At 37.5% G+C, this 126,472-nt stretch overlaps 3 protein-coding genes and 1 pseudogene across 11 annotated transcripts; 2 read left to right on the plus strand and 2 right to left on the minus strand.

Moving 5' to 3' along the window:
- Positions 1-16,053: 16,053 nt before the first annotated feature.
- KNTC1 (kinetochore associated 1) lies at positions 16,054-70,435 on the minus strand. The gene is given in 65 exon segments (XM_039879330.1): positions 16,054-17,767; positions 18,720-18,810; positions 19,247-19,392; positions 19,815-19,904; positions 20,990-21,119; positions 21,683-21,746; positions 21,831-21,885; positions 23,375-23,431; positions 23,793-23,888; positions 24,535-24,670; positions 25,060-25,178; positions 26,413-26,491; positions 27,870-27,916; positions 29,813-29,913; positions 29,916-29,921; positions 30,041-30,251; positions 30,514-30,587; positions 31,337-31,553; positions 31,704-31,762; positions 31,848-32,019; positions 32,907-32,996; positions 33,614-33,821; positions 36,304-36,413; positions 37,223-37,339; positions 37,940-38,068; positions 38,436-38,540; positions 39,385-39,548; positions 40,595-40,651; positions 41,178-41,316; positions 41,736-41,833; positions 42,271-42,443; positions 42,844-43,106; positions 45,541-45,608; positions 46,216-46,288; positions 47,554-47,673; positions 48,466-48,600; positions 49,060-49,159; positions 49,312-49,415; positions 50,023-50,121; positions 50,633-50,776; positions 50,867-50,986; positions 52,459-52,560; positions 52,652-52,708; positions 52,898-53,041; positions 53,744-53,855; positions 55,925-55,986; positions 57,433-57,486; positions 57,867-57,956; positions 58,046-58,171; positions 58,286-58,361; positions 58,455-58,520; positions 58,623-58,666; positions 59,763-59,861; positions 60,391-60,445; positions 60,885-61,000; positions 61,214-61,266; positions 61,613-61,706; positions 62,301-62,411; positions 62,655-62,689; positions 63,191-63,268; positions 63,852-63,930; positions 64,263-64,378; positions 65,535-65,655; positions 68,238-68,408; positions 70,285-70,435. Coding segments are annotated over 64 exon segments (6,606 nt in total). The 5' UTR covers positions 68,367-68,408; positions 70,285-70,435; the 3' UTR covers positions 16,054-17,746.
- LOC120616159 (uncharacterized) lies at positions 55,231-55,349 on the minus strand (annotated as a pseudogene).
- A 152-nt stretch (positions 70,436-70,587) lies between the features above and the next one.
- Positions 70,588-87,309, plus strand: RSRC2 (arginine and serine rich coiled-coil 2). Of its 8 annotated transcripts, none has more exons than XM_039879338.1 (11): positions 70,632-70,789; positions 74,520-74,676; positions 75,841-75,884; positions 76,674-76,751; positions 78,282-78,494; positions 79,371-79,574; positions 81,098-81,220; positions 83,645-83,724; positions 84,847-85,079; positions 85,504-85,593; positions 86,361-87,173. In XM_039879338.1, the coding sequence occupies exons 4-11, from the start codon at positions 76,744-76,746 to the stop codon at positions 86,538-86,540; spliced, it is 1,131 nt and encodes a 376-aa protein (XP_039735272.1). In that variant the 5' UTR covers positions 70,632-70,789; positions 74,520-74,676; positions 75,841-75,884; positions 76,674-76,743; the 3' UTR covers positions 86,541-87,173. The 8 variants fall into 8 exon arrangements, with proteins under 8 accessions (XP_039735267.1, XP_039735268.1, XP_039735272.1 ...); XM_039879340.1 differs by having other exon boundaries at positions 70,701-70,789; positions 84,850-85,079; positions 86,361-87,309; XM_039879333.1 differs by lacking the exon at positions 76,674-76,751 and having other exon boundaries at positions 70,588-70,789; positions 74,615-74,676.
- A 157-nt stretch (positions 87,310-87,466) lies between these two features.
- Positions 87,467-113,730, plus strand: ZCCHC8 (zinc finger CCHC-type containing 8). 2 transcript variants are annotated; one of them, XM_039879331.1, is made up of 14 exons: positions 87,467-89,766; positions 91,025-91,067; positions 93,340-93,414; positions 95,019-95,124; positions 96,234-96,311; positions 99,686-99,789; positions 99,919-99,984; positions 100,547-100,607; positions 101,082-101,224; positions 101,513-101,655; positions 103,790-103,911; positions 104,891-104,977; positions 105,223-105,340; positions 108,266-113,434. In XM_039879331.1, exons 1-14 carry the CDS (start codon positions 89,571-89,573, stop codon positions 109,045-109,047), a joined length of 2,124 nt encoding a protein of 707 aa, XP_039735265.1. In that variant the 5' UTR covers positions 87,467-89,570; the 3' UTR covers positions 109,048-113,434. The 2 variants fall into 2 exon arrangements, with proteins under 2 accessions (XP_039735265.1, XP_039735266.1); XM_039879332.1 differs by lacking the exons at positions 87,467-89,766; positions 91,025-91,067; positions 93,340-93,414; ... (1 more) ...; positions 99,686-99,789; positions 99,919-99,984 and having other exon boundaries at positions 108,266-113,730.
- The last annotated feature ends 12,742 nt before the right edge of the window (positions 113,731-126,472 follow it).

The following is a 126,472-nucleotide window of genomic DNA, read 5'->3' on the forward strand; positions in this document are numbered from 1 at the left end:
ACCACAATTTAGCCAAGGACACCTACTAAAAACAGATACTCACACTTGGTCTTAGCCAGAAGTCTAAGAAACGATAAGTTCACCCTTTTAACATGTACAATTCAGTTGTTTTTAGTATATTAACAGGCTTCTGCAACCATCACCACTATCTAAGTCCTGAACTTTTTCATCAGCCCAAAAAGACACCCCGTACCCATCGGTGTCACTCCCCATAGAGCTGCCTCAGCCCCTGGCAAACTCCAATGTACTTTCTGTCTATATGGTCATGATGCATTTTTAAAAGTGAAGAAATGCCACAACAGGATTAGAAAAATTGGGGAAGGGAGATTTAAGGTGGGGAAGACTTAAATAGGCTTCTTTCCCCATCTTATTTTAATCTGCTTGTTCCTCCAAGGTTGAATCCAATAGGTATAAACGAGGCCCTGGTTCTGTTTGGGTGTTGGCAAGTAAATTCACTGTGGGGCGTTCTCCCCTGACCATGTGCTAAACAGGAGGCCACAAAACAGCACTCAACCTAGATGCGAGGACCATCTAGGTCCTCACATTCTTTGACTCATCTCCCGTCAAAGGATGGAGTCTAATTTCCCTCTGCTTGAATGTGGGCCAGACTTATCAACTTTCTTTTAAATAATAGAATGTGGTAGTGATGCTATGTGACTTCTAAAGCTAGGCATTAAAAGGATATAGCTTCTCTCCCTCTTTCTCTCTTCCCCACTCCCACCTTTCTCTCTGTTTTAGCCCACCAGACTGGGAGGGAGCCCAGGCTACATGGAGTTCATCGCCGCCTACATACCCTAAGCTTGTCTCCAACTCTTCCATAAGCTTTATGATCTAGATGCTTCAGCGTAAACGAACTCTTTTCTATGATTCTAGGAAGTGATTTGGTGGCCTGTAAATTCAGGAATTTATTTACACTTATTCAGAATTTCATTGTCTTTAAGGAACTCTCTCATGATGCTGCTCATGTATAAATATGTCTGTATGACATATTTTTTTTCTCAGAAAATTCAAATTACACACTGCACTAATATAGTGTGTAAGTTTATAAGATATTTTAACTCCATAAACTTCATGTTTTCTTTTTGTATTAAAATATATTTTATAATCGGGTCTCTTTAAGCCTATGCAGTGGGTTTCATTTTACCCATTTTTAAAACTGGAAACTGAGACACAGAGGTTTACCAACTTAATAGAGGCTGCCTGACTCTAAGTTAGGTTAACATTGACTCTGAGAAATCCAAAAGACCGAGCAAGAGGAAGCAGAAGTCGGGCTGAGCACTGAGTCCTGAGTGCTGAGGCTGGGTGACAGGGACACTGTTCCTGGCACATAGCTTCTGAGACTCTTGGGATCTCTGAAGAGATATGTATCTTTTATATGCTGATGAGGTGACTGGGGGCTGGAGGCCTCCACATATCTTCATGATGGGGGCTGATTGCCAGGAAGACCAAGCATGCCTAGAGTTGGAACTATCAGCCCCCACCTCCACCTCCAGGGAAGGGAGAAGGGCTGGAGATTGAGTTGAATTGCCAACTTCCAATGATTTAATTGATCCCCTTACATGATGACAGTTCCATCAAAACCCCTAAACAATGGGGTTTACCTCCCCAACTCCCCAACTCCACAGAGAATAGAAGCTTCTGTGCGTAAACCTCACCTATGTACCTCTTCAGCTGGCTGTTCATTTTGTCCTTTATAACATCCTTTATAATAAACCAGTAATAGTAAGTAAATCATGTTCCTGAGTTCTGTGAGCCATTCTAGCAGATTATCAGATATGGGGGTGGGGGATCCATGGAAGCCCCTGATTTATAGCCGGTTGGTCAGGAGTACAGATACCAAACTGGGACTTGCAACTGGCATCTGAAGTGTGTTGGTGGGGGGTTGTCTTGTGGGATTGAGCCCTTCACTTGTGGGGTCTGTGCCAATTCCAGGTAGTTTGTGTCAGAATTAAACCGAATTGTAGGATATCTAGTTGGTGTCTGGAGAGTTGGAGAATTAGTTGATGTGGAGGAAAAATAAAAACCCCACACATTTGGTGTCAGAAGTGTGAGTCAAGGCAGAGTGCTCTATATCACATGCCCATGGGGGTAGAGGCTGGTTTGCCGGTTTCTACAACACAGGAAAGCTTCAAAAAACTAAACCTGACCCCGCAGTGAGCTGACCGAGAGTAATAACAACATAAAGGGGCCCCAGCACCCAGAGACGGGAAGAACAGGTACAGCTTTCAGAACACTCACTGCCAAAGTGGACAGAGGTGCCCCTGAATTAAAACAGTCATAAGCAAGAGTGCATAAGGAGATCCAAATACGGCCTACAAAGGACTTCTTAGAGCTAAGACACATGATTTTGTGAACTTAAGAAACTCAGTTTATCAGTTAAAGGAGAGTAGGGTCTCTACTGAGATCCAAATTTGCAGTCTGGGAGATCGGGTTCAAGACATGTCTCAAAACAAAGAGCAAAATTATAAAGAGATGGAAATCTGTGGGGAAAGATAAGAGAGGAGGAGGAGACGATGCAACAGATAAACGAAATTCCCCGATATTACTAAAACCCTGAGACCGCGGATGGAAAGGGCTCTCCGGACTCCAGGCTGGTCTAATGGGCATTTCTGGTAATAGTTCTGAACCCTAAAGATAAAGAAAACTATCTCGTAAGTGTCGAGCGAAAAGCAGAAGATATTCACAAAGGAAAAAAATGCGACTGGAATCAGACCTTACACCTCTGCTCCCGAAAGATGACAGCGGAAGAGTACCTACAGAGAAGAGGCGGGCAGGACTGCGACCCAAGAATCCTCTATGCAGGTTCCAAAATACTTTTCATCTATTGAGGCAAAAGGAAGATAGTCTGGGATACCCAAGAACTCAGAGAAGATAACTCCCAGTGTTCCATCTGAGGGATCCACCTGAGAAAAGACTAACGAAACCACAACAACACCTGAAAAGAAAACCCGAGAAGGGGGAAGAGGAAAGAGAGAGAAGACCGTGGTTAAGAACGTAGCCTATGACATTTTGGCACCTAAACGGATCGGGGTAGGGACTTGGGTAGCAGAGAAGGACTCTTGAAACCAAACGGACACCACCTAAGGGAATTCTAACAAATACTAGATTATCTCAACCAAATCTCAGCGAGTGGGGCAGGGAGTAAGTGTTTTCTGGGTTTCACCAGGGAACGTATCGGAGGGAAGGAAAGAAGAAAGGAGAAGCGAAAGTGTTCTAAAGGTCTCATCTTACTGGGGCGAGGGAGAAGAGGAAATAGATCGAGTTGCTCGGAGAATGGTCCACTTCAGCGGAGGAACAGTTCGTTATACGCCTCTGGTCATCAGACTAGGGAAGTTCATCACAAAGGAAATGGGGGTGATTTCTTAACCAAGCCTGGGAACTCAGAAGCTCTGAAAGAAAAGATGGATATATTTGACTATGTAAACATTAAAACGTTTTGTGTGACAAAGGGTATCATAAATAAAGTCAGCTCAAATGGTGGAGCTGGAAAAATATTTGTAATATAAATAATAGTCACCAACTGATACTGACGAACTCACTGTGTGCCAGGCCCCGTTTTATTTACTTTACAGATATTAACTCATTTGTGTCTAGATCAATGCTGTGAAGTAGGGAGGATAATGATGATGATGATCACCACATTACAGATGAGTAAACTGAAATACGGCCAGGTTAAATGACTTGTCAAGGTCACATGGCCAGTCAGAGGCCGAGTGCTGATGTGACCCTTGGCAGCCGGCCCCAGAGCTAGTGCTCTTAATCACTTCTAAGTGCTTAAGCCAAAGGCCAATGGACACTATATAAAGAGCTTTTATGAATTGACCTGAACAAGACAAACAGCCAACACAGACGTGGACGTAGCCTATGAATAGGCCATTTACAGAGGAGCAAAAACAAATGGCCGGCAAACATATGAAAATGCCCTCAAATGCAACAGTGGTCAGAAAAATGCAAATTAAAGGAGCAATGAGATGTCAGTTTACATCCATCGGACTGACACAAACGAAAATGAGCAATAATATCAAATGTTGGCAGGGATATGGAGGAAAGGGCGCTCTCATACATGTGAAGGTTTGTGGCCATTTGGAAAAGCAATCTGGCAACATCTGTTAAAACTGAAACTAAACATACCCTTTGACCCATAATCCCACTCCTGGGAATCTGTCCCAAAGAAATAAACACAGAAGGATGTTTGTTGGAGCTGTGTGTGTGTGTGTGTGTGTGTGTGCGCGCGCGCGCGCTAGAAAACTGGCCACATAGTGAATGCCCATCAAAAGGAAAAGGGGGAATGACTGAATGAATTATGCAACATCCACCCTATGTACATTTTAATAAAATAAAGTCAACCTGGCAGCCCGCTGGCCCAAAGGGCTGGCATATGTGTTTTGGTGAACCGTCAGTGTTTTTATAAATTCCTGCAGGCTTCTGAGTCTGAGACCCCTGCAAATGTTTTCATTAGACACCAAGTCTGCCCTCCAAAGGTCCACATATGCGCTACATGTGAAGTATTGGAGGGTGTTGGCGAGGATGCGGAGAAATCAGAACCCTCATATACCGCTAGTGGGAATGTAAAATGATGCCACTGAGAAAGTTTGGCAGTTTCTCAATAAGTTAAACACTGAGTTACCATGGGACCCAGCCATTCCAAAAGAGATGAAATAGATGTTCGAACAAAAACTTGAACACAAATGTTCGTAGCATCACTCTCCACAAGGGCCCAAAGGTGAAAACAGCCCAAATTCCTATCAACAGATGAATGCATAAACAAATGTGGTCTGTCCATACAATAGAATATTATTCAGCCCTGAAAAGGAATGAAGCACTGACACACGCTACAATGTGGATAAACCTGGAAAGCATGATGCTGAGTGAAAGGAGCCAGTCACAAAAGAACTCATATTGCATAATTCCATTTATAAGAGATATCCAAAATAGGCAAATCCATAGAAACAGAAATAGTTGAAATGGTGAATTTTCTTGTTATGTTTTATCACGATAAGAAAAATTATTTTTTATCATAATAAGAGGACGATTAGGGGGAAAGAAGTCTAAAAGGGCAACGGGGCAATTGAGAAACACTGAGATAAAGACTAGCCTGTATCTCAACACGTTAAAGATTGTCGCCCTTAAATACCTAAATAATTCACCATTTTTGCTTTTTTAAATAGTGAGGGATCTTGTTGGCCCTTGAGGTAAGCCGCTCCCCTCGCCTCTTTCTAAACCAGGATTTGGGGTATGTTATTTCACAGTCCACGAGGCTTTGAGTTTAATCACTCTTGCCAACTTCCGTCTGACTCTGTGTTACTTGGGATCTTCTTAGATGCAAAAAATCAAGTATGCGCTCGGGCTACCTGAGGTAATGAAAGTTCTATAAGCAATCCCAGAGAAGTGAGAAAGGTCTGGAACTGTCAAGCCTCAGAGAGAAATGAAACACAATGTCTTAAATCAACTGCAAAATGCCATCTGCTAGAAGGTGTGTCATTATTTTATGAACCACAAAGAAAGGAAAGCAGTACTCACAATGTAACTACGGCATACTTCTTTCTTATCATTTCAAAATTTCATTTGATATTTTTGGTCTCAGGTGTGTTTTTTTCCCCCCCGTATCACTCTTGTGCACCTATAAAAGGAGAAATGTAACTGAAATTAGTTGATTAAGGTAATCCTACTGCAACTTCATGTGTAGATTTAGACTCTCATCATCACTTTTCGGCACTCTCTAAGGATTTACCTGTTCTGGACATTTCACATCACTGTCATCCTCTGTGCCTTAAGAAGGCTGGTGATGCAGCATTTCTTAAAGGACTTAAAGGCCATGGGCGCTGGGTTCTTACACGGGCAGTAATCATGTAGGCAGGGGTGCCTCCTTTTGACTCCTCCTATGGAATGTTGCCGAACATGTCTGTTCCTCGCCCCACCTCACCCCTCTCCAACCCTGGGGTTCTCAGGAAGAGAGTGCGCCACTGTTTCCCCAAGCCATCAACACCTATTCTGTGCCTTTTGATCCCAATGCTCTTGGTGTACGCCTACCTACAGGCGATGTCAATCACTGCTGCCTCACCGAAAGCAAAAATTAAGATACCACCTATTGTTAGACATATCTCAAGATGTTAAAACGGTGAAGAAAATAAAGAGATGATTTCACTCACATCGATGAAAATGGTATGCCAGAAAAGAGGAGTTCTAGAATTGTCACCATTCTCTTGATGTGGTTTTGCTCCGCTGTGGCTCTGACTTCTGATTCGCTGTCTTCTCCACTTCATGGCTTTTGTTTAATCATAGTCTCTGCAGACTATCTTCTTTCTGGGTCTCTTGGCTTTGGCACAACTCCAGCGGAAGTGTCTGTTTCTTGTATGTCTTGTGTTCAAACTTCCACAGAGGACCCTGATGGATTGTTGTCACTGTCCAGGTTCATCCCTAATGGGCAGAGGATATGATTGTATCTAATAGTCACTATCTAACTGTAGTGCATTGAATGGTGATGCCCAAAAGGTAATCCCCACGGTCTACCCCGAGGAAACTCACTTAGGAATGGGACTTACCTGGATAAAGATGTAATTACCTTTCGGATCCCAAGATGAGATCATCTTGGATTATGAGGATGGGCCCTGCATCCAATGACCAGTGTCTTTAAAAGACACACAGAGAGGAGAGGCCATGTTAGGATGAAAGAAGAGATTAGAGTGATGCAATTATGAGCCAAGAAACGCCTGGAGCCACCGGAAGCTAGAAGAGGCAAGAAAGGATTTTCTCTTAGAGCCTCTGGAAGCAGTGTGGCCCTGCCAACACCTCGATTTCAGATTTCTGGCTTCCAAAACTGTGAAATAACACATTTCTGCTGTTTTAAGCCACAAAGCATGTGGTAATCTATTACGGCAGCCCCAGGAAATGGCTACGGAGTATAGCGTGCCCGTCTGGGCAAAGCTGATGTACAAGGCTGCATCATGGGCTGCCAGCCAGCCTCTGGATGAGCTCCTTGGGTGTGAGCACCAATAGCTGGGCTAGTCCACTGAAGCCAGAATGATGGTGACATAGTGTTTGGGAAATGGACTTCTCTTCCAGTAGCATAGAGTGGTAAGAGGGATTGTAATTGGCTTTGAAATACTTCTCCACTCTGGCCTTTATGGGTCTAAAACAATCATTTGTCTTCAAACGTAGTATTGTTTTTCTCATGAACATTAAATTGAAAACAAATGAATCCCCATTATGCTCTAAGTAGTATCCTCGAGCCTGCACTTGAGCCTGCACTTGACCTGCTGGCTTACCAAGTGACTTCATGGATACTTCCTGAAATAACCACGTTCCCCTAACGTCATCAAGATGGCTGCAGCTTTCCTGTCTATCGTTGGACTTTACTACCTGTCTATTGTCACGGAGGGTCCAATCAGAATGCTTCTTCTCTTCCACACTTTCGTAGCACCCTGTACTTTTTTTCTTTACTGCATTTGTCACAACGTTAATTAAGTGATTTTCTGCATAATTGTTTATTTAACCTCAATCTTTGCCACCACACTGTGAGCTTCGCAAGGACAGAAACTAAGGGACTATCATTTCCTCAGTGTCTTACATGGTGTCTGACACGCAGTAGGCACACAATAAACATCTGTGGAATAGATGAATAAATGAATCGCATGTGACTTGGCGATGGAGGGAAAGGAAAACCTGGATCTACAAACCGGAATCTAGAAGACAATGAAATAAACGGAAGTTCTTTGTAATAATACACTCCCAGTGTCCCTTCGAGGGGGCTATAGAGAATGCACACCATGGACCCACCAGAGTTTCCTTCTAATACGTTTTAAGAGTTTCCACTTCGCATAGCTTTGACGTTTGTCATGTTGTTTATCATCATTCTAGTTCCCACACTTCTTCATTAAAGACAGATGTTTGCAGAATACACGATCCTCAAAGGCTACATGGCAGCTAGAACAGCCTCATGCCCTTGAACGGAATACACATCACTCTAATGATATTGGGAGGGATGGTGCACAGAGAACTTGGCAAAGAATATCGCGATCACTACTTTCTGAAAATGGCCCTCCTGCAAGTGACTGTGTCCTTCAGAGGTGACTGGCTTCTGACTCAATGAAAGGTGTGAATCTTGATCGCTTTAAGGCAGCCACGGTGGTCTCGTTCTCCTGGCCAAGACATTGCTGTAGGCTTAGAGACGTGACCCAACTCTGACCAGGAGGATGCAAGGGGAAGTCTTCTAGGGATGTTTTTTGGAAAATTTCTCAGCGATTCCATTCCTAGGTATATGCCCCCCAAAGAAGTGAAAAATTGGTTACTCAAACAAATTACGTGTGTAGGTACGTTCACAGCAGCAATGTTTACAACAGCCAAAAGGTGGAAACAATGCAAATGTCCATCGACGAACAGGTAAACAGAATGAAATATTATAAAAATGAATTAAGTATTAATACATCCCATAATGTGAATGAACCTCGAAAATATGATGCTAAGTGAAAAAAGTCAAACAAAAGGCACCATATTGTATAATTCCAATGATATGAAATGTCCAGAACAGGTAAATCCTTAGAGACAGAAAGCAGATCCGTGGTTGCCCAAGGACCAGGGAGGAGGGAATGAGGAGGGACCGTTTGGCGAGTATGGGGGCATTTCCTTTGGGGTGATGAGGCTGTTTTAGAACTAGATAGAAGTGATTGCAAACATTGTGAATGTACTAAGTGCCTCTCAACTGTTCACTTTAAAACATGGTTCATCTTACGTCATGTGAATTTCACCACAATCGAAAAAAGGACCTTTGGAAATTTTTGCCTAAGGATGTGATGCTTGGGGCAGCTGAGTCCTTTTGCACTGTAAGGAGACAAGCTAAGGGTAGAGCAGCACATTAAATGATGCCAAGTGGAAAGATGGAAAGAATCTTGGCTCTTGATTACGTCATTGACAAGTTCTGAGAATCTGATCTCTGCCCTTCTGATTATGCAAGATAGCGAGTGCCCTCTTTGCCTAAAGCCATTTCTAGTTGGTTTTTTTCTATTACTTGCAGCCAAAACTACCCTAACTGACACAGACTTCAAGGTTGTGAAAAAGCAAGGCAAAGGGATCGCCTTGTAGATAAATAGCTAATGATGAATTCTCGATAGCAGTTAATTCTCACTGTTAGGCAAGGATTGTGTGCACGCATGCGTGTGTGAGGAAGAAGGAAAGAGAGATCCACATGCACACTCCCTGTCGTCTCTAGTCAGTCTTAGTATTTCAAAAACAGGATGGATGAGCATTAGGTGCAACATTAAAATAATTATAGAGTTGTCAGCTCTGAGTACTATAGGCAGGATGGAATCACTGGCCGCACCACTGAGTTTGTGTGCTTTCTCTTGGGATTTGAGAGTTTAGCACCTAACACTGAGATGAGTCCCAACATTGTGGAAAACTCGGGCTTTCTCTGTGTGAGATGTCAGTTCTATGCAGGGAAGGCGAGCACTTTCCTTTTCGAAGTCAGCTTGACTTCTCTGCATCACTAGGCTGTGACTGGGAGAAAAGAAAGCAGAGAAAGGTGAGTGGTTCTCTCTCCACCTTTCCCTCACTTCTCCATGGTTCTGGAAAGCCCTGCCTCATAAGGTTCCTGCTCTATCTCACACACAGAAAGTTTTCAGGAAAAGGATAATGCAGCTGGGTGGGTTTTTACAAGGGCATTTATGGGCTAATGTTAGGGATTAACACTTAAGCTGATCTTGCTCTTACAGTATTTCTTGGCATTTAGGCCTAAGTCATTGTGCAATGTGAAAACTATGAAAATAAATGACTTAAAGTTGCCTACAGTCAAAACCTGTTTCACAGCTGATCGATTAAGGAAAATAGATCTTTATCTATGTTAATTAAGGTGCTACATTTGTACATAAAGGTTGCAGGGAACTAACCATATGACAATGAATTGAGATTTATTCCTCTGAGAACATCTAATCAGGGATATGGAATTACATCCCTCTGTCTTCACGTCTTGTTTGTGTATGTGTGTGTGTGTGTGTGTGTGTGTGTTTCACTCAGCTGAGAATTCATACATTCAATGGGGCCTATCTAGAAAGAGGTGAGTTGTTTATTCCAGAAGTCTTGAAACGCCTGGAATGTGAGGTATTTCCAAAACAATGAGTAAGTGTGTCAAAATAAAAGGAAACAAAACACAAAATCCCGCTGACTGTCAGAGGGCTGCCAATATGAGGACATTTGGGTTAAATCTAAACTACTGCCCGAGGTCCTGGAGGGGGGTGGGTTCTGCCTGGGAGCCAGATGTGCAGAAAGGAAGAGGAAAACAGAATAAAAAATTGTTCTTTGAAAATTGCCCTTCCAGGTATCCTTATCTGCTTTAAAACCTGTTCATTTCTAATCTTTTCTATGGATTCCGGGGGATAATTTAAATACACACAAGATTGGTTAACACAACCAAAGCCACAGGACCCAGAGCACAGGGCTAGGTTCTGGTTTATAAAACCTGAAAAACTGAAATCTCTAACTACCGAGGAGGAAAACATTAAAGAAACATACGTTGTTTATTAATTAGAAGCATGGATGAAAATAAGTTACGGCTTAGCCATAAAAATCCAAAGGAGGGTGTGATCACTTTTCAAAAGAATATGGTGTCTACATCGTTTCAGCCTTAAGAAGGGAAGAGATTCTGACACACGCTACTACATGGAGGAACCCCTAGGACATTGTGCTAAGTGAAATAAGGCAGTTACAGCAGGACACATACTTATATGAGGGACTCAGAAGAGTCAAATTCACAAACACATAAAGTAGAATGGTGGTTTCCAGGGGCTGGGGGCAGCGGGGGAATAATGGGGAGTTAAGTGTTTAATGGAGACGAAGCTTTAGTTTTGCAAGATGAAAAATTCTGGAGCTGGATGGTGGTGATGGTGGCACAGCTATGTGAATGTACTTCATGCTACGAAAGGGTACACTGAAAAATGGTTAAGATTAAAGTCAATTTCATTATGTGCATTTTACAATTAAAATTATTTTCTTGAATTTAATGGACAAAAAGAAAGAATATGGTTCCTATCCATACTAGGAGTGTTCTATGTCTTGACTTGGGGCCTGGGGACGTGGGCACGCTCACTTTGTAAAAACCCATTGTGATTTCCATACTTATCTGTATGCTAGTTCACTCCAGTAAAATTTATACTATGATTATTTCTAAGCAATAGCTAGGCAGGCGGACAGCTCGCTGCCATTTAAAGGAGTATATACTTTATCCAAAGGCAGAAGCAGAAGTTCAGGAAGGAGCTTGTAGTGGGTTGAATAACATCCCCCCCAAATCCATGTCCTTCCGGAACCTCAGAATGTGGACTTATTTGGAAATAGTCCCTTTGTAGATGTAATTAAGGTGAGGATTAAGATGAGAAGGTACAGGATTAGGGTGGGCCCTAAATCCAATCACCAGTGTCCTTGTAAGAGGCAGAAAAGGACAGAGACACGAGGAGAGGCCTTGACGATGCAGACAGACTGCAGCGTTGCTGCCACAAGCCAAAGAATGCCTGGAACCACCGGAAGCTGGGAAAAAAAGCATGGAAAGATTTTCCCTTAGAGTCTTTGAAGCAGCATGGCCCTGCCGACACCTTGATTTTGGACTTCTGGCCTCCAGAACTGTGAGAGAATAAATTTCTGATGTTTTAAGGCACTCAGAGATAATTTATTTTGGCAGCCCTAGGAAACAAACACAGACATTTGGGCAAACAGGAGAGAAACTGTCTTCTTCCACTGCCTCTCAAGAGACCTAACAAAAGAGGTGACAGAAAATGCCGCGATAGCATAACTTGGTCACTGACTGTCATCCTTCTGGTTATTTTTGTCTTTCACTCTTGAATTTCTCTTTCATTCTTCCTTACGACTGTCAGAACTTATATATATATATTTTTTCGCCCTTGCTATAAGCTTCTCCCTTTTTTATTTCCAAGTAAATTTTCCCGAAGTAAAAATGAAAATCTGGAAAAATCCCACCAGCAATCTAGATTGAACCAAAAGCAGGTATCTTCTTAAGGCTACCTGTTAATATATTTCATGCAGGATTCTTATTTTTACATGACAAACTTATGACTGGCAGCACTATTACCCTAAATGTTGTATACGTTGGCTGGTTAAGAGTCATTTCAAAGAGGGAAGCATGAGCCTATTTTTTCATATCATTTGATGACAAAAGTTTTCCTAGATATTCTGGCTTCGCATGACCTAAAAACAACAACTACAGGACATGTGACATTCTAGGGTAAGAAGGAGGGAAAGAAATTTTGTAAATTACCACTTCTCCTTTTGAGGTATGAAATATATAGCATGGATTGAGTAATATATCCTTTAAAGCTTAAAAAAAACATCAAATCTATATAAAGAACATGGGGAAAAAAATGAGTCGACAATCTTGGTTTTGAGATAATGCCCTTCTACCTGGTTCATCACATCACCTCTTTGAATACAAGGAACATCCTTCGTAAGTATATGCATGTTCATGAGATACTCTATGTAATTTAAGAAACGTAGATTCTGAGTAAATGTGTTATAGAGAATGTGTGGGCGTTAACTAGGCAAAGAGGGGCTGAGAGCAAAGACTTGAAACAGCGTGATATGTGCAAAAAACTGCTTCCGGAGACAAGGCAAGGGGGAGTAGAAAAAAAGCTGATCATGGAGTCCTGAAGTCTTTAGAATGTACATACATATTGAAATTAAAGTTAGTTTAAAACCCCCAAAAGTACCAAGGCAGGTAAAAAGCTATAGGTTATAACAATATTCTTCATAATGGCCAAAAGGTGGAAACAAACCACATTTCCATCAACGGACGAATGGATGAACAGAAGTGGTCCATCCATATGGTGGAATATTACCCCACTACAAACAGGAATGAAGCACTGACACATGCTACAACGTGAAGAACCTTGAAAACATGGTGCCGAGTGAAAGAAGCCAGATTGGTGGCTGCTGAGGGGAAAGATGGGGGGAATAGGAGGATGGCAGCCAAAGGTTGAGGTTTCTTTTAGAGGTGACAAAAATGTTATAAAATTGTCTGTGATGATGGTTGGATCTATCTAGGAATATATTAAAAACCACTGGATTGTACACTTTAAATGAGTGAATTGTATGATATGTAGACTATATCCCAACAAAGCTGTTTTTTTTGAAAAAAAATCTGTAAAATCACTTGCTAAAGGAAAGTCAGTTTAGAGGTCGCATTCTTGAATCCTGTGGATGTTGGAAGGAGAGTTGAAAAGAGAAATTGCTCTAGAAATTTCTTTATTCCCGTTAGAAAAGAATTCAGCCTTGGTTGTTCTAGAAGCACTGATTCTTATTTTCTGGTTGCTTTTCAGTAAGTAGAGTGCCAGGGAAAACACACACACACACACACACACACACACACACACACACACACACACACACACACAATGCTGTTAGTTCTCTAATCTTTTGTAAAGTTATGGTAAGACTTAGCTGTGCGAGGTAAGTTTAGAGTCTTGCTATGCATTCCCCACTGAGACCATATGGTGTGACACTGGATTCTGAGATGTGCAGGTACACAGGGAGTTTAACTCATTCACAAATCTCAAGTGGGAAATGGAAGGGAGAGAAACCAGTATGGAGGACAAGATGCTTATCTTTTTTCTTATTTTTTTTTTTTTTTTCATCAAGAGCACTCTGAGGTCTCCCATCGGAAAGGCTAGAACTACAAGGACTGGCAATTCTAAGGGTTGTTGAGGATGTGAAACAATCTGCTCTGTCACACTCTGGTGTAGATTGGGATGACCCCTCAGGAAGACTGGCGATTATCCCCTAAAACACTTCCGCTCCTGGAAGCACACCCAACACAAATGAGTTAGATGTGTACAAGAATGTTCATAGAAGCTTCATTCATAACTGTCAAAAAATGCTAATAACCCAAATGGTCTGTCAACGGTAGAATGGATACATTTTGGTATATGGATACAGTGGGATACTCATGACCAAAGAAAAAGTCTAAGCTGTCCTAAATTACAGCAGGCTGGAGAGTGAGAGACAAGGGTCATTAACCAGTTAATTGCTGTGGGCCAGCCACAAGACCGCTCACACTCCTGAATGTATGGTGGAGCTCCGAATCAACTTTCAGGTGGCTATCTAAAAAGGAATAGTGGACCGCCAGAGGCCACTGCACCCTGCTCTTTAAAGAACTTTCAGCACTGTGGCCCACGACCAATCAAAAGTATTTCTTCTTACAGATTGTACACCTATCCTAGAACTGCTCCCACTTTACCTTTCCCCATCTCCACTCTGCTCCCCACCGCCCCTCATCTATGGCCAACTTAAACTCTTTCAAAATTAACTCTTATCTCTTAAAGAGCCCGTCAGGTCCAGGATAGTGGATATTTTTGTCTTCTCCATCCAACTCAGCTGCTGGTGGTTTAGACTGTATGTCCCAGGGCCTGGTGCCTTTTCTGGCTAGCATATGCTCAATAAACCCTTTCTTTCAGAAAAGCTTTCGGCCTTGGTTTTTGTTTACTACTCCCAACAATGGGAAAGAATGAACTATTGCTACTGCTACACAAAATAACAGATGAATCTTATAATGGTGAATAATGAATTCAGACTCTAGAATAGATGCTGTATTAGTCTACTTATAGAGTTAAAAACCAGGTAAAATTAATAATCTAAGATAATAAAGGTCAGAACAGCGGTTGCCTTTGGGGAGAGCATGCTCTGGGAGGAGGCACCAGGTAGTCTTCTGGGGCCCTAGAATGTTCTAGACTTTGATAAGGATTATTATACAGCAGTGTAAATATGTAAAAAGTAACCACAGGTCAATCATACCTATGACACCAGCATTCACCAAAACAGAATCTGCTGGTTACCCCAAGCACCTCTGTACCCATCTGGATAGACGTGATCACCAAAATTAATTAGTCTTATTCTCTTACTCAAAAATAACTTGTCAAAAACTACCCAAGGGAGGGAGATCCAATGCGTTTAGAATATACATCGTTTCCAAATCTCTGGGACTCAGAGAAGCAGTAGAAAGAAGACTTTACATCCTACATATTGTCAGGCCAGGTTTTCTAATCATAGGAAGTGGAAGAAGAAGACCCTACTAATAAAATTCTCTCCTCCGAGTAGTCAAAGAAATGAAAATTTTAGCCATTTCATTCAAAGCAAGAGGTGATGAAAGAATGTGCATGAGTCATGAAAATTAAATATAGTGCCTTTCCTTATTTAGCTGTTGCTAACTTCTCCTTTTTTCTACAGATGAGGTGCTGTCATTTGTTCATGTGATCGCTTAACGTTCAAGGAAGAAATTTTACTCTGCAAATGGGTAGTCAAAATTCACTGAAGTCATATATATTTATTAAGAGTCTACTATGTGAGGCATTGTTCTAGGATTTGGGGACAAAATGATAATGAGTGAGATAATCAATAAACGAGTCAACAAAGGTAACTATGGGTGGTACTGTGAAGAAAGTAAATGTGAACGTCACAGCAAGTGATTAGGGGTGCGAGGGAGGTGACTGCACTTGAGCTCACTGGGGATGGCTGGTCGCAGGAAGAGGGAGTGGTGGGCAGCGGGGCTAGAAAGGCGGGCACGACCTTCTAGACAGAGGCATAAACAGGCATGTGGCACGGAGCTGCAACTGAGATCCAGATTTAAGTGCATTATGTTTTAAAAATGGGACCCTCCACAGGGGGTGCCTTTCTGTAGATCTACTGACAGGGCAGCCTTTTTATAATGCATCTTCCTGGAGTGCATCCCTGTCTCTAATTTGCACAAAGGGGCCAGTATGCCTCTGCTGGCAACTTGAGTTTCATGCTCAAAGAAATGGGGAGCCCATGAAAAGTGTGAAGCCTGGCATTGCCGAGATCTGGCTTATGTTCTAGGACTATACTCAGGCAACAGTATGGAGAATGGCTGTATGCAGACAAAAGTGGAATAATTTAAAAAATGATCAAGGCTAATAAAAATAGGACACATGTAACAACAAAAAGGGTCCAGGCTAATTGTATATTTGAACTTCAAATGAAGTTAACTTAATATAAATTCAAATATATTTATGTTTCAAAAAAATGACTTCTCTGGCATACCAAAAGGTCTTTACCTATCAGAATTTTATTCTGAACAATGAAACCAGTGTTAACATTGGGAAAGAACACCGTTCCGCTCAGCTTGAGTCCATGAAGCATGAAGACTCCCATTTTTTACGTTCTAGTGCCACCACTTGACCCTTCCATTCTTTGCACCTTTATGCCCAAGAATACAATTACAGGCTCTGCTTGCGATGTCCGCTTTGTAGTTAGTTTTCTTAAGGATAAATCACCTCAATATCAAAGAAATACAAGCCTAACTTGAGATATACCATTTTCACCAACTGAATTAGCAAAGTTTTTAAAAGTAAGACCACTCAGCTTTGGGGAGAAGGCAGCAGAGCTGACAAATGTCTGTGGCTGGTAAGAATGGCCATGGGCGAAGACCTTTTGAAATGCACGAAGTGTGGCAATTTGCATCGAGCCTTTAAGATGTTCTCATCCCTTTTGATCTGGTAAATCTGTTCCTGGGAGTGACCTTAAGGAAATCATTCCAGATGTGGAAAAAGCTTTGTGAAAAATATTGGTGTGATCCAAAGGTCCGGAAAAGAGCAAGTGGATGACGTCAAACTGCCTGCAACAAGGAGGCTTTACAAATGAGGGAATATGGGCTTCGAGTTCTTTAACTTGCCCAGGATCATAGCTTGTGATAGGGCCGGAATTCATTTCTAGGCTTTAGTCCAAAACACATGTTTTTAATCATGTTGTAACACTGAGTTTTTAGTATAGAAATGCTATTTTCTCATCTGGCAAAAACAATGGCAAACTAAGTCTAGTAATATCAAGTTACTCACGAGTATAGAAAAAGATGAGGAAGGCAGAGTAAGAGGTGCGACTCATGCTTTGGCGCGCCTGGTAGCTGTCGGGGGGCCTTCAGCACCGCCCTGCCCTTCAAGGCCATTCATCCTCCTACGCCGGAGGCTCACGGCCTGCACACTGCATGTCCCAGATTCCTGGCCAGTGGCTTCCTGCTCAGTTCTGTCATTTCTTGGCACTGGCAAGAGAACTAGAGGTTGGAGAAGGCGGAGAGCTACTTCTTTTTCCTTTTGGTGGTGGCCTGGCAGTGGCGGCCACAGCTAACGATGCCCGAGGGCTGTGGCGGGTGGCGGCAGTGACGCTTCAGCAGCAGCTGTGGAGCAGGAGCAGCAGTGGGGGCCCCAGGCTCACAGCCCTTTCCCCTTTCGGCTCCCTCTTGGGCCCCTTCCGTCTCCCTTCTGCCTTTCAGTTGTTTTAACACCTTGTAACCAATTCCTGGCACTCAACCCATCTCTGCTAGGAATACCTAGTGATTTCTACTTTTCTGGCCGGCCACTTACTGACATACTCTGCAGCAAAACTGTATAGATGTTTACAAGACTGATATCCTTATTTTCATATGTGGAAGAAATAAATTACAAGTCGTTGCTTTTCTTATGAGGGGAGCAAAATATTTTTGCGTTTGGTTTCCTTCATATGTGGTGCAAAAAACTGACAGTCTCTATAAGTTATATAAGTAACTGGCAAAGAAAAGATTTATTAATTCAGGATACGAGTTTTTTATGGGGCAATCAGGCTACCAAGTGTCACAGTTATCCTGTCAGATAACATTTGATAATAGCTATACTACACAGGTTGCACAATTTTAAAACAGTAATAAATATGGTCAGTTAATAGCAGACTCCAAACTTCTTGTTCTTGCTGAAAAAGTTTTGATGACTTACTATGATCCATTAAGAAACATCTAAATGGGAAGAAACACAGAAGTATTACGAGTGTCATTTAGTTTCTCAAACAGAAAATGCTCCGGTAAACTGTACAGCTTAAGACTTAACTATATTGCTAAAAATCTACACATAAAATTATTTGGCATTTTCAACAGTTATGACTGGAGAAAAACAGATTTTAAGGGTCACAAATTCATCTCTTGAATCAATATTCTCCCCTTTTGAATCAAGTAATTTTATGCCACTGAGCACAATGGACTGGACGTGAACATCAGAAATTTTAATGAAAGTTAACACAATGGAGGCTTATTTCAATATGCTTATTCTGAACCAAGGAGGAAAACCCCACAATACTTAGGTTTAGGAAAACTACTAATCCACAATCAAAGTAAAAATATTTACTTTACATTTAAATTCAAAATAGGAGTAAAAGTAATTTATATGTACATTTTATATAAGGAAACATTTGGGAGGATATATACAAATGGTTATTAATAGAGATCCCCTGTCTGGGTAATGAGATTTCAGGAGATTAGTTTTTTTGCCTTTTTTTCCTGCAGTGAACATATATGTCTTACGTAACTAAAAAAGGAGATGGTAAAACAATGAATACCCGAGCATATTAATCGATACGTTTTGAAATTTAGTTTTTCACCTGATTCAGTATGAAACACAAGACCATAAGGAATGATAATGCCAGAAAGCACCGGAGAAACCAGGCAGTCAAGACCTAAAAACTAACCCTCTCCTGACAGGAGCAGGGACCGGCCTGAGGCCACGCAGCCCACAGCTGAAAGGAGAACCACAGCCTCTTTGATTTCTGGCCTAGGACCCTCTTACACAAAAAGCAAAATATAAAAATATACGCAGTCACACGTACAACGCATTTATCTCCAGAACAAGTTGGCTCAATTTCAAGACCCTAGACATATAAATGGCAGAAGCCAAGTAACTACAGGCCAGCGTTACCTTTAGAATTTCACAGGGCGTGGCGTCTGGTGGCACAGGTTTCCCACAATGCTTTGAATATTCAGTTATAAAGACTGAAGCTTCATCTAAACTATATAACAGAAAGAAAAAGAAGGGCGTAAGAAAGTTTTTGGGAGGGATAACTGTGTTTGCTGTCCCAAGAAGCTTGTGTCTAAACTTGGGTGCTACAAAATTAGATAACCAAACCTGGCAAAAATTATATTACATAAAGCCATCAATTCTCTGAGCAAATGTCTAAGGAATAATGTAATTTAGAATTTTAGAGCAGGACTGTAAGACACCTATTTTGGGGGTTCAGACAGCTTGTTTAATTGTCTAATTCCAAGTTCATGTGCCAAAGGATGGGGTTACAAGACAACCAGCCTCTGGGTATGTGCAGTAATGATACAGCTTAACATTCACAGCATTTAATTACAAACAAATAGTCCTACAAGTGTTTGATTTTCTTCCTCCAAAATAAAGAAAAATTTTAAAGAAATTCTACAGTCTTTTAAAAATTAACTTACCTTAACTCATTTGCTAAATAGTTTACTAGGTCAGTGATGTTGCTGGTGTTCATCATGTGTGACTTCAACACTTGAAAGTATTTTGTCTTTGCCAAAACTTCAAACTCCTTCTTATTTATGATATTATTCAGAATCAGGTTTCTAATCTGTACAATGACAGGTATCATCACATTAAAAATGTGTTAAATGCCCAGTCCTATGCAATACCAAAACATTTCTGTCAGGAGTTAGATTTTCATTGCATTGTAATTAAGCCTCTTTTTGGAGGGGGGAGGGGGCGAGGGAACGGGGACTGTCTTGGCCTATTTTGGTACTGCATACAGCAAATGGATAAAAAGTAATTGTCAAACACTTTGGGACTTTTTATGAGCACAGCAATAAACAAGATAGCCAAGGTCCTAGCCTTTTATAAACTTTACTGAGGTTTTAAGAAAAGCAAGATAATTGTACATATTAACAAACAGACTGAGATGGTAGTTTTCAGTTTAATCTTGGTTTGGGGAAAATTATTACCTTCTAATATCTAATTTTTCATAGCAAAAAGGAGATGACATTTTCTCTTACTTACTTGATGTGAAAATCCTGCCAACTGGCCAGTATTCATATGCTCTTCTAATTGCTGTAAAATGATCTGAGGATCACAGGAGCTCAGAAAATTCTAGAAAAAAAAAATCAAAACACAATTAATAGAAAAGTATAATTACTACTAATTTCTGTCAAATCTGGAAAGTTTCATTTTTAAATTTGAAATGTCTTAAGGAATTTCTATTATAGGAAAAAAATGCCTGTCAACAGAAAATTATTGAAATAAGGAAAAAAGCATTTTACAAATACCCATTCCAATAGCAAGAACTGTTTAATAGGCATTTTGTCATTAAAAGAGTGCCAAAAGGAATCTATTTAAATACTAAAACTTTGAAAAGCATCAAAAGATGAGTTTATGAATAGTCAAAAAAAGAACAAAGTCAAAGGCAGCACAGATGGCTTTGAAAAAATGAAATGAACAGAACAAATAAATTTAAAATATGCATGTTCATTTACATAGATCTCTACCTACTGGCTTATCTACCTTTGGAGAAATAACTGTAAAACATTTCCAAATGCTTTGTTCTATTTGTTCTATATTGTAAAAGGAATGAGAGTTATTTTTAAAAGAATTGTCCTCAAAATGCTTGTGGCTCGTTTGTCAGACGCCCACACAGCAAACCTGACTCTCCCCTCCCACCGCCAACTACAGAATCCAGCTGCCTTCCCCTTAGTCGTCTCCATACAGGTCTACAGGTCGCTTTCACTGCTGCCGCCCTACTGTGAAGACTGACCCCCTCAGGCTTTCCTTGCCCACCTGCCCTGTTCTTACTGATCAAGTGAGATAGAATTCTATTCAAATGCAACAACTTCCTGAGTTTTTCTTCTTGACACCCCTCTCCTCAGATCAAGCCCATGAGGATCACGCCTTCTAAAATACTCCCCGAACTTTCCATTTTACTCTTAAGGAAAAATTAATTTTTCCCCACTGATGAAGAATAAGGTGGAAGCTCCTCTTAAGGCACCCCTCAGACCAGCCTCAATCTATCTTTAGTCTTTTGTTCCACTAACCCTCCCTGCAAACCTTCTGCCCCGCCCACACTGACGTACCCTTGCTTTATGGGTTTGGTGAAGTGAGAATGCAACCTTTTGCAGGGGACATGCAATACGAGGCCTGCCATTCCTCTGGCAGCCCCAGAGGAATAATTTCCAAGATACCTCAATGTGCTGGCGCCTTTTTTCCGAGTGGGGCATGAGCATGAGACAGGCCAGGGCAAAAGCCGGAAGCTCTAACTGCACATACTGCCTGGCAACGCTGATCATGTCGAGATCATCTGAAACTGGACATCTTCGAGAGGATACATTCATTAGTTAATCACCTGCCTGATTCACTAGATTACACTGGCCTTTAGTTTTCCACAGCTGTTACTTGCCTATGCTTTCAAAAATTTTAAACATTAAAGTGCTGGTGCATAACATATGTTTAGTAATGAATAACTCCAGTCTTTCATGGTATTCTTCCTGGAACAAAAAAATCCATCTACAGGAACATGGGGTACTGGCTGTTGCTATGATTATATCTGAAGGCCTACACATGCCTAAAGACAAATGCTCAGAAGACTCAAAATCTATGAGACAACATTGTATGATTTAGGGTAGTCACAAAAAGTACCCTACATTTACATTAAAATTGGGTACTAATTTAAAGATCGCTTACTGAATATCAGTTTACTAGCTGTAGCACATACGGAAAGTTGACATTATAAACGTAAGAGATATTTTATTTCAAAAACAAGCGGTATGCTTATCTTTCCAAGAAAAAGGAATTATTCATAAGAGATGTTTTTTAGAAAGGAATTTTATGAGAAACAAATTTGATTCTTTCGGTAGGAAAACAAATATTTTACTTACTCTAGAATAGCGACGAGACTCGCACAGCAATCTGATGACTGACTGGGGCTTAAAGGACAAGAGGCTGAAAATTAAAAAACAACCAAACTGAATATACAGACACAACTAGAAGGTGCTACTATCAACGTTTCGGAGGAGAGAAAAATACCTGAAAGCAGTGGGATCTGAACCACACGCTGCCAAGCTTTGCTGAAGTAGGGGACCTGTGGAAACAAGCGTATTAAAGAATTCACGCCTGGGATATCACGAACTCTCTTTTTTATAATCTCAAAACTCTACACTTAAAAGCTTATATGCTGGATGCTAAAATCATATATCAATATCTCCCTGTTTGAGATGATTAGATTCTAGAATACATTTTTTCATAACTGTATTTTAGGATATTACTAGCTGATTCATATTTGTTTCATTTGGAAAAAAAGTGTCAGAACCCAACCTCAAAAACAACTTTTATGCTAAGTCTCTTATATGCCAGACATTGTGCGAAGGCCACAGGAAGGGGGTGAGGAGATAAAAAAAAAAAAATTTTTTTTTCAGAAAGTGAATAAGGAAACAACATAAATTTCCATTAGTAGAGGAGTGGTTAAATAAGTTATGCCACATTTTATTCCATATTACGGAGACTCCTTAAGAGTTAAAAATAAAGCAATACCTCAAAAGGCTCAACATTTACTCTAAGACCCAACAATTCCACTCCTACGTGTACGCTCAGAAACTAAAACATATGTCCACAGAAACACCTGTACACGAATGTTCACAGCAGCGTTATTCATAATAACTAAAAAAGAGAAACAATTCAAATGTCCATCAACTGATGAATGGATAATAAAATGTGGTCCGTCCATGCAACGGAACATTAATCAGCAACGAAAAGGCATGAAGCACTGACGCACTACAACGTGGATGAACCTTAGAAACATTAGGTGAGTGAAAGAAGCCAGACGCAAAACGCCATGTATCACAGGCTTCCATTGATATACAAGGTCCAGACAGACGAATCCATAGAGAAGGAAAGTAAACTAGTGGTTGCCAGGGGCTGGTGGGAGGGAAGAGTGGGGAGTGACTGCTAATGGGTATGAGGTTTCTTTTGGTGGTGATGAGAATGCTCTGGAATTAGATAGTGGTGATGGTCGCACAGCATTGTGAATATACTAAAAATTACTTAATTGTACACTTTAAAAGGGTAAATATTACATGTGAATTGTAGCCTAACTGAAAAAAAATGAGATACGTCAACGTGTGCTGATATGGAACAATCTCCAAGACACCATCACATTACATATTTCTACATCATAATGGTTGTGTGGGCACACAACTCATGAAATTTAGAAAAGATGAATAAGACATGGTCCCTGACTTTAAAGATCCTCAAAGTTCAAGAGGGGCAGTCAAATGTGTAATTAAGGTAAATGGTGCTGTGACAAATACTACAGTAAAGTCGGTGTTTTAAGAGCATAAATAAAGACGTGACGCATGAGGCCTGGAGAATTGGGGAAAGTGATGTCTTGGAGGAGGTGACATCTGAGCTGAGGATTCTGAGCGTTGGCATCACTCTCATGGGACATTATCCTACAGCAGATCAGTTCTGCTCTTTACTAAGGAGCTGATTCCTAACCCAGCGTACCCAGCAGTCACAAGGCCAAGTATAAAGATATTAAATTTTATAAAACTTACTTTAAAAAAACTACATACCTGCCATAAAGAATTGATACTAGAAATGGCTGTTAAAACTTTCCTTAGGTAAGGAATCTGTGGGAAAATAAAATAAAAACATTCTGAAGATCACCAAAATGGAAAATTTCAAAATGAAATATTGGATTCTTTCGAAAGGAGGATCAGTAAAATTTATCTTCCGTGAGAATTGCCAGGGAAGTTCACTTGCAAATTCACAAGTATCGAAAAAGGCCAGGGAAACTTCCATTTGTTTCTTGTAAAATATATGTCATTTTTGAGTTTGCACTTCCTCTGGCCTAACACCAAGTTCTTTTTTGGCCCAAATACGAGTGAATGTTTTCAGCCTACATCTGTTCAGCAAAGCATCGATGCAAAATGTTTAAGATGCTGTACAAAAGCTTTAAAACACGCTGCAGTCCAGGGCACTGAGTCTTACCATATTGAAGCCGAGAAGCTTTTGCAAGAGTCCATTCCACAGCTGCAGGTCATAGATTTTATATTCTAAACAAAGCTCAGTCACCAATTTTACTGCCTAAATCAAAAAACAAAAAACAAACAAAAACAAACAACCATACTGCTTTAAGGCACCGGTAAATCAGACAATTTTTGGAAAAGGTAGGGCAGCTGAATATAAAATGTGCTTATAATCTAGTAGTATCTATTGCCTAAATTCAATGAAGGCCTCTATCTCTCTAAAGAAAGAAAAAAAAGAGATTAAGATTATTCTTTTTCTTCCTTGTTGTTCTGGAAGCATCTCACGAACAGCATCTCAGACTGTTGTTCCTCTTTCTGTTTTCTCTCCAGTTTGTCTGCTGGGCTCCAGCTGCCCCAGAGACTAAATTCCCAGAGGTGACAAGGTGACTAGGAGGAAGGAAAACAATATCTCTCTCTACACAGGGACAGTCTCTTCTCTTGCCCAGAAGAGACAGGCCTTGGGAAGGATGATAAAAGTGCTCTCTCTTCACAGGGACGACCTTAGGCCTTTGACTTTAAGGAAGAGAGGTAAAGAGACTTCCTGGTAGTCTCATCACCTGCCAGGAGAGGAAAGAAGAGAAGGTCTCAAGCAGTAGACCTGTTCAGGAATAAAGAGTTTCCTTGGTTTGTCTTTCAGGAACCTGAGTGACAACGGCATCTGAGCAGAGGGTGGCCTGTACTATCAGATGATTCAGTGTACATACCATGGATTCATGGCTGTGGTTTTTCCATAGACCCTTAATCATTCCTTCTTTAGGGCTGTTGCAAAATAATTCATATGTGATGGGGATATTCAAAGTCTCAAACGATGCCAGAAAAGTTATACATTTCAAATACGATCTGAAAAACAAGGGCATTTATGAGAATCATTCTCAAGGCCACATCCACACTTAAAATAAAAGTGCCTATACGGATATATTAGGCCTGTTTGTTTTTAAGTGCCTATTTTAGGCTTCTAAATAAATTCACTCCATATAATATTAGAAAGAAATCAATTTGAGCAAGAGAAAGAAAACATTCGGTTTCTAAATTTCTCAAAGGAATGACGAAAACAAGATGTTTTCAAAAGCCTTATTTCCCTTTTGCCGAAATGTCAAGGCCATTCAAGGCAAATAGCTCCATTTACACAGCCACTCTAATGCACTTACAGACTAAGGGCCTTAAAAGCTATACTTCCAAACGATGACCTGTTTCCTATTTCTTAATAGGATTTAAAGAATTCTACTTACTTCACTTCCTCGATGGGTTTTTTGAAGAGGGACTCTACAGTTTCCTTGTCAGCCAAATAGAGCAGACACTGAAGAGCTCGCGTTCTGTGGGCGAAAGTTAACTGACGCACACCCAATGTCTGCAAAACCAAAAAAGGTTTGGAGAGTTGCATGCCTGCATGTTGCAGTTGGGTACATGCGCTTTAACTTAGGTAATGTAAACAATACTATTTAAAAAAACTTAAAGTCGATCTCTGCTCTGGGAGACTCAGTGGTTTTCAAAGTGTGGTCCATGGAACCCTGGGGAGTGTTCCTCAAGCTTGTTCAGGTGAGAATGAGTCAGAACTATTTTTCGAATGATACTAAAATGTTACTTGGCTTTTACACTGTGTGGAAATTGGCACCGATGGTGCAAAAGCACTGGTGGGCGACAGTGCCAGTCCCACTCGAGGCGGGGCCACCCGGCGGCTGCAGCAACCGTGGCATTCTTCACTGCCACAGTCGCAGTCCTGAGAGCACGCCGTGACTCCCACTTAAGAAGGGTCTTGATGAAGCAGTAAGTTAATTTTATCGAACCTCAACTCTTGGATATGTTAATGAGATTACATTTGAACACACGTTAATTAAAATGTATTCATTAATGTCCCATGAGAAAACTGCGAAGTTCAGGGAAAGCGCACCACAGTTTGTTTTTTTCAGGGAAATGCACTTGTATGACTGTTTCCAGCTGAACTAGCCACTTTTCCTGGATCATCATTTTTACTCGAAAGAATGATTACCAGATAAATATGCAAGAAAAAATAAAGGGCTACTTCCTCCCTGCTCTCCAGGATGTACTACCAGAATCTCAGACTCCCCATCCTTTTCCTCCTTCTGTCCTATCTACACCTTCCTCTCCCCGGTCCAACTGCCTCAGAACAGTTGTACATGCAGGAGCCTGGAGGAAAAAGAGGCCACTTTGTCTTAAGGGAAAGGAAAAGGGGCAGTTCAGTCCAGTTAAAATTTAGTGGGGAGGGATGGGGCGTGACCGGAGGGTGAGGCCAGGTCACGAGGGGCCTTGAGGCTGGGATGGCGACTTTTTTGTTTGGCCAGTTGGGCTGGCTCCTTGGTATTAGGAATGTTGATCGACCAGAGAGTTAAACTGTGAATGTAGATGACCCGTGGGAACTGTCAAGAAGCGACCATTTGGTTGTTAAACAGAAGCCAGCACTAAATAGAGCTTGGCAGATGTTACAAAGTAAGGTATACTGTGAGAAAGTATGTAAGTGAGCATTATCCTCATCACCTGTTAGTAACATCGAGCATGGTAAACATGCAGAAAAAATGTTAAGCTGAGATGCAAACATGAGTTTTGACCAAGTTCCTAGGGCTTACAGTGGTAGCCGACGTTGCAAATATGAACAGCATTCTTGAACTGTAATCAATCGAGCGAGACAGGAGGAGATACAGGACTCTAAAAAAAAAAATTTGTCATTACATTTAGATTTCAGTTTAGTGATAGGTTACCAAAACAATAGACCTGTTTTACTGTCCAGAGAGAAAGTCATGTGACATCCCAAACACAGGCCTCTAAACGGTTATGCGTCAAGGACATTTTTGAAGAGGATAACAAACAGAGTGGATGCCAGGTCTCAGTCTTCTCATCTACAAAATGGCTAGTCAATCTCTGATAACATAAATTTCATTTAAGAAATTACTACAAACCATAGCTACAAAGTATATTGAATAGGACGCATGGAAAATTGGTTTTGGTTCACAGGCCATCATCAGTGGCACATGAACCTGACACTCGGCTGGCTGCCCCCTCCAGAGGAGGATGAGCTAGATCAGGTATACTGACGGAGTGAGTGAGAGGAGCTTTCAGCGGGAAAAGGCCAGCAGTTGCTAAACGGGCATTAAGTACCCTTGTGGGACTTTCTTGGGATTTTTTCTTCCTCTTCCTCTCCCCCCGGCGCCCCTCTCACTCCCTCTGAATCGTTTCCCTCTAGAGTTCCCATGTGGCTGGTTCAGCTGGACACATCAGGAGCTACCTCTTGCTTGGCCAACGACACCTCCGTCCCTGAAAGACTAAGCAAGCACGAGGTGAGGCCCAGAGGAAAGGGGGCACAAAGGGAGTGGTAGGTCAGCTCTGCCCAAATAAGAAGAAATCCTTTTCTTGGGTTGGTCTTTTCACATCCTCTCTCAGTCAGATTTCCAGGGCCATGTAGAGTGTAGGGTTACACGAGTGACTTGACCTACTTTTGGTCTAGACGAGGAATGGCAAGAAGCTGGCATGTGTGTCACTGCTCCCTCTCCCATGCCTGTGCCAAGCACCATTATCATTATTACATTCTTTTTAATTTAGGCCCTGATATACTGTTCTCAAGAGAGCAAGCCATGATCTATTAGATTTAGCACATTAGATGAAACCAATGTGCCTTTCTTGGTCTCAATCTTAGGTTGAAAGGAAAAACAAAAGCCTGGTGGCCCATAGCTGAGCCAGCCCAGCTCACCGGGGTGAGAGAACATACTGGGGTCTGGGACCAAGGTCTTGGCTAATAAAAAGTTTTCCTTTGCCTGAGATACGTTCTCTGCTGGTGTTCTAAGAGCCCTCGGCATTAACAGACACTCATGGAGGGTTCAGAAATTCTCAGTCTTGGCTGCTTCTTATTTACTGCCCCGGAGATACTTACACATACTCAATAGCCATAGAAGAATCAATTGATTTTTCTCAGACACCCTGACCGAAGTTACATCAAGAAAGTTTTTTCAAAACCAACCTTTGGCAAAATTATCGGTAAGATTCCTACTGGGCAACAGGATATGAACAAATGTAAGTAAAGGAAGAGTACCTTCGTAGTGCTTCATCTTCTTGAAGTTCAAATATTTCGGATGGGTTCTTTGAAAAAGTGAAAAAAGGGTCAAAAATTGAAGAAAGTTTGTTGACTATATAAGCTTATGAAAATCTACTAGATGAAAAACCCAATACACAAAATCATGTTTCCATACAAGAAATTACAGTACAATTTATTACTTTAAGATTTTTGCTTTAATGGGTCACCTAACATTCGCTCAGTCAACACTCAGTTAACAACAGTTCAGTATTCCAAATTTATGTATAAGTTAAACCATACTGGTTTCTGGTCAATCCCAAATTCTACATGGCCTACATATGCTTCTAAGTCTTGTTTCCACTGAAGCACAGATCTTGCTCTTGGTAAATATTTAAACGCTTGTTAAATTGAATGCCGACTCACACGGAAACTACTAATTAAAAACCCTATGCCATGTCAGTTATACAATTTGTTTACAATTTGTAAATAGGTAAGTTTTTTCCAAGGTTACCTGCCTCAGTGAATAATGGAATTATAGAATCTCCCTAATTAAGTTCTGCCTGAAAATGCAAAAGAAACAGTGTAGAAAATTCTGCAGTTGGCTTGCTGAATCCCATCATAAATTTAGATGTTAGTTACATTATTTCTAAAAAAAAAAATGACATTATGTACCTCCTGATGTGACATACTTTTTGAAAATAACACATTACTATATAGTATTCTTGCCAAAAATACATGACCTGAATCTAATCGTAAGAAATGTCAGCAAACCCACAATGAAATATGTTACAAACCAACTGGCCTCACCCTTCCAAAATGTCGCTGTCCGATGTCCATGAGAGTTAAAAGAGATTCAAATAAGAATCATCAATAGATGTTAAATCAGGAAGTATGTGTGGTAGGGGAAAAATTTAAAGAGAAACAGTATATTATATTGTCTTAAGTACCTCTCCAAATAAGCTTAAAGGAAACATAGTAACTATGTAATAGAGAAATGGACAACATTTTGATTTTAAGTTATGCAAATTAACCTCACCTATTAGGGCAAACAGATATCATGTGCCTCAAAATGTCATGCCCTGAGAAGCACATGCCATCATTTAGGTAGTATTCTGCCCCAAAATGTATAATTCAAATCATATCATGAGGAAACATTAGACAAATCCCAAAAGAGGGGGAGCTTATAACTGGCCCACCCTTTTCAAAAATGTCAATGTCATGAATGATGAGGAAGAGGCATGGAACTGGTTCCGGATTAAAAAAGATTAGAGACATGACAAATAAATGCAACGCATAATCCTGGACTAGATCCTGGTCCCAGGGGAAAAATTGCTATGAAGAATGTTATTGGATAATGGTTAAATTGTAGCATGGACTATAGATTCAGGTCTGTTTGTATTGTATCAATAGTATATCAATATTAAATTATCTGATTTTGATAATTACACTGTGATTAAAGAAAAGCCTTGTTCCTAGGAAATATACACTTAACTATTAACGGGTAAGTGGCATGACATATGCCATTTACTCTCAAATGGCTCAGAAAAATATTATGAATATATATTTAATAGGGAGAATGAAGAAGCAAGAGTGAAATATAGCAAAATGTTTAAACATCAACAAAGCTGGGTGAAGGATATACAGGAATTGTTATAGTATTGCAATTTTTCTGTATGCTTAAAATTATTTCAAAATAAAAAGTTAATCCCATGAACTTGAGTCTGAGAATAGGACACTTCTTTTATATAAGAATTCACCTGGAATCACCAATTAAAAAGTAAAACAGTTGCAAAACAATATTTAAACAAGAAGATAAAGTACATAACTTCAGTAAAACTCATCCAATAACAGAAGGTATTAAAATGAACAGAAGTTCCTCCTTTTAGGATCCTGTGCTCCTAAATAGGTTATATCAGTGCTGGACAACAGATATAACGGATAATCTCGGAGAATGGACTTACTTCGCCAGGTTTTGTGGGCGGGCACAGCCATTTTTCCAACAACATGTCCCAGACTTTTTCCAAATTAATTTCATTGACTTCGGCTATTTCTTTAGCAGCTCATGAATATCTAAGATAGTTAAGGTAAAGAATTTAAAAAAGAAAAATCCACATTTTCAATGCAAGATAACTGGGAATCAAAATGACAGTTCTCCTTGGACAAAAAGATAAAAACGGTTTTGCCCTCACCGGGATAATCTCTGCCAGGTGAATTCTGAATTCTTTGATTGATGCTTGGATGTTCGTACAGACTGACAATGAGATGTGCTGGTTTTCCTATCACTCTTAAATACTCCGCAGTGTTCAGCTTGTGGGCTATGAGTATGGCCTCGGTGCCTGATCGCCGGTACTGAATATGAAGCTTCTTCAACAAAGCCTCGGCCTTTTCACGTGTTTCATCCTTTAAAAAATTCCAACCGAAAAGAAAAAGTTGTTTCCTAATTCTCAAGAGAGGCTAAGAATCCATCTTTATCAATCGAGGGAGAGCCCTGCCTGAGTTACATCCTTAAATTATCTACACAAAAGCATCATCTTCTTTCTCCATTTTAGGCATCCAACCCTTGAAAACGCCTATCTCCGGGGCAGGATGAGAAGATGTGCTAGGCCAGCAGAATTTAAATGAAAAAGAAACAGGAGCCTTCGATCTTTTAGTTCAGGCACACCTTAGATGGGATATTCTGCAGCCATCTCTCAGCTAAATACAGGCAGAATTTCAAACTGGACATCTTGAAGGAACCTAAAAAGATAAAGATTTATAGGCAAATCTTAATCCTTGTAAGAACATATTTTAGTCAAATTAGCAAGATCTCTTAAATTATAAAAATGCATACTCTTAGAAAAGAATAATTTAAATAGGATAGAAGGTTACAAAGTAGAATGTAAAGTCCACAGAAGCCCCTTCCTCAGTTTCTATTCCTATTCCCTTGACTTCTATACTCTGCCAGAAGTTTTCTGTTTGTGTGCGCACGCATTTTAACCCAAATGAGACAAGATCATACCCATAGTACAATTTGCTGTTCTCACTTAATATGTATCTTGGACATCTTTCCAAATCAACTATATAGTATTCCATTCTATGAATATGCTCTATTTTTTTAAAAAAACCAGTTCCTGACCAACAATCATTTTCAAAAACCAGTTATTTTCAACTTTTGTTACAACCAAAAGCATGGCAACGAGGGCCTGTGTTTGTGTACCTGTTTGATTACAGAGATTACCTAAGGATTCACTCCGGGTATTAGGAGGTCTGCATCAATCTATAGTCCCACTGCCAAAGAGAAGAGTGCCTATGTCCCTGAGCCCAAGCGAGCAGCAAGAAGCCTTGCTTACTTGACTGGGGTCCTTAACACTCAGCAATGCCACAGGTACACTGTCATGCTGCTGTCTCCTTAGAGATATAAAAGTACTTTTCTTTTTTTTAATACTACAAGTTCAAAAAGCCACACAGCCCACCATTTTAAGCCCAGTTAAAGGCAGAAGCCATACCTTCTGGGATATCCTGGGCAAGACTGATTGCGATGGCTACGGCCCACTCCGGGTTCACTATGGATAGCAGGTAGGATTCGATGGTCTGAGTGATCTTACTTATTTCCTTGCTGATCAGTGTTGAGGATTTAGCTTGTGGTAACTTCAGGAGCTTTGGCTTCAGTTTTTTTTCAAAGACATGTTTGGCTGTAGACACGTACAGAGTGTCCAAAGAGAACTTCAAAGAAAGGAAAAGAAAAGTTAAGGCTGATTGATATGTTCGCCTTTAAAGATTTTATGTGAAAGTAGCATAAAATCCTTTTACACAGGGTCTGAATTAATTAGAGGATCAAGATATAGCTCAGCTTACAAAGTTTTCACCTATTACCTTCATTAATTTAGAAATTAAGAGCAGTGTTGGGAAGGATTCTTCACTGAGTTCTGTAGCTAGAAGGAAACAAAGATAGTATGATTTGCTTAAGAAGAAAACTTCCGCTATTTAGTAAAATTCTTAAGAAGTAAAAGAACATACAGAGAATTTTCCAGAAGTTCTGTGCTGTGCCAAAAAATATTAGGTGAAAAGGCAGTCTAGTTTGGGCAGCCGATGGCAAAGTTATTACGTGCTCCAACATATACTGATATTCTAGGTCCACTGGAGGAGAAATTCTTCTGTATGACTTCAAATGTTTCAGAAGACTTAATGCCTGTATTAAAATAAAAAAATACTTTCCTGTGAGATTAAACCAATCTTAAATGTTTTAAAATCATCTAACTCTATACCATCACAGATTTCTATTTGAGTCTCATTTTCATAAAAATGATTAAAACCTTTTGTCGTTTCGCCTTTCATATTATTCTTCTAAATCATAATTTATATAATCATTAAAAAAATTACGCCAGGTGAAACCAAGGAACCCTGTTGATGGTGAGATGTTTTGTAAACGAGAGTTTGGCAGTTCCCTGCACTTTCTTCCAATAGCTTGAGATATATATCAAAAAAACTTGATTTCATTTAGATCTTTAGGCAAAAGATCTAAAAGTAATCCTCTATATCCTTTACCTCACTTAAGTTTATATCTTATATTTTATAGACTTGTATAACTTTTGAATCTACCCATTTTAATTTTTAAAATCCAATTTAAAGAGATATAGATGCTACTATGACCAAAATTTAGAAAAAACTAAGAAGTTACTGAAAGTACTGAATTAGAATGAGTCCCAGACCTACCTACCAATACAGAAAATACAGAAAGTCTACTGAATCAAACCTAAGTATCACATACTTTGATTTTTGTTTTTGCCAGATAACAAGTAATTTTGCCTTAATTTTTCCAAATCAGTTCTTCAGTGACTTAATGTTCTTACACAGATTTAAATCACCTCCGTGGAGCAAATATTGGATTAAGATAAATGATAAAATACGGAGAGCATAAAAGATCTTTTTACTTCTGTGTCCCTTTTAAAGAAAAAGAACTAGAATAAAATGTGGAGTTTAAAGGGAGCTCAAAGGACAGTCCAGAAAGACACTAGATAACTAATTTTTTTAAAGATCCAAATAAAAACGTAATTTAAAAATCTGTATTTGTTTTACCTGATTAATATTAATGTTGGTTATCTTTTCGTCAGCTCTTTCTATAACCTTCAGGACAATTTCGATCATTTCATAGTCATAGGGATCTAACTGTATAAAAACAAAAATATATCAAAACTTGAGATGTTGCTAGGCTGTTAGATGGTTTTATTCAATTATGTTGAATATGTTGTACAGACTACAAATATAAAATCTTAGTACACTACAATGTTAAATTATTCTTTAAAAAATGATCCAATATTCTCTTTAAAGTTTAGTTCTATTAGGATAAACATATATGCTTTAAAATGTCTCAAAAGCTATTTTTTTAAAAGCTATACAAAGCAATATTATTTTAATAAAGAAAGTTGTCCTTATAATAACAGGAGAGTATATTAAGTCTAAGATAGTCACCAAACTATTAACATTTTTACCTATAGGAGTAGGCTTAAAAAATTTCACCATTCTCTCTAGGTTGATCTTTTTCAAAGAATGTATGCTATTTTTAAAAATCTGAAAAAAAAGGCTATTTCAATTGAAAAAAAAAAAGACAGGAAAACTGCTGTATTAAACTATATTAAAAATAAAGAGATCTAAAATTACTTAAAAATTAAAAGTTTATACAAAATGTAGGACTTAAATTTCCAATTTATTCCTTATACCTAATGAATTAAGGGCAGGAGGGATGTTTGAAATGACCTGATGAATTCATTTTATCGCTCACCTACCTTATGCAGTATCCCACTAAGACTGATGACCAGATCTTTTGTGCTCGTCAGTAAAGGAACCATTTCCACAGCTTTGGCCAGGAGTTTGGAATGCAGGTGCTTTGCAGACTCTGAGCTCGCCTCTCCCTGGCCGTGGCTGGCGTTAGTGTTGTGAAGAAGCGTTTCGATGAACAGCTGAAGAGCTGCATCACAGTTCAACTGAAAGGTGCTAAAAGAAGCATTCAGTCACACAACAAGCACACCAAATGCATGCGTTTCCACACAAAATTTCTCAACAGAAAACTCAGATTCATGCTCCCATCACTGAAATCTAACCTTCTCGTTATCCAATCTTATAATCAGATAGTCTACCTATTATCGAAGTTAACTACTGCCTTTAAAAAATCAGGTATTATTCTTGCTTTTTCTGCCACCTTGGAGCCTGTGGAGGCCTGCTGCCAGCAGGCAGGCCTTCTAAAGTGACGGGTACATCTGAAAGGCTGTGGTCCAAGGCCATTTTTGCTGCCTATATGCAGAGTCTCCAGAACTCGAGGGAGCACACAGCTCTTCTTAAAAGTAGGTAAAAGATGTGCTTATGTGTACAAAGCAAAGAACAATACAGTGATCTTGGGGCAAACCGAACAAAACCAGAGGGATCCAGGGGAAGGTAACTTATGCTCAAGGAAACAGGCACGGTTTGTGCCAAATTCTGAAGCAACCTTCCCGCCAAGACCACAGGGCACAGGAGCCGTGTAATGCAGTAACCCGCAAGGATTTAAACTTATTGAAAAGGAAATAAAAGTGTTGATTTATTAAAGGAAAAAAAAAGTCAGTTATTATTCTTGGTGAGCACGTAAACTGCCACAATGTTGGGGGGGAAATCTGTAATAAAATTGAAAATATTTATGTCCTTTAATAGAGTAATTCCACATTCACACACTTCACAAAAGTAGCCAAGATACGTATACAAGTATGTCCAAAGCAACAACTGTTTGTAATATTTAAAAAGTGAAAACAACTCAATTATCCATCGATAAAGGACTGGTTAAATAACTTATTCATACAAAGGAATACCACAGAGTTCAACAGGTACAAAGAAAAGCTATATGTATTGATCTTGGAAGACATTTCGTTAAGTGAATGATACATGCTCCAAAATGGTATGTAAAGTATGTTTCTCTTTTTGATTAATGAAAACAAATTCACAATGTATACAAAGAAATAAAAACAATAAAGGCCAAACTCTTTTGACAGTGATTGTCTCTGAGGGGCGAGGTAACATGGGACTTTAATTTTAATATGTTCCATCTGAATTAGAAAAAATTATAAAGATTTAAAAATTAAGAATGAGGTTAGCATAGACAAAGACATAACTGAAATGCCTTTTAAAGCCCTATTAATAAGACAAAGGCAGTTTAATTTTCCTACAAAATAACTGAAATGTCAAAAAAAGCTTTAAGTGTGACCATTTTAAAATCATTCCCTGAAATTCTAAAGGTCATCTAACTTTAGTCAGCTGGACTGCATGAGGCAAAAATGTCACTGTCATACAAATACAAACCACCAATGCCATATAACCACAATGATTGTGACATGAACTTGACATTATTATAGCTATTTACATCTAAGAAAAGGGGGTCTGTAAAACACACAAAAATCTACCAAGAGTTTGAATTAGTAAACAAGAGTGTGCACACCTTGTTCTGGATTTGTAGCGGTCCAAACTGAAGAAAGACATAGTTCTTTTATTTCAAAGTACAGTTAAGTCAGAGCCACTCAGAATTGTGAGCAGCCTATAGTCCTTGACTTGCAGGTTCAGGATGGTGACAGCCAAGGTCATTACTATACTCCCTACCATCTGCAGGGAGAAAGAACTAGATGCCTGCCTGGTCAGGAAATGCCCTGAGCAGCCTTGTTATCTATCGATAACCCAGATTCCAGTCATCTGTCACAGATCGGATGAGGGTCTCAGCACCCTTAGTGTTTTAGAAGCAGTTGCTTATTCAACTGAAGCAGGTCTCCTAATACGGGTTTGTTTCCTCATATATAAATTGACAATAATAGGCAATAAAAATTATAAAAATCAAATGAGATAATGAAAGCTCTTTGAAACTAATAATGTGCCAGGAAATTGGTCATATTTATTAGATAGAAACAGCTGGGAGATAAATTACAAATCATCTATTCCTACCCATCACAGTAAGCAGTGTCTATGAATAAGATCTAATCTTTGGTTTTATTAATTTATGAAATTATTTTTTAAAATTCTCCCTAAAAATCATACTTTTCACTAATTTTTAATTTAAGATTGCCTTGGCCCTACACTGATCTGACTTAGAAGTTTAGTTGATCAGAAGAATACCCAAACTTCCCTGATGATGGAAATCACCTGAAGCTCCTTATAAGGGTCAGACTCTTGGGCCTTAGACCAGACCCGCTAGGGAGGGGCCAGAAATCCATGTTTTTAATCAAGGGCCCTAGGTGATGCTTATCATGAGGCCAGTTTGGGAAACACTAAACAGCGAATTTAAAACGTGATACCGTTAAGAGAATTTAATCTGGTCTTGGATTTATTCAGTTTGGGGGTGAACAAAAGACATCAGAGGTCCATGGACCACATGTAATAATTGTCGGTATTACTGTGTCTCGCAATAAGGGGTACCAGTTTGTTAAGCTAACAGGAAAAATTCTGTTAAAGCTTAAAGAATTACCTGCAATATTCCAGAATGAGGCTTGTGTCCATATCGATATTCTCCACGAGGGATTTAATGAGGTCTTTCTTGGTGAGAAAATGTTGCCTAAAAACTGGCTGAAAAGAAATCTAACAAAAAGAGCAAAACAAAAAAACCCACTAACTAAAATGTATTAGAATAAGGGTGCCATTGTGACTAGCCATTTTACTACCCTTTTTTATAGAAAAACATTTTTCTATAGCTCCTCCAACTTTTATTTTTATCACACTACCCAACTTGACCATCATTATGAGATTTCAGGTACATCTGGCTGTGGGTCCACAATCTCTTGTGGACTAACCCCTGCCTCTTCATCAGTAAGTGTGGTTAGTGACAACCAGTCACATTACTGCATGAGAATTAGGCTTTGAAATATATACCATTTCTGCAGTGGTTACATTCTTGATAAGTCAACTATTTGCAAATAAAATAAAATGTTTTACATTTATAATAAAGAAAACAAGATTTTGTGTTTTTTGCAAAGTGAAAAATAAGAGCCGCTTACTTTTCCCTCGTAGGAGTTCTTAAAGATTGGTACAACTGAACATACATTTTAATATCTTTAAGCAAATAACAGCAGTACAAAAGTATGAGGCTAAAGGCTATGCCTGAAATAGTATAAATGTCAATTAATGCTAGATATATTCCTATAAATGAGAAAGCTAAGCAGATGAAAATGTCAAGCCTCTTAATTTCCTTTAAAATATAGGAAAAAAAAAAAGAAGCAAAAGGCCCTTTCTTTCTTTGAAAGCACCAATGTGTATACTTAACTAAAATTTGAGTCAGTATATATATCCTCTCCCCAAAAGTAAAGGACAATGAGATCTCTGTTTTCAATTTCCCAACTGGGTAGATATCAGAATGGATAAAACTTCGTGGCACTACAAAGAATACTCACACCAAGTTTACCAAGACGAATACCCCACTGGGCATCAGTACTGAGTTCACAGAACTTAAACTCCATTTCTGTTTCCTGATATAGACTGGCCAGCTGACAGCCCACCAGAGATATTGCCTAAAAAATGAAAATAGAATTAAAATTCAACTACAAATAAAGTATGTTCTAACACTTTTTAGATGAAACTCAAAAATAAAAAATCATAATCTTTCTTTGCGTTAACAAGTGGGGATTATCATAGACTGCTTTGTACTCAGTCATTGCTTACACGATATTTAGGTCATTCAGTCTTTAGTATGATGACATAACTTTAGTTTGGCTTTCCTTCATACGAAAAGGCCAAATTTTAGTTATCCTGCAAGCAAAACCCCACAAAGGGTAAATTTTAAAACACACAACATTGGAGAGAAGATTTGCATCAGTTATTTGTCCTACAAAAAAGAACTGGCTTATGTATCTAAGGTTTCAAGTATGCTAAAGTAGAAGTGAGGTTCTATGGCTGCATGCAGATTTTAGGAAATAAATATCTAATTCTTTGGGTTGAGCAATGCCTATGACTTTCACCAGCATGGCACATGTCAAGGAAAAGCTGGTAGACACTGAGTTAGTGCGACATTTGTTCTGTTAAATCTTTAAGACCCGGTGGCAAAGCCAACTGCATTTCTTCCCCTAAATCTTTCAAAAGTCGAGAACTGATATTGCGCTTCCAGGCATTACCAAAATTTTGTCGTAATTCTGCCATGCTTTATCTATGAGCTTCCAGAGATTTTCAAACACTTCTTTTTGAGGTAAGAGAGTGCAGTAACCCAATGCCAAGTCAAGATCCACCAGGCGACAATTAAATACCTACAGGAAGAAAGCATCAGAGAGGCAAAATCTTCACAATCAAAACAGGGTTTGTTCTCTAAAGGCTTGTCACTAAATTTAATTATAGACTTTATGAAAGAACAAGTGTTTCGTGAAAAGTCATAGTAAAATAATTCCAACTTGTCTGCTTAGTTTTAACGTCCCTTAGCAGTATTAAAAATTTAAGGAGAGCAAATATAACAAGTTCTATATAGCACAGAACCTTTACCTTGTCTACCGCATGACTCTTATACTTCAAATCCCCAACATCCCCGCCCCCTCCTCATTCTTAAACTCAGAGATATCAGAAGCAACCAGAAGAGAGGAAAAAACGGAAAAAGCTTTCCAAGAACAACTGATTACTCACTTTGTGCAACAGTGTTGTAGCGTTTCCCCTGACAAACTTGACGGCTTTCTCTTTCAGAGCCATAATAACTTGTTTTGATTTAACTAATGTGGTCTCTCCAAACAACTTTTGGAAAAGAACAAAAGACTCATTAGGTCAGCTTCTATGCATCATTCTAAAAACTTTTCTTAAATATTAAGGAACTTCGAAAACTCATCACTAAATGCAAAAGTATTGGCATTTAATCTATAGACAGGAAGCCAGGGCTGGGGGAGAATTGACTGGGAAAGGGCAAAAAGGAACCTTTTAAAATACCTTGATTTTTACATCAATCTATACTTTTGAGTCCATATTTTGATTGTGGTGTTGTTGACAAAGTAAATACATTGGTTGATACACTTCAAACATGTGCATTTTAATTCTGAAAGCTATACTTCAATAAAGGTAATTTTTTAAAAATTGGCATTTAATAAATATCAAAAGAGTAGTAGAAATGAACGTGATTCCCTGTGAGATCAGCTTTGTAAGCGAGTTATTAATGGGTAGTTTGTCTTCTAGAATCTGTTCAATGATGCTTTCAGGTAATAAGTATAATAATTTGGGCCATAATGAAACAAACAGCAGGCAGAGGGTTCTGACCTAAGGTGGTCACTGGGCTCAAAATAAGAACACTTACCACTGCCCCGAAAGCCTCAGGGAACTCATCTACCTCCCCAAATCTGAGTTTCCTCATTTGCAAAATGGAGACTCTCGGGGTTGTTGCAAAGACTGAGTACGAAAAGTGTGCAGTACCCTGAACATCACCGAGTAGATTCTCAACAAGTGTTTCTTAAATCTGACGAATTATCAATTTCCTTGCTACAGAGCCAAACAGAAAAATGTGGACTCTAAATTCCTCGGTTTGGCAGTGCTTTTTTATCTATATCCGCATATTTGCCCAAAATGAAAATATTTGTTCTTGAAACTATACCTTTTCACTCAAACTGGCATTCATGAAGTTTGACACAGAGTACTGAAGACAGGTACCAAAAGAACAGACTACAAATCTTAGGGCCAGCTCCCACTGGCTAGATTCTTGAAGGTTCTGAAGCAGGGCAGAGATGGAATTTATACTAGGTAAAATAAAGTTGTCTCCTGTGAAATGATAAAAGTATTTTATTTGAGTAAAAGTATTTTAATATTTAGATTTTTAAAAATATGTTTTACTTTTCAATTACAGTTGGCATACAATGTTTTATTAGTTTCAGGTGTACGACATAGTGGTTAGACATTTATATAACTTTCAAAGTGATCAATCATCCTGATGTCTAGTACCCACCCAAAACTGTACCTAGTTATTATATTACTGACTATATTCCCAATGCTGTACTTTACATCCCCGTGACTATTTTGTAACTAGCAATTTGTATTTCTTAATCCTTTCCTCTATTTTACCCAATCCTGAACCCCTCTCCCATCTGGCAACCACCAAAATGTTCTCTGTATTTACGAGTGTTTCTGTATTGTTTCTTTATTCTCTTCTTTAGATTCCACATGTAAGTGAAATCATATGGCATTTGTCTTTCTCCATCTGAGCTACTCCTCTTAGCACAATAAACCTCTAGCTCCATCTATTTGTTGCAGATGGCAAGATTTCATTTTTTTTTTTTATGGCTGAGTACTATTCCATGTATATATGTACTACCTCTTCTTTATCCATTCATCCACTGATGGACAATATTCAGATTTTTTAAAAATAAAGATAGATCACATTATTGAAAATCGTTTTCTAGGACAGCATACTTTTTCAATGAAGATTAATAGTCACAGAATTGGTTCTGAAAGCTAATAAATGAGAGTTAACGTGAGGCTCAATCAAAGCCAGAAAATAACTTAAGTCCATGAGTTAATGAAGTACTTTGATCATAACTTGCCTATTTTGAAATGCTTAAATCATTAGTTGAGGAAAACCATTTCTCCTCTTAGAAGATCCAAATATATGAACAGATTCAGAGAAGTAAAGGCTATAAACCTAATGACACACTTTCCTGACCCTTTGGAAGAATAACAATGTAATGGTAATAACTAAGTAACTATGTTCAGAACATTAAGTCAGATTCATATTCAGGATTTCAAGGAATTTCTGTATTGGTATATTTACAAAATCGTAATACAACGATATACATTTCTGATGGCAATACCTTCACTAATGGAACAGTATGGTAAACTTGTAGAATCCAGGGGATGTCTCTTGCTTTCTATGAAAGAGAATAAATCAAATAACATTAAATTAAATAACTCCCTTATGGAGCACATATTCATATCACAGAGATATTTAAATATTGTGTTTATTAGTATCAAATAATGTTCTTGAGCAAACTGCTACTTTAAAACAACGTAAATATACATATAGAAAAATACAGATAAGGATACAATTGGATAAATTTCCACGAAGTGAACCCATCCATGTGATAGCATTCAGACCGAGAAATAAAACATTACCAGCACCCAGGGGCCCCTTCTTGCCCTGCTCCAGTCATTACCCGCCCCTGAGGGTCCCACTACCCTGACTTCCAACGGCATGGCTTCCTTATAGCTTGTCCTGGTACTTCTTGTAAATGGAATCATACACTAGGTAATCTTTCGTGTCTCGCTTCTTTCGTTCAGCATTATGCTTGGGAGGTTTATCGATATTACTGTGAGCAGTTCTCATTCCAAGCCTCCACAGTTTAAACTTGCGTCAAGCAGAAACACATAGGAAATAACGACACAAAAGAGATTTACCAGCCAGAGGGACAAGTGATGAAATCAACTCATAGATAACAGGCAGCACCATCTGTGACTCAAGAACGATCCCATCTTCACTGAAGAAGTCATCGTAAGACCACTCTTCATATGGATCTTTATGAGTCCCGAAAGAAGTCTAAATACCAAATCGCACAGAAAAGACACAAATAAGTACACTCACAGATGACCATCTTCATCAAGCAGAATCCAGAATCAGTTATTAGAGCCAAATGTTTTTGATTGTCAAAAACAACTATGTAGTCAGTTTCTTCTGGTCTATTGCTTATAAGAACGCCATTTTTAAATAAAATTATTACCCTAAGATAAGGACAATGTCCACAGATGTCTTGTTTTGAGACCCAATGTTTCATATATTGACCAAATTAAAGCCAATAAATGTGACTGGAAAAGAGAAGTGGTCTCATGCCCACTGTTCTATCTCATTCACACAAGAGATAGTGAGCATTTGTGTAAATTATGCATGTGAATTAAAAATAGTACATAATGGATTGGCAAGGCTTTTGCTAAAGGAAAAGAAATTCAAAAGCAATTTACTTTCATTAGAATTCCACAGTCGTCCATTTGGCACTGTCTGGAAAGTTCTACTGCTGTTAAAGTATATTTACATAGTTCTAAGGCATCTAGTAAAAAATCTGAAAGAAAATGGAGAAAAATCATTAAACTAATATTTCACGTGTTTAGAATAATGAAAACAACCTTTTAATAATGGCCATTTAAAATGCTAAGGAAAGCCACTAAGTAGAGAGAGAGGTTTCCACATAACCCTAAATAATGCAGTTCAGCTGTTTTCTTAAGCTTGGCTGGAAAGATCACATATGGGGAGGGAAGGCATTTCACAATCCTGTAAAAGTGAATATCGTCAAGGGTCAGGAATAACATTGTTAGTATTTGGAAATATTTAAAAACAATAATCCCCATAGAGAATTGATTATAATGGCCTCTTTGTAAAATGGAGATTCGACCTCTTATCTCGTTATTGCAATGTCCAATTGTAAAGAGACAGAATTTGGGAGACAAGTATGACATGAACCAGAGAATATCAAACTATGTATATTCCAAAGCTTGTCACCTGGACTGCAGATGGTGGCAGCTTGGCAGGCTAGATCATATATTTCGGAAGGAAGATTTAGTCCCACGGGTGCTGTCATCGGAACGTCATTAGCCAACATCTGACAAAGCTTCTGACATGCCAGAAACAGCACTTTCCCGGTGTCAGTGTTGCAGTGGTACCTAAACAAGTCTCTTTGGAAGAAAGGAAGTGTCGGACATTAGAACACTCGCAACGAAGTCAGACGCACTCGCCTTTTCTGGGTTAATACATAACTCACCGACATTTAAAATGTCTTCACGGTATATCGCACACTTCGTCTTTCAACTTACCTGGGGATAATGTTAACTGTCGGCGTGCAAGGGGACCTAAACTCGATGGTTAGGTCACCTAACTATGTGGTATTAGTCACGTGTCCTCTATGCTACCACTTTCTGACCCAGAAGTATGAAACAGACTCTCAGGGAGAGAAACCAAGAATCACTTCTGTGAAAATCTAAGCAGCACTGTCCCTGCCCTTGACACTGCAGACATAAATAAATGAAGCAAATGTTCCTTTCGGGCGAGCTGTTTGGTGCGGAGACTGGACCTCACCTGCATTTTTTCAGCGCCGTTTCCACGTTCCCGTCGTTTAAGGCCCTCAGGGTCAGCTCGGCCTCCAGCTCTTGTTGGGACACCTGCAGGGCCAGCGCCTGTCGGTGCAGCTTGGACTCAATGCTCCCGCCCTTCTCCGCCATGCTCCTGGGCGTGGGTTTTGCCTGCGCGACCTCTCGGCCTTTGATGTACTGCTCCCGGAGCTCTGCCACCAAGGAGCGGTTGCTATAATCACCAAACGACAGATAGACCTCGAAGTTCTCCTGTCGCAGGGCAAGCAAGACAAAGCGCCAGGCCGTTTAGTTTATCCGCTGTGAAAATCCACGGGGGTGTCTCAAATCTCCCTTTCTTATCTCTCCCTCAAAGACTACTCCCACGGACATTAACGTAGCTCGAGTTATGGAAGTAATAATTTTATAACAAGTTTTGAAAATAGAAAAACATCACTTTAACTCATGGTTTTCTCAACATCAGCACTACTGACAATATGGGCCAGAACTGTGGGGAGGCCCCGACAGAAAGAGGCGGGGTGCGCATTAGATTTGGGCTGCTTGAAGAAGCCAGCTTTGCTCTTTTTCTATAATAACTCCTGAGTGGCAGCTGACTCCAGACCTAGAATTTATTTTTCTGGCCCAATAAACAAAAAACTCCCATGGAAGGCCAGGGGAGAATATTGAGAGGGGGTGGGAGTAAGGCAGGTTTTTGCTTTGATGCCATACTTAAGGGCAGGGTTTCTCAATCTTGCCAGGTTAAGTCTTTTTTGTGGGGGGTGCCCTGTGCACAGCAGGATGCTTAGCAGCAGCCCTGGACCCAATCAACAGACCTGGTGCCATAAATGTTCAATAAACAGCACCGTGATAAATGTACATGACTTTGCCTAGATCAAAGCCATTGCTTTGAAATATCTCTCTCTCAAATTTAAGAACATGGAGAAGTCACACTGACTCTCCAAGAGCTTGTCACAAAGACATCTATTGTCTTATGCAGTAGGTCTCAAACGTTGTGGTCATAGCCCTTCATTATACTCTTAACAATTATTGAGGACCCCCCAAAACTTTTGTTTATGGGCTATCTATCAATATTTACCATATTAGAAATTAAACTGAGAAATTTTTAAAACACGAGGGCATGTAAAAGTGTACATTCCACTAGCCTTTGGAGTGATATTATCCCATTATGAAGCCAATGGACAAAAGAAAAACAACAACAACAAAAAAAAACCCACAAATAATTTATTGCTGCTTTCAACATAGTTTTAATCTCAGGGACCCCTGAAAGGGTCTCAAGGACCCTTAGCGTTCTATGGGCTGTACTTTGAGAAACAGTGGTCCAAAAAACTGTGGTAAATTATTTCTTCTTTATATACTTCGAGATAAGACAGTTGAGAGTTAACTCTGCCAGCATTCATTTTACGTTTTCACAAAGAGACCCTGAAATCTACCCAATTTTCTATTTGACAAAACTTACCAGTTAACTCTTGAAAGTCCTTCTAGTTACAAAATCTTTTACAGGAAGGCCCCTGAGCCAAAATAATATTAATTACTTTCAAATCTCAAATCTTAGGGCAGTTGTCTAGAATAAAACTATGTAGAAAAAAAATTAAGATATTATGAAATAATAGACACTAATCTTTGGGGCCAGTGTCTTTAGATAATTCACTGTGTTTCACACTGCTTAGAGACACTGTGGTGGCCCAGTTTCCTCATTAGTAAGTGGGAATTATAACACTGTCCTCTGCAGTGAGCTATTGTGACAATTAGATAATACACACAATGCCGGGCAGAGTAGGCACTGAGTAAATGCAAGCTTTGTTAGCTGTTATTCAGGGCCATCTAAGTTAAATAACCTATAAAGATATCTTAAATCCCATTTTTTTTTTAAAGCATAAACTAGAATATAATTAAAAAAGAGAGAATGGTTCCTTAAAAAACTAATATAGAAATACCACATGACTCAGAAATTCCTCTCATAATATTTATATATCCATCTGTATTGCAGCTTTATTCACCACAGCCAAAAAGTAGAAACAACCCAGCTTGTTTCCAGGTGCCTATCCAGAAATAAACAAAATGCGGTATATTCACACAGTGGAATATTATTCAGCCAGAAAAAGAAATGAAGTTTTACACATACTACGACATGGATGAACCTGGAAAACATTAAACTGAGTAAAAAAAAGCCAGGTACAGAAGGACAAATATTGCATGATTCCATTTATGTGAAATATATAGAGCAGGCAAATTCACAGAGACCAAAGGTAGATTAGGGTCTGCCACGGGTTGGGAGGAGAGAAAAACGGGGGGTTGTTGCTTAACGGGCAGTTTCTGCTTGAGGTGCTACAAAGAAAACAGTGGTGATGGTAAAGGTTGGACGACATTGTGAATGTAATGAACGCTACCGAATCTTATATTGAAAGATGGTAAAAATGGAAAGTTTCGTTGTATGTATTCTACCACAAGTAAAAAAATGCAAAATATCAAAAACTATTATACACTTTAATGGATGAAATACATGGTTATGTGAATTTTATCTCCATAAAATTGTTTTTAAAAAGAGAGAGAGAGGAAGAGGAGGAAAGTCAGTATATCTCAAGTCCCTGAAGGCTGGTGCAGAAAACTTCAGATGGGAGGGCTGAGCACCAGTGTCAAATTCACTGACAAGTCAAGTAATAATTTCAATAAAGCTTAACGTCTTTACCTGTAAGCTGGCAACAGCTTTAAATAGTTTCAAGATTTCTTCACTTTCATCCTTCTTCTGTGGATTGTCTGTAATTACATTTTTAAAAGTTACAGCAGACATCTAAATTCCCATATTATCAGAATTTATAAAAGCTAAAATTTTAATTAGCTTTGGTTTTCACATTTCAAGTCTTTAGTACTGTTCCTTTAAGATGCTGATATGAAACAATCTAAGTATAAAAAGAAATCTATTCTTTCTGAAGGTAGAAAAGAGAAGTATGGGTAACGAGAGAAATGGTAATTTTTCTGAAATAAATTGTACCTTTTTTCCCCCAAGAGTTAGTTTGTTTTATTTAAGTTCAAGGTTAAATGGGTTTTTCCTCCCTTCCTAACCAAATGATAAATGAGAAATACGAATAAGTGCAAGGCACCAAAGAAATCTAGTCTAGCATTAAGTAGCTTACTGAAGCCCATAAGGAAATGATAAGTTGATTTTTGATGCTTCTCTTCTTACACTACTAATTAAAAGAATAAGGCAAAGAAGACTCTTTGCCTTAAGGAAAAATGGGTGGGATCAATAAAGACAATCAAAGCCAGAAAAATTGTGGGTAAGGATGAGAGCTGTCATTGCTCCCTTCCGAAAAGGAGAAACTTCAGAACAAAACTAAGATTAGGGAACAGAGGTAGAAACTACCTTTCTGAATGTCGCACAGTAGTTTAAGAATGTCTACTGATGCCTTCACTACAGACATTCTCCAGGCCTTGTCCTAAAAAAGAAATACACAAAATGAAATCTACTTCCTTTTTCACCACTTCAGTAGTACACATAAATACGTTAAAAAAAAAATGTATGGGATCAGGAAAAAGAACAATAAGAAGATGAAAATTTGAGAGGTCCGTGTTAGAGGGAGCTGAGTAGCTGAGTAATGCATCATAACTGTTCATATATAATCTAAACATAAAAAACTCTACCTTGGACTCTTGGATATATGATTTAGAAATACCATAGAATATACAACTTTCAGCTATAAACACTGATTTTTTTCAAAATAGTTTTTATTATTTGAAAAATATTTGAAAAGCTCTCTGGACAATTTTTAAAAAATGCAACTTGTTTAGCCTCAAGAACTGATGTCAATCATTATCTTCAAGACTAAAAAAAAATTTTTTTAAAAAGAAAAACCAAACAGAGAAAAGCTTTCATTAAAGGACACGATGGATATAAGGGCCAGGTCCACACAAAAACATTTTCTATGGGATGCAGTGCAGACTGGTAGTTAAGAACAAAATCTGACGTCAGAGTCTGAGCTGAGGTACTGCCAGTTTCTAATAACCTTGGGAAAGTCATTTATCTTAAAATTTCGGTTTCTAAATTTAATCTCTAAGGACCTACTCCATAACTAAAAGTAAACAATTCATTTAAAGTACTTCACCTAATGCCTACTGCATGATAAGACCATGACAAATATTAGATGTTAAAAAAGAAACTAATTTCCCTAAAGGTAAAAAAATTACTGAAATGGACTACTGAGACAGGTAGGAGGTATCTACCTACAAAGGTTTAAAAAACTCAACGATCCTGGATAAATTAGGTATTCAGTTCCTATATCTAGAAAGAAGTGAACTGGCTCTCTTGAAATCTTTCTAAGTTTCGATGTTCCAAGATCATTTAGATTTACATCGGTTCTGTGGCTGACATTATCTGACAGTAATGACTACGTCCCATACAATGTAGGACAGTGTTTATACAGCAAGGCATTATGGAAAACTCCTTACGTACAATAACAAACTTGATTAATCCTTCTGATTTGCAGACCCTAGATTATCCAGTGTGGACTCAAGCCACTGCTCCAAAGCAGCCCTATTTGGCTTCTTTTTCTATGTAGTAAATTTACACAGGAATTTTTAGAATGAGGCCATTCTAGCAGTGAGAAGAGCAGATATTCCTATTTGTAAGTCTATCTTTTCTGTCCTATTGCTTACTACCTATAAAAATTGGATTTATCTACATTTTATGTGGGGAAAATCTGACCTCTTTAGAATCATCTGGTTCTTCCTGTAATGCCAGTCGTGCCCATATGATGACTCTTTCTGCCGTCTTCTCAGCTTCAGCAGGAGGCAAAGATCTCAACAGAAGGACACAGTCTTCGCCCTGTAAACAGTATTTCAGAGGAAGGAAAAACAGCTGGTACCTTTATGCAAAGGACAGTTTGAACTTATCTTGTTCCTTTCTATTTAAAGATGAAAAAGTATCATTTGAAAGACAGATTATGGTAAGATAAAAATATGAAAATTCTGTTTATGATGACAGCAAACAAAAAAGGTAAATACTACCCTTCTAACTTTGTAGTAATTCTTAGGCATGCCTATGGTTATAGAATAATATAAAAATAAAGACACTTAAGAATACAAAATGAAAACCGCCATGTCCTACTCTGGAGTCAAAGAGTCCTTTAGCATATATAAGATATAGGTCTGAATTTGTTAACAGAGAGTATGAAAGCCCATTAGGTATTCACAAAATACTTTTAAAGAACCTATAGCTATAAAAAACGTGTCCAATCTAACATTCAATGTTGTATCTTGGTATAACTTTATTTTGCGCTAATTATTTGGATAATTTGATAATTTTTTACCCCCTTTTTAATTCCCCCCACCACTTCCATCCCTGATCTATGGATGTTGCCATTTCCCCTTAAGATCTGGATCTCTGAAGGCGGGGTGTCTCCTCCCACACACTCGTGGCGTGCACCCCTGGTGTACTTGGGAGGCCTGGTGCACCTGGGGTATGGTCCGTGGCTCCACCTGGGGTGCGAACCCAGGACCTTCTGCATATAAAACAGACATGCTAACTGCTACACTATGGAGCCACCTCCTATTTTGAGCTTTTAAGGATTTCACCAACAAAGAAACCATATGAAAGAACAATATAAAACTTTCATACCTGATCTCTATCTATCAGGTCAATAATCCTTAGACTGTAGATTTCATCATCAGACAACATATATGCCTGGGCCACCTTCAAAGCATCTTCTAAAGAGGATGGGACATCTTGTTTGAGAATGTATCTGACCACTCTCTGAAAGAGATAATATATACATTTCACTGTTATTAAATCTCACAGAGAACCCAGAAATGATTTGTTTAAAAGGCAAAGTATTCATTTAATTAAAATGCATCAGCAAAAAAACCTAAGCTGTATGAAAAATTAAAACATGATTTGTATTCTGAATTTTATGACAGTCCTGTCCAAACCACCCCCCCCAGCTTTACTGTGATATAATTAACAAATAAACATTGTTTACATTTAAGGTGTACAATGTGATGATTTGATACACTCTTTTAGTTTCTTACTTTACTTTTTGTCGTCCTTATTACTCTAATAAACAATTAACTCTCTATTAACATTCTGCCTAAAAAAGGAAAGTAGTGGAGAACCTAGCTCTATTAATCTTTAAGAATATGAAATCCTCATCAAATTTACCACATTGCCCTACAAATGGAACAAAGTGGTTAAAAGACTTTTCGTTGTACTTACCATTATTTCCTTGTTTAAGAGGTTTACCTCCCTTATGCCATAGCCTCGTAAGAGTTTTTTCATCTCCATTAGTTTGTAACTTTCTTGTAATAACTTGACCCTAAAAGTAAATTTATTGATATTAACATGGATCGTCTTGTTTACGGAATACTAAGGGACACAGTAAAGGGCAGAAAACCATAAACGAACGTCGACTCAACACATGAAGTTTATTCAGCATCAAAGAAGTTGTTTGATAGACTGTGAACTTACTTGGGATGGTCCATTTCCAGGTGCTGTTTCACCAGCTGCTCCACAGCCGCACTCCAGGGAACCACTGCTGCGTACATTATCTTAAGTACAGCATCAAATATGAGCTACAAAGATACACATGTGACAGTGAAAGCCCCATTTCATGTAAATGAACGACACTGCCTAATCTATAGCAGCAGTCTTATATCTACTGTATGGCAGCTTGAGCATATTTCATCTTCTGACTACAAAAGCATTTCTTCCATTTCACACATAAAAAACAATTTTAATATTTAGAAAAACTTAGAATAGTATTTTCTCTGCTGGAAGTTAATTCATATAGCTCTAATGCTTTATACAGCCTGTGTTTAAAAATATTTTTCATGATTTTATTCATATTTTATAATAGTGTCTAATAACAGTGTGAAGTCAAAATAAAGGCATATTGTAATGTACTTTAAAAAAGTCTCTATGTTTGTAAAATTATAGAAAAGCTTGGAAATACATGCATCCAATTGTCCATGGTTCTATCTGGGGTGAGAATGAGAAAACGTAATGCTTTTAACTTTCATAATTAAAAGAGAATTATTGATAGTTTTTAATATTTTATTCCCTTTTTCATAGTACACAAATTCTCCTTAACAAATACATGTTTCTTTGTGATCAGAAAAAAAGTTTTAAGAAGAGACGCAATGGTGAAAAGGAGAATCCACGTGGCCACTATTTACTTACATCTGTGTCAGACAAACACCCTATGACGGCCATGGCTTTTGCTTCCCATGCTGTTTCAAAGAGTGATGTGGACTTTGAGCTACATCTCTTCAATAAATCCTAAAAAGGGATAAGCATATATATATATATTTTTTTTTTTAATTTAAAATTTTCGTTAAAAAAACATGAGAACACACATTTAGATATAAATAGCTTTTATGGATCTGTGAAAAAACTAAACTTCTACTTAGCCACGAATGTTGAACAATGGTCAAAAATGCAAAAATGAAAATCCCTGGCCTTCTTGAGAAAACTAAAGAAGGAAACATTCCTGAAGAATCTAAAAGATTATTGCAACTTATTAATGTCTACAAAAAATAATTTTTAATATTTATTGAGCTCGTGCTCCTATTATTTCACAATAACCACTTGGAGAGAGTCCTAATATTATCCAATTTTGTTCAGGGTTACCAGTCAATCAGTAGCAGAGTTAACCCGCATTCTTAAACAATTCGATGAGCTGCATAAATTCTGACAGTAATGCATAACATTCCTTAAAGAGTTAAACATTTAATACAATGGCACACTGCATCAATCCAAGAAAAAAGATTAGATCTAAAGAAAAAGTTACCTCTATGTACAGGAGGAGAAGTTCTTCCTCTTGCAAGTCATGTTCCCTCATGTAAACTCTTATAAACTTCTCTAAAATGGAAGGAATAAGCTCTGGGGCCAACACTTTGTCAAACATTCGGAACACAATGGTGGTTGTATTCTCCTGGAAGCCAAAAAATAAAAAGGATGGCAAAAATGCAGATCATACCGGCTATGATAAAAAATAATAATGCTGCTAAATCTAGACTTTTACCTTCTCAAAATCAGAGAGGGCCAATTTGCAGTTGTATTTCCTATGCAGTGTGATGAGCTCTCGCAAGTTATTTACCAAAGTCCTCAACTGACATACTTCCTCTGTGTTTTCATAATCCTTCTGAAACAAAAGTGTTAAAAGTTAAGAATATGAAAAAGTTAAGAATATGAAATAAGAGTATGCAAGGGAAATATATAAAAAGTCAGAATCAGATAAAATATGAAATTTCCATGATTACATACATAAGAAAAAACCTGCAACTCATGCCTTTAAATTTTATAGGAATTTAACTAAAATTAACTAGTACAAATTAATAGATCAGAATCTGACAGAAATCTAAAATTTTCTTTCTTTAAAAAAAATAGAAAAATTATTACTATTAGTGTAATATTTTTTCAGAGCCCCAACAAACTTAGGTACACAAAAATCATTTAGATGGCCCTTAATGTCTTAGCTGTATTGATCATGACCAGATGTAACATTTTCTGAAGTTATACGTAAGGAACAGAATTTTCAATCTCGATAAAAGGCAATTAACAAGGAAAAAACAAAGTAGTTTTATAGTAAGAGGAAAAGCTCTTCTACAGAAAAATACATTATAATGATCCATTGGTAATATACATCAATACACTGCTTGACACTTAAATTAAAAAATTCCCATTTTATTTTTAACAGTATATAGTCACTAAACATAACTAATGAGAATCTGCTATATCAAAAAATAGGAGGAAATTTATTTTTTTGGGCTCTGGAAATTTAAGGGATAAATGTAATTTCAGAATGTACATTATGACCTTTTGTAAGGTCATACCTCTGCTACTTAAGTACTAAATTCTTCAGAGTGGAGATTATACTGAGACAGCTCATATATTAGTTTATAAACTAAATTATGACACCCTACAAACTTATTTAAAATACAAGAATGCACTTTTTTTAAATAAAATGAATGCTTTCTAGTTTTCAGAAACCTGAAGGGAAAAAGAAATGAACTTAAGAAATTTAGAAGCCAAAAGTTCAGTTCATTAACCTCAGCATCAAATATAACATCATTATTCCTGATCTTAGTTCGCTTTCTACCATTGCTATTTTTTTCAGAAAGTCAGAAAGTCCCAGATATTTTCAATTTGATCTTTTAAAATATTCTTTGGTACTTAAGCAATAATGGCTGTTGGAATGGCTAAGAAATGCAATCAGAACTAGAAGTGGTTTACTAATTTAAATGAAGAAGAAAACCTGATTGATATAGCCTTTGAAAACTAACCCTAATGCATTACTGAGTTTCATTCTTTTAAAGCACTGTGAAATCCTGCTAATGCAAAAAAAAAATCCCAATTATACAACTTAAGAGTGTGTTTATATATTGTTTCCCTTTTGGTTGGTTCAACAGAGAGAAAGAGTGCATTAAAATAGGTTGAAGTTGTAACAGAAAAGTCAGGAAGAAAAAATAAATTTTTTTTTGTGGATTTTTAAAGTACACATCAAAAGAAAACGACAGAAAATTTAAGAAGTGGATATATTTCTAGTACATGTAGAAAAACCCTTTAACATAAACTGAATGTTTTATTACCAAAAATTCATTTTCCATATCATACCAAGGAAATCCAATGCCAAGAGGACACCAATCCCAAGTCATCTGGTTTTTCTGCTGTAAAAAACACCTCTGCCAGCTGAAGTCCATTTTCTGGCCAATTTGCCTTTAAAAATATTAGAGACCATTAAAAATAATGTTTTATGCCATTAGGAGAGTCTTAAATGTCTTTTCAGTGCTAATTATAGTGGCATTACCTTATCAGTTAATTCGAGGTTCCTGGCTGCTTGCTCCAACCATTTTGCAAGAATTTCCTGAAATAAATATAACACTTAAAAATAAAATACTCTATTAGTTAATCACTGAAATAATTTAAAACATGCATGATCTTTTCAAAAGATATTGAAATGAATTAACTGGTGTTAGTGTGCCTTAGTCTTCAATGACTTAATGTAAAAAATAAAATGGAATTATCAAAGGCAGAAATTCCAAAGACAACGTACCTGTCCTTCAGGTACATTCCTTCTCACAAATGGGATCACATCATTTTTAAGCCATGGACAGAGCTTTTGCAAAGAGACTGATGTAGAAATTGAGTTGAGCAAGTTCTCAAGCATTTTCACATCAAATTTGCTTTCGAAGTTTGCCTAAATTATACAGTGAGAAATTAAGATTTATCTGACAAATTAAAAATGACAGCCTTCCAAAAAGGAAAGACCTATTGAGAAGTCATTTTGAGAACTATTTTACTATTTTAATAATGAGCATTAAGGTGATTTATTCTATACGAATGATTCGAGTTGGGAACCACAAATTCCATGAATCTCATGATGGCAAGTCCCAAATAACAAACCAGGTGGCAGAGATGGCCTGACAAGGAAAGCTTAACTGGAGCTGATAGTACAAATCCTAACAAGTGTCTATTAATGACATCACACCAAGATAACTACATTTTGGACTTTATGTTATACACCAACATTAAGGGGATTCGGAGTAGCAATTTTTCCTTTACCATCATCGGAGCTGCAATTGGAATACGTTCTCCATCGCTGCTACATAAGAAAGCCCATCAGTAAATCATGTAGTAAAATGTTGCCTTTGAACTAAGTTTAGGAGCTAATTAGACTCTGAATTATGAGATAAAGTAAGTTCCTATTGTATCTCTATACTATTTCCTCTGAGTTAATATCATCCGAAGATAGTTTTCTCTGGGACAGGTAATATTTTATCAAACAATGTGAAAACATCCCACTACCCAGTCACTCTTGCCCCGTTAGTTTCCAACACCGATTCGATCACCTATCTTAGGAGCTATAAATTCATTAAGAAACAAATGCAAAACTTATTACCCGATGTCTAAGCCAAAGGTATTGTGCACAAACAAGGTTTCCATCTCTTAACTGCAAAAAAATATCCTTGAGGTCATCTTCGTTATTCAGAAATTCAATCCAAGAACTACCACTACAGAGTCAAAGAAAGGAAAAAAGTAAAGAAAAAAAATTAAGGTTATTTGTTACAAGGGGATACCATTATGCATTTTAGCTAGTTTTTTTTTCCTCAAAAAGTTAAATCAAAAAGTTCCAAAGATTACACAGTGACAAATAATCTTTCTTATTCCAGGCCTATAGAGCTCCCGTATCTTCTCCAGAAGCCAGGTCTCTACTTGTAGGTTCTTCCTGAGATAATACCTATACATCCAAGCAACTGTTTTTATTGTTTAAGTGAATGAGTTTTCTATATACACTATTTGTACTTTAAGAAATTCATTTTATATTATCTTGGTGCTTATACTAAATCAGAACATATAAATGTTATTCTTTTTAAGGACTACATATTATTCCATGGCATGGATTTACTATAAGTTATTTAACTAGTCCCCCATGGTTGAACAGTTAGATTATTTCAAATCTTTTGCTGTAACCAGCAATGCTGCAATGACCACTCAGCCCTGATCAAAGCTCAGAAAGAGATGATGAGTACTTCTTTAAAATGATAAAAAGACAAAAACCTTAAAAGCCTATATCATGCTTAAATGATAAAGCAAAATAAGCACTTCCATTAATGTCAGAAACAAAGAAGAATGCCTATTACCACCATTATTTACTGTTCTACAAGTTCTAGTCAATGAAATTAGGCAAGGGGAAAAAATGAGGGAAAAAAAAGAGGCAAAATGATCAAATATACAATTATATACTTGGAAAAAAAGATACAAATATACAATTGGAAAAAATGATCAAATATACAATTATATACTTGGAAAAAAAGATCGACTGAAATATTACTACAAATAACAAAGGAATTCAATAAGGTAGTTGGTTTAAAAGTATTTTAAAAAATCAATATCTGTTTATATCTCTTTGAAAATGAGAGAGAAAAGTCCCATTTATAACAGTAGGGGTAAAAAATGAAATAAAAATTAACAAAATTATACAAAATCTATATAAAGACAACTGAAATAGATACCACTCAAGAACATAAAAAACAGGAGAGAATGAGTAGGAGGACATATCCTGTCCGTAAATAAGAAGATTAATATTATAAAGATGCTAGTTCTCTCCAAATTGATCTTAGGTTCAGCACATGGCCACTTGGAAAAAAAAAAACTACCCCAATAAAAATTCTTTAAACTGGATAAGCTGATTCTGATTCCAAATGCCATATAGAGAAACATGAGACTGGCTTCCCACATTCTGAAAAATAAGAAAAGTAGAATAGGGCCAGTCTACCAGATAACAGGACATTTTATTTTATTATTATTTTAGGCAAGGCAACCCTTGGTTGACCTCACATTACAAGGGCCTTGTCAGCTTACAATCCCTCATTTTTAAATTTTTTACATCTACAGCACCTGGACTTCCTAGGTGGTCTCCCATCCAAGTACTAACCAGGCCCGACCCTGCTTAGCTGCCAAGATCAGACGGGCTCGGGTTTGTTCAGGATAGCATGGCTGTAGACTAATAGGACATTTTAAAGCTACATTAGTTAAAACTATTTAATATTGGTGAAAAAATAGGGAGATGAGATCAATTCAATACAGTTAAAGTCTATATATAGATTGAAATACACATGAGATTTTTAGCATATAATTAAGGTAACATTTCATTCACCAGTGAAAATGTGGATCATTTAATGACAGTATCGGAATAACTGACTTGCCACATGGAAAAAAAAATAAAGCATCCATCCATTGTTAATTTATCCTAATGTGCTTGTCTTATCTTGAGGGTAATTATATCTCATATTTGTAAATAATGATATTCTTGGCACACATGTTTTTATATCTAATAAAATCAATTTCCAGAAGTGAAATTGTTAAGGCAAAAGGTATGCACATCTACATTTGCCTTTCGAATGTACCAGTTCTCCTAGATGGTGTACAACTGCCAAAAGCTTAGCAGGAAAGATAATATTTTCCATCATTTGATCCCCTAGAGACATGAATTAATTCAAGGCAATACTATATCTTTTATGACATTCCAAACTTAAATCTAATTCACAGTCCAAAGAAGAAAAATGAGGAATGTACAGACCTGAATTTTTCTGGTCCAAATGCTCCATAAAAAGTAGTCAACTTTGCATGAGCCCTTAGTACCTAAACAGAAATAATTTGATAATCTGAATGTTGTATGCAATAAATAATAGTAAAATTAAAAACGCCAAAAATGAGGGATTCTGTTTCAGAAGTCTTGCACACATCCTCATTTTACCCCATATGACAGGTCAATTCCCACAAATATGACTGCCCTTATTTAACACAAAACAAAAAGATTTAGAATAATGGAAACATTTCCAATCATTCAATGTGATAAAGCTGCAAAAGAGCGGAAGCCATTTGCATATTGTGGGTGCCCTTCAAAATCGACTAGTTTTCCCACTGATTTGTAAATGCCCTTATGGTAAAAAACTAGCTAGATTACACCAAGAATTTACTTTGAGAGTTAAAAAATACATATGCATATGTACACACACATGTATGTTTGGTACCATCATAATCATCACATTCTACATTTATTTGCATGCTTAACAGATGCCAAGCACTACACAAAATGGTTTATCTAAATTATTTCATTCAACCTCAAAATAACTCTATAAGTACTATCATTATTCCCATTTTGTAGATAAGGAAACAAGTTTTAAAAGAATTTGTTCTTGAAAAAACTACAGGCCTATCTTTAACTGAAAAGCATACAGACATGCGTTGCATGTATGTGACCACATACACGATGGTGGTCACAGAAGGTAATAACGGAGCTGAAAAATTCCTATAGCCCAGTGACATCGTAGCCATCATAACATCGTAGCGCAACAATTACTCTTGTGTGTGTGGTGATGCTGGTGGAAAGAAGTACACTGTGCTTCCAGTAGCGTAGAAATATAGCACATACAATTACGTACGGTGTGTAAGCCTGGATAATAAATGACCATGTTACTAGCTTATGTATTTACTATACTACATTTTTAATCATTATTTTAGAATATACTTTCTACTTATATAAAAAAAATGTTTGCTGTAGAACAGTATGTCAAGTTATGCCATCAGCAGCTTCATCCATCTCGTTTATGGCATCTCTAGATTGCAACTTTCTCTTGTGCTTGATTTAATCTCATGTTGTTTTATAAATTTAGTGTAGCCTAAGTGTACAATGTTTATAAAGCCTACTCAAAGCAAAATTCAGTCCTGCAAGCTCCATTCATGGTAAGTACCCTATACAGAAGTATCATTTTTTCTTTTATACAGTATCTTTACTGTACCTTTTCTGTTTAGATACATAAATACTTGCCAGTACAGTACAAAATCCAGTACAGTAACATGCTGTACGGGTTTGTAGCCCAGGAGCAATAGGCTGTACCACACAGTCTCGGTGTGCAGTAGGCTGTACCATCTAGCCGTGTGTAAGCGCACTCAGTGATGTTCCCACCATGACAAAATCACCTAACGATGCACTTTTCAGAATGTATCCCTGTCGTTAAATGGTGCATGACTATACTGTAAAGGTACATTCACCCTGAAATTAACCTATAAATCTATTGTACTTACCTCTTTTAAGCCATAAGAATAGACAGGAACAGTTTTATCTTCTTTCTTCAAAAGCTAAGATGAATAATAAGAAACACTTTTAAAACATCTGCCATGTTAGGTTTTTCATGAAAGATGGATTTTTTGTGACTTAAAGGAAAAATTATCTCTAAAAATGAAACTGCATTAAATACTGAGATAAACGGTGAACAATAATAACATATCTTCAAAAACAATGCATTTTATGAAAAAAAGCTCACAACATTTTGCCCAACTGTTACACTCTGATTTTAAGGGCTATAACCAGCAATGGAGTTCAAAGGTCACTCAGGGGAACAATCTACAGCAAAAAATGCACTTTTAAAAAGGCCTATGATGGAAATAGGATTCATTTTATTGAAACGTTTTGTTTTGCATAAGACAAACTAACACTTAGAAATGTTATAAAAACTTACCCTGGTTTTGGCATAATTTAGCATTTCCTGGGTCGTTTCATAGGTTATCCACTGAGCCTCCAAGCAGTAATTCACCACAAATTCATCATCCTGTTTCACAAATGCCAGACATAGTAAGGTGACCTAATGTTACCAATCCGTCACTCTGAATACTCTAGTAGATGAAAGGGAAAACACACCTGGATTTTATGTAGATTTTCCTTAGCTTCCTCAACAAGTTTTTGCCATTCGGTTGGCTCACTGGTATCCACAGAACTCAAAGCTAGTTTCTCTAATATATCATTTGATTTTACCTTGTAAACGAGCTGTAATATAAACATGCCATATCAAGCAACTTGAAGCAAAAAGTGCTGTCTCCACAGCATCTAGTACACGAAGAAATGTTTGTCCAATAAACAAATAAATTCATGAAAGATTACCTCAACATCTAGTCCAAACTGAATAGCAAAGCTCTCAGCTTCAGCAAATCTGTGTTTGTGAAGTAACCGACTCAATCTGTTAAGCAGAAAAGAAATTTCGGTAAGATTTTTATGAATCAGGGAATTTAAACTTATCATTAATAAGGCTTAGAAGAAAATGAGAGGTTACCTGTTTTCTGGTAAAGCTTCTGTAAGACATCTAAGTGCTAAAACAGAGACTGGGTCTTCAGATAGTCTGAAAAAAAGTTTTCAAAATAAGTTCATTTTTCATTGAATATGTAAATTTTAACTTAGCTATTATTTAACAACCTATCTGATAAAACAAAACATGACCTACTTTGGATCATTTTTGCAAATCCCCTCCAGAAAGTATATGGTATCCTACAACAATAACAAAAACATGTTTAAAATTGAAATACAGAATTAATTCATTTTATCGTTACTAGAGTAACAACTGGTTTAGGCAGAAATGATCTATCAACGGAAATCTAATCTAATCTGTTGGGGAAAAGGACATTCCTATATTCTCAAAATAATACCACAGAAATTACTAATTTACAAAGGGGAAAATGTCCCTTTGCAGTGGAGAAATCTGGCAGAGCTGCCTTAACCAAGTCATCAAATGTAACATCACCAATAGCCAGACAAGCAGACACGAGCCCCTTAATGTGATGCAGTTAGGACACAGTATTACCTATGCCAGTATAATTGCCAGAAAAGCTTAGCATAAATCTAATCATGATGGAGGAAACAAATCCAAATAGAGGGGCATCCTATAACACAATGCACTAGGACTCAAAAAAATGTTAATGTCTTAGAAGATGAGAAAGATTAGGGAACTTCTAGATATAAGTAGGCTACCATGTGACCATGACAACGAAACTTCATATGTGATACTTGATTGGATCCTGGATGAGGAAAAAAAAATAGCTTTAAAGTAATTGGCACAATTGGTAAAATCTTAATTTGGATGGTATATTTCATAATGGTATTGTATTAGTGTTAAATTTTGTGAGTGTGATAACTGTGTTGTAGAAGAATGCCCTTTTCTTAGGAAGTACCTGCTCAAGTATTTAGGGGTGACAAGTTGTGGTGTTGGCAAGTAATTGCCAAATGATTTAGAAAAATACAAATGATTTAAAAAAATTTGTTGTGTAAGAGACACAACAAATTAGTAAAAAATATATTTTTTAAAGATCACAGTTAAAAAGTTAAAATAAAAAAAGCAATATCCCCAATTAGTTATCTATGTTTCCCATGGAGACATAAGAAAATTGAATATGCAGCTGACAGATGTTTTGTTTGATTTTGTTCTCTTTTTTAAAAAGTCTGACTTTGGACAAGTATACTTGAGGAAGAATGATAACAGAGTTATAAGCCTGTGATCTATCCAGGTATTCCACTAACTTCCACTCACACTTAGCTTAGTTATCCTTAATTTTTATTATAAAATGGTTCAAAATATACATCAACTTACTGTGCTAATTCCTGTTTGGACCAGAGAAGAAACACTAGATACCTCCAAAGAATATAGTATTTCCATCATAGGTAATGAATAGACCATGAGGTTTTTCATCTTAAAAAAACAGTAGGACAATTAATTTAGTAGGTCAGTAGAAACCTCCCAGCACAATTCCACACTTCACATTCAAGGGCACAGATTAGAATATTTGGTACAAAGTTACATGTAAAAAATAATTTTATAAGCAAGCCTGTTACTGTATTACTTAAATGTTACATGTAAAATTATACTCTATCCCACCTTACAAATCTGATAAATGAAAATCCACATACTTGAAGCCCATTCTACAATTTGTATTTAAGGTAAATGTAATTCCTCGGTGTCAGACCTATATAAGAATCACATAATAAACATTTTCTTGTGGATATTTTTATTCTTGAAATGGTCTGATTAAAATGTAAAGCCAATATTTATACTCATATTTTTTAAGTGGGAAAAAAGGAACTTGGCAGGGTTATTTCTGATTTGTCAAGTGTCTTGTGAACTGAGCTAATATGCTATGAGCACTACCTAACAACTACTTTTCTACTAATGCTATTTCTGACACATAACATAGGCAAACATGAAACACATTTTCCAATACCTTCTTATTAGTAGTAGTTGTCAGAGCTACTAATTTGAGATTTGTAATCCCTTGCCTAAAAGAGAAAAGGTGGTTTAAGTGAATCAAATAAGCTTTTCCAACTGTTACATATAAGCTAAATGAAAGTGATAGTCATATAGAAGTTAATATTGACACACACAGACAACATTGAACTTGATTTCTGCATAATAGTCTAGACTGACACTCTTTCTTTTCTGAGGGGGTGATGTTTATTATGAAAGCATAAATCAAGCAAGTTGGGAATTTTATTGATTTGTTTATTTATTTTAGACTGACATTCTTTCTAATGCCACTACTTGGAGGTTCGTATTGCCTATTTGTTCTCAATACATTTGGCCGACAACGAAATGGTCTTTACCCTGTCAGCCTGTTCTGTGTTATTTAGAATACAGTATATAATGAATGATCAGAACAGAACCAAGGAAGAAACCTGGTTCTAACAGAAGGGAAATCACTCCAAGGTCATGATGTACCATGTGACTGAAGAAGGAGAATCTGCTTCTGTGGTAAGAAGAAACTCTTCTATGTGAAGAGAGGGCCAGTTCCATATGGGGGTTAAAGTATAAATATCCCATAGGCTCAGCACGTTCTGTAAAAGAGACATTTCGTTGATATTTTCTTAATGACTAAAAATTTATATTTCAGGATATACCTTCTGATGTGTAAACTGAAATAAAGCACAGTACACAAGGTAGTAATTCATCCATCCAGGCTAAAGTCTGTCTTTATAAGTATGAGAACACTTTTGTTGTTAAACAAAATACCGAGTGAAAACACCGAAGGAGAAATATGAAAAACATACATCGATATCAAGAACAAAAAGTAGATTGTCTATCAGCTGGAACTTCTTTGCACCTACAAAAGAGAAAGCAAGGTGTATAAGGATTATATTTCTGTATTACATATGGCCATATTAAAATAGTAAACTAACCTTTATGGAAAGGCAGATCTACATTTAAACAAAAAGTTCCCATTCTCATTTATTACTGTTTCTATTTTTTAGATGACCACTAAAATGTAAAACCTCTCAAAATGAAAAGTAACTGCAACATATCAAGAATAAGTCATGTATGTGGAATAGTATCAAAATCGGGCTTGTTTCGAAAAGTAGTATGGTCATTACCCATACACCAGACTTAGTATACTGACATGAAAATTAGAACTCACTAATAATTACCACGAGTAGTTTAACTTATTTTACCTTTAATGATCTCTGTATCAATAACATTCTTAACTGTCATTTCTTTGTTGAAAGGATCTGGTTCCCATTTTGAGAATGCACAATTACCAGTTCCCTACGGAAGTGAAAAGAGTACAGAAGTTGCGAATTTGGTTCTTAGATCTGACTTCTCTTCAACGTAGAAACACCTAAGTTGTACACATTACTAATTTCAAAATATATATTTATATATTCAAGCTCAACTGCTTTCATCTTTGAGTTCCTATGTGAGTTCGTTTTCAAGAGAACAAGATGGAAAGAACAGTGAACTGTTGCTATTCATTGTTACTACGTGAACATTTAATAAGGAGTAGGCACATTCAGGCAACTCAACTCTAAAGACACTTTAACATAGAATGTAAAGTTGGCAAGTAAAAAATGTTGTAAATGCTATAATTATATTAAATTTTTGCCTTTGAATTTAATATTAGACGTTTATTTTTTTGCCTACACTCATAATTGGAAGAAATGCTAAATTTCAAATAAAGATGCAATATTTTTTCCAACATAGAAACTTATGTTTACATATTGAGTTAATTTTATTATCTTAATTTTATAACTCCTAGTTCTGTTATGTATTACAAATTAATTTGTAATTTAACCAAACCTATATTTTAATGAAGAAACATTTCAGAAACAAAAAATGAAATTTTATAAAAAGAATTATTACCCCAATTATCATAGGGATTTTGTTTGTTAAATCTCCAGCCACAAGATTGAGACAACCAAGAGTATGATAATTTTCAGTAGAAATAAAACTGGACTTGATTTGTCCTTGTAACTGCAAAATATAAAAAATAAAAATGTTATATATATGCTTCACAGTCCAAATTCCTTGGAAAGAGTGAGAAAAATCAGTTTAAATCAGTTTGTTATAAATGTAGTTTTAAATGGAAATGTTATTAAAATGTTTTATCAGGCTAATTCCCAAAGGTCGACCAGTAGACAATTATATCTAGAAACACTTCTCTAAATTTACATTAAATCTAAGTTTCAAGAAGACATTGTGGTTTTGTTTTTTTACCTTTTTTGCTTTATTGAAGTCTACATTTTCAATTGCTGTGTGAAAAAGAGAAAGCAAGCTAAATTTATAGTATTAACCTATAAAACACATACATGTCACCCCTTTTGTGTTAAGGTGAAATTTTATACAATTCCTCAATCTCTTCTAGCTCAAAGGGAGGTATGGTCCACACCACTCACTTAGCACATACTGTTACTATTGACTTAGTATGTTAACAATATTGTTAAGTTATACAGTCATTTTTTTTCAAGTTCATTTATTCCACCAAAAAGCATTACCACTATGCTAGTGTATGTCTTATCTCTTCGACTAAGCTGTAAATTCTTTGAAGGCTATAAACAAATTACAGTTCTTCAGGTTCTGTTGATGCTTGAACAGTGGAGAATAAGTATATTACAAATACTTAAAAGTATACCTAATATCATACAATGTAATTAAACTAAAATTATATCATTAAATAAAACACTTAAAAATTTACCTGGAAAACTAATAAATATTGCTGAAGATCAATAATAAGAAAATAATACATTACTTACCTTGCTGAATTTTTACAAGCTGAAGGTTTGTAATACAAAAAAATCCACTGTTTGTAAGAAGCAGCATATAATAGGTACCTATTAAAATAAAATCAAGCCAGTTTCTCTAAAAGGCATGTGGATATAATATTTAAGTCAGTATGTGGATCTAGCTTAAAAATGTCAATTTGCTCATTTAAATTCTAATTATCAAATAATATAGCAATGATACAGTTAAAGCTTATTTACAAAGAAACGGTAAGTTACTTGCAAAAACAATGTTAACTCCTTTGAAACTTTTATAAACCAAAATTCACTTGCCAGAAAAAAAAAACCCTCAGATATATCAAAATAAATTATGGTCCAGTTAACATTTGTTGAAAGGGAAATATGACAAATATGCTAAAACCCACAAAAACATTTTAAAAGAACACAGTATCTCCTTGATAATCTATAGAACTCTCAATACTGTAAAAATGAATTTAGAATATTACATTTAGGAAAAGCACATTTAAACATCTGAAAAGAGCTAAATTAAAAAACTTGTTTCTTAATTACACCACTAGAAAATTTAACACTGTGTAGGTAGCATAATAATGAATTTATATAATTCATTAACTATAAATCTGATTTTTTGATTAGGTATTAGTCAGAAAACATAAAAAAATTTCAAAAAACTTACCTTCACTTGAACCATCTTTCTCAATAACAAGAGTTCGGTAAGTACACTGATTTTCATCATTAGCTTTCTGAACAAAAGCCTAATTGCAAATTAATTTCAAATAAGATTAAACCCAGAAAAATATAACCAAAGATTATATTGTTAAAATCGCAGAGCTATCAATTATCATTAGCAATAATTCCACCTACATTCTAAGCATTTTAGTTTTAAAATAGAAAAAACTATTTTCAAATCTTAATTTTACAATTTTGCATTTACTTCATACATTTCTATGATATGATTCTTAGATGTAATGTAAAGGAACATTATTATTTTAATCTAAAACAAATTAAGTAATGGTTTGCTAGAGTTTTAGTTGTCTAAGAGATAATTTAGAACTTAAATAATGAAATGAAAAACATAAGGTCTTACGTTAGTGAGCAGTGTTTGCTTTGAAGTTACGTGAATAAAATGTAAGTTGCCACTCCTCTCTCCAACCAAAAGAAACTTTCCTTCTTGACATAAGCCAACTACGTCCACTTCAGTATCTGAAAATTTCAAATCAAAGTTATAAGCTCCTTCGAAAATGTTTCTTTTCGATACAAAAAAAATTGCAAAATTGTCATTAGAAGTCAACTAATCCAAGCTTCTTATAAATATTTTTAAAAAGTGGTAATAAAGTAAAAAAGAATGCTATTGACCTTCATTCGGTCAAAGAATATTTACTGAGCACTTATATGCTAAGTATTGTTCTAGGCCTTTTGCACATCCTTGAGAATATGAGTCCCACCTTCATGGAGCTCAGATTTTAAGGCAGTAATAGAAGTTAAACAACTAGCAAAATAAACAAATTACATGACATATAAGAACGTGATAAATTCTCTGGGGAAAAAAAAAAGAAAAAGTAGAGCAGAGAGAGAGCTTGGAGGAGCCATGCACACTGCAGTATTAGAGGGCTCAGGACATGAGGTGAGCTATGAGCAAAGGTTTGAAGGTGAGGAAGTTGCTGTTCCTGAAACAGCCAAGAAGGCCTAGGGGAGTGAAATGGAGGCTGAGAGGGGAAGATGAGTAAAAGCAGTAGCATGTCAATGGTTTAGGAACTAAAATTAGTCAACAGCAATATCTCTATACAAATGTATTGTATGTTAACACAGTTCATTATTTCATGGGTAAAACCGGATCTTGTGGACTAATCAGGGTAGATACGCTAAGATTCCACCTTATGAGAGTCTTGCCTCCATATTGTGATCAAGACTGCGTTTCTTAAGTCCATATGTGCATATACTTAAAGCTCTTTAACTCAACGAAGAATTCATAAGTATTTTTAAAGCTTTTTATAGCACTATACATTCCAAAAGTACTCAAATATCTATTGATGATATTGAAATTATGTATAAGATTCAGGTACTTAAACACAATTGGGCTCAACTGTTTCTTACCATATTCTAATACAAAAACCATGCAAGTGAAGTAAATTGCTTTATATATGTATGTTTCCCCTTAGACTTATGGAGAGAAGGGTTCATCCCAGTATCCTTTGCGTCTAGTATGCAGCACAAAAAATGGCACTCAAGATTAATTTCTTGAAATTAGTCCAATTTTGAGTCTTAGAAATAACAGAGTAAAGAAAAGGCAACACAGTAGAAATTGGTAGCAAGATACACTTGATTTCCATTCTATTGCTTTACGTTATGCTAGACTTACCAAATATGAGGTGCAACTGAAGTGATCTACAAATACTGTCAAGCAGTATCACTGATTGGTCTGCTACAATAATAAACCCATCGCTTAAGCTGCACGCTTGTATCTTTGGATTTAATGAGGGCTGTGGGAGGGAAAAGCATAACTAAATTAAAACATTTTTATGCATGTTTAACAATACCTATCAATAGTATCATCATAGTCCCAAGCACTCAAGTTTAAAACTTAACTTGATGGGCCTTTTTTCTTCAGCCCATATATCTAATAAGCCAAGTTTTTCTTTGTATGGTATATCTTGAATCCATTTGGAGTCCAAAATAGGGAGGTAGGCCAGGATTGCTAGAAAAAGGCAAAGGATTCCCATATCCAAATCTTTGTTTCCTAAGGGTTGATCTTATGCCTGTAGGAACCAGCAGGTATTAACCTAGAACGAATCTAGACTGGCATAAAGTCTCAATGTCGAATATGACAGGGAGGGGGACTGTGGCCTATTGTGAACTGGAGGGTGCATGCCCCCACATAAACTAAAGAAAGCAAAATCAGCCAGATTAAAACCCAGGGGAATGGAAGCCTGGCATAGCCCCACCTTCCAATTTATCAAAAAAAGCTGCATCTTGATGTGAAATTCTCTGATTTTTAAATATTGGCAGCTAAATCAACATTTTAAAAAACACTATACAAGCCAAATGAGTCTCTGGACACCTCAATGGTTGAAAATGCTCAGGCACTCATAAGCTGGGTAATCTTGGACTAATGTTTCAACTGACTCTCCTATAAAACAAGGATAATAATATCTATAATGCTGGCTTGTATGAAGATTAAAGATTTCACGTAAAGGGCCTAGAAGGCAGCCTCGCAAATAGTATATGCTCAATAAATGTTAACTGTTCTTATTCTTCCCTGGCTTAGTTTTAAGCTAATCATTTCACTTTACGCCTATCTCAATGGTCACTCTTTCCAGGTTTAATTCTTGAACACCCGACCACACCCTGATCCCTCTAATACTCTTTTTACTTGCTTGACAAGTGAAGTTACATTATGGCATTGCAAAAAAGGAACGGTGTGTATACTTTCTAGAGATGCACCCATGTTCCCCCTTTTTTTAAAAAGTTTTTCAGAGCAGTTTTAGGTTCACAGCAAAATTGAGGAAGGTAGAGAGATTTTCCACATACCCCAAGCTCCCACACATCCATGGCCTCCATTATCAACATTTTCCACCAGAGTGGAAACTATATGGACACATCATAATCACCCAAATGCATTTTAGTTCACTCTTGGTGTTGTACATTCTGGTGTCTGGACAAATGTATAATAACAGGTTCCATCCTTATGGTATCATAGAGTATTTTCACAGCCCTAAAAATCCTCTATGCTCTGCTAATTCATCCCTCTCTCCAAACCCTCATCCCTGGCAACCACAGACTTTTTTACTGTCTTTTCCTTATCCAGAATGTCATACAGTATAGCTGGAATCATGCAGTATTCTCACTTCTTTCACTCAGTAATATGCATTTAAGGTCCCTTCACGTCTTTTTATGGCTTGACAGCTCATTTCTTTTCAGCACTGAATAATTCTTGTCTGGATGTATCAGTTTATTTATTCATTCATTCATTTACTCAAGCACATATTGGTTACCTTCAAGCTTTAGCAATCATGCATAAAGCTGCTACAAACATCCCTGTGCAGGTTTCTGTGTGGATATTAAGTTTCCACTCCTTTGGGTACACACCATGGAGTGCAATTGCTGGATGGTATGGTTAACAGTATATTCAGTTTTGAAAGGAACCATCTGACTGTCTCGCAAAGTGGCTGTACCATTTTGCATTCCCACAGCCATCGAAGGAGAGTTCCTATTGCTCCACATTCTTACCAGTATTTGCTATTGTCAGTGTTCCAGATATTGGCCATTCTAATAGGTGTGCAGTGGTATTTGATGATTGTTTTAAATTGCGCTTTCTTGAGGACATACAATGTAGAGCATTTTCCACATGCTTATCTGCCATCTGTATATCTTCTTTGTGAGGTGTCTGTTAGGGTCTTTGGTCCATTTTTTAATTATTTGTTATTATTGAGTTGGAAGAGTTCTTTGTATTTTCTGGATATGAGTCCCTTGTCAGATGAGGATCTGTGAATATTTTCTACCATTCTGAGTTGCCTTTTTTTACTTTCTTGACTGTGAAACACAAGTTTTTAAAAAAGTTTTGAACGAAGTCCCATTTATCTATTTTTTCTTTCATTACTTGTGCTTTTAATCTCTTATCTAAAATGGCTTTGCCTAATCCAAGGTCACAAACATTTTCTATATTGTATTTTCAATTTCAAATACCACTTGCTCATTGCTGGTATATAGGAAAGCTGTTGACGATTGCATATTAACTCTGTATCCCGCAACCAATGCTATAACCGTTTATTAGTTTGGGAGTTTCTTTGTCAATTCTGTCAGATTTTCAACACGGACAATCATGTCATGTGCGAACGAAGACAGTTTTGTTTCTTCCTTACCAATCTATGAGAAGTTCAGTTTGAAACTATGAATCCTAAGACAACTTAAGGGGAATTCAGATGGAAATTTCCAGTTATTTCAGACAACCTTGATTCCCTGAGCAAGTGCTGTGTTCATTCACAAAACATTTACCATGTAGCAAAGGGGCCTACTGAGCACTCAGTAAAAAATGTGTAAATAAAAACAGCATCATAATCATTACCTTTTCGGATGAGACCTGTGCTAGCAAATCTACTTGATATAAAGCAGTTCCATGTTCTTTCCTTGAACCAACACTTAGGTACCCACTTCCTGTATCATCACTTGTTAGCAGCTCAATATCACTCCACATGTTTCTGAGATTATTTTCCTGAGTCAGGAATCACTGCCTTCCCTGTGACAACATGTAAAATTAGAGACCAAATTATATTATAGTGTTCCATAGAATCCAGTTTCTTGGGAAATGGAAAGATTTTATCCAAAAAATATATATCCATAAAGACTTTTCTGTCTTCATATTATTTCTGTGGTCACTAGACACTTTGGACCAATAAGATAAATGGAACTAGAGCTATGATTATCACTAGAGAAGAACATATTAGTTTAGGAATACAAAGAATTCTGATCTTACCAATGTATCCTAGAGCTTCTAGCATTTTGTGCACCTCTCTTGAAATTATAACAAGTTATCATTTGAAATAAACCTTTAATCAGTATAGCAATAAACAACAAAAGCTCTGAGGTCAGACTGTCTGGGATATCTTAGGATGGTAATGTTCCAGATGAAACTTAAAAAATGTCTATTAATGTTTTCAGTATTGTACAATAAATGAAAATGTTAAGGGGATGAGGACAAAAACTAGATTAGGTTTCTGACTGGACCAAAGGGTATACTTGTAAACCTAGGAAAGTCACTTATTAATCATCTCATCAATAAAGATTTACATAACTCATCTTATGTGTGGTCTGGTTGGTGGAAGAATATTAAGATGAAAAACAATACCTGGATCAGGCAAGATTGGTGGAGAACAATAACCAAATAATTATAGTTGTCTTGTTAAGTGCTAACAGAACATGTTCTAAAATCTTTGGGAGGCACAGCGCATGGAAGAAATAATTTTTGACATGGTGCTCTTTCATGTTTACTAGCCAGTTGTCCTTGAGCAAGCAACTTAATGTTTACTCATTTCGCTAATCTATAGGCATATAGCTGTACCTGCCTGAAAAGCTTGTTATGACTCTTAAATGTTCACAAAACAATGCTTGGTTCATGGCAAGCACTCAATTTTAAATGTTAGTGAATTTATTGTTATTGGTGGAAGCAGGTAACATTTGAGTTAGTAATTTAAGGTCATAGAAGTTTATAAAATTTATTTTTCAACTTAGTTGACATACAATATAATTAGTTGCAGGTGTACCACAAATAAGTGCTTGTTTGCCTCTCACTGTGAAAGTTTTTAAGTTAGCAAAAATAAATAACACGTAGTTAGTATTGAGTATGCAAGATAGTTTAGAATGCTTTACTCTTTCAGTCAACGTAACAACCTATTTTACAGCTGAGAAACAGGAGTCTGTGATTAAGTAAAGAGCCAAGATTACCTAAAGCGAGTCAATGAAGTAGCTAGACAAGAAACAAGTTCATGCCTACTATTATCTGTTATACTGCCTCCCTACAGGAAAAAAAAAAAATTAAATACACAAACGATAACAGTGTGAAACGTTCTGAAGTAAACAAAAGTGCTCAGATGGAGAGGGAGGGTCGCGTAAGAAGGACCTGATCGGGAAGGGAAGGAGATGATATCTGAGCTGAGACCTGAACTGCACGAAGCCAGCTCTGCAAAAGGACAGCAAAGGCTCAGAGGCTGGAAGGAGTTTGGGGTGGCTGCCCCGTCAAAGCAAGAACGGAATAGTCTGGGAGCTAAAAGAACAGGTGGAACTAAGCGAATCCTCGACTTCAAGATTGGGTTTTATCCACAGTGCAAGGGGGAAGAAACTAAGCCGACGAGTGACATGATTTGATTAACGACTTGAGGTCACTGTGGCTGCTGGGTGGAAAACAGACTAGCGAATTACACAGACTGAAGCAGAGCCAGTGAGACTTCCAAGCATAAACCCTCAGCTGGACACCGGGGTCAGCAAGAACCGACTCCACACCTCTCTCCCGCCAGCGTCTTGAGGGGAAAACACCCGGGACTGTGATGAGGCCGCTGATACTTTGACCTGAACCCACCCCCCCAGCTCCCTTCAGCAGCGCGACTCCCCCTCCTCACCTGCGACTGAAGAAACTAAAGCGGAACACTCAAGTTCATCGGCCCTCTTCCCGACTCCCACAACCGCCCCTAATCTCTTCAGGTTCCATCCCACAGGTTTAAATTGGCGGGAGAATACCAAGCCCAACCCCTTTTACGGCGGCCGAAGAAGGCCATGATTGCTTTAGAAACGAAATAGGAAGTCGCCCCACCCTAAATTCCACCCTTTCCGACTGGCAGGCTGCGCGTTCCGGGCTGTATTCTTGGCCCCGCCCCACGCCCTGGCTTTACACGCCCCCTTCAAAAGAACAACCAATCACCGCCTCGAACCGCGTTGCTATGAAGTCCTATCACCACCCCTTTCCCTCCCAGCAGGCTGTGCGACGCGCCGGGCCTCATCCCCTTTGTGCCATCCGGGTCTCCAGCCCGAGCCATTTAGTCTGTGGCGGAGCATCAGGGCGGCCGGTAGTGTTGAAAGCGGCAAGCGAAGGCGCCGCCCAAGCGGCCAGGACTCTGGACTATGGCGGTAGGTACCGAATCAGAGTTTGAGGCTAAGGTTATTTTTCTACTACTCTCCAAAGGATGAGAAAACGGCTCTCAGAGCTGTTATCCGCGCGCGTGTGTGGACAAAATGGCGCCGCAGCTGCCTTCTGTGCCCGCCATCATGGCTGCCTGGTGTAGGGAGGGGGAATAAGGCGGTGTCGATGGGGGTGGGGAGCCGCAGGGAGTGTCTTTTTTTTTCCAGAACTTTCCATTTCGTTTCCAGTCCTGTTCCTTTCGTCCCACAGAACTGCCTCGAGTTTACCTTACTTTGACTACTGATTTATATTGAGTTTCATTAGGGCTGGGGAATACATGTTCGCGGTAGGGAATGGTTGAAAAGAGAAAAGGAATCTGGTCTCCAAAAAGTATAAGGGATAGATGCTAAAAGAGAGCAGTCTTGGGATTTATTTTTTTTGCCTGACTTCAATAAGATGATTCTAGTCGCATAATTTCGATGAAAGTTTTGTTTGCGAAAACCTGAGTTTATTCCTTATAAGGAGCTGGGGAAGGTGTCGCTCAAAGGGATTAAAAATTCGACTTCATTAGGAGAAAGCTATGAAACTACGAATTCCGATTGATGCTCCGTTTCCAGAGCGATTCGTGATGTAATCATTTTGAAGTCTTGGAGAAGCATAATCAAGCTTTATCTTTGGCTTGGTTCCTTTAAACTTAAGAACTCTTCATTGACGAACTTAATCGTAAATAAAAACTAGTTTCTAAACGATCTTTTCAGAACAATAAGCCTGTTTTGGACATAAGATGCCCGCCCAGTCCTTATGGATCGCGTTATTGTGTGATTACTTCGGTTTTACTTATTCTGTTAAAAGACAAATACAGGCATTTCGCATTCTTTTCCACTGACTACAAAGATTTACCACTTTCGAAAAAAGACCGGTAGACATAAAGAAAAATATGTACTTTATTGTTTCTAATGTTTGGGGTATCTAGAATTAGAAAGGGTGGTGGTTCCCCGCCAAACCAAATTTATTGAATTTAGAATCGATTTTATTTTAAATAAGGTTTCAACAGTTGGCAGGCTCTTCGATATTTATGCAACTAATCGATTTAATGTATTCCTTCATTTAGTGTTTTAGGCCTCTTAACAGTGTTAAAATAGCATTTTGCTTGGGCTCAAATAGTTTAAAAAACTCAATTCAAGCATTTGTTTCTGCAATGCCTCGTTCAATAAAAAGACAAGATTCCCTGGAGAAGTGGCCTAGTATTAAATCTAGTCTCCCTCTTTTGCACTGGAAAGAGATTTGTATACTATGACTTGAGCGTTATTAGGGTTTTAAACCAGATAATGAGTTTCAAGAAACCGGTGGCCTTTTAAGAGAGCAAATGGTAGAAGTTTTGCATTTAGCATTTAAGGTTTATATATGGACACCCCTAGTAAATCAAAATAAAGCTTAGAAATTTGCAGAGAATTTTTAATATTCAATTGATTTTGGGGGATACCTTTATTACGCTACTGTAAAATATTCCTATGGAAATAAAAGTTCTGCACGAGCTAAGTGGCCACTTATCATTCATATCTGTTTTGTGATAGGGTGGTTTTGTTGTTCTTTGGTTTATTTTTACAGATGAAAATGGCTGTTTGGAGAAGTTATTAGCCTGTATCACAGGGTGCCTTCCCTATTGCCAGGCTTCTGTAATGTTAAGCATGTACTAGTTTAATAAGCCACTGACTGAAAACTTTTATTGCATGGCTAGATACTGGCTTTTCCTTGGAAAGCTATTTTTCATTTCTAGTCATGATCTCTGTAAATGAAAATGAGACGTGCCAGTGGTTCCGGAATGCTGTGTCTCCCCGGCAGAAAAGTGACATGCGTGGAGAAAAGTGACAGCAGTGCTTCAAGTTTTTGTGATTGCTTTTTTACCAAGTGTAAGCTTTACCAACACTTATGACATCATAATTGTATCTGAAGTAGTCTTTAAGGCTGAAAACAAGCGTGAAAGAAAATGACCAAAAAAGTGACCAGTGTTGTGAAAATCAGTCATCCTTAATTGTATGATACAGCGTCATTTATTAATAGTACACAGCAAAGAATACCATCTTGAGTGAGTCAGCTAATGTTGCTGTATCTCATCTGTAAAATGAGAAAGTTGAAACTCGATTCTAAGGGATGAAAGCTTTTCAGTACAATATTATGATTCCACAAATCACTCATATGTTGATAACACAGAAAACTGGACAGGATTGTATTCCAGAATGAGAGCCTCTCCGATATTTTGTTGCTTCCTTCTGTTTTTTTGGTATCATTGTTAGACACTGAACACCTAATTTATGTTTTTAATCCCAACTAGGCTGTAAATCCCTCCCTTTTAATTTATCACTTTATTCCTGGAGTCTAGCATGGAGTTTGGCACATTTTTGATAGTAAGTGGTTATTGAAATAATGAAACCTCTCACACCTCGATTGTTAAAATACTCTCACTTAGTTTACTTGGTGGTTGTTTTCTGGACTACTCTTCCTAAAGGAAGAAGTTTATTTTAGTGTGATTATTCCTTTTAGAGAAAATGTATAGTAATGCCCTGTTTATCCAATCCAGCTTTCTTCTGTAAAGGGCCAGATCGGAAATATTTTAGGCATTGTAGACCACAGTAGAGTCGTCACATTTCTTGCTGGCTTGTTCCTTTGTTTTTAACAACTCTTTAAAAAATTTTAAAACCATTTTTAGCTTAAGGGTCAAGGGCCATAGTTTGCCAATCCTGTCCTAAGTAATCAACTCCCCAGGTATATTAACTATTCTGTGACTCATTTAAATCAGTTTCTTCCCTTGTTTATCATTTGGACCACGATCAGCGGTCCATAGAAGTTTGGACCCACGTAATATTTGGAAGCACAAATATTTTTTTTAATGGAAAACTAGTAGCTGGAATACATTTCTTCCTCAAACGTTTTGTTAGTATTGTTATGAGCAACGTAGGTGAAATTGTTCTCTGTAAACTTGAAAACTGACGTTTAGGTGAAGGAACCTCCTCTTTGAGATAAATCAGACTCAGAAAGAGTGTGTACACTTGACTACTGTTTTAATTCTTTTAAAATTTATATCGTGATGACTTAAAAGTGCTTTAAAGCAGCAAAACCACTTAATGTTTCTGTAGCCCAGAGCATGTGTGAGGAGAGGCAGACCACATTGTGTAGCAGCACTGTGCCAAGGGGCTGTTTTCATTAAAGCGGGTTAATGAGATTAAGATTGGGTTCTCAGATGGGTAAGTTAATTTTCTGTTTACCCCTTTCAGAAGCATTCTCCCTGCCGTTTTAAAATTTTAGTCTTGAGGCTCTTGAACAGCTCATTTAAAATGTCTTCTTAGTATATGCTAATTTAAAGTAAAAGCATTAGTGAAGTTGGCTAAATGAATTCACAAATCTAAAATGGACTATATTTTCTCTGCTTGAATGTTTTTTGGAAATACTTAGAGTCCTTATTCTCCCTTTCCTCCATTATTTTGAAAGTTATAAAAATAATGGTTGGAAAAATCAAAGACATCAGTTCAATTACATATGTCTTTGTTTTTGGGTTAGTCATTTCAATTTATTCAGGTCCGTTTATTAGGTACAGAAGCATATTTAGTTATTTGGAAATCAGCCAGTCTGAATTATTGATTTTCCTTTTTCTTTTTTTTTTTTCCTTTTTTCTTTTTTTGGTGATTGAAAATATTTTAAATGTAATTAAGAACTTACAATCATTTTTCCTTAAACTTTTAGGCTAGTGATACAGAACGAGATGGACTAGCCCCAGAAAAGACATCCCCAGATAGAGATAAAAAAAAAGAGCAGTCAGATGTATCTGTTTCTCCTAGAACCTCAAAACATCATTATTCAAGATCACGATCAAGGTCAAGAGAGAGAAAACGAAAGTCAGGTATGAATTGTTGGGAATGGTAATAAACTCCACTGGCATTTATTGTAATTCCTGTAAATGTGTCTAAGACAAAAATTTAGTTTATTGATATAGTTAACATGTGTTCTCCCTAGTTTAGAAATGGATAATGAAAGTCCATTAGTATTTTCTGGAAACGTTTTCAATTATGAGAAATACAGATATTTGAATGCAGAAATTTTATAATTTTTCTAGAGGCAACAGTATGTATTTAAGTTTGTGTCACAGTAACTGTGAACTCTGATGTTTAAATTTCATTCTTTCTGCATTGGTAAAGAAATATCTTAAAAGATGTGGTCTAGACAGTAATATTCTGAACTTATTTAACGTCTTGTGATGTAAGTTGCAAGAGGTCTGGCATTTTGAAATGTTCCATATTCACTTACTAAAAAAATTAGGCTGATGTAGTATAGAAAGTATGTTTTGCTATTTAAAAAAAAAAAGTACTACTATTTAATGAAGGAGGTAAATGAGAAGTAAAAAGTAATGAGTTTAAAAGTTTTAAGGCCTGAGCTCTATTTATTCTTTGTGTCCACAGATAATCACCTACAAAATGGCTCAAATGTAATTTTTATCTATGTATCAGAACCTACAGTATTATAACTAATTTTTGAATGGAAATTTTTCTAAACTGTAACATCCTTTTGACTACTTATATACCAAATATAATTCAACTTGTTTATTTTCTTTTGCATTGTTATTCTTGTTTGCCTCTCTAATAAGCCACTTTATAAATTTGCTATGGACTAGGAAATAAGATGGGCTAATTAAAATGTTTTGTAAAATATTGTCTTCAGTTGCCTAAAAGACAGTGTCTCTTTTGAACTTGGGCACTTGTTTGCTTACTTCTGTCTCTTGATTATACTCTGGTTTGTTCAGATTGCTTGATTTGTTTCAATATGTTCAGTTAATATTACTAACAATAGAGTATTATTAATAGAGTAACTTTTCCAGTTTGCCATTACATGGCAATTAGTAGACTAATCCTATCCTGCCATAAAAAAAGTAGTTTTTGGAAGATGACTAGTAAGTAGAATCTTAAGTTAGCCAAATGGACTGGAAATTATTCTTTATATGAGCATTAAAATTTGTGTTTGAGACGTTTCTGTATTTTTGTTTATGGTGAATGTTTATGTGTGTTTGCAGATAATGAAGGAAGAAAACACAGGAGCCGGAGCAGAAGCAAAGAGGTAATTAACACTTTGTAGTGAATAGGCACTTTAAAATACTTGTAAAATAACTGGTAGAAATGTTTGTGTGAATATGTGATATTGTCAAGGTAAGTACTAAAACTTGAAATTTAAAAGGTTAATTGGGTTATAAAATAAGCATGATTTGGATTCATCATTTTTTCAAGAAGATAGTTGTTTATATGAAAAGTTCATTCAAAAACTTAATTTTATTATGTTGTGAAAATATTCACGATAAAAATTTCATATGAAGAATATAATTGGTTTTTTTAGGTCTGTTACACAGAGCTTCCATTAATCTGAGGTCCCGAGTCTCCTTATGCCTGATGACCACTCAGGATTTCTAAATAGCAACACCCTAGATATCTGTGGGCTACTTTTGCTTTATGGAAGACAACAAAAATCCTCTTTTCATTAGTGAACTAGTTCTGTTTCCCTAATAGTGGCATGGAATTTTGAAATAAGTGTTAGTGAGGGACAGCTGGAAAGGTGGTGGTGACAGCAAAACTTGAGGAAAAAGAAAGGCAGCAGCTGTATTGCAGAAGAATTAACTTGCTCACCCACCTGAGGAGACAAGAAATGAGCCAGCAAGGGAGAGAAGTAGCCACAGCCAAAAAGGGAGAAAAAGCCTTGCGGGGGCTGGGCAAGGGATCCTGAAACAAATGTGGGCAGGGACTTCACCTCTTCCCCTAATGGAAGCTCTGTTAAATTTTTAATTTAGGAGTTTTTGTGAAAATGACTATTTTGTTTAGCTCACATGATAACATTTCTATAATAAATCATACTCAGCGTGCTAATGCGCGAAGAGACTGAACTGAAGACGCTGCAGACTCAGATAGCAAAATAATAAGCCTACTTCATGATAAGGTAACTATTAGTCATTCAAACTCCTATTTCCCTTAAGTATATCTTAAATCAGTTAAGGGTTTTAATGTTTTCTTTTTTTTTTTTTATTAATGTTACATTTGGAAAACTGCTTTTGAAATTAATTCTAAAACCTATAGAAGTTTAACCACTTAAAGCTTTTCCAGTTTGCTATTTGGCAAAATCTGAGAAGTATTTTTTTTTAGAAACTCATATTACAGAGAACTGGCAATGAACCTAAAATTTAGCTCTGTCTCCAGGTCTCTTATTTTTCTGCAGAATAATAATTGACATAGTATAATCATTTTCAGATATATCATCATGCATGTTCTAAAGTGTTTGGCCAAGTTTTTTTGTTTTTAAGAAAAGTTAATCTTGAATGGAAAGAAATACGCTATGGCCTATTTTGGGAAACATGAGATAAGTGTCCATTTGTGAAAAGCAGTGTGGCCTGAGCATCAGAAGAACATGGGGTCTGAGTTCAGCTCCGCTACTGTGTAACTATGTGAGTTTAGATCTTAGTGACACATAAGAGGATCTGAGTTTGCTTCTAGCTTTTAAAACTGTGACTCTGAGATATCCAGGATTTTAAGTTTTACTACAAGATGGATTTGACAAATGTTAACGTGGGAAAATCTTATGTTTAGTACTTTCTAATTAGATATGTGAGTGTAGGTTAGAGACTTGATCATATAATTTTAGCTCAGTCTCTGAATGCCTATGCTGTGAAAATGAGAGCCTTGGTTTTTAATCTTTCAGAGTATGGGAGAAGTATGTGTTGCGTAATGCTTTAGGGATTAATTATGTTATACCCAGTTTGATTTCATAAAAATTAAAACAGATACGGTTGCCATTTTCTATCCTAGGTACATGAAATGTAATAGAGCTCCAAGCCTGTTGGGATATTGCAAGATGAAAAGTGATTGCCTCACAGTTTAGACATTGGGAGGAAAATCAAGAGACGTCTATTAGAGAGGATGTGACAGTATAGATATAAAAAGGACACTTCATCTCTGCGTAAAGTAATTTGAAATGCAGAAAATTTAGTAAAATTTTTTACTTAGCTACCTAATTTGAAAAACATTTTCTGGTGCATATATTTGTGTCCTTAGTTATTTTCATTGTTCTTAACTAAAATTCAAATAATATGTATTCGCATTAGATGTATATACTTACTCTGTTCATCTAAAAGGTTTGTTGGAAATTTTTTAAAGTTTTGATACTTGTGTACTTCCCTTATTTTAGATAAAAGAAACATTGGGGGTTTCTGTTTTTCTGACATAATGGTTTTTAAATATTTCAACATTGAAAATTGTTTTAATTGTGGTATTGAAAATATTTTGGGGAAGAAATTACATTTTGGGGTCTTAAAAAAGTAAAATTAGTACTATACATCTGCAACATGTGGGTGATGTGAAACTAGACCTGTTTTTTAATTTGCCACACACTCCTAAGGTTACTAATGTTGCATCACAACATTTTTGTCTGCTGATACCCATACTAACTCTCTTTGTTGCACTATTTTCCTGAAAGAACCAACTTCTTCTTAAAACAGGCAAGAAGACATGAATCCAAAGATAAATCCTCTAAGAAACACAAGTCTGAGGAACATAATGACAAAGAACATTCTTCTGATAAAGGAAGAGAGCGACTGAATTCATCTGAAAATGGTGAGGACAGACACAAGCGCAAAGAAAGAAAGTCGTCAAGAGGCAGAAGTCACTCGAGATCTAGGTCTCGTGAAAGGTAAGTAGTTACTGTGTTTATAAGTTCATGCCTTCTGAAAGAGCTCCTAAGTGACAAAGCTGCTCATTAACCCAGCAGTACTCTCAAAAGTCTTAATTAGAACATTGATTTTTTTTTCTAGCTTGACCTATCTGCTCACTAATAATGTCTGCTAATAGCTAAAGTCTTGTGCTTTAGTTTCTGATAAAGGCAAAAATACAGTGTCTAAGATTAGGGGTAAGGGATGGTATGTTTAACATAATTACTTAGCAACTGTATATTTCAACTTTTTGATTTATCTTTTGCAGTGGAAAAAAAAAATTGCTGAACTATATGTAATTTAAGCCAACATAACAATCCTTTTACATTGCTGATGTAGAATTTGTTTACTGCTAAATTCTAACCTAGGTTTTCTCCTGTGGTATAGATGAAAAGATTTTGGGGAAACCGGGTCATGACTCACAGTTGTGGGATTTTTTTTTATTTTTTTTTTTAAGAAGCCGGTATTTAACATATATTTGGAGATATCTGAGAATATGTGGCATCAACTTTTATCAAAATTTTTCAAGAGTATATTAACTTGATTAAGTCTATAATCCTTAAGTTTTATACATACTTTACTAAGGCAGCAGACTTTATTAGTCTTAAATGGGGTAGGATGCATTACATTTTTGACATGTTAGAGCATTACTGTGTTCCCTAAGCATTGTCATCAAACAAGAGCAAGGTTAATTTTTTGTTAGAATTGCTGCCATTAAAAACTCAAATTATCCTTTCTATATACAGTACAAAGTAGTTTATTGCCTGTCTTGACTGCATAAACTACAGATAAATAATTCATAATATCTGTAATTGAAAAGACAACTCTAACTACAAACTTATGTACTTGAATCTCAGGCGGCATCGTAGTAGAAGCAGGGAGCGGAAGAAGTCTCGATCTCGGAGTAGGGAGCGGAAGAAGTCAAGATCCAGAAGCAGAGAGAGAAAGAAATCACGATCCCGAAGCAGGGAAAGAAAACGTCGGATCCGATCTCGTTCCCGCTCCAGATCAAGACACAGGCATAGAAGTAGAAGCAGGAGCAGGACAAGGAGTAGAAGTCGGTATGTATTCATCATCTTGATTAAAATTAAATAGACCCCTCACAGGATCTGTTTGTCTTCTCTCACTTTGAGAGTATTTGTGGATCAGATTTTTATATACAGGTTTTAAAATACTTTAATTTCATCCCGGAAAGAACAAACCAAAATACTTCTATAACATTCTTACATAGTCTCATTTGATCAGATCACCTGTGAAGGGCAGGTGTGAAAATCTTCATTAAAATTCAGTTTTGAACACTGAATTCATTGTGTTTCTTTTATAATTATGATAGCTTAAGTTTATTGCATCCCTATCTTGTGCATATATATTATGACAAAGCTCTTTCCATGTATTAGTCATCTGATTCTTTGGCCTACCATATTGTGAGGTAGGCCTGTCGGACTTTGAGAGGTTGAGTAACTTGCCCAGGAAGTCCAGAATCATACCATAATAAATGATAAAACCCGGATTGGGTCCAAAATGTGTCTGAATGCAAAGTCAGTGTTTGTGTTAACCTACCATACTGTATATACTATCTAAGATACTAAAAAAAGATGAGCTTAAATGATATAGAATTGTGCGCCTGAAACATATATAATGTTAACCAACGTAACTCCAATAAATTTAATTTTTAAAAAAGATGTGCTTAATTCAAACCTGTCTTAATTGGGAAGAGGCTTTAATTTGTTGAGATATGAAATATTTCATAAAGAGCATAAAAAATTTTGAATTCAAAATATTCAGGAAATATGTTTTGATTTACATAAGATAACTGCATTATATCTATAGTCACAGATACCGACTAAAGTAATTGAAAAGCTTTTTTATTAATTTATTGCTTAAGTCAGTCTATAAAAGACGAAGATATGGATAAAAGTAGACGGGCTTGTCATAGTAACTTGGTTTATCACTTTGATTAGTTTCAGTTTTTAATCAGTCATTGTAGTTTGTAATAGTTTACTAATTTGAACTTGAGATTTAGTGAATCTAAAGTACATGGTAATTTGATCATTTTTTAATTGCCATTTGGGCAATTCGGATCATTAGGCATTTCTAGTTTTAACTATAGATATTTTTTATTTTGATCAATGCCTGTTTATCTTTTACTTTTCTAATTTCTTTTTTAGTGATTCATGCTTTGTATTTTTGACAACGTATATACATTCATTGTAGAGTAAAATAACTAGGAACATTTAAGCTAACCATCCCACTACTAGAAGTTTATTGTGCATATCAACCTACAGAAGTATAAAATGACTAATGTACAAGACTAGTCTTTACAACATTGAATGTAACATGAAATTTTGGAAACAACCTAAATGTCCGTCAGTAACAGGGATGGTTAAATAAACACAGAAAAATAGCCATGTACATAAGGAACTTGGGCTGTCTATAGAAGTTATAGGACAGGCGAAAAGGAAAGGGTTCAAAATATATTTCCTGTACAGTTTGATTTTTGTTGAACCATGTAAATATAATTGGTTTTGATTCAATGACATATTATTTGGCCATCTTGAGACATGTAAAACATGATTTATTACAGAGATAGAAAGAAGAGAATTGAAAAACCAAGAAGATTTAGCAGAAGTTTAAGCCGAACTCCTAGTCCACCTCCTTTCAGAGGCAGAAACACAGCAATGGATGCACAAGAAGCTTTAGCTAGGAGGTATGAGTATTTTTTTATTTGGTGCATTTTTTTTCCCTTTTCATCTTGAAGTAGATAATTAATTGTGTGGAGAAAGTGAATGCTTTCTGTCAGAGGATAATTCAACTAATTAAATCTAGCCATGAGTACTGTGGCACCTTTGTGATCTAGAACCAAGTAAGTGGTTAATTCTCGTCATAAACATTTACTTATTGCACAACTGGAAAGATTGCGATGTCTGCATTAGTTCCTCTTTTTTCCTTCATGATTATTTTTTATTTTTCTCAATTCCAGACTCTTAAATGTTCTTAATTTGCAATTGAAATTTTTAAAAATTTTAAGTCTGATTTAAGAACTTCATTAATTTTGCCTCTAAAACTGCTTTGTCTTCATTTCTTCCTCAAGAAAAAGTCTCTGAAACAATAAGTAGAATCCTGTCAATGGTTTTCTTATTTTGGAGGTGACAAATAATAAACATTATAAGCTAATTATTTGGTTGTATAAATTTACTGCCAATAGCATAGAGAGATAGTTGTATTTTTTAATTTTCTAACGTTTCAAAGATGGTTGAGTGTGGGACTACACACAGTATCTGACCGACATCTACAAAACCACTGAAAGAACTGCCTCACCTAGCAAGGCAAGAAGTAAAGTAAAATCCAAGTTCTTGTTTTCAGGTTTTCCCATATTCTGAAAACTACTCTTTTGATTTTGATTTTTTTTCTTTATGAAATTGAGTTTGTATTTTTTTTTTCATTACAAAAATACAGTTATCACAATGTAACCTGATGGGCTGCTGCCCGGTGAACCCAGCCTGGCAGAAACTCCAGCTGAACAGCAGCAGCAGCAAAGGTGTGAGCTCACCCCTTCTTCACTCCATTCACCTTAGTGGTGACAATTCCAGACCTGCAGCGGCCATTTTAATGTGCAACCTGTAGTAGTCGAGCATATTTTCTTTCTGAATCTAAACAGAATTAGGAAATAATTTATCACAGTATTTGAACTGATTTATCAAAAATGGTCCATTAACTCTGACAGGTTTTTTTTTTAAGCCTTATAGTTCATTATTTACTACAAGTTTATTGTGTTTTAATTTTTGGCTTTTGTTAAAGTTGAAACTAGTATATAAAACTTTTTGACTTAACCACCCTACTTAGTGATTTTCAGATCACAAGTGTACATGAAATATTTTGTGGATTTCAGAATATCAGATTACTCCTTGGCTACCTTGAAATTTGAAGGGAGGTGTTTTAATAAACTGCAGTGTATAGGCCGTTTTTTGTTTTTAAATAAGGACAATTTTAAAATTGCTTTGGAAGTAGTATCTGTGAACCTATATCTTAATGTTATCCCTAATGAGAGAATTTTACTCCCAGGGACAAAATTCAAGTCCATACTCTGTCTTTTTTTTTTTGCATGTGTGATTAGTAAAATGGAACAATATAGTTAAAATCCTTTTATATAAATTTCAGCAGTTGTTAAAGCAAGTGCCAGTTTACTTCCACTGCATTGTGCTACCTGTGGTCCCCAAAACAAAAGAACTTTTCCCCCCGCCCTTCTCCTTTATACCATGTTCAAAGGAGGAAGGAGGTGTTTGACTTATAGTTGCTGGTAAAGCAAAGAATTCTAAGAAAGGGTTTCTTTTTCAGGAACTCATTATGAAGATAACATGACTATGATTTGTTACATAGGAAGTAGATACTGATTTGGCAGCACATTTATTAATATGTGTATTCATTAATGAATTTAGTGTGAACCAGAATTCATTTTTATTTTGTTTTAGGATGAATTTGTGTTTTATGTTTCTAGTTTCTTTGCTAATAATTTTTTTCAACTTAATTTCCTAATATTTGAGTTCTTTCCCACATTTTGTTAGATAATAGAGGATGGCAGTTCAAGTTTTGTGTATCCATTTTTGTTTGTTTTTTTTAAATATTAATTTGAGGGCTATATAGTAAAGTCTGTTTAAATATAAAAGTCATTATTTTCATGTTTTGATTAGCCTTATTCTGTATCAGCCTCCCCCAAAAAGCATTTGGTAATTATGTAAGCATCACTTACTATTTAATAATACTCTTAAGATTTACCCAGCTCTCAGTATGTCACTTGCAAGATTTTTATTAATTCCGTAACCAGCGCTGGTAAAAATAGAGTCATTTTTATTTTTTAACTATTCTCTGTGGCAACTGTATATAAAAACTCCAGTTTTTGGCTATTAGATGAATTTAAAAATGTTTAAAACTGGTATTGAAATATTCTTTATCTGACTGGTACCATCTTAAGAATGATTGTTTTTTTCCATATGCAGATATCAATTTGGGGAAATGTTAATTTAAAATTCTGTATAAAGTATTTTATGTCTACATGTGTACATGCAGAAGTTTAAAGATAAATATTGGTTTTGTATTGTGTTATTTTAAATTTATTTAAAATGGTCTTTGGCAGGTTGGAAAGGGCAAAGAAATTACAAGAACAGCGAGAAAAGGAAATGGTTGAAAAACAAAAGCAACAAGAAATAGCTGCAGGTAATTATTTTTCTTTATTATGGCAGTATGGCATTTCTTCATAGAATATTGAAAAGTTCAGAAAATAGGAAGTCACATACCTAGGATCCCTACTCCCTGTCAGTATGCTGTAACAGCCATTTTGGGTTTTTTTAATTGAAAAGTTAACATTTTATTCTTGGTGTTACTCTTCAACATCTTTCTGCATTTATATTTCTGATTTTTCTACACAGGTCATTTTGACAAGTAAATATTGACACTTGTTTGGGTAGCACTTTAGCCATTACTGCACTGCACATGTCTTTTACTGATGATTTTGGAAATGCAGTTTATTAAAGATAATAGCCTGAACTGGAATATATGTTATGTCTTATGTATGTTTAAGAAATCAAGTTCTTAGACATAACACAAACATTGCCTGTAGGGGATTGAAGGTGATGAGAGAGAGAGCTTACTTTTGAATTGTCTGAAGTGTGTAATCTTGAAGGTGCTCTTTTTGTTTTTTGACATTTCTCGTAAATAGTGGTACTTTTAAAAATAATATAAAATTTTACAAACTGCCATTTTGTACCAAAACTCGTAACTGGAATTATGGGAATGATGTTAGTAATTTAAGAACTTTTTAAGCTGATGTTTTGGACTGACAGAAAAATAGGTAATTAGAAGCCTTTATTTTTGTAGAAGATTGACTCAGCCATTTAAAATGAAAATATCTGTTAAATGTGCATAATGCACGTTTAATATTTTTAAATGTTGGTTATGAATTTCAAATGAAATGCCTGACATCATTTCATAAACCATAAAAAACTGTACAAATGTTTTTATGTGTTAGCTATAAAGCACCATGGTTCATTTCCATTGAAACCTTATACCTTTTTACTATTTGTAGAATTTTCTTCATTTTTTAAGTAAATGAAGTTTTAGTACATATAAGGGATCATAGGTAGAAATATGTCTCATTGAAGAATACATTCAATAAATGTTGGTAAACTGTTTTTGCTTTATAATCTAATGCTCAGTCATTTTTGTATATTTGGGGAAAATATCGTGTCTTTTTACAAAATAGTAGCTCTTATATATAAATAATGTATCGTAAATCAGGAGGTTGGTTTTAGTCTTAAAATCCGGGTTTATCTCTTTCAGCAGCTGCAGCTACTGGAGGTTCCGTGCTCAATGTCGCTGCCCTGTTAGCATCAGGGACGCAAGTAACTCCTCAGATAGCTATGGCAGCTCAGATGGCAGCTCTACAGGCTAAAGCTTTGGCAGAGACCGGAATAGCCGTACCTAGCTATTATAACCCAGCAGCTGTGAATCCAATGAAATTTGCTGAACAAGAGAAAAAAAGGAAAATGCTTTGGCAAGGCAAGAAAGAAGGGGTAAGTCTTTTTATTCCTCTCTTTTGTCATCTATTCCTAATTAGCAATTACTTAGAAAAACAAGGATTGGAAAAGATTAGTTTGGACTTATTTTCTGAGAACCTGACTGGAATAGTTTACTTTGCCACAGTTACTTAATGCTGAAAAAAGGCATGATGTAAGTCAGGCTTTCAAAGAAAACCAGTAATACTATACATAAAGGAAAAGAGGCTCCTTAAGCTAAGATTTTTTCGAAAGATGCATTATGAAGTATTTATATTTTAATTTCATTACTTTATAACAGAAAATTTTATACCGTTATAAACCATTGATAGAATGCTATAAATGCAATTGTTTCTTTGACTTTATATTGTGGAGAAATTTAGTACCCTAGTAAAAGATATTTAAATTTTACATATTCTAAAAGTTCAGTGTTTCTTAACAGGACAAATCCCAGTCTGCTGAAATATGGGAAAAATTGAATTTTGGAAACAAGGACCAAAACGTCAAATTTAGAAAATTAATGGGTATAAAGGTAAGTATATACACTTTGTATTCAAGTTCATACCTATATTTTCAGATTAACGTTGGTTCTCACCTCACAGTTATTTCATTGATGTGTCAGCTCAGTACTTTCTGGTGCTTTTTATGTTCTCCAGATTAATTTCTAATGTATTATCACTAGGTGATAATACAAATAATTATTATATACTTATACTATAAGCAAACATTAAGACAAACTTTTCTTAGTAAATAAAAATGAAGTTGTGAAAAGGAAATAATGAATTTACTTAAATACTGCTTATTTAAGGTTAACTATATTTGGTGGAATAGGACCTTGACTTAAAGTTTTAAGGAAGCTCTTTTAAAAATGAAGAAAGTTGAGGTTTTGCTGATTAAAGTGTAGTGCAGATACCGTATTAGATTGCATACAACTTAGAAAGGTTCATGAATGCTCAGCCATCGGTCATTACTAAAGGAGTTGGTATTTCATTGAATGGATATTTATTTGGCTTAAACTAAGCTGCACTGAGCTGGCTATTTACGCACTCTGGAATGTTCTACATGTTCTTCGTGCCCACTAAAATGAAGTTGATTTTTGTTAACATCCTACTGTATACCTAGAAAGGGCATTGTCGTGTGTACCCCATAGGTGCTGAATGAATGGAAGCTAAATATGTATCCAAAAAGTCTGTATCAAATATGTATTCTAAAAATGTGATTTACCGATACTGTCAAGTGAGAGAAGCACTTTTTAGTCGCATCTGAATTCATTTTAATAATATATTTTCTGACATTTAGAGTGAAGATGAAGCTGGATGTAGCTCAGTTGATGAAGAAAGTTATAAGACTTTGAAGCAACAGGAAGAAGTATTTAGAAATCTAGATGCTCAGTACGAAATGGCAAGATCACAAACCCACACACAGAGAGGAATGGGATTGGGTTTCACATCATCAATGCGAGGAATGGATGCAGTTTGAAAAAGATCACACTTAATGTTTGGGACTTTATAGACTTCTGGTTCTGATATCAGGTCCTTGTTCACCAAACAGCTAGCATTCTAGCTTGCATGAGTGTTGCATTGAATTTAATTTATTGAGAAATACGATTTTTTGTAAATATCAGATCAGTGATACTGGTGTTAGTGTTGTAATCAGGTTAAACCCACTTCCATTAAACTTGACAGGACTATAGAAGGACATTATTTTTTAGTTCATGAATTCTACTTTTCAAATATATAAAAGCTGCAGGTGGGATAAAAATCTCATACATGGATTTTTCGTGTCCACTGTGTTGTGTACTTTTGTACTTAACCTTGTACAGTTATTTTCATCTCTTGAAACATGAAAAAAACGTTATGTAGATGTTCTTTAGAAGATCTGGCCATTTGGTACAAAATCCAGCACAAATAAGCTGGGTGGTGATGATAATAAAAATGGTTTTCTCAAAACTGGTGTTAATTTAAGTTACCTGGAATTCTTATTTGAATTTATGGTTGCTATTAGAAAACACTGGCTAAAAATTCCTTTTAAAAAAAGTTAATTACTATTGGCAATACCATGCTGAGCAAAAATGTAAAAGGAAGATGGGAGGAATAAACGAATTTATTAAAATAGTACTGTTTTCCTATTATAAGGGACAGAATTGGTGTACAGTATTTGTTAAATATTCCATATGTTATTCAGGAAATAGATTAATTCATTAAAGGGATGTAAGCACTTTTATTTTAATAAAGTGCCTTATAACAAAGTTCTTTGTATGCCCTTCGCTCATTATCCCTTTGAAGTCTTCTCTAGCATAAACTAAAGTATTACAAAGTTAGAAAACCACTTTCTCACCAGCATAAATTTGGTGGAGGGAGAGGACTCCAGAACTTGTAGTTCATTTGCTTTCATTAGATCAAAGTCAGTTTTTAGCATTGCCTAGAAAAGTCCTTGGAAAACATCTCCGCAATGTAGTATGACAATACATTGCAGAACAGCTTTATAGTGGTAAAACTAAAATTTTTCTGTTAAATACTAGAGTTAAGATCATCTTGCTTGTAAGGTGTGTTTTTGTGATACAAGAAAATCAAGTGGTAGTATTACAATATTTTTAATGTATTTTGGTAAATGTTTAGTTTTCCCGGAGTACAATTCTTTGGAGAAATGGTTTCGTGCTTCAATGCCAAAATCAAGTTTATGGGGAATAGACGCCATGATTTGTCATTTTGGCATCACAAATTCATATTTTTTCAGTTTAGCTCTACCTTCTCAATTTTGTTAAAAGTTGTCGAAGACTTGTAAGGCAGAGTGAGATGACACATTTAACTGCCTATGTTTTTTAGGAGTTGACAGTACGTCCATCCTGCACTCACCTAGAGCAGCAATTTAAAACTTAGCCAAGTTTAAACACAAAACCCGATTCCACCAAGCTTAAAAAACAAAATCTATTTAAGTAGATTGGTGGAAGGAGATGGAAACAAGTTGGTTGATCTGTCATTGCAAGTTAATTTTATAGCCCAAAAGATAATTTAATTATATTCTTTAAATGTAATTTCTGTGAGATCCACTCCTAGTTCTATTCTGGCCAGTCTTCAATTTCTGTAAATTTCTCAACCTTTTCAATCCCAGCCCTTGTCTGCTTTGTATTCATTATGCAGTCTCATCCTCTATTGTTTCATTTACTTTAAATGAAAACTTGGACCAGCCAAATGGTAACCTTTGATATACCAATGATGTCTAACCAAGATGCTTCAAAAATTTCTTCCACCAGTTCAGTTAACCTCTCTATTGCCTATAAGGATAAAATTGCCTCAAGGTACCATACCACATAACCAAAATGGAACTCCCTCTTTGATCCCGAACCTGGTGCTTATCCATTTTTCTGTCATTTATTTAAACAAGTTTAAGTCAGAATCCTAGCAAATTTTCACAACCCACTTTCTCATTCTCCATGTCCAACCCTTAAATTAGCTCTTGCTTTAATTTTAAATATCCTCTACTTCTAAATTATCTATTCTCCACCCCTATTGCTACTACTCTGATCTAAGCTCACATTCATAAGACTCGGTTTCCAAATCCTTTGTTGTGCAATCAGACTTCCTTTGATAAATGGTCCTTTGTCTTAACCAAAATGAAAATTTGTGGGCAGAAACACCACCTATTTAAAATGTTGAAATACGACAAGCGATTTTGGAGGCAGAGAGCGAGTCCCTAATGTGGTCTGTGAGTACTGGCCTAATGCTGCAGCCTGGTGTTGCTCCACTCTGCCTTTTCATTCCACCTGGAATGCCCTTAATTCCATCCTTCATACCACCAACCTTGCCCTCTTAACACCTCATAACCTCAATTCCTCAGTTCACTGACTCCCACAGATGTCAATTTGTTACATATATCCATAACTTCTTGTGTTTTTATTTCACATTTCTTAATGTGTTAGATACCCATCAACATCCATCTCAAACCAATGGCGAGACATTTATGGTTATTGTTTTTTTGCTAGACTGTAGGCTCCATGAGAGCAGGAACTTCACTTTGCTCACTCTTACATCCTCGGGTCTTAGGAACTGCCTGGCACATCGAACGTGGTAAATGTTATTGAATGAATGAATGAGAGAAACCACCGAAAGCTGCAACAGACAAATCTAAAATAGTTTAATCATCTAGCTAGTTTTTCGTAGCCCTAGACGCATAGCAGGGCCAACCTATGTGGTTTTGATACTCTCATTCGAGCTTCAAGTTTAAAGAGGATCAATCCCAGTGTGCAATGCAAACAATGAGTTAACAGTCGCTTAGAAACCACATGTCCCAGCATGCCGTGCTCCGGAACAATCTCGGAAGTGGGTATGAGGCGTCATTGCATTCTGGGAGTTGTAGTCTGACCTGCCCCTTGTGCAGCTTCCGTGGCCTACGTTTGGAAAAAACCCTACTGGGTGGCTTAGCGCCCTAGAGAGCGGCGCGGCCCTACAACCTTCGCCCCCGGCCCAGTGGCCCGCTCCGCCTCTACGCGACTCTTCCCCATATCCCAAAATGGCGGCGGAGGTGGATTTTGGCGACTTGGAGCTGTTCGAGGCGTTTGACCACCCAGAGGAGTCGCTTCCGAAGCCCGTTCATACCCGCTTCAAGGACGACGACGGCGACGAGGAGGAGAATGGGGTTGGCGACGCGGAGCTGCGGGAGCGGCTTCGGCAGTGCGAGGAAACCATCGAGCGGCTCCGCGCCGAGAATATCCTTCCCGCCCGCTGGGCCCTGTCACCCGGGCGTGTGGTGGGTGCCGTGCCCGGGAGGGCGCGGGCGGAAATTCCACGAGGGCCAGAATTCGAAGTAGTTTCTCTCGCCCCACAGGCCGGCTGGGAATCCGGGGTTAGGCTTGCGTAAGCCGACCCCGGGGCCTCGGCGCAAACCTCTTCAGGGATCCGTATTCTGGACTGAGTCCGCACCTCCCGCCACCCAGTCGGGGGCCGGTTTTTGGGTTATTTCAGACTGTTTCAACAGTCAGATTGTAGACTGGTCACCAGTTCTCTCCCCTTCTTTGGAGTCGTTATCCGATTTCCGTTTTTGCAGCCAAGCTGAACTTGGTGCACTCCTGTTGAAGTTGTGTTTTAGAAGATACCGGATACTTAGACTCAGGCGCAGATCTGTCTTTTAGAGCGGGGCAAAAGTTGGTGGTCCTAGGATGTACAGTTGGGAGCCTTTAGGATTCGAGGGATGCTAAAAGAAATGGTGAATTACTCGATTAAGAGTGGGGGTTTCGTTTTAAAGTTCTTCCACTTTGAAATAGCTTCCGAGGTGAAGGTGCATTGCAAAGCTTTAGGAAAAACGCGCCAAATAAGTTTCCATTTGGCTTGAGTTCCATGATTAGAGCCTTTCTAGCAAGACATTTTAGTATGTTTAATTTGCATTCTTAGAGGGTTTTTTTTTATTATATATATACAGATAATTTTAGTTCTGGTAGTTTTTCTTTTAAAATTTGTAAAGACTCCTGAAATTAATTGTCAAATTACCTTTTAAGGTTTTCGAAGTCTGATATTTTTTACTTGATATTTTATCATGAAAAATTTTAAAATACAGAAAAGTTGGAAGGATTGTAAAGTGAACATTCATAGATTCCATTCTAGATTCTTCCATTGTTAACAGTTATACTGCATTTACTTTATCTCACTATGATGCTTTGACTTGGAAAATTTTTTAAATGAATGGCTGTTTAACTTTTGACGGGACACCCATTGTTTGCTTAATGTTTTTGCGTGACCGTATCTTAGAAATATCTGTGTCGAAAGGGATGACAACTCTATTTTAATTTTTAGGCCTAAATGCCTAGCCCTGCAGCAAAATAGGAACTTGGAACGTATCACCTTCAGAATATTTGTGTCTTAACACTTATAACGTTCTGATACCCTTTTGGCGTCAGAGTAGGTTAGTCTAATTTTATGATCTTCATTATTCTGTTTAATGAAGGCTTATCCTCTTTAACAAGTAATAACATCAAGAACTTAAAAGAAAATTGAACATCCTGACTCGACCAAGGTATGAGATCTTGAACTTACACCATAGTTGCCCTTTATTTTTTATCTATGTATTAATATTTAGTTTCTTTGTTAAAAGGGTGTTTAGAGTTTTCATATCATTTTTATTCAGCATACTCTGAAGAAATCAGAGTAATGATCTTTTATTTTTAACTTGGGGTAAAATTCGAATTCTCATAACTGCATTAAACTGACTTATTGGGTGAAAATATTTGTGAAACACAATCTAGAAAATTTTGACTTAATATTCAGACAGGCAAAGTGTCAACATAGCTGTTCCTATTCAACAAACATTTCCGGGAAGTTAGAATTAAGATGACAGTATTAACCCAGCTGAAGCTTTATTTACCCAATTAAAGTATGTTCATAAATAGAAATAATGCAAGTTACAGCATTTTAGAAGAGAAAGTAGTTGCTTTGGGAAAGAATACAGTGAGTGCATTCAGACACCTGATTTTTGGAAGGTTAAATGCAGTTAACATAAATTTAACAGGTCACTAAATCTAAAATATTGGTCAAAAGTACAAATTTATTATGTGGGGCGGTATTTTCAGGCTTTCAGAATTTGGAGCTGCCATGATGCACTTTCATTGGGACTTTTTTTTGTACCTGGTACTGGCTGGAGTAATTGACTATATTGGCGACTAAAAGTTTAGAATTTAGACGTGATTTTGGAGTAACTTCCCTGTGCCCTCTCTTCCTTCCTCTATGTGAGCACACTTTGTAGATCTAAACTCATTTTTGATTAGTTATTAAGTGTATTGCATATAACTAGGATTCCTCAAAAATCATAATTTTTATATACCTAAAGGTTTTATTTCGATAAGCATGCTTTCCAATAGAGTTGATTATTTAAACATTAAATATTTATCTACACGTGGGTTATAATCACCTGAATTTAAATGATTATAGCATCGTAGGCTTTGCCAGTTTATAAAAATAAGCATTAGTATCATGAAAAAGGAATAACTTTTTTTTAGAATTAGTGCCATGCATATTGTCAGATTGATAAAGCATTCTACGGAAAACCAAGGAAGAAAAAGAACTAAAATTATTTAGATAAAATTTGTACCTTAAGTCTCTTGGTTTAATTCTTACTTTGACACCATTGTGATCAGAAGTTTCTCTTCTTTTTATCCAATAAAATGTTGGGTTTTTTACTTTGTATTACGAAAATTTTCAAAAAACATGGAACAATTAGTATAATTAATACTCATTTTTTATCACTTCGATTTAACAGTATTTAGCCATATTTCTTTCTAATCACATATACATTTTACCCCACATATTTAAGTGTATCTTTTTTAAAAAATACTTTTACGTGCATAACCACACCACCGTTGTCACACCTAATAATTGGCATAATTTCCTTAATAACATTCCCAGCCCCATCCACATTCAAATTTTTCCACCTGAATGTCTTTGTAGCTGTTTGCTCACACTGGACCCCAGCCAAGGACCATGCAGTTGCATGAGGTTTTTAAAAACCTGATGTGCTTTTAAAAACTGAAGTTTGCTCAAATTGAAACAAGTCTCTGAACTATTTTGCATTTTTTATTTCTCTCCTTGATGAGAACAATTCCAAAGACAGACTCGATGTGTTTCATATGCTGTATAAGTAGAGGAATGCGAGGCAGGTGAGGAGGGAGCGGATTCAGCTGGTCCCAGGTTACTGATGGGGTATACTGCAGGTGTCCAGGCTGCATTCCAGCTCTTTTTTTTTTTTTCTTTCGGTATTTCAAAGTCAAATCCAGGAATAGTACGCTTTTTACATCTCTACTTTAGAATTTTGGATTTGGGATATTTAGTGCAATGTGCTCTGTCCTCCAAAAAAAGAGCCTAATCATTTATTTGTAAAATGTTTCATTTTCCTATATAGTTCCAAGCCAGGTTCACTGTGATTCTTTAGAAATATATTCTTGTAACCTGCTGGTTTACTCAACACCTCGTTCCCCCACCCCCATCCCCAACTTGTAAAGAAGCAACCATTAGGTAAAGAAACTTTGGGGTTGAAAACTGAAAGATTAACCGTAGTTTTTAATTTTTTATGAAATATTTTGAAAAATATGTAAGGGATACCTCTGTAAAACTGTTAAAGTAGGTAAAAGTCGTGAAACTTAGATTTTTCTTGAGAAACTGGAGTTCTTGGTGGTTCTCGATTTTATCTGTAAAATGTATGATCTTTGGTACTTAAGAATTGTATAGGTTATATGTTTATATATTCATATGCAAGCTTTAACTCCTCTAAGAATGTGTTTTAACTTCTGTTTTAGTGGGATATTGGTGAACAACAATAAGTTAGATGGACCTTTATTACAGATTCTATTTATGAACAATGTTATTTCAAAGTAAGTCATTTTCTCTTTTCTAAATATAATGAGTTCATGTGTTTATAAAGCAGTGCCTTCTATAAGTATGCTGTTTCCATTTGTACTTACACAGTATTCTTTTACTCAAAATTTATGGAATCCTGATTAAGAACAAGGATATTAGAGTCATGTAAACTTGAATTTGAATCTAGTCTCCTATTTTCTACGTATGTGAACCGGACAGGTCACTGACCCCCCTCTGTATACCAGTCTCTACACTGGAAAACAGGATTCTAATAGTAGCCACCTTGTAAGTAGCTGAGTGAGCACCTGTCAGAGCTTAGTAAATAGCCTCTAATAAAACAAAACAAAACAAAAAATACTACCACCACAACAATAAAAATATTAGCTATTCCAACCCCCAGGTTAGGTAACTGAGTGTTTCCTCTTGGCTGTCTTCAAAGCTTCCCCACATGATATTTTTTTTAAATATTAAAACGACCTTTGCCAAAAACCTTCCAGCGTCTTGGGTCTAGTGAGACAGTACATTCCTGCAGTGCTTGCTGGAGGGTCTGAAATGGTTCAAGGCGGTGCCTTGGTTGGCCTTTTCTCAGAGCCTGGTCATGGACATTTCAGATAGTTCCTTCCTCCTCCCACATCACTGAATCAATCATTACTTCATGTGCTGGGCAAGGTAAAGACAGTAAAGGGAACACACACACACAGCGTGACCTGTGGGGCAGGCCCATTGCCGCCTTCGTCTCAGCAGAAGCGGAACCTGAGCTCTGATGGGTGGGAGAGCTGGATGGTGATGTTGCAGCAGCAAGGTGCTGGGCACGACGAGGTTCTGGCACTGTTGTCACCATCCATTAGAACCGGCGTCTACTCTAGCTCATGGCAGTCTTAACTTCTGCACTTGGTGTTTCACCTGCAGAAATCTTAAAATGTCCCAGCTAAAGAGACCTGACAGATCACCTGGTCTGCGAAGAGGGCGTTGGCCGCCCAACCACAGCCTAACCTGGGCCCCTTTGGCACCTCCTGACTTGAGCACCAAAGAATATTCAGTGAATGTGGTTCTTGCCCCAAAAAGCTGGAGAAAGTAGACCTCAGTTGTTTTTCTTGCATCGCATTTCGATTTTATTTTTTTTCCAGTTTAATATTTATATAGATATTTCCGTGTATGTGTATAGAGCTCTCTGAGAGGAGGATGTGGAAGAACAATGCACATTGGCTGTCTTTGTGTGGCAGAAATAGGTGGCTCGCAGACAGAGTAGGAAGGAGGAGGCTTTTCATGATGTAACCCTGTGACTTCTTTTGGATTTTGAACCACTTAAAAGTATTATATATTCAAAAGTTAAATCCATAAAAATTTATAAATAAAATCCACTTATTCATAGGGTAGGTATTTGCCAACTGTTTTATGCCAGCCACTGTGTTAGGTTATCATAATCATTTTGTTAACTTGGCAACAATGTGGTTTTTTCTAAGGAATAGATTCCTGAGTGTTACAAATAGTTAGTGATTTGATAAACCTCTGAAAAACAAAATAACAAAAGTTACACATGACATAATAATGCGTACAACTTCAGTCTGTTCAATGTCTTACTCTGTCTGGGTTCTGACCATTTTGTCCTCTTATGCAGGCATTATCATCAAGAAATAGAGGAATTTGTATCAAATTTAGTAAAAAGATTTGAGGAACAGCAGAAAAATGATGTGGAAAAGACTTCTTTTAATCTATTGCCCCAGGTATTTCAAACTTAACAGACTTTAAGATTAGTAGGTTATGCTTTTCACTGCTAATTATTAGGCCTTCGGGGGTCCTCTTGAATCAAAACCAAAATGATTAAGATCTTCTGTTCCCCTCCCATCCTGCCCAGTGCTGCCGTGGGGCTTTCTTTTGGATTGTGGCTCCTTTTCTCAGGGGAGTCATATTTTGACCTGGCTACACTCAATGTTGAAGGCTTTTTCCTCCTTTTTCCCTACTTGGAGACAGGGTTTGGGGTGGAAAATAAATTTTAGGGGAAAACAAAAACTACCTCAGGGATTTGTAAAAGATAGAATTTTTATATCTAAAACCAACAGTTTCATGCACTATCCTTTATTTCCTCTCTGCTTGTTTTTAAAAAAAATAGTGTGCCCAAAGAAATCTGAGAAGTTTCACTATGTGAATATTAGAACATGGATTCATGTTTTAAAAATCAGAGTTATGTTTTCTGGGCTTTTTAAAATTAAAAATGAAGGTAAGTAGAATCTCTCAGATAAAGATCTTCACCTATTTATCCTCTGAGGTTGGAGAACAGTATTCTGATTAATTGAATTTTTTATCACCTTTAATTTTCACCTGTCACATTACAAATTTTTAAAGATTCAGGAAATGGAAGATACATTTAACAATAAAAACCTTACTAAATAATAAATTTTTGATTCAAGGTACACTTCAGAATTTTTTAGTGGTTTGAAGCCTGTGAGAGTTATATTATAAGTATTGACCAGTAATGTTATATATTTTTAATCTTTCTAGTTATCTGATTTCAAGATAAACTGAGGTCTGCCTTGCCAGTTTAAGTGTTGAAAGTTTCATTATTAATATTCATTAACACTAAAGTCATCGTGTATGCTAATGCTTCAGAAGATGTTTTTATATCTTTTTAAATTTTTAAACTTTCCACTCTTGAAATTTCTTTCATAAACATTCCTACTTAGCTTAAGTCACCCTAATTATGACAGCAATGAATTCAAAATTTTACATACTGTAATAGTATGTATTAGAAAATAAAGTGAGTGTATTCAGATTGCTGATGTCTGAATTTTAACAAGAATTGGTTACCTTCGTAATGTGTTTTTCTTTGTATTAGCCATCCAGTGTTACGCTAGAAGAGGACCATAAAGTAGAAGAATCCTGTGCCATTAAAAACAACAAGGAAGCTTTTAGTGTAAGTTTGGACATTTTAGCTTTAGAATTCTGCAGATACCTGTTTCCTATCCTATGTCAATTGGGCAGCGTTTAAACGATACCGTGGAATAGTTATATGATATCAAATGATCACACATTCTTTTATTACATTTGTTATAAACAACAATGTAGACTCTACATATTATAGTTGGCTTTTTAATAACGATTTTATTGTGACCTGAGGCACAATAGACATTGTCTAGAGGACTTTATTTTTGTCCTGACTGACCTCTTTGTATTTATTTTCAAGAACCTGGGTGAAGATATAGAAAGCATACTTGTTGAATTTATAGATGTTCAAAGCTGAGAAGGATAAATAGTTAATATAACAAATGGCAGATAGGAAATATAAAATGTTGCCAGACTCAAATAATAGATGAAAAATAGAAGTTTAACGGGAATGAACCTACATTAAGCCTTTCAGTACTTATGCAAAATTCAGCAATGTCAAAAATGTCAATGCAACGTAGTTGTGTAATTTTGCAACTTATAATTTTCTGAAGGTGATGTAATTCTGGATTCTATTAAAGGAAAAGTCATTTTCATGTGTATGGAGTATTGTGCTCCACTGTGATATACCACAGTTTTAAAGAGGGAGCTGCAGGGATGATGAGCTCACAGATCTTGTTGAAAAGATTTACAAGGCATGTCACATCTCTGCTAATGTGATTAGGGGCTGTTATTTACAAAGGTATCATTTTAGATCACTCTGTATAGTACCTAGGGGCAGAACTAGGGCCAGTGATTGGATTGAATACAAAGAGGCACATTTCAACTCCACTTTTTGAAAGCGGGAATTGCTGTCAGAGATGTGAAAAATGAAATAAATGGTACCTCTCATGTTTTTAAAAAGCTAATTCCATGTTACTGGAGTCAAATAAAGAGAGATTTCATCAAGCACTTTAAAGAAGGATTTCTGAATTTGAACTAGATCACTTCGCATTTCCCTTCTAACCTGAGGTTCTGGGATTTAAAGTGGCACCCGCTTGGAAACTGGGAATTTTGCATAATTGTTAATTTTTTTCTTTAATAAAGACTAATAAATATTAAATGCTCTGTTCTACCAGAGACGATTCTAGTCGAAGACAGCTTAGACTAAGGTGATAACAGTGGCTATGATTCTAGGTTCCAGGGACATAGCAATGAAGAAGAAAAAAGGCAAAGTCCTTATTCTCATTGCATTACATTCTAGTGGGGAAGGCAGTGCTCTGAAGAAAAATAAAGCAGGGGAAGAGTTAGAGAGTAAACGCGGGGCAGTTGGTTTGTTTAGTGAGCACTTCGTGACAGCCTCTCTGAGCCAGGACCTGGGGGAATTGAGGGAGTGAGCCCTACTGCAGTGCGCGTGAAGATACGCCAGGCAGTGGGGGAAAGTGGAAAGACATAAGGCGAAAGCGAAAGCAAAACGTGTTGCTAAACAGCCACTACTGTTCTAAGCTCGTTACAAATATTACTCATGAATCTCATATTACAGACGAGGAAATAGACGTGAAAGTTACGTAACTTGCCAGGTGCCCCTTAGCACGTGGCAAAGCCAGGATTTGAATCTGCCTTCTGACTCCAGAGCGTATGATTTGAATCCTTATGTTGCCTTATAGACAATAGTGTGGACTTTGGATTTTACTCTGAGATGAGAGCCATTGGATGGTCTTAGGCAGAAATGTGACATGTTATGACCTGGTTTTTTAAAGAACTGGCTCTATAGAACAAAGAGTCTGTAGCCAGTTGCATATGGAAGCTGGAAACCAGTTAGGATTTATGTATTCCTCTCTGGTGAGAGAAAGTGACAGCTTAGACTAAGGTGATAACAGTGGCGATGAGAAGTGGTCAGAACCCAGATGTACTCTGAGAGTAGAACTGATCAAATGTGTTGATGAACTGGATACATAATAGGAGCATGAGAGAGTCGTCAGAGTGACTCAGGGTTTTGGCCTGAGCACCTGGAACTGAGTCGCTGCCTTTTGTGTGATGGGGAAGATGGAGGGAGGGGCAGGCTCACAGGGGAAGGGACCCAGTGCAGTTTGAAGTAGGGCAGTGGAGGCTCTGCATGTTCAGGGACAGCTGTCAGGTTGGCGCTTCATGTACAAAGTTGAAGTGGAGGTGCGGTCAGAAGTGGGCATTGGGGGTTGTCAGCGTGTGACTTATACTCTATGCTGTGGGTCTAGAATCAACTAGCGAGTGAAAGAGGAGGACTAAGGGCTGAGCCTTAGGAAGATGGAGAGTAGAGGAGGACCTAACAAAGAAGACAGAAGGACCGGTCAGCAAGGTAGGAAGAAAACCAAGAAAATGCTGTCGTGGAAGCTAAAAGAAGATGATTCTAGAAGAAGGAGGAATCAGGTGCGTCAGTTGTTGCTGATAGGTTAAGATGAAGATAGAGAACTGTGCATTGCATTTGGCTGCATAGAAGTCACTGGGAAGCTCCACTGTCAAATACTTTAGTGCAGCGTTAGGAACAGAAAGAGGCCTCACTAGAGATGTTCAGGAGAGAATGACTATTGTTTTAATAAAAATGGGTGGGGCTCTGCTAGATTAAAGGAGACTAAAAAGACTTAACATTTTGGGGACAGTTGCAGAAAACTGAATATAGAGTCGATATAGGTGATATTAAGGCGTTATTAATTTCCTCAGGTGTTACAGTGGGATTGTGGTTTGTAGGAGAATGTTCTTAGAAGGCTCATACTGAAGTATTTAGGGTGAAGTATCGTGAAAATTGCCTGTAGCTGGTTTTGTGTGGAAGCTGGAAAACCAGTAGGAGGTCAACTCAGCAAGAGAAAATACTGGCTTAGACTGTGACAATAGTGCTGGTGACTGACTTTGTTTAAATGACTCTGTACAAAGTGAGTGTGTGTGTGTGTGTGTGCAGACAGATGCGCATACAAAAATGTCCATTAACAAATCTCAAATCTAGATAGCGGGTACGTGGGTGTTCATGGTACCATTTCTTCAACTTTTCTGTATGAAAATTTTCCCCCCAAATAGGAGGTAAAAGACAAGACTGGGAGGGAAGGAAATGGAAACAATAAATATAGACAACTTTTCTGAGGATCTTGCTGCAAAGGAGGCAGAAATGGGGAAATAGAGGGAAATGTGAGTCGCTGGCAAGTTTTTAAGTCTGAAGAGGGTGCAGCGGATAGTGATCCAAAGAGAAGAAAAACTCAGTGATCTAAGAGGCATAGGGGAATTTAAAGATGTAGCTTTTACTTACACATCAAAATCTGGCTCCTTTAACTAAGGAGGTGATTATTCGAATAATTTCATCCAAAAGTAAATTGTAAAAACAATTACTCATAGTCTTACATTATTTACTGTCTTTTTTTTCTGCTTAAATAGCAATATTTTTTGACTTGTTTTCTGCAGGTTGTAGGAAGTGTCCTGTATTTTACTAATTTTTGCCTTGATAAATTGGGGCAACCGCTACTAAATGAAAATCCTCAGCTTACCGAAGGATGGGAAATACCCAAGTATCCTACATAGTGAATGAAGATCTCTTACGCATCTTGCCATTAAGTTCACCTTTAAAAACATTTTAAAGACTATGATAACTCATTTTGCAGACTATGATAACTATTCCTTAATAAAATTCACTAAAGGTACCAGCAAGTCTTCAGCCACATTGTTTCTCTAGAAGGGCAAGAAATACAAGTAAAAGCAAAAAGGTTTGTGTGGGGAGCTGTTTTTGTTTTCTTCTTCTTCTTTTTTTAACCAAACCATAAACTTTTAGCTTGAAAAATTAATATTCTTTATTGCTGGCTCACTATTAATTACAGATTAAGCTATAATTTCAATATGTAGATATATGCTAATGTTTAAATTGATCACGTGTTTATTGGAATTCATTGGTTCATGCCCGATGTGCCTGGGTGGGTGGAGAGGTTTAATTGTTGCTGTCAGTTCGATTGCTGTCCCGAAACCATCTGCCCCTTTCCCTGTTGCCTGGAAGTGGGATCTGTTTGCCTCTGTTCTTGTTACTAACCACTGATGAAACTCGGAGGTAACAGGTCAGTCAGGAGCTTAGGGTTCTTGTTTAAAAGACTTGGTTAAAAGTACTGTTTGTTTAAATCACTAAGTACAGGAGGCGAAAGTGTAGCCATGGCAGATCTTAGTAATCTGTGATATACGCACTTTCTTCTCTCTGATATACTTTGCTGTCAGAATTTTATTGACTTGCTATTATATTTTCATTTACATTATGAAAATCTTTGTTTTTTGACCAAATAGGCCAAAGCCTCACTGTTTCAATTGTGGTTCTGAAGAACATCAAATGAAAGATTGCCCAATGGTAAATGTTTATCATATAAAAAATATCTTTGAACCAGAGCTATCTAATGTTTTCAGTGTATTTATGGCATTGTGTGATGTGAAGAAACTTACTGTGTTACTTTCCTGTAGTCATTGAATTTGAAATCTTTTCAAATTTGTACTTAAATTTTAAGGCATTAGATTTTTTTTTAAAATTTACTACAGTGCTCTGTATTTGAGATGAATGAAACAGTAGGAGAGTGGATTTTTAGACAGCTTATTCTGAAACTTGATTTTATGTTATAATAATACTGAGTTAATAAGAAATTAGAGTGACTGCTTTTCTTCCTTGCTTATTTTTCCAAAATATCCACCCTCTTTTATACTTATTCCTTATACATTAAAACTGAAAGACTCAGTTTGCTTGACGTAAAAAAAGTACTCATATTTATTTAATTTCTGAAGTATTTCTAAAGTGCTTGATACCATTCTTTTCAAATGCACTGCGATTTAGCCTCGAAATGCTGCTCGAATAAGCGAAAAGAGAAAAGAGTACATGGACGCCTGCGGTGAGACAGTCAATCAGAGTTTCCAGCAGCGATACCATGCAGAAGAAGTGGAAGAAAGATTTGGAAGATTCAAGCCAGGAGTCATTAGGTACCTCTTGTCAGTTTTTCATAGAATGTCATTTGTATTTCCCCAGTATTTGGAACATTCTGTGTTATCTTCAGGGTAATTAATTATCAGCACATAAGTTTTCTCTAGCAAGGTTCTAAATATACATCAGTTCACTTGAAAATAGTCATGGAAATTTAACTCTGTATTTGATAGGCACCATGCCACATGCCGTGTTAACATAAGACAGAATTGCTTTAAAACAATCAGAACAGTGTGTGTTTCCATCCAAACAAGAATACAGTATTTTTTCTTTCTGTTTTGACTTAGCGAGGAACTTCAGGATGCACTGGGTGTGACGGACAAGAGCCTTCCACCTTTTATATATCGAATGCGCCAGCTAGGATACCCACCGGGATGGCTCAAAGAGGCCGAACTGGAGAATTCGGGGCTCGCGCTCTACGATGGAAAAGGTATAGTAGATTGGGTTAGATAACTCAACATACGTATTATCTTTTTTTTTTTTTTTTAATTAAAGAATCACAATAAAATGTGATAGGAATGGCTGGCTTGTAAAATATGCTCCCAGTTAACAGGAAAATGTCATGATGGGGTTTCCTTTGTTTTACAAGGAAGGAACTAAAACTTCATTGAGAATTCCCAGATGGTTATCTGGGCAGACCAGCTCACTGGTCTAGTGAGGCCAGAGCGTCAGCTCTCCAGCTAGTGCTCTTTAAATCCTTCTCAGTAATGGTAACGGAAGAGTATGTCAATGCCAGGAGACCTGTATGATTTAAAATACATAAACCCTCTTGTAACCTAGAATTCCTCTTGTAGGGATCTACTCTTGAAAAATATTCGCAACTGCGCACAAGGAAATGCGTGTATGTGTATTTTTGTATAATTGACTATGATAGTGAAAAATCAAAAACAACATTGAGGCCCTACAGGAGAATGGCTAAACAAAGCATGGTAGATCTGGCCTGTGGAATACTTACAGTGGAGTGAATCTGCATGGCGGACATGGCAAAACCTCTGTGCAATACTGAATATAGAACGAGTTTCTGGGTAGTGTACATATTATGATGCCGTTGATCTTAAATTTAAAAAAAAGAAATAAACCCACATGGATGAAACAGTGCTGTTTTCTCTCCAAGTGCCATCTAGGTTTTAGGGTTTAGACTTCTAGAAGCCTTCCCTGACCACCTTACCTAAATACATTGCTCCTTCATTCACCCCACCTGTCCTTCCACTCTTTATCCCAGTGCCTTGTTTTGTGTTCTCCATACTTTGTCACAATTTATATATACTTATTTCTGTTTTACTTGAGCACTGTCTTTTCTCAACTAGATTGTAAGGTTATGATTGCTAAAAGCATGTCTATTTTTATTCACCAATATATCCTCTAGCATGTAGCGCAGTGCTTGGCATGTGGTAGATAATAAGAAAATATTTTTTTGTAAAATTAAAATGTCTTAGTCAAAATACAGCAAACTCAACCATGCTAATCCCTGAGATGGGAAAGAGGATGGGGCTAAAGATGTTAGTTTTATCTCTAATGCTTTAAATTTTTTTAAATGAAAGTGTTTCCATATCTTACTTAGTTAATTAAAAATATTTTTAAACATTTACCAAGCATCACTTCTCAGCCCCAAAGAGGTATTTAGCTCAGTTCTTCCTTCCCTCCCTCCTTCCCTCCCTCTTTTTAGCTTATTTGATTAGAGATTCTTTAGACAAAAGGTTGTGGATAATTGAGAGCGCCTTACATCTCTTTTAATCTATAGATTTCCTTTCTTGTTTTTAACAAAACTACGTATTTTGTCCTTTAGAATTTTTAAGATTGTGCCGATGCATCTCTCTTATTTTGTTGTTATGTCGTTACTATATTGTTGTTATTCCTCTGTCCCTCTGTTTATTTCCTGTGAATCATGCTGGCATCAGTCATTGGTGATCATTGCTTATATCTGTTTATTAATGATGGGTTGCAAAATGGTTGTATTCTCATTCTTCCATTACTTCTTGGCTTATTAGCCAGAATACTTTTATAAAGAGAAATTTGTTATAATGTATATGATTACCTTAGCTATATAGACATTATAGGACTGGAGAATAAAATGCATGATTTATTTAGTAGTTTTCAAAACTGAAAGTAGTTCCCAAGTAAGTACCCCTCAAAGACTGCTCTCATCTAAAGCAGTTTTAATGTTATGTACCTCTTAGGGTTGTTACGTGATTACGTGAATTATACTACTGGTAAACTATTTAAAACACTATCAGAAAAGAAAATACTACAGTAAGCATTATGTAAATGCTTATTAAAAAGAGCATTGGAATAGACCAGTCGGCAAGTCATACGATCAGTGCAAAGTCGACTTTTAAGCAACCCACAGAAGAACTAAAGTTTCCAAGATTTTAAATATTTTATCAAAGTAATGTCCACGGCTGTTTAAAAATTCTAATCTAATGGTTTAGGGATACTATAATGAAAGCCATTCTCAGAATAATTCTCTTGCCGTGAATGCGAGCACTTTCTAGGTCAGCTTTTGGTCTGGAGAAGGATTTAAATTGTCATCTAGCAATATTAACCCTTTTGATGGTCTGTAATAGATGATGCTGATGGGGAAACAGAAACTGGAGAAATACAACAGAATCAAAGTGTCACTTATGATCTCTCGAAATTGGTAAACTATCCAGGATTTAATATATCAACTCCCAGAGGAATTCCAGATGTAAGTATATATTCTTTTATTATTCTGAGATATGACATTATTATGTAGTTCGTTCAAAATGTTAGCTTATGTACTAATCTCTATTACATAAGAAGTAAATGTTACTTAATGTGTTTAATTTTTTAATTTTCTTTATGTTGACTAGAATCCTAAGTGAAATCTTTATTTATCCGAAAAAGCAAAAAACCACCAGTTTTTTCTGATTCTATGCCCTAAGGAGCTAAAATAGAATGATTAGCTTCTATAAATCTAAAACTATTATAAAATTTAAAAGATTTTTTAAAAAATAAAAACAAATAGATGATTTTTCTGTTAAATATGGGATGATTCTGAGACAGTAAAAGTTTTACAGAATTACCTGGGAAGTGAATGTTTGCCTTGCTTAAATCTAAGTAGGCTGTTCTTTTTCCTGAAATGCGCATTCTTCAGTCCCTCCCTCAGATTTAACTGCCTCAGTCCCTGGAATCTATGGGTTTAACAAGAAAGAGCCCAAAGTGATCCTGATTGAGAATCCCTGTTGAATGTCCTATTGGCGATGAGGGAGAAATGAGTGATGTTGAACCTTAAAGATGAACGCTCAGTTTGGAAAGGGAAAGACGAAGCCGGAACACCCAGCAGGAGTAAATGAGTTAGGGGAAATGAGCGATGGCCAGTCATGCCAGCAGCACTGGTGCATGATGGGAGAGAGACTGGAGCCAGCCAGGCTGTGTGTACAGCCCATGGCGTTACTGCCTATAATTTTGTCATAGGCAGAACGTGTGGGGGCCAAGTGACTTTGTTAGGTAGTCCGTTAGTGTTCAGTCCTGATTTTTCTGTAGGCGGGGTTGGGTGGTTTTTTTTTTCCTTTAATGCACCATTATTTTGATTAATTCCCCCCAAAAGAAAAAGTCACATATGAAGCAGAAATGTAATTTGAGATCCCATTTTACCTGCTTTGTGCAAAATACACACTTATTTTTTCCTTGTCTTTCGTCATTAGGAATGGAGGATGTTTGGGTCCATACCAATGCAGGCCTGTCAGCAGAAGGACGTGTTTGCCAATTACCTTACTTCTAACTTCCAAGCGGTAAAGAGACCTTCAGGGTGTCCTTTGTACAAATTTATTGCATAGCTTGGTGGGATTTTGTAGCTCATTAGAATCTTACTGTCTTCTCAGTTTGTAAAAACGCACTCTGTCTTCTGATGAATCAAAAGGAAAAAGGTAGCTACATTCACTGGTTACCTAGACTTAGCTCCAGATGGGTTTCTACATCATACTTAAGTCTAATTCTTTGTCCACGCTGTCTGACTTCGGTTTGGTTCCTCCATTAGCCAAGTGCGAGGTCTGGCAGCAAGAGGCCTTCGTCCCAGTCTAGCCCGAGCAGTCCTAAGAAGCAGAAGAAGGATCGTGGCATGGCAGCCTCGCCTGCCGACATGGAGCTCGACTCGGGTAGGTTTGCTCATGGTTTGATGTCATCGAGAAGGCAGGACAAGTTCCTATGCTCCTGAGCTCCATAAGAAAGGGGCAGCTCTTTATGAGCACCAGCTACGTAGTAAGTGTTCTGTCTTATTCTTGGAGATCAGAGCATCGCCACTGTTACTGATGAGAGCTGGGTTGGAGGACACAGCTCGGTGTGAGGGCCACATGGGTCAGTTGGGGGGATCCCTGAGTCAGGCAGACCTACCCACCCCCTCCCAGCAGTCCTGTGTCTGGATGGGCCCTAAAGCGAGGCAGTGCTCTGAGACAAGCAGTGGAGAGTGTCCCCTGTGGCAGCTCAGTCCCAACAGAGCCAAGCCGAGCCTTCCCATCTCTTCCTGATCGTCAAGAGTCTGTCCGCCTAGAAATGCAGAATGGCACAGAGCCTTGTCCGCCGACGCTCCCGGCTTTTTGCTCTCTCAGCCCTCTGGGCAGAGCCGTGGGGCCTGCGGTCAGGCAGGACTCTTGACGGTCCTTTTCAGCAGATCAATCAATCGTGGATCAGGACAGCTGTGCTCTCGCCTTTTTGAGGTTCCCCCCCTCCCACCCCAGTACCAACCACTGCTCCTTTGGGACTACTGATGAGTGGTCTAGATTTTGCCTCCAAACAGCTCTGGAATGGATCAGAAAACTGGGTTAATTGGATAAACTCCGAGGCTACTCTGAATCCACGGCTGGGCTGTTTCCCATCCCACAGTATGTTAGCTCCTTTGGTCCTGTCTGAGTGAGGTTAAAGGGCAGCCTTAAGATAAAACGCATACAGACACTTTAATAGTAAGGTGCCAGCATATAAATTGCGCCAGATTTGAATGTGAACTCCCCTTCTCAGTTTCAAATTCCAAGAGAGAATTTAAAGGTCACAGACTAAGGCCTTTCAAGTCCAAGGGAATTCAAATCCAAAATCTGATTATTTTGCCTGAGTGACTTCAAAGTCTAAAATCAAAACCCCAAAACCATTTTCTCAAAGTTTTTTCTCTGCTTAGTCTCAGCTGTAAGAGTTCTCGGTGACCAGGTAGTGTTTGCAGCCTGGGCTTTTAGCACCTACGGCCTTAACCTTAATGTCCAGTCTCACCTTTATCAAGGCCGAAGAGTTCATAGGAAACAGAATTATTGCAGCTTTTGCCAAAATACCGAGGAAATTTTGAAAACAGGCTATTCCCTAAAATCCAAAAGCACTTGTCCCAGACCAAATTACATTCCCAGAGCCCAGTTGACAAAGGCCAGAGCAAAGGTTTCTGAGCAAAGGCAAAAATATTGGTTTCTCTCTCTCAAGAACATTAGTTGGTGTCTGTTGTCTGACTACTGCCTGTGTACTTCAATTCTGTTGGAAGAAATCTCCCCATAAGAAGTGAATTTTGGTCTTGGGCACTTACAGTGCCGTATGAGACACAGTTGCCAGCTCTCAAAGTTTGGGAATTTGTGGTGTTGGCACCCCTGGTTGCTAGATCCACACACTTACGTGCAGGCATTTTTAGCCCTGTGCTGGAAACTTTTTCTTCTATTTCTTGTTAACAGATTGCTGAGGCCTGAGAAACCTGCCTCCTAGGGCAAGTTCTCTCTCTTTCTCTTTTCATATGTAATTAACCAATCCAGCGCCAGCGGAGCCCACGTGATAAGGTGAGGCTCTGGTCCGCGTTTTGTGGTTACCTGGACTGAGAAATTCCATTCACCTACAGCTCCATCCACCCGGAATCTCAGCCCTTGTTTCTAGCCAGTTACCAAAATCCTGACATCTCAACAATTGCCTCTTAGTTCAGGCCTTTCTTTCACCCAATCATCCTTGGTGACCTTATAACTGATTTTTATATATATTTTTCTTGTGGACTCTTATTCATTCTTTGCTCTTCTGAGCGAGCTCATTTCTTAAACTCTAAATTGCATTGTATTATTCTCATTACAGATCTTACTGCCTGAACAGTAAAGGTCAGACTGGTTTTGCATAGCCTTCAAGATTCTGTGTTATTCAGTTGAATCTTCCAGGCTCTGTCCTAGGTCCTGAGGGCAGGAAGGTTACTAAGACGCACTGCTGCCCTGTGTGGCTGCTCTGCCACCCGGGATTGCAGATGTGTGAATGTCTTAACATAAATGTGGCGGCCCCTAGAGATACCTACTACAGAGCCATAGGATTACGTGTTGCCGCTACAGGGCTGATTACAGCAGACAGTGATGGGGACCTGGGTGGGGCAGAAGGAAAGGGAGGCCTCTTAGATGATAAAACAGGTTTCGATTTTGGCGATTTTTTAACCAGAAACCAATAGTGGTGCCATTAATGAGAAGAGCACATGAGAGCAGAGTCCAGATTTTAGGAAAAGATCCTTTGTTTTGGACAGGTCGGGTCTGTTGTGACTGTGGGACACATCGGTGGTGATGACCAGTGACGAGGTAGCCACATGCACCCACAGTTCAGGCGAGCAGTCGAGACTTGATACAGAATTGGGAAACAGGCCAGGGGGTGGCCCTGCCTCGTCTCCTCAGCTTTGTCCCCTCCAGCCTTGCACACGCTCAGTCCAGCCTGCCTGCCTTTCCAGCCAAGCGTCCTACTGCAATCTTCCGCGGGCCCCTGACTTCGGTCACAGCAGGTGACATAGCAATGACTCCGTGTCTCCATGCTGCTGTTTGTGTCATCTGGCTCTAAAACAATGCACACAGCACTAAATGGGATTTCCTAAGGGGTTAAAGTTCCTGACGCCGGCAGGTCCTGTGGCTCTCGGCTGGTGTTCTTTTCAGGTGGCTTGAGGGCAGGAGGCAGTATTCTTGGTGTGACCATCCACAGAGTTTTCCTCCTCAAGCCAGTTATTTCTGGCCGTCGAATCTCTGCATACACCCGAGTTCAAGTGATAAATGTTAGTAAAACGGAGTGCTGTGACAACTTAAAGTCTCTTAACTTTGTCATTTCAGACGCAGACGGCCTGCATGGTTCTCCGAGCAGGGGTGCTTTTCAGTTCCAGCCGCCACTGCCCCCCGAGACTCCTCCCCCCGCACCCCGGGGGACTCCTCCGCCCACCTTCACACCTCCACTCCCCAAGGGCACCCCACTGTTGACCCCCAGTGACTCGCCACAGGCCAGAGTGGCGGCTATGGCCATGGACGAGGACACGCTGACTCTGGAAGAACTTGAAGAACAGCAGAGGCGGATATGGGCGGCCCTGGAGCAGGCCGAGAGCGTCAACAGCGATTCCGATCTTCCTGTCGACACACCTTTAACTGGGAATTCGGTGGCCTCTTCACCTTGTCCAAATGAGCTAGACCTCCCTGTCCCAGAGGGAAAAACATCTGAGAAGCAGATGCCCGATGAGCTCGAGGTACTGGACGCCTGTCCAGAGAAACTAGAAGTTGAACCTCCCTCCAGTCCAGACTCCGAGGCCGTATTGCTTTGTCAGAAGGAAGAGGAGGAGTCTGCGCAGGCAGACTCTGAAGGCGGTCTCCTTGATAATGGCAGCATCATATCAAACTGTGACATTAGGAATGGAGACGGCCAGAAGCCCCTTCATGTGGACACCAGTCCATCAGCCGCCACTAAAATTCATAGCCCGGTACCTGACATGAGCAAGTTTGCAAGCGGGATAATGCCGTTTGAATTTGAGAATATGGCAGAATCTACGGGAATGTACCTCAGGATAAGAAGCTTGTTAAAGAACTCACCCCGAAACCAGCAAAAAAGCAAGAAAGCGTCTGAATAACTGCTTGACAGAGTACTGAGAACTATTTAAGTATCTGTAACTTTGTGTTCTGGTAACTAGTACTAAATGGACAGATAAAATTGTCTTCCCATTTGTCCCTTCCATGTTTAAAAATCAATCTGAGGCTTTTTTGTGGCCTAAACTCAGGCCTGTTTTAAAGAACAGAAAGACTGGGCTTGCTGGTTTACTATATTTTATTCTCACTAATAAAAATGGGGCGGGGGGGGGTTGTATGTATGAGCTGGTTTAGAGATAGTTTATTAAGGTTTATACTATTTTTGGATTGTGTCTGTCAAGAGTGATGGTTTTTATCTGTCTTTTGTACATTGTTTTCCCTTTCTACATTTTGCTAATTATCCTGTATATAAGTTTAATATATCACTTTTTAAAAGAAAAAATTCTAACCATTTTAAATTCATATTTCAACTCCGACAACCAAATGAGAAGAATCAGGGATGAGCAGCTTTATCCCATTTGGGGTATTTTTGTAAGTGATTTACATACATCAATTTTAATAACACTTTTACTTTTTTATAACTTCATTCTTCACATAAGCGTGCTATACAGGTATGTTCGTCTTTGTGTACAAAGGTTTAATAAATTAGTTTTCATATACATAATCGAAGACCTTGAAAACAAAAAAGTGATTCAGTTAAATTAGTTTATGAAATCCTGTAAGCTTGGAAGGAAATTGCAAAATTAGCGGTTGCAAAGGAAATATAAGAATTGCAAATTTGGGTGTTTTCAATGGATTTCAGCATTAAATATAGAAACAGCAGAATCTTCTAATTATTCTGAAAAAGAGGCAACTAGCCTTTGCACAAAAATAATTTTCTAGGTTTGAACCCGAAGATGATAACTAGTTAAAAATAAAAAATAGACATAAATTGCTTCTCTCAGATCTAGAAGCTAGAGCTGAAACTATGGATTTTCTCTTTATGCGGAATGCTAGTTCATCTTCATAGTCAAGGCTGTGAAAACAGATGATCTTGAACTATTAGTCTCAGGTAGTGTTATCCCACTCTTAGGCCAGGAGAGGGAGCAAAATATAACCATTCTGGATTTGGTTTTCAAGTTGAGAACTTGAGTAACCAAACACTGTTCTATAAACAGTAAAAGGAAGGAAAATTATATGAAAGGGGAAAATTTATTTTCAAAGCTATCACAGAACATGGTAGAAATTGAATAAAATGTTGAATACTTTTGGCTTTTTTCTGAGTTGAAGTATATAATAAAAGTAATCTTTTACAGTAATTTAGTGCTTTTACATACATTATCTTACTCAGTATTTCTGTTGGATAAGCATGGTGTCACCACATTATATATGACATAAGGAAACTTCAGTGGCATAGAGAGGTTAAAGGGACTTGTCAACATTCAAGCAGTGGATTTTGAGAGGCTAGTCTTCCACTAAAGACTTGCCTATCGCCCAGATCACAGAAGTGGTTGTTTAAAATGTGTCTTTAAGTATTGTTTTAGTAGAGTCTTCTTTGGATACAAAAGATACCTAACAGATACCTCCTTAGCATATGCCACACATGTTAAGGTATTTTTGTGTGTTACCCCGTTTTCACAAGCCCCATAGTAGATAGGTTTGGGAAACTTCATTTTTTTTAAAGGAAATGCCTAAGACACACAGCTGGTAAGTAACCTAGTGAATCTAAATCCAGATCTGTCAGACCCCCACATCCATCCTCTTAACCACGGTACTGCCTCCCTGTCCAAAGCTCTATAAAGGCGTTTGTTTCTCCAAAACTTGGCTCCTATTTCCTGATTTATTCAATGACGAATTGAGGGCACAAGTTGTGTTATATATATATAATGTTCTATGTGCTTTGGGGCATGAAAAGAAGACTGGTAGGATCTGCTTTAAGGAGCTTATTATACACTGGTGGGAGAAAATGGAGGGTTCCCTCTTAGTTAACCAGATTCACTAAGTGGCCACGTGAAGAGGGCAAGGTGCCCGGGTTATTTGGGGGTGACAGGAGAAGCACCTAGAGAGAACTGGCTTCAAATTCACAGGGCCACAGGTTTAAATATTCACTTTTGGAGCGTATTTGAAGACTTCTGGAAAGAAAAACTGAGTTAACCTTAAAGGGTAGGTAGGAGGATTTCCATAGATAAAACGAGCATTGAAATGTACAGGAAATAGCGTAAGTAAAAGAAGCAGAAACGCTCAAGAAATGTAGAATGGTAGAAGAAAAAATTTAAAAGGGTTGTTCATTCACTGATGCATAGAACTCTTCATTGCTTTGCTATGGGGTTTGAATTTTATTAAGGAAAAGGATCTGCTAAGGATTTTTCATTGCACTCACCTCACTGAAAACATCCAAGCAATTTAGGAAGAGAAATCCTGAAGCCAAATTCAGAATAAATGGGAGAGAGGAGACATTTTATAGAAGGGAACCTAGAAAGATGGGAAGTAGTTGCCTTAAGAAGGTGCCCCATTTTAAAAAAATTGTCTGTTGCATTTGTGTATTATGAAGAGAGTGTTGGGTGGAGGAACGAGAAATAGTTTGGACTTGTCCATGCTATGACAGGTCTCCAGGTGTGGGTAGGTGAGATCATAACCAAACACTTGTACTTCAGGATGGACTTGGAATAGGGGTGGGGACCGGCTTCTAATCTTTGCCTTGGATTCAAAGGAATGTGAATTGTACAGGCTGCTAAAACAAAGCTGGCTCTTTATCTCTTTATCGTCTCCTTGAGCAGGTAAGTGGAAAGATGGCATCGTCCTTACTAAAATACCAAACGACCGATTTCCATGCACCTCCCCCCCAAACCCACCCCCTGCAAAAGGTTGCATTTCCTTTGGTGGGCAAAAAGTCCATCGACTTTCTACCAATAAGAGGCTTCCTCCTAGTTGGTTCTGTTCTTCATGTTCTCAGCTGGAGTGATTTTGCCCCTCTTTCTCGTTATTTTGTAGATTATTAGCAGGCAAAACCAACCAGGATGCTGTGAATATCCAAGTGGCTTATAAGGCATGACTCACTTCCCAAGAACCTCTGTTCACACAGCCTGTGTTTTTCTTTAGCATTTAGGAAAATTCATTTTCCTTCGACAATATATATTCGTTTGATTTAATGGTACAAATTCACTTTTAAATGTTTAGGATTCAGTTATTTGTCAGTGTTTATAAATAGCTCTTAATTACAGAGCCATTACCATATTCTTAATAAATTAGAAGTCTCTGAACAAGTATACTTTCTAAATCACCAGCGATCTAGCTAGAATGTTATAATGGAACGTTGAAGTAGAGGGTAAAAAAGTGATAGCTGTCTAAAAAAAAAATTATTTTTTGGTCTGTGGAAGGAACTGCATTGGGGTGGGGAAAGTGAGGATATAAGATTAGATTAAACTGAAAGAATTCTTTATAGTGTTGCAGTATATGTCTTTGTCATCCACACTTGGATTTTGAATTTGCGGATTTTATAATTCAGAAAACAGCCTCTCTGTAAAATTCACATCCCATACGCTTCCATTAGTTGACGTTAAATGTCTATGCATTAGATCTCACTTCCAGTGCATTTTCATTTACAATTAAATTATACCCTTTCATAACCATTTAAAGAGTAAAATAGGATACTTGATTTTTCTTTGTGTAAAATGTTTTACTTTTTAAGTTGTAAGCAGGGATAACAAAGCCATATATTTGAAGGAGAATAACCCACAGAGAAGCCCACTCCAGTTTTCTTCAGCCAGTATTGAAATTTATTTTCTCACCAGGCCATTTTCTAAACCTGAAATGTTTTTCTTTCTTTCCCAAAACAGAAATTATTGATTTTGTTGCTGATTATAAATGTAATACATATTCGTTTTATAAATGCAAACAAAACAAAATGGTATAAAGTAAAAGTCTTTTATATAGCTACAACTTGCACTTCCCATTGTTTATTGTTCACAGTTTGGTATAACTTTGTCCTGATCAAATTCAAGTAACTAAGATTCTTTTTAATGTTTTTTGTACCTAAGTGTGTGTTTTAACAAAAGTGAGATTATCTATACTTTCCTTGTCAGTATTTGAAATCTATTATTATTAATGGCTGCTTCATAGCATATTTTATTCAATATTGTTTACAATATTTTGTTGTAAATGCTGCAGTAAACTGTTTAAAAGGTATATCTTTGAATATTAGTGGAAATATGTGTATAGGATGCATTCCAGATTACCAGATTGAATGTTTTCTGTTCATTGGCAATTTTTATTTCTTCTGTGAACTGTCTTTATATCCTTTGTTCACTGCTCTATGGGTTTACTTAATGATATCTAGGAACTCTTTATTAAAATAGGTATATCTTTTATTAAGTAAACTGCAAAATTGTTTTTAATTTGTCATGTATATTTTAACTTGTTTATACCTTTTGTAATACAGAATTGTCAAATCGTTATCAGTCAAATCTTCGACTCTTTATGAATTGACAATTTCGGTGTGATGTCCTATTTTCCAAAAGCCTTCTGGTTTTGTGAATTCACCATCTGATATCCAATACTGATGGAAACTGGTATTGAAAAATTACTTCCTCCCCAGGATTTAAATTATGTGATTAGTAAGACTATACAACTCTCCAAGTGTATTTTCATGTAGATGGTTTTACTAATTACTGTCCAGATTTGGTTCACTAAGCCCTAACCTATCACTATATTTTAGGTTTTATTTCTGAATAAACTGGTGTTCCCTTTTAGTGGATTATTTTTAAGTGTCGATAAATGAAAAAAATCTATGAAGAATGACTGACTGGAGCAGAATGCCAAAAATATTTTATAACAACTGAAAGAAGGAATATCATGCAAAAAAAAAAAAAAGTTATTATCCTCATCCCTTTATTATATGTGGTAACGAAAAATTCTGTATCAAATTCTAGATATTGGAAATAAATTTTTTAAACAAAATTAACTATCAATGATCTGGCTACATTTAGAATTTTTAAAATACAAGAAATTACCGAAAATGCAAGGGGTAAACCCTGACTCAGCTGTTTACCATTCTATACAGCTGAGACTACTTCTCTGTAGGGGTGACATCATAGCAGAGTGAGTTCTCAGTGTTTTCAGTCGTGGAGGCTAGTTCATTAGTCATAAACGAGAATGACACATGAAACTGGATTAGGACAGGTTGTGGGATTAGACCCAGGGCAAATTTCTCACGGGCCTCTAACAAGTTTCCTTCTGTCCCTATCACATGCCTTCCATGCCTCTCCTGCTCTTTGATTCTCTCGGCCAATTACAATTCCATTTGCTGTACTGGCCCAGTTTACTTTAAAGTTTTTATATATTAATATCTGGAGGGAATCTGAGGCCCTACTATATTAGGGTGATTGAAAGCTAATATGGTTTCACGTAGAGAATAGATCAAGACAGGCTTAGCAGGCATGTGGTAGGAATAGAATGCGTTTGCCCACATTCAGAATGGAAAGAAATATTAAGTTTATCTGAATTCTACTCAAAAGGTCTGTGGACTCATATAGTCCGAGCTTCTTCTGATGCTCCCCTGATTAGAGCAATCTGGGACCAGGATTCTCAGGACTGCCTTGGGACCTTACTCTGGCGTTTCCTCTGCTTGAAATGCTTTTCTCTTGAAATCGAATTGCCCTCACCTCCTTCAAGTCTGTGTTTAAATTTCACCTCAATGAGACAGCCTTCACCACCTGATTTAAAACTACACACACACACACACCACCACCAAATCACTCCCAATCCCCCTTGATCTCTTTTCCATAGCATTTTCTACTCTCTAACATATTATATAATTACTTTGCTTATTGTCTATCGTCCCCACTAGAATTTAAGTTCCAGGAAAGCAAGGATCTATTTATCCACTGACATTGCAAGTCAGGAAGACCAGCTGAGATTCAGGGAGTATGGAAAGAGATTTCAACTCTTTAGGGATGAACTACAAAATATTATGGCTATTTTTAAAAGTATGTTTCAAACAAAGGATCGGAAGTCTCCAGTTCTTTAACTGAGAATTCTCATGTATCATGTGATCAGTGCGATCTGTACATTCTAGCAAGTATGAATGATACCATGTTTTAAAATTGTTTTTGAAACACACCTATTTTGTGGAAATATCTGCGATTAAAAATAAGTAACCTCCAGAATAAGAAAAAAAATAAGTGGAATAAGATACTATTTAAAATCAGAAACTGCTAGGGTAACAATGTCAAACAGTAATATTAACAAACCAATCTAATTCTAGTGTACTAAATTTTTAGAACACTCTACTCTTATTCATTTGGTCTGTAATAACAGATTGCTCTTCCAAGGAATTCGTTGTCTTATGAATGGCCCAAAGTACCACATTCAAGTTTAAAGTCATGTTTTTGTGTCATGTCGATAACTAATAGACATCAGTTCAATAAAATTCTATAACTTCTGTCCCTATAGCATGCCTTCCATGCCTCTCCTGCTCTTTGATTCATGTTTTTGTGTCATGTCAATAATGAATAGACATCAGTTCAATAAAATTCAAAGTTGACACAAATTGAATCTTGTCCATATGAATAAGATAGTAGATGGTATAAATATTGTGCAGCACCTACCATATGCAATGCATTTTCCTGAGACCCCTTTATGCAGAGAGGGATAAGATCTCTAGTCCTGGTGGAAAGAGAAAGAATATGATGAGCTACTAGATGAGGCAGAACATGATGAACATCACATGCTTCCTACACAGTACTACTGAAAGTTCAGGGCAGGCTGAGAATACTGCCACTTGATCAGGATGCATCGATTCTAGTGAAATAGAGATTAGAAGCCTCAGAGTAATTTTAGAAGAAGATTGAACTTCTTGAAGCCATAATACAGTGGAAAATATGCTTGTTGACATAAATGACTTTAGCAATTAGAATTGGTCTTTAAATATAAGTTAGAAGTTCTGGGTGCTGGGCCGTGTTTCTGGATAAAATTCTAAGAGGGATCTATGATATGACACATACTACATTAGTTACCCTTTTAAGATGTACAGTAGTGGTTTTTAGTATATTCACAGACTTGTGAAACCATCACCACAATCAAGTTTATAACTTTTCCATCAACCCAACAACAAACCTGTATACAACCAGCAGTCACTCGCCATTTCCTTCTCTCCCTAGCCCCTGGCAACCGTTAGTCGACTTTGTGTCTCTATTGATACATGTCTATTCTGGACATTTCATAAAACTGGAATCCTACAGTATGTGGTCTTTTGTGCCCAGCTTCTTTCATTTAGCACCATGTTTTCAAAATTCATCCATGTTGCAGCAGGTGTCAGTGCTTCATTCTGTTTTATGGCCAAATACTATTCCATTGCATGGATATACCACTTGTTTATCCACTCATCATTTGATGGACATTTAGGTTGTTACCACTCTTTGGCTCATATGAATAATGCTGCAATAAACATATGAACGTTTATGCACAAGTTTTTGTGTGAACATGTTTTCACCTATGCTAGGAATATATCTGAGTGGAATTGCTGTGTCACATGAGAACTCTATGTTGAACAATTTGAGAAATTGCCAAACTGTTTTCCGAAGTAGCTGCACTATTTTATATTCTCACCAACAATTTATGAGTGTTCTAATTTCTTTATATCTTTGCCAAAGCTTGTTATTGTTTGTCTTTTTTCATCTTGGTTATCAGTGGGTGTGAAGTGATATCTCGTTGTGATTTTGATTGGCATTTCCCTATTAACTAATGATGCTAAGCATCTTTACATGTGCTTATTGGCCATTTGTATATCTTCTTTGGATAAATGTCTATTTAAATCTTCTGCCTATTTTTAATGAGGTTATATGTCTTTTAATTGTTGTACTGTAAGAGTTCTTTATTCTTGGTACAAGTTCTTTAACAGATATCTGGTTTGCAAATAGTTTCTCCCATATCTTTTCACTTTCTTGATGAAATAATTTGAAATACATACGTTTGTAATTTTGATGGAGTCCAATCTATTTTTTGTTGCATATGCTTTTGCTGTCGTAGCTAAGAAATCATTGCTTAACCCAAGGTCATGGAGATTTACTCCTAAGTTTTCCTCTAAGAGTTTAATAGTTTTAGCTCTTACATTTAGGTCTTCGATCCATTTTAATTTTTGTATAAGGTGTGAAATAGGGGTCCAACTTCATTCTCTTTCAAGTGGACATCCATTTATCCCTGCACTATTTGTTTAAAATATGATTCTTTTTAGCGAAAGACCACCTTGTCAAAAATCTATTGACCCTATATAGGGCTTTTTCTTCTGGATTCTCAATTCTATTCCACTGATCTATATGTCTGTCCTTATGTTAGTGTCTTACTACCTTGATTATTGTAGCTTTGTAGTAAGTTTTGAAATCCGGAAGTGTGAGTCCTCAAACTTTTTTTTTTTTCGTTTTCAAGACTGTTTTGGCTAGTTAGAGTCTCTTGCAATTCCTGTGAATTTTAAGTTTTGTGTTTTTTTTTAACGCCTACAGCACCTGGTATTCCTAGGTGATCTCCCATCCAAGAACTAACTAGGGCTGACCCTGCTTAACTTCCGAGATCAGGTAAGATCGGGCTCGTTGAGGGTGGCATGGCGGTAGACAATTCCTGTGAATCTTAGAATCAAATCTTCCATTTCTGAAAAAGTCCAGGTAGGATATTGCCAGGAACTACATTAAACCTGGGGAGCTTTGAGGAATTTTGCCATTTTAATAATATTAATTCTTCTGACGCATGAACATAGAACATCTTTTCATTTATTTAGGTCTTTAATTTCTTATAACAAGATTTTGTAGTTGTTTAATATATAGCAGTTCCCTTTTTATTTGTTTTTAAAGTGCCATTGATTACCTGAAAAAACCTGGGCCAGTGTCCTATAAATGTTCCTCCCTCTGGATTTGTCATTTAACTTTTCCTCGATCCCCTATAATTTTTCTAATCTAGATTCAGGTTCAATTATTTTTGCAAGAATACTTCATAGAATGTGCTGTGTACTTCGTATTGCATCACATTCAGAGACACATCAAGGCCGGTTGTCCCGTGGAAGAATTTGAAGTAGGAGAGTTATATCAATTTTGCTTTATAAAAAAATCACTCTGATAACAAGGCAGAGAAGGGACTGAAAAGCAATAACACATAAGTCAGGAAGACCAATGATCATATATTGCTGTTACCCAGAAGAAAGGACACTTTTTACATTGCAACTGTCACACAATTAATGGTGGCCTAGGCTTAACGGGCAGTAAGGATAAGAAAGAGTAGATGGGTTTACAGCAAATTTGATAGAATCGACAGAACTTGGTGACGGTGGACAAGAGTTAAGAAAACAAGAAGCCTAGAGGAGGAGTAGGAGTTCAGAATTCAATATATGCAATTTGTACCTATGACAGAACCAAATATTTATTAAATAAAATTAAATGGAGATGTCTGATATCCATTTGTATGTACTAATTTGAAAGTCACGAATTCTGGGCGGGAGATGTCGATTTAGGAATTGTGTATAGACGGTAATTGAAGACAAGTAGTTGGTGAGGTTATCTAGAGAAAAAAATGATGGTAAGAAGAGGGAACTAGAACAGATCCGTGAGGAGCATCAATAATAAGGGGTAGAGAGAAATCTGCAAAAGAGAACGAGAAGGAACAGCCAGAGAGGAAGAAGTTAAGAAGAGTGTGATGTCATAGAAAACAGGACAAAAAGGGGATATGGAAAGAGAATGTATCAGTTAGCTATTGCTGAGTGACAACCTCCCGCCCCCCAGTTTGTGGATTAAAACTATAACCATTTCTTTAGCTTGTAATTCTATAGGTTGGAAATTTAGACTGTGCTTGGTCGGGTAGTTCTTCTGGTCAGCTGGGCTCCTGATGAGTCTGTAAGCAGTTGCAGGTTATCTAGGCAGCTCTTCTTACGGAGTTTGGCGTGAATAATTGTAGCCATTTTTTGTAATGTACCACAGAGGGAAGAGCCAACAGTGAAAGTTCTGCTAAGAGGTCAAGCAGGTCAAATTCTTGCCTCCACCGCTCAGCTCAAACTACTGTTGCCCAGGTCATCAATGATGGCCATTTCACTAAGTTCATAAAATGACATGGCTATCATCGATGGCGCTGGCAATAACAGTAAGCAATGTGGGCAAAAGCCAGACTGAAGTGGGGAAAGCGACATCAGGAACAGAGAACTTGTTCAATAGGCTTGGCTGGGGTGGTGAAGATGTGTCGAGGGAGGGTCTTGTTTTGTTTCATTTGTTTTTAAGATAAGCTTGAATTTATTTACATACCAATGTCAGTAGAGAGAGGTGGGTTGAAGATATTGGAGAAAAAGTGGGTAATTCATACATTTGGCATCCATGTTCAATCTGAGTTCTACTACCTAGGTGGGAAGACAGTTACACAAAAAAAATGATAAACTATCTTATCCGGCAAAGTGCAGAACACTGAGATGATCTACGTGAAAATACTACTTGTGCTTGTATCTGTATATGGATTATATATGTTACAGAGTATGTGTCATTTGGAGACTCTCCACTGAGGAAAAATCTCCTATGAGCAGCTTTTGGTCTCCCCTGGCCCCATGTCTGTCTACCTTGGAGCAGGACTCAGAACTATATGACATACCCCAAAAGCAAATTCAAATTCACAAAGTATTAAACAGTGATGTACATTTTCTGAAGAATTTGGAGTGAAACACAGGCAACATATAGCAAAACAATACAAATCCTCAGTAGCCATTTCTATTTTCTTCATGAAATTTATTTTCGATCAGTCTGTTAGCCCTCAAATATTTTATTGTTCTAAGCAGTTCTGTTTTGGTTCTTATCAAATATTTGCCCCACACAAATAGGTCTCTCCTAGGAGAGGAATTCTGATCTTCCAATCTTTCCGTTCTGTCTGTTGGCTTTTGTCCTCATGCTCATTATCTCAGGTTAACAACATTGCTGCTTGGGCTCCAGCTATCACATCTGTGCTTATCTCCATTTATCAGGGTACCTCTAGTTGACTTTCCTAGGGAAAGTCTGAGTAAGTGAACATAACTTGTTAGGCATATTGCCATGTCAAATACAATTGGAGTTTGTTAAGTAAAAATGGGAGAAAGGATCTTGGATAGGCAATCAGCAGTTTCAGACACAGCTGAGTCCTTTGGTGGCGGCTGTCCTGGTTCTGTGACCCAGTGTTTGCCTGCCGTCTGCTCCTAACATACGCTCTTTCTTGGCTCAGTCAGGATTCAGTGCCTCCTCCTGCTGACTCAGCCTTCCCTCCCTCCACTTGCTGGCACAGCAGGCACCGCTGAGTCTCTGCCGCGATGCTGCCACAGTGGGTCCCAGAGCAGGCACGCAAAATTCTCAACCAGCCTTTCATGTCGCCCAGTGGCTAAGGGAGGCTCAGAAGCACCAACGGGATCTTCCTTATGACTGACCTTCCCACCCATCTTCTTAATGATGTTGACGCGGAGCTGTCATCCTGCCTAAGGGTTTTCTTCCAGACTCTCAAATGTAGAATGGGGACAAAGGCTCTTGTTCCGGGAGCCACCCTGCTTCCCTGCCCCAGATCTTCTCCTGTAGATCCGCCTTCCTCACCTGTTTCTCTTCCCTCTTCCTCATCAACTCCCAGGCCTGGAAGTACAGCATCCTAATTTCTTCATGCCATATCCTGTTTCTTCTCATCTCCAGACTCCTGACTAAGTCTTAATGTTAGACAGGAGTTTCTTCTGCAATCACAGCAGAAACCCTATGGTTTTCCAGGCCCTTGCTATGACAAAGTGGAGCTGAAGGAACTTTTAATAATCCTTTCTCGCTTGACAATACTGGAATATCAAGCTACTTCTTCTCTTTGAAAAGTTCTATGTAGGGTTACACCACATTGTGAATGTAACTAACGCCTCTGAGTTGTACACTTAAAAATGGTCAAAACGGCAAATTTTATGTTATATATTTTTTACCACAATTAAAAAAATTAATAATGTCATATACCAAAAACCATTGTACACTTTAATGGTGAATTATAGGATATGTGAATTACATCTCAATAAAAATGTTACAAGGATCCTATTTTGAATGTCAAACCTGAATATTAATTCCTTCTTTTTCTTTGCTCTTCCTGGGTAACAGCCCTACTTCACTTTTGCTCCCACCTCCCGGTCACAGTGAATAAATGCCGTGGCTTGTTTGGGGTCAAGGTCAGGTATGAGGAAAGACAAGAAAAGAACGTTAATATTTTGCTTAAAACAAATATTTCCATTAAACCCTTATATATATATACACATATATATATCCCTTGCTTATTTAAAAAAAAACCCAGCATATTAAAATTATGCAAATTGTTTTGTACTTTGCTTTTTTAAATATATTTCCCCAGGAAATCCTGACATGAGTCTTCCACTAATCCCAAGTATATCAAATTGAACTCTTCACATGTAATAAATGTATACCCAGAAACACACACACATATACACAGATGGTGAGGAATGAAATCAATTCAGTCAACTTAGTACTAACAAGTTAAATAAACTAGTTAATCTAGTATTAACATTTTAAAACTGAAATTAATGAGAAATTATCTGGCATCTCCGAGATGTGGGATTGGGGACTGTTCAAATTTGCCTATTTTGTTTGAGCCTATCCTTCTAGAAGGTGTATAAATGCGATTTCGTCACTTTACTTGAATGCAAGCCCTGGCAGAGGCTATTATGTGTATACATTCCCTCAGATTTATAGTCCAAATTTAATTTTGGTCTCTTTTGTATGGTTACACTATAGAATCTAATATGGCTGTGATCCATCTGGTAGTCAGAATTACGGCTGAATCTGTAAAATAATAGAATACTACAGTTGGGAAAGACTCTAAATTGCCCCCCAACTTAAAAAATCCCTTTTCTGAAATCTCTCACCTACCTATCATCCATTCTCCATTTGACTTTTTTTTTTTTTTTTTGGAGTATTACTTTCATTCATTGATGTATTTATTTTTATTAAGACAATATTCATATAAGATAAAATTAATCGTTTTAAAGTATTTACAAACGTTTGTATCACTTCAAAAGGAGGGTTCCTACCCATTATGCAGTTGTCCCCAAACCTCTCAGTCCCAGCCCCTGGCGACCACTAATCTATTTTGTTTCTATGGATTTACCTATTTTGGACATTTCATATCAATAGAATCATACAATAGGTGACCTTTTGTGTCTGGCTTTTCACTCAGCATAATGCTTCAAGGCTTATTCAGGTTGGAGCATGGATCTACTTTGTTTCTGGCTGAGTAATAATGCATTGCGTGTATGTGCCATAATTTATCTATTCATCAGTTGATGGACAGTTGGCTTGTGTCCACCTTTTGGTAATTGGAACTGGTGCTGCTATGAACATGTGTGTAACATGTATTGTTTGAGTCTACTTGATTTTTGCTGAGTATCACAGAATCAATTCATGCGCTCAACAAATATTTGTTGAATTAGAATTGCTGCATCGACCACTGATTTTGCAAATGTTTCTTTCCTGGATAAAAGTCACACAATCTTAAAAATGTTTGTGGTAGGAACTTTATAAGTCATCTTGTTCAACCCCCACATCATGAAACTACATGCACTTAAAGCATGAGTCTATTTGGAAGGCCCTAAATACAGTTTGCATCGTGGTGTGTGGTGCCCTACTGATGTAGTTCTTTGTTAACTGAATGTGTACAATATGGCTTTTGTTGTCACAAGATGGTTCTCCTTGAGGATGACTGTATGAATTTAAATTTAGTAGCTTGTCATTCTTTCATTTTTCTTTTTAAAAAAATTCCATAAAAATTCCACTACCATCAGCCTCGTTTGTATGAAGGAGATATAGCAGACAGTCTTAACTGGTTTCAGTGATAAGATTAATTTTTGGTCCAAAACAGTTTATGAATGTTTCAACATGTGTTGTGAGATTTATTTTTGTCTCCTTTCTTTGCAGTTTAAGACTCTGTCTTGCTTCGTGTTAGTCACTCTTTTATTAAATGAACCAGCACTAAGTCCTCACCTTTGCAAGAGAATGTTAACATTTCCTAAACCATCAAAGTTAAACATTTTTTTGTATCTGACTTTACCTCTCCCTCAGTTTTTAGCAGAGCTAAATGAAATTGACAAGGGGTGGGGTCTGGTACATTATACCCACTCTGGGCATCAAACCAGGGAAATTCATGACATCCCATCATCTTAATTTAGTAAAGCTGATAGCAATGAAAGTCAAGGTTGGAAGACAGGGACTTGATCTTCAATGCTGTACCCCCCAAATACCTGGAATGGTGCCTGGGACACAGTAGGGTTCCAAAAAATACTTGTTGGATGAGTGAATGAAATTAATTTGACTCTGGTTTCTGCGTCAATGCTAATAAAAGTAGATGTAATTTTAAAAATAGCATAGTGAAACTGAATTCCTATGTCATCTTTATAAAGATTATTTTAATCATAGACTCTCTTAGAAGTTACATTTTTAATTGTTATCTATCTACTATGGTTCAGAAATTAATTTTTTTTTTTTACTTTCAAGAGTGTTTTTACTATGACAGCTTTTGTTTCATTTTCTATTTTAAAAGTTGTATAAATCCTCGCATCTTGACAGTTTACAAAAGTACTCTCCAGCCACTACTTTAGTGTTTTTGAATGGCGATAAGAACCTTTAGTTCCTCAGTGAGAGATTTAAAATACGTCTAAACAGCAATGAAATAATTTAAAACCATCATTTATGGTAATTTTCTCTGAATGTGTGGGATTATAACTGTTTTGTTTTCTTCATTTTGCTTGCTTTACTTTTACGTAGTGAACATCTATTGTTCTTTAAAAAGAAAAAAAAAATACTGGAAAAAAAGTCCCCAGTTACTTGGAACCTGAAGTCTTACACTCCATCCTTTTCAAAACTAATCTACTATGAACCAAGTGTTATTCTGAAGATGCGGTTAGAGCAATGGATGAGTCTACAATCCTTGCTCTCTTGGAATTTGCAATCTAGTAGGGGTGAAGTAAGACAGATAATAAACAAAATAATAAATGTGCTGTAATGCAGAAAACCGGGAGAGCAAAGAATTACTGTTGACGAGCTGTGTAGCAACAAACCACAGACACCTAACACTTTGCAGAGAATATTTCTACTCATTTTGAGGATCTTAACCTCATACCTTTTTTTTTATAAAAAATAAATCAAACTAATGCATGTACATAATTTTAAAAATGAAGTAATTTTTATAATGAAAAACAACACTGCTCACTCCTCATCCCCCATTTCCCAAGGGACCAATAATTTTTTGCTTTTTGTTCTTTTGGTGTTAACTTCCTTATTAGTAAATATATACTTACATTGTTATTTATCATCTGTAGACATTATCTATTGATGTTCTGTGATGGCTACAGTGCCACTACCTGTCCCTCTCAGCACAGTTCTACCCCTCTTTGTAGTTATCCCTATTGGTTACATTAATATCATTATAAGTTTTTGTTGTTGTTCCGGAAAACCAAAACAAAAAGAAAAACCCCAACAGCTATTTATCCACTTTCCCACTCTGTAAAATGAAGATTTGGGAGCTCCTACCTGTTTCTACTTCTGCCACTTTGTTTCTACATCTACCACCGTCTTGTCTGCTGAGCTGTTCTAATACTTTTACAGAAGACGTGCATCTAAAAAAGCTCAGTGTCTCTCAATCTCAAAAACAGAATGTGAATGTTCAATTTGAAGTAGGACTGAGTAATTTCCGTCCTAACACCTGCCACTCTGTAGGACTGAACAATTCAATGCCCTAGTGGTAGAGCTGGGGCTAGGCCTTGGTCATAGAATTTAAGGGGCCACTAAAAACTCAGCCATCAAGGAAAACATTTTAATGTAATATTTAAATCAAAATTGATGCAAAAAGAAAAAATCCATGGTGAACAAAACATCAGCATCTTAAAATAAAGACAGGCTCGGCAGACTGAGGAGAGAAATAAACAGGTGTCTGTAGCTGCGCCCACCATTGGCAGTGGTCCTTGCCTCGCTCTGTGACATCTACGATTACACAGGTTGCCTATTAGAGCCCAAACGTGTTTAGATGCGGGTGAGCTGTGCCTTTCGAATTAGGAATACAGATACTGAAATGCAGGGGTGCCACAACCACTTTGTCCTCGCAGCTTGCAAACCAAGGCAATGGCGAATTAGGAAATCGAATTTTTTTGTGATTTAAAAGGTGAATCGAAGGGAGCTCCACTCCCCTACCCCCCCACCCTCCGCCCCGTCCTTCCCCGCTCTGTGCATGCCTGTTGGTCCAGGCAGCACCGTGCTCTGAATAAAGGTCAGCAAAGGGGTCACCCTTCTGATTATTCCCTTCTACCGGGAAGGAGGAGGAAGTCCGGGCCCCCTTATCCGCCACTGAGCGGCTGCGAAACCCGGGGCTTCCCTGACAGCTGCAAATTCCTCCCCGAGGCTGCGAAGCTTCTGGGGTTGCCATGGCCCGTGGGAGTGAAATGCTGGCCGCCCTCTGTCTCCCCTCCCGTCCCTTTCAAAAGCTTTGAAAGGAGATCCCCGAGGGGAGAGAGGACGGGACTTTAACCGGGGCTTCCGTCCAAGCGGCAGGGCGAATAAAAGAGGCTTTTCTCAAACTAACGGAGCCAGTGCGGGGCTCGTTTCGAGGGCTTTTTAACCCTCCGTCTTTCCCTGGAGCTTTGGAAACGGGGGGCAGGGGGGTCCTTCCCCAGCTGAGCTTGCTGCGGGGGGGGCTCGTCGGCCTTTCCCCAGGGATTCCTCCCCTGGGGTGGGGACAGGAGGGCAGAGGGGGTGCTCCCTAAACTAAAGCTGCGGTGGGCAGCGCCTCCCAGCTTGTTTCAAAGGATTTCTCGTCCCCCAAAAAGGAATCAGCCCCAAACCAACCGGCTGCGGTCCAGGCGACGGGGAGCCATCGGGTGCGACGCGCACATTCTGGGCACACCTGCAGCGAGCGCGAGCCGAGACGGCGCGCGGCCCCTCAGCGCAGGCGCGTCGGGGGGGTCCCTCAGGCCCGGTCCCCACCCGGGTCCGCGGGGGGGGCTCGCCTCCCCGGGCCGCGGCGGGCGTGACAAAGCGGTGGCGCGGGGCGCGGGGGGGCGCGGGGGGCGCGGGTCAAGGCCGAAGGCGGGCGCGGGGGAGGAGCCGCCGCAGGCGTCAAGCGAGGAGGCGCCCCGCCCCATCTCATGGCGGCGGTATATGGCGGCGGTGAGTATATATAAGGTTATTGCCTCTCCCCGCCTCAGCGACGATGAGCCGGGGATATGGAGCAGGATGCATGTTGGCGGCAGTGGCTCCTGCTGCAGGCAGTGGGGCAGTGGCGGTATATTCCTGACGGCGCATATCTAGCAGCGTGTCATGGTGAGATGGCGAGGCGCGCGAGCCCCCCTCCCCGTCCCTGTCCCTTCTCTCACCCACTGCCCCCCGCCCCTCCCCCTGCCGGGCCTGCTTTTGCGGGTCTGCGTGCAGCCTGGGGCTCGGCCCGCGTCGGGCCTCCTGAGGGGATGATTTGTTAGTCCCAAGGGATCTG

The sequence above is a fragment of the Pteropus medius genome, unplaced genomic scaffold (genome assembly GCF_902729225.1).
Source record: "Pteropus medius unplaced genomic scaffold, Ma_sr-lr_union100, whole genome shotgun sequence".
Taxonomy (NCBI): domain Eukaryota; kingdom Metazoa; phylum Chordata; class Mammalia; order Chiroptera; family Pteropodidae; genus Pteropus; species Pteropus medius.

Coding starts and splice junctions, on each gene's coding strand:
- ZCCHC8 (XM_039879331.1), top strand. CDS start 89,571: ATGGCGGCGGAGGTGGATTTTGGCGACTTGGAGCTGTTCGAGGCGTTT. Junction 100,608..101,081: donor AAATGAAAGATTGCCCAATG/GTAAATGTTTAT, acceptor ACTGCGATTTAG/CCTCGAAATGCTGCTCGAAT. Junction 101,656..103,789: donor CGCGCTCTACGATGGAAAAG/GTATAGTAGATT, acceptor GGTCTGTAATAG/ATGATGCTGATGGGGAAACA.
- RSRC2 (XM_039879333.1), top strand. CDS start 70,603: ATGAAGTCCTATCACCACCCCTTTCCCTCCCAGCAGGCTGTGCGACGC. Junction 78,495..79,370: donor AGATCTAGGTCTCGTGAAAG/GTAAGTAGTTAC, acceptor CTTGAATCTCAG/GCGGCATCGTAGTAGAAGCA. Junction 85,594..86,360: donor GAAAATTAATGGGTATAAAG/GTAAGTATATAC, acceptor TCTGACATTTAG/AGTGAAGATGAAGCTGGATG.